The following is a 144179-nucleotide window of genomic DNA, read 5'->3' on the forward strand; positions in this document are numbered from 1 at the left end:
GGATGAATCCTTTGCTTGAACAGGCTCAGAATTCTCTGTCAACCTGGAGTTCTGCTCTGCAGCTTTATTCTTCTTGGTACCATAAGTCCTTCTGCCTGTCTTCGTTTTCGACTTGGTCTTATCATCATCCATTTCAGAATCTGAGCTAATAGCTTGCACCGAGTCCTCCCTCATTATGGCTTTTAGGTAATGCCATTCCATGTCTATTTTCTTAATCCACTCCCGTCCTAGAAGTGGTGGTCCTCCCTCAGGTAATACGTACAAACTCATTCTTGGGTGTTCTTTACCCCTATCTCTCACCTTGACTCTTATTTTCCCCACGGGGTATACGTTATGCCCCGTGTATGTCTGTAATATGAACTTGGTATTTCTTAAAGGTATGTGAGAGAATAGCCGGTGGTAGTCCCTTCGGTTGATGACTGATAGAGCTGATCCAGTGTCCAGCTCCATTCTTATTTGGACTCCAGCTATTTTTAGTATGACCCAGATGGCCTGTAGATCCGTTTCTTTACCCACATTGTGGATTCTCAGACTACCCAGCTCCTGATTGTTTGGGTCGGAGTCTGAATTCTGTTCGTCTGAACTCTTCTCAGCCACCTTGTGTACCTTGTTGTACTTTTCTGGTGGTGGCTTCCTTTGATTATTGATCTTTTTCCCGGACCGGCATACCTTCGCGATGTGACCCAGTTTGCCACATTTCCTACACTCTTGGTTCTTAAACCAGCATTGATTCTGGTCATGCGTTGTCTTCCCACAACGGTAGCATTTTGTTGTGCTTGAAGTAATTTGGTCCACCCAGAGTGCCGCCGCCTTTAGTTGCATTTCCGCCGTTCCTTTCGCTGCGGCTTTGTGCGATGCAGCTATAAGGACAGCCCTGTCCAGTGTGAGGTCATTCTCTTCCAGTAGTCGCTTCTGCGTCCCTTCTTTGGACAATCCGCATACGAACTTGTCCCGCAGCGCTTCTGTCAGATTCCCTCCGAACTGGCAGTATTTCGCTAGCCTACGCAGTTCGACCAAGTATTCCGCATTGCTTTCGTCTTTCTTCTGCGTTCTTGCGTAGAATTTGAATCGTTCAGCCAGCATCAGCGGTGTGGGGTTCAAGTGGTCCTTCAGCACAGCCACAATCTCTTCGAAGGTCTGATCCGCTGGTTTATTTGGTGCTATTAGATGCTTCAAGAGCCCATATGTTTTTGCCCCCATCGAGTTTAGCAATGTTATCGCCTTGTCGTCTTCCTCTATTTTGTTGGCTTCGCAATAGATCTCTATGCGTTCCACGTACGTGGCCCAGTCTTCTATTTCAGAATTAAAGTCGTTAATATTCCCTCGCTTAGGCATCTTTCTTCCCTTGGGAGCAGCACCAGTATTTCTTATTTATTTATTTGTTTCTAAGATGGCGGTTTTCCTGCTCTTTCCTTCTCTCCCCGCCCACTTCAATGGCGGTATGTCAATCAAGATGGCGGTTTTCCCGCGAAAATGGCGGTTTCCCGCTCTTCCTTTCTCGCCCTGCCCACTTCAATGGCGGCTTCCCGGTTCTGGCGTCTTCTCCGCCTAATGGCGGCTTCCCGCGTTTCTTCCCGGTGGAAGGGGTACGCTTCCCCCTCAGCGGACAGGTTCAGCCGCTGGCTGGCTACCGCACAGCTCCCCTTACTCGGCTATGTCTTTTCCTCCCGCCCGCACGGCTCTACCGGCGCTGGGTACACCCCGTTAGCGGAGGACAGTTCGGCCGCTGGACTGGCTCTCGCGCAGTCTCTCTCTCCGTACCCGGCTCTGTCTCTCTCACCCGCACGTTCGATGCTACCGGCCCTGGCTACCCCGTTGGTGGAGAACAGCTCACCGCTGGACTGGCTCTCGCGCAGTCTCTCACCCGCACCCGGCTCTCACGCGCACGGTTCCCGTTCGCCTCCCCAGCCCTCTCGCAGACCGGTGTTTCCCTCCCCGGCTGCGGCTGGGTTTCTCTTCCCGCGCCTACTCGCAGGCTCAGCGCTTCGTGGCTGCGGTCGCTGCCCAGATTGTCCCGCCGATCGCGGTCCGGCTGTCACCCGACGCCGTGGGACCCGACTTTTGGCCGGCACAGCTCCCCCTCGACCGAGGTCGAGTGCTCTGCCCTTGTTTCTTGCTGGTCGGCTCACTCCGCACCGTGGCAGAAGGGTAGTCAGTGCCTGTTGCTGATACAGCTTTTGTTGTTAGTCTTCCTGCTTTCTGTTGTTGCAGCCTCGTGTTTTCTTTTGGTAGCACGACGAGGGCGGTTGTCTCTCTTCGACACTCTTCGTTGCTTATGGTAATCTTGCCGCAGGGTACGATCGGACTCGTCACCACTGTAAAGTCTGTGGGTTGTGCAGTTAATAAATACACAGACTTCAGAAGTAACAAACAAACAGGTCTTTACAATTCGAAGGTCCGGGCGAATCTGCCCCAGAAATCCTGCTACAACACTTATATACTGGTGTGGTCACTATCGGTATTACAGTATACAGAAGCCAAACAAATAGTGCCACACCTAAAGTAGTTCCCTTAAAGGTGAACGGTTACATTCAATAGTTCCCTTAAAGGTAGACGGGTACATACACTACAGTCATGACGTCAGAGGTAGAAGGCGGGACCAGTCAGTCCTCGTGTGGATTGAAAGAGAAAAGACCTGTTTTGAGCTTCCCCTGTAGTTTCTTGTTCTGTAAAGTTCTTAGACAATAAATTCAGTTCGTTAACTTCCAGTAAGTTATAGATTCTTTGTTAGGAGTGCAGAGACTCCTACATTGGTGACCCCGATTCCTCGCGATCGTTTTTCGCGGTGAACGCCGAACACAGGCCAGTGATGGAGGCCAACGCAGTGGCCTTGAAGCTCCCCCAATTCTGGGAACAACAGGCAGCCTCTTGGTTTGTTGGTTTGTGCAAGCAGAGGCGCAATTTGAGCTCCGCAACATCGTTCAGGATCAGACCAGATATCTCCACGTGGTCTCCGCCCTTGAGAGCTCGACGGCGTCGAGAATCATCAGCCTGCTGGAGAGTCCTCCAACTGCTGACAAGTATGTCGCCATCAAGACACGATTGCTGCAGGTATTTGGTCTCACCAAAGCGGCGCGCGCTCGCCGTTTACTGGCCCTACCAGGGTTAGGAGACTCCAAACCCTCGGAAATGATGAGTCATATGCTGACTCGCTTGGGGTCCGAGCCCCAGTGCTTTCTGTTTCACGAACTGTTCCTTACTCAACTTCCTGAGCAAGTACAGGCGTCCCTCGCCCGAGCAGAAACCGCAGACTGCATCGCGCTCGCCGAAGAGACGGATAAGATTTACGCGGTCCGGCAACAATACTGCGCCCTCGTGCAATGCCCTGCCACGAAGAGGCCGGCCCCGGCTCCGACAAAGGCGCCTCCGACGACCGGTTTCTGCTACTACCACGCTCGTTTCGGCCCGAAGGCCCGCTGCTGCCGCTCACCGTGCACTTTCATTACCAGACCGTCGAATAGACCGCCGCGAGTCATGCACGCCGGTCCCGGTACTTCCCCCGCTGCCGCGATGGCGATCGGTGCTTCCGGGAATTTCGGAGTCGGTCCAACAGACTTGTCCGACCTCCTCAGCGATTGACTCTTTTCGTTAAAGACAATTCTGGGGGGGCATATGTGGCAAAACCACTAAGTGACTTACATAATTGTCTGTAACCAATGTTATTACCTCTAGCATTAATTGTCTGTAACCAATGTTATTACCTTTCAAGTTGGCTCTGGTTAAACAGAGCTAGATCGACAACATCGCGATCTGACGCGATGATGTCATCACGTGGGTCACGTGACGTCCCCTTCGGCGGGAAACGTGATGACATCATGACGTCAGAGGTAGAAGGCGGGACCAGCCAGTCCTCATGTGGATTGAAAGAGAAAAGACCCGTTTTGAGCTTCTCCTGTAGTTTCTTGTTTTGTAAAGTTCTTAGACAATAAATTCAGTTTGTTAACTTCCAGTAAGTTATAGATTCTTTGTTAGGAGTGCAGAGACTCCTACACTATACTAGAACATGTTGCAAATGTCACAGTCTGTGCAGCGGTGACGGATGCGACTCAAACAAAGACAGTGGGAACAAACCAAACGAGAAAACAAAAAACCTGAGAATTGGAAGAGGCCCAGGGAGCACTCCGTGAGGCGATTAAACAGCCTCACCGAGAGGCTGACCATACCAACAGTAAGCTAAAAATTTATGAATTACAGGGTAAGTTAGGTAAACAAGCGGCTTTGGTCTCGGTGATGTCCACAGGCACAACAGTCGATGACGGCAGTGATATAGACTGGGGAGAATTGGATTGGGAGGCCTCACTGTATCATAGTCCTGATTACCCCTGCAATGATTCGTGACCACCTGTGTAACGAGGGTCCACCACTATAATGGCAAAAACATTGATGCAAGTCCGAGAGACCACGATGCTGGTGAGTCACCAGGACACGGAGTCAGTGGCTCGGGAAGTAGGACCTATTAAGCCCGGGGACGATCCTATTGAAGTCACAAGGAGAATAAGGAGGCAATCTATTCAAAACATTCTCTTCCTTGCACTGAAAAAGATTCTGAAAAGCCTCCGAGAAATCTTCTCAGCATTGTGCAGGAGAAAAGAGGCTTAGGTGAGGACACGGACTGTCAGCTTGAAACTTTGAATCAGTACAGAATGGGATTCAATCGAAAACATCAGAAATTGAAAATTGGTTTAAGGGGAAAAGGATAAAATAGTTTTGAAAGGGAAATCCTGTTTAACAAACCAATTGGAGTTCTTGGAGGATGTAACTAGTGGAGTAGACGAAGGGGAACCGGTAGATGTGGTGTATTTGGATTTTCAGAAGGCCTTCAATAAGGTCCCACACAAGAGGTTGGTCAACAAAATTAGGGCACATGAAATTGGGGGTAATATACTAGCATGGATGGAGAATTGGTTAACAGACAGAAAACAAAGAGTAGGAATAAACAGGTCTTTTTCAGGATGGCAGGCTGTGACTAGTGGGGTACCGCAAGGATCGGTGCTTGGGCCCCAGCTATTCACAATCTATATCAATGATTTGGATGAGGGAACTAAATGTAACATTTCCAAATTTGCTGATGATACAAAGCTAGGTGTCAGTTGTGAAGAGGATGTGAAGAGGCTTCAAGGGGATCTCGACAGGCTCAGTGAGTGGGCGAGAACATCGCAGATGGAATATAATGTGGATAAATATGAAGTTATCCACTTTGGTAGAAAAACAGAAAGGCAGAGTATTTCCTAAATGGTGAAAGATTGGGGAATGCAGATGCTCAAAGGGATCTGGGTGTCCTTGTACATGAGTCACTGAAAGTGAATGTGCAGGTGCAGCAAGACATTAGGAAGGCAAATGGTATGCTGGCTTTCATTACAAGAGGATTTGAGTACAGGAGTAAAGAAGTCTTACTCCAATTATATAGGGCCTTGGTGAGACCATACCTGGAGTACTGTGTACAATTTTGGTCTCCTTACCTAAGAAAGGATATACTTGCCATAGAGGGAGTGCAACGAAGGTTCACGAGATTGATTCCTGGGATGGCGGGATTGTCGTATGAGAAGAGATTGAGTAAACTAGGCCTGTATTCTCCTGAATTCAGAAGAATGAGAGGGGATCTCATTGACGCATACAAAATTATTACAGGGCTTGATAGGGCGGATGCTGGGAGAATGTTTCCCTTGGCTGGGGGGTCTAGAACCAGGAGCCACTGCCTCAGGATAAAGGGTAGGCCATTCAGGACTGAGATGAGAAGAAATTTCTTCACACAGAGGGTGGTGAATCTTTGGAATTCTCTGCCCCAGAGGGCTGTGGAGGCTCGGTCATTGGGTATATTCAAAATAGAAGTCGATAGATTTCTGACTAGTAAGGGGATCAAGGGATATGGCGATAGGGCCGGTGAATGGAGTTGAGACAGAAGATCAGCCATGATCTCATTGAATGGCAGAGCAGGCTCGAAGGGCCGAATGGCCTGCTCCTGCTCCTATTTCTTATGTTCTTATGTCTTTTGAAAAAAAGCTTGTGAGATTGTTACTGTGGCTGCTCCCTCTTTTTAGGCTAGAGTGTATGTTGAGTTTAAGATATTGGTCTGAATTCAATTGGATTTATTGTGGTTAATTAACCTATCAAATTGTGAACACCAGACTTTTATTGTGAACACGGTGAAATTCTAATTGTTGTAAATAGCGTGAAAGTCTTTGGTTCCAGACGCGAGTCATTCACATCAATAACTGGTATTTAAAAAAAATCTGACCAATTTCAGTACTCAGTGCTTTGAGGTGATTCATTTTAAAAAAAATTCATTTTAGTGATACTGGAATGTGTGACCAGAAGAGAGATGAGGGAATGATATTGCTGCGTGTATGGTATCAGGCAAAAGTTTTAACATTGACTTGAAAGCTGCAACAAGTTGTGTAACACAAGCTGACATTGATTGATGATGTGTAGGTTTGTCTTCTTTTGAAATGAAAAAGGGAAGTTAACATCACAAGCAGCTGTGTGTTTTGTAGACATTTTGGGCATTTTTAAATTAAGTTTTTAATTTGAGTGGATTTTTCCCCACACTAATGGAAGGGAATCAGAAATTGACAAATGCCAAATGACAAATTAACCCATTGGGCTCCCAGGAAAGCCACAATGCATTTTCTGTTTTTCTTTTAGGCAGAGGGCCATATGAGCGTTGATGGTGCAATATTACCAAGAGAGGTTCTTCGATGTAAAATGACTTCAAGGTGTACAGAGCTTGAACTTTGCTGGAAAAGTACAGTGGGTGCTCCAATAATGTTCAAAGTTTAAGTTCTTATCTGAAAACATCAATAGATTTTGAATGTTGCAGCATGGTGACAAAAGAAATTGAACTTGTGCCTTTCCAATTGTTATATTCCAAGACACATTGCTCGAGGGGGAACATAAACGACTTGCATCCAAACACAATTGTTACTTTTGTAAAATCGCGCGCCTGGACATAATTTTCTTTGTGAAATTGATTAGATAAATTGATACAAGTTGTTCAAGCACTCGGGAAAGGGAAATTTATCTGAAATTTAAGGGGATGATCAAATTTGAAAAAGGTCCAGTCTACATGGTTCCGTCCAAACTGTATTAAAAATAAAAAAAGGGGCGGGGGGGGTGGAGACAGACTGTTGTGTTAAAGGTAACGAACATCCCTCATCTTGCAGACTGAATTGCTCTCGAATTACAATATTTGGGTGACTAAAAAGTCCAATAAGAGTTTAATTAGAATGAACAAAAGTGTGTTTTTAAACTTGGATTGATTTGAGAACTTTTGTTAAATGGATCATATTGCATTGGACAATTAAGGTTTCTCCAAGGCTCCTGAATGAGATAAAATGGTAATATAATGGGAATTTTTCTAAAATAATTTTCCTAGGTGATTATGAGTGAATTGCAGGAACTCAAACAGGGTTTAGCAAAAGATGTGTGAGTGCAACCCTGAGTAACATGAAAAGATTTACAATTTGGTATCAATGTAAATTCTATTGAAAGTCAAGAAAGTGTAGGTGAGAATCATTAATTGATGTTTCTCTTGGAGATGTTTGTGTCTTTGCCTATACTGAACAATGAGAAAATGTATTTGATAGCCTGGCTACTACCCTAGACATTGGGACCATGCAGGGAGCAATGAAAAAAGACCTCCAATCTTTTCATAAAAGAACTTAAAAGCCCAGGAATGGCTTGCATCTGATGTCAAGTGTGGTATGATATTGGGATACAATGCAGCAAGCTCGAAGCGATCTGCTCTTTCATTCAAACGTTTTGTTAAGCATAGAAGAGGTTATGTTTTGGCTGACACAAATTTGGTGGTATGTGTACTGCAGACAAATTGAACACTACTGTTTATCATATCAACAAGTAATCATAGACTTCAGGTTCTCCAGCTCTCCTGTGTGCAAATGTGATATGTTGCATATGAGGCAACTAGCATGCAGAAATGCATGGTGAAGATGCACTGAAGAACGGGTCTCAGACATGCTCAGTTATTTGACAACAGCACAACAGGAAATGGTTAATGTGGCTCAGGAGAGTGAGACAACTTTTATTCAAGGCACTGCTCTACTCCGTCGCAAAACTGACATCTTTTTAATGAAACAATATAATGTTAAATGCATTGGTACCTATCAGAAGAATTGAAATTAAAGTAGAGGGACATAGAATTTGGATTTCTGAAATTCAGGATGGAGATCACAATGAAACTGGAATAACTGAAAGCTAGTGGGAAATGATACTTAGCAAGAACATCCACAAGATGCATAATGGTAAAGAGAGCTGGAGAACCTGTAAAGTCTATGATTACTTGTTGATATGATAAACAGTAGTATTCAATTTGTCAGCAGTACACATGCCACCAAATTAGTGTCAAACAAAACATAACATCTTCTATGCTTAACAAAACATTTGAATGAAAGAGCAGATAGCTTACAGCTTGCTGCATTAATTAAGAAATAATTGTATAATTGTGAGGAGTCGTAAAGGATTCCTCATCCTCAAGTCAGGGACTGTAAGAATGTAAAGGGTTAATGCAAAAAATAAGCTTTTTGCAAAATTAAACTATCTTGCTAAACGGGCAGTCTTTGCAAAAGTAAGCTGTAAACTACGGCTACATCCGGTTATCGATTAAAGCCGTTGCAAAGCCTATGTCACACCCGAGATCGAGAAGGAACAGAAAAAGACATTGAGGTTGAAGATGCCAGACAAAGATAAGTGACTACGTGCCGTTAAGCAAGCCTGGCATGGACAGACACGATTGGACTTTGTTAGTCAAATGATTGGATCTTTGAAGGATAAAAGAAGGATTGCAAACATTCAGCACAGAGATAGAAGATCCACGAGGGATGTCGAGCTTGTGTAGATGGATGTAATGCTGGCTACCTACCTAGCTAATGAAGAAGACAACGCACGGTACTCTGTCCAGCGACTGAACAGATAATAACCACAGAACTGTAAATTACTGCCATCATACATGAAAAGGTATTGATCTCTGCTGTGTGTACTACTAAAAGATTTACTGCAACCAATTGGTATCAAGTCAGAATCCTTAAGAATTCTTACAACACACATCTTTCACGCAAGTTTGCATTTAAGCTTCTGGACTGGATTTTTAAAAATTTTACTGAAGTAGTGTCTTGGTGCAATACATGTTAAAAGTTTTTTAAGCATGCAGGGACTGCTGCTGGATGCTTGCAAGGCCTTCAATGGTAAAGGAAGGCCTTTGAGAAGACAGAAAATACTGGAAATACGCAGGTCAGGCAGCATCCATGGAAAGAGAAACAATGTTCACGTTTCAGGTTGAGATGCTGCCTGAGCTGCTGAGTATTTCCAGCATTTTATGCTTTTATTTCAGATTTCCAGCATCCGCTCGCAGAGGAAAGAGGAAGACACAGAAGTGGAAGACGGAGAAGATGATGAAGCAGAATGGAAGGATACAACCCAGACAGCCCCTTTCTGGCCAGGATATCATCATCCGCCTGCGCTACCAGTGACTACAATCCCAATTCCCCTTTCAACATTTATCCCACATCTTAACTTCTCTCTATTACTGACCACCACAGCATCCTCTTGGTCACAAAGCTGAAATAAAAGCCACCACAAAGCAAACTCTTCAATCCAACTTCATATATCTATCCATCCAATACGACATCAAGAAATCAACTAATCACCCTTATGCAATCCCCAAGTGACTGTCTTGTGCGTGTCTCTGCCTATCCTACTGATGTCACACAGTGCTACACCAATGGCTGGTGGAAGGCTGCTGACTTTCAGTGGGGGACACTGCAGATAGCTTTGCAGGTCTTCCTTGAGGAGCTGGTGGCTGGGAGTGTGATATCAAGTGATGGCGTTTTTTCCTTGTTCTTCTGCTTCTTCACTCTTCTTGGTCAATCACTGGCTGAACAGGCTGCATTTCTTGGGTGTGGGAAATGAAGGCACAAGGGTGAGGGGAGGGCAGCAAAGCAAGAGGTGCATGCCAGAAGGAGGATCTTCTTCTTAGGCAGTCCCTCGGAACCGAGGATGACTTGCTTCCACATTAAAAATGAGTTCGTAGGTGACTGATGAGTCCAATGCGGGACCTACAGTCTCTGTCACAGGTGGGGCAGACAGTGGTTGAAGGGGCGGGTGGGTGGGGTGCTTGGGTTGACGTGCGTGCCTTGCGCTGCCTGCACTTGGCTTCCGCTTGCTCCCGGCGAAGAGACTCGAGGTGTTCGGCGCCTTCCCGGATGCTTCTCCTCCACTTTTTGCGGTCTTGGGCCAGGGATTCCCAGGTGTTGGTGGGGATGTTACACTTTTTCAAGGAGGCTTTGAGGGTGTCCTTGAAGCATTTCCTCTGCCCACCTGGGGCTCTCGCTGTGCCGGAGCTCAGAGTAGAGCGCTTGTTTTGGGAGTCTCGTATCGGGCATGCGGACAATGTGACCCGTCCATCGGAGCTGATTGAGCATGTTCAGAGCTTCGATGCTGGGGATGTTGGCCTGAGCAAGAACACTGACGTTGGTGCGCCTATCCTGCCAATGGATTTGCAGGATCTTGCGGAGGCAGCGTTGGTGGTACATCTCCAGTGCTTTGAGGTGCCTGCTGTACATGGTCCATGTCTCTGAGGCATACAGCAGGGCAGGTATCACTGCTGCTCTGTAGACCATGAGCTTAGTGCCGGGTTTGAGGTCCTGGTCTTCAAACACACTCTTCCTCAGGCGACCGAAGGCTGCACTGGTACACTGAAGGCGGTGTTGGACTTAGTCGTCGACGTCTGCCCTTGTTGACAGTAGGCTCCCGAGGTATGGAAAGTGGTCCACATTGTCCAAGGCCTTGTCATGGATTTTGATCATCGGGGGGGGGGGGGGGGGGGGGGGGGGGGCGGCACTGTGTGGCGGGGGCAGGTTGGTAGAGGACCTTTGTCTTACGGATCTTTAGTGTAAGGCCTATGCTCTCGTATGCTTCGGTGAAGTTGTTTACGATGGTTTGGAGTTCGACCTCCGAGTGAGCGCAGACGCAAGCATCGTTGGCATACTGTAATTCGATGACAGAGGATGGGACAACCTTGGATCTGGACTGGAGGCGATGGAGGTTGAACAGTTTCCCGTTTGTTCTGTAAATTAGCTCCACTCCAGTGGGGAGCTTACTGAGGGTGAGATGGAGCATTGCAGCAAGGAAGATTGAGAAGAGCGTTGGTGCGATGACACAGCCTTGCTTGACCCCGGTTTGTACGTGAATTGGGTCTGTGGTGGAACCGTTGGTCAGGATCACGGCTTGCATGTCGTCGTGAAGCAGGCGGAAGATAGTGACAAACTTTTGAGGGCAGCCGAATTTGAGGAGGACACTCCACAATCCCTCATGGTTGACAGTGTCGAAGGCCTTTGTGAGATCAAAGGCGGCCATGTACAGTGGTTGGTGCTGTTCCCTGCATTTCTCTTTTAATTGACGTGCAGTGAAGATCATGTCCATTGTGCCCCTTAGTGGGCGGAATCCGCATTGCGACTCTGGGAGGAGCTCTTCGGCCACTGGGAGAAGGCGATTGAGGAGGATTCTTGCGATGACTTTCCCTGTGGCAGATAGCAGGGAAACTCCTCTGTAATTACCGCAATCGGACTTGTCACCTTTCTTGAAGACGGTCACAATTACGGCATCTCCGAGATCCCCTGGCATGCTCTCCTCCTTCCAGATAAATGAGTTCATGAATTCGCGTCAGTAGTGCTTCTCTGCTATGCTTTAGTGCCTTGGTGGGGATTCCATCTGCTCCGGAGGCCTTGTTGTTCTTCAGTTGTCGGATGGCATTTTCAACCTCATGCTGGGCTGGGGTTGTGCTGAGATGGTGGCGGGTAGCATGCTGTGGGATGGAGTTGAGGACACTCATGTCGAAGACAGAGTCGTGGTTAAGGAGATCTTCGAAGTGCTCCTTCCAGCGGGCACTGACTGCTTCCCTGCCCTTGATGAGTACCTCTCCGTTCTTGGCCCGCAGTGGGGAAGGGCCTTGGGTGCTTGGGCCGTTTTTTTTGTACAAGATGGCTCCTGTGCTGGCAGCTCCCTAGTGAGCTCCTTTTCCATCCTTTGCTCTCTTTCCCCCCAGAAGGAGGATAACGTATGAGGATACCAGCATCTTGTATCCTTTCAGTCCTGCCGCTGGCCAAGGGCTCAGCCATGCCCCTGCCAAGAATGGCCAGCACCATCTCCTCCAAAGGGGTGAAGTGAAGCTAGGAATGGGAGATGTGCCTCTTGTTTGGTACAGATTGTGGGTAAGTGAGTGATGGGGGGTGGGGGTCGTGCATTGAGCAGTGTGTGAGGCTAGTGGTGCAGTTGGTAGGTGACGGCTTTTGAAGATGCATTCACTGACCTTGACCAGTGGTCTCAGGTCATGAAGCTTCTTTGGGCACTGGAACCAGGTGGTGGGGGCAGTGACGGCCTCAGTGATGTGGTCCCACATCCTTCTTTCTGGAGGGCCTCCTGGCCTCTGTGGGTAGAGGACCTCTCTTGCAGTGTTGCCACCCTGCACAAAGCTGGAGTGCTGCATGCGGGACCCTGGGTTCCCCTTCCCTGACTTGCTGAGCCATTTGTGTTGGTGTTGAAGCACTTTTCCCATTTTTTTAAATTTTTTTTTTATAAAAGTTGCGTAAGATAATTCAGCTGTAAGAGCTGAAGACTTCCATTTGGCAATTCTTTTTAACGTTAATTTTTTTTTTTCAGAAGGCAGTTGTGCTGTAAGGGCTAAAAGACTGCCTATTTTACATGACTTTTACTTGTTTCATTTCCCAAGGCAGATCCCCTTTAAGGGACTGAACTGCTTTCTGAAATGACAGTCTTGCCTTAAGAGAAGGCTGTTCTTGCTGCAGTGACACTACGGCCATGCTACATTGGGGCCTCCTGCCGAGACCAATTACACCGGAATGGCATTGCACAGTAAGTTTAGTGCCGGGCTAATGTTAATTAGCCATCAATGCCAATTTACCGGTCCTGCCAGCGCCACCATTTTCGGTGGCTATTAAAACCGGTCCGCAGTGTCACCGGCAGATTTTTACCGCAATTGAATTTTTAGCCACTTATTTTTAATAATGTGTAATGGGAGATATATACTTTTTTTTTTTTAAATGTTGGCATGATCATATATTTTATACAAGAATCTAGCAAAATAGCTGTAGAGGCACACGTATAACTAAGCATATCTATTGACATTAATTTCCTACATTGATACAGCAGAGCAGTCAGTGACAACTACTTGAAGCTCACTTCAAATGTTCTATTTGAAATAGTTACAATTTATTTGAATACATTTAAAGAAGTTCTAGAAATGGGTTTCATAGATCAGTGTTACAACCAGGATGATATAGCTAAAGTATATTCTTCATTAAGTGCAGACAATGGAATCACAACCAGAAATCTCAGATTACATCTAAGTATTTAGATTTCTTTGTTCATTTGATTAACAGTATTTCATATTTTAGAGAGGCACGATTTCTGTACCATTCTTATTGTGTGTTCAGAGAATGTAAACTTCTCTCCTTTCCAGCTCGGGAGCTAACTTGGCCCCCTTCTGTCCTCCCACAAACAACAATAATCTGATCATTTCACTCTATTTTGTTGTAAATGCACTTGAACAATTATAATCATTTACAATCCACACAAGACAGTAATACCCTATTTGCAAAATACATCTCAACAGAATCAGAATTTAGTTCACCCTACACCTTCTAAGCTCTTCCATATTTTAGTGTAATGAGTGTTACGACGCGTGTTTCTAAGGCTTTAAATGACGACATATGTGTCAATAGACGTATAGAGCTATCTGGCAGTGATTGCAGAGGCCTTTTTTGTGACACGTAGAAGGTACATTATTTCCATGTGAGGACATTTCAACTGCTACTCATCAAATCACAATTTCTAAGGAAAATGGTTTCTTTCCAGCCAAAATGCAGCTACATCTAACAGTTTAGTAACCAATGGCAATATAAAACTAGAATTAATAATTTCCTAGGTGTATTAGCCAAAGATTCAGGCCCTGAAGTACTTAACACATATACATAAAATATCGGTAGAAGTGGAAAAGGTAGAAGCAATGGAAGGGGTGAAAATTGATAGGCAGGATGTACTAGAAAGGCTGGGTATGCTTAGAGTGGACAAGTTGCCTGGTCCAGATGGCTTGCATCCCAGGTTGCAAAGGGAATTGGGGGAGGAGATAGCAGAAGCGTTTGCCATAATTTTCCAATCTTCCCTAGATGCGGGGGAGGTGCCTGAGGATTGGAAAGTGGCAAATGTGACACCATTGTTCAAGAAAGGGAGCAAGGACAATCCTAGTAACTACAGGCCGGTCAGTTTAACATCAGTGGTGGGTAAAGTTTTAGAAACAATAATCAAGGAAAAAATTAACAGGCACTTGGAGAGGTTTAAGCTAATTCAGGAAAGCCAACATGGATTTGTAAAAGGCAGATGAATTTTTTGACGAAGTAACAGGAAGGATTGATGAAGGGAATGCAAAGGATGTTGTCTACATGGATTTTAGGAAGGCGTTTGACAAAGTACCACATGGAAGGCTGGTTAACACAATTGAGGCTCATGGAATAGGTGGGTCAGTGTCAGCTTGGATGAAGAATTGGCTTAAGGACAGAAAACAGTGAGTTGTGATAAATGGCTATTTTTCAGACTGGAGGATGGTAGACAGTGGTGTTCCCCAAGGGTCAGTGCTGGGGATACTGCTTTTTTTTTTAATATAATGACCTGGATATTGGAATACAGAGTAGAATTTCTAAATTTGCCGATGACACCAAACTTGGGGGTGTAGCAAACAGTGATGATGATATCAATCGACTGCAACAGGACATAGAAAGGCTAGCAGAATGGGCAGATGGAATTTAATAGAGAGAAGTGTGAGGTGATGCATTTTGGCAGAAGGAACAGGGAGAGGCAATATACATTTAATGGCACAGTTTTAAAGAGTGTGCAGAGACAGAGGGACCTGGGAGTTAATGTGCATATGTCCCTGAAGGTGGCAGGACATACTGAGAGAGTGGTTATCAAAGCATATGGGATCTTGGGTTTCATAAATAGAGGTATTGAGTACAAAAGTAGAGAAGTTATGCTGAACCTTTTTAAAGCGCTGGTTAGGCCACAACTGGAGTATTGCGTCCAGTTCTGGTCACCACACTTTAGGAAGGATGTGAAGGCCCTCGAGAGGGTGCAGAGGAGATTTACCAGAATGGTTCCAGGGATGGGGGATCTTAGCTACAAGGACAGGTTGGAGAAGCTGTCTTTGTTCTCATTAGAGCAAAGGAAGTTGAGATGTGATTTGATAGAGGTGTACACGATTATGACAGGTTTGGATAGGCTAGACGGGGAAAGGCTGTTCCCATTAGTTGATGGTACAAGGACTAGGGGACACAGATTTAAGGTTTTGGGCAAAAGATACAGGGGGGGGATGTGAGGAAAAACTTTTTTACGCAGCGAGTGGTGATGACCTGGAACTCGCTGCCGACGGAAGTGGAGACAATCAATGTTTTCAAGGGGAGACTGGATAGGCACTTGAGGGAAATAAACTTGCAGGACTACGGGGATAGAGCAGGGGAATGGGACTGACTGGATTGCTCTAGAGAGCTGGCACAGACTCAATGGGCCGAATGGCCTCCTTCTGTGCCGTTATGACTATGACCTTAAATTTCCCTCTTCCCCTATTTTGGCAGAGATGTTAACCCAACTATTTTAATGTATTAATGCATCTTAAAAAAAGTGAGAAAGGAAATTCTGCCAAATACAAAAATGTACATATGGTAGTGTCCCACAGTGTAATTTCTGAACCTTAATTTTTAAATTATATGGATAAATTGCCTCAGTGTTATAAAGTTCAACAAATGCAACAGAATAAATTAGGTGTACTTTCTATTTGACAAAGTGACTTGGGACCTTCGCTCTGGCAGTTAAGGCCAGTTTCACAAAAAAATGGCGGCCGGTTCACTTCCGGCACGGCTCATGCTGGTCGACGTTTTGGTGAGGGCGATAACAAGGGCGGGACGTGCGTGCACTGGCAGTATGCAGAGTGGGTAGATTTTGACGCCAGTCAGCACGCAATGCTTATTTGACACACAACCTGCCATTTTGGACATCACTGTTCCAAACAACGCCCTCCCCTAAACATGCACAGCTGAACGTGTGTTCAGCTGCATGAGGGACCCACCAACAGCGCTATTTAAAGCGATAGATGCAACTTGCAGGTAAGTTGATTATTTCTCTTGTACTGGCTCTTGCAGAGTTTAACACAACACTGGGTTGCTGGAAGACATTTCTAACGTTGTTAAAGTGTGCAGGGAGTGCTGCTGGACATTGGGAAGGTGTTGGCTGCTATTGGAAGGCCTCCGAGTACACCACAAAGACTACCACTCTCTTAATGTGCAGTTGGTGTGCGACCATGCCCAGCACATGGTGGTGAATGCCCAGCATCCTGGCAACAGCTATGATGCCTTCATTCTGCGCCAGTCTGCTGACAGAAGTCTGAGCTTCCACTGCAGCGCTCCGATGTTGGGTCTCTTCCACTTGTGCTACAATGGAAGCTGCAACATCGCCCATCACACCCAGCATTGTGGTTGGGTCCACAAGTGCTCTAATGGAGTTGCCATCACTTCCATCCTGGAAATCATGGGCTCCAAGCTCCGCACAAAGCCCCGTCCAATGTTGGAGCCGGACTCCTCCATGCTCCTTGACACTGACAAGAGGCTCTCTGGCAGGCCTGCCATTGCACCAAGCATTTCTGTGTGCATGCCCATCACCCTTCTTCTGAAGGCTGCCCCATTGAATTCCTCATCTGAGTCCTGTGTAGCAGAACTCTGTGCGACCTCGCCCTCCGGGGAGCTGGCAACTGCGCTGTTTCCCCCTGGCCTGGCTGCAGCCCACTTGTGCCCAGTGACTCACCACGTGCAGGTCCCACCTCTATACTACCCTCAAGTTCGCGCAGTGCCATTTTCTGAGCTGGTGCCTGGGTGTGTCAGATCGAGTGACGATGACTCCTCTTCTCCTTCACTCTCCTCCTCTACTTGTTCCTGGACAGTCTGGGCAGGTGAGAATTTTTAGGTATCTGAAAGGAGAAAGCCACAATGGTCGGATTGTGGCGAGGTGAGGGGCGGGGGGGAAGCAAGATGTGCATGCTTACACCATCAGCAGCTTGTAGGTGAGAAGAGATTGTGGGATGAGGGTGAAGTGGGATGTGAGAAGGAGTAGTAGGTATGAACATATCATCATCAATGCTTTCAGCCTCGCCAATCGCTACAATTTCACTCAGTGACAGCCCCTCCCAATTATCTCCAGCACAGTCTCCTCCAGCTGGGTCAGGTTCTGCAGCCATGTTTGGCCCCTGTCAGTTTGCTCCTGGCTCTTGCCGTTTGAGAGCCACATTGGCCTGCAAGAGAAAGGGAAGTGAGTCAGTGAGTGCGGTGCAATGTATTTGGATGATGTGCCAGTCATGGTTGAATAACTGGCAGTGTTTGCAAGGTGCAAGATGTGGGTGTGAGGCTCGCAGCAGTGGTATGTGCGAGGGTGAGGTGAAGCTTTGATTGAGGGGTATGAGGCATGATTGCTAGAGATTGTTGTAGGTGAGTGATGGGCTGTGGTGCATTGAGCAGTGAGACTAGTGGTCCAGTTGATGGGATATGGCATTTGAAGATGCATTCACTCACCTTGACCACTTGTGCAAGGTCATGAAACTTTTTCCGGCACTAGAGCCATGTCCCGCTGGGGGAAAGACTGGTGGCACTGACAGCTTCAGCGATCTAATCCCACTGTCTTCGAACAGCGTCTGGAAGGCCTCATGGCCCCGCTATGGGTAGTGGACCTGTCTCCTCCTGTAGACCCCCTGCACCAAGGCCTCCAGCGCTGCATCGGAGAACCATGTTGCCTTTTCTCTGCCCTGTTGAGACATTGCTAAGTTGCAGCTCAAGTCACAATGAGGTAGTTCTCTCACAAAGCACCTCCCCTTTAAGAAGTGCAGACACCCTTTCACTCTGCAAGCAACCTTTAAATAGAGAGCAGATCAAACAGGATATTGGGCCCCCTGTTGAGCGCCGACCCAAGCAGCAGTGCATTTAGCACTGGGCTCAGCACTGCAATCATTTTAATGAGGAGGCAGCACGAATTGCGAGTGCTGCCTGCACTACTTTCAAAAGGCGCGGGCAGATTGAGCATCATGATCCCCGCACCCATTGTCAGGCCTTAGCCCCCTTGATGTTTAACTGCTCTCACACCATTGCCTCTATAAAGATAGCAAGACCAATAATGTATCAAGATTGACAGATGTGCCAGAGGAAATTAGTTCACAATGCAAAACTCATTGCAGTTGAGCAATTTGTTCACAATGGTCATAAGGGTAGAGTGTGGTAAATACCCTGTGGTGAAAGTACAGTGCACTCTTCTAAAGGTAGAAAGTAGAGAGATACGGAGGCAAGGTAATTTAAGGCAGTGGTTCTCAAACTTTTTTTGAAGGACCCCTTTTCAAATCGATTAGTAATCACGGACTCGCCATCTAAATTATACTACATAATACCCATAATATGAAAGCGTTGCTTATAAAAGAGCATTTTAATAATGCTTTTAAGAAAACAGGTACTACTTACAGATATCAGCGAGATGGGTGTGCCTGCCTCTCCGGATCCCAGTCTGAGAAATACTGATGGCCACTATTAGCCACTTAGTGCTGGAGAATTTTTAAAGCTGTCAGCAGGCTGGCCAAGGTGAGTGAGGGCACAAGCACCCCTGCATATGACTCACTAACATACCGTCCCTCTGGCATGTTCTACAACAGCTGCACTGTGGGATTGTATGCGTTTGCATGAACACATTCAGGCACGTGTTTGAAGGGCCCCACAGGCGCGCTGATCATGCGTCGGGAGGATGGCACAGGGTTGCGGACCAGGGAGAGGAACCGGTTCGACCGGCAGGGAGCGCTGATTGTAAAGTGAGTGAGCTGTGGGCCTCTGAGGAGGCGGGCCCAGCCGTTGAGAACAATTTGCAAGAATCGAATCAGTGTCTGTTTTAGAAGGAGAAGCAGGTTTGAAATTACCTCCGGCCGCCCCTGGTTGTGGACCACCTGGAAAGTCTTGACAGATCCCAGTTTGAGCAACACTGATTTAAGGAAATTACCTTTCATATGACTTGTGCAATACTTAACTCAGAGGGCTCAATCCTAGAAATGGATGCAAAATTTGAAAATACATTAATTCCCTAGGATGGTTAGCTCCTCAATTTGCATAGATTTTACTTTAAAACATTTAAAGGCGCATTTATTTTTGCCTGTAGTTACTTTTTGTACTCAAGGATGTGAACTATTTCATTCCAGGCCTCATTCAAGCATTTTGAGGAATTGATCCATCGGAGAAACACACCTTAGATTTAACAAACTGGAACTCTTTCATTGGGAAAATGTACACTGAAGAGATGTAATTGAGGTTTTTAAAAATGTTGAACCGAATAAATTCTGTCTGGGCGGATACGTTATTTGCCTTTTCTAGGAGATTGCATGACTTGAGGACGTGGATTGCATTATACCTGACAGATCGGGCTTGATCGACCAGTGGGCTTCTATGTACAGGGGTCAATTAAGGTCTAGAACAGGGGTTCTCAACTGGGGGTCTGTAAGATTTCAGGGGGTCTGCCAGTTGATTGGTCCCATCAATATACAGGGGAGACTACTGATGTTTACACCACAGGGCCTTGGTAGTGGGGGAAAGACGTTCCAGAGCTTTATATTCATGGCCATGTGCTCTCTGACAATCGGATAGGACTACTCTGGGTGCTCGTGTCCTTTGAGATACCGTCGGTTATTTGTGAAAGGGTTGGGGGAAGAACGAGGAGGGTTGTTTCTTTTCACTAAAGGATTTATGGCGCTGAGGTCGAATGGGTAAAGTAACTCAGGGTCCTGTTTATTTCTCTATTTCTCTCATGTTCTATCTGCCTCCGCCATTACTGGTGCTGGTTCTGTTAATTCAAGTCGATGGCTTTCAACGCCGTGTTGGGGTTTAGTATCGAAATAAGAGCAAAGTTCTGTTTCCAAAATGAAGGTCATGGACCTGGAATTTTAGTCCAGTCCGACTGAGTGTGCACAAAACGAGCCTGTAGTGAGCACTGTGCTCGTTGCTCTTGATTCATTTCCTGTTGAGCAAATGGTTGATGAGGTAGAGCAAACCTTGGGCAGTAAATGGGTACATAATGTAAATCTAGGATAAAAACAGAAAATTTTGGAAATACTCAGGTCAGGCAGCATCTGTGGAGAGAGAGAAAGAGTTAACGTTTCAGGTCGATGACCCATCGTCAGACCTGAAACCTTAGAGTCATAGAGTCAGAGTTATACAGCACAGAAAGAGGCCCTTCGTGTCCTCGCCAGCCATCAAGCCCTGTCTATTCTAATCCCATTTTCCAGCACTTGGTCCGTAGCCTTGTTTGCTATGGCGTTTCAAGTGCTCATCTAAATGCTTCTTGAATGTTGTGAGGGTTCCTGCCTCTACCACCCTTTCAGACAGCAAGTTCCAGATTGCAACCACCCTCTGAGTGAAAAAGTTTTCCCTCAAATCCCCTCTAAACCTCCTGCCCCTTACCTTGAAACTATGCCCCCTGGTTATTGACCCCTCTACCAAGGGGAAAAGTTCCTTTCTATCTACCCTATCTATGCCCCTCATAATTTTGTACACCTCAATCAGACCCCCCCTTAGCCTTTGCTCTAAGGAAAACTACCCCAGCCTGTCCAGTCCCTCTTCATAGTTGAAGCGCTCCAGCCCAGGTAACAGCCTGGTGAATCTCCTCTGCACCCTCTCCAAAGCAATCACATCCTTCCTATAGTGTGGCGACCAGAACCGCACACAGTATTCCAGCTGTGGCCTAACTAGCGTTTTGTACAGCTCCATCATAACCTCCCTGCTCTTATATTCTATGACTCGGCTAATGAAGGCAAGTATCCCATATGCCTTTTTAACCACCTTATCTACCTGTCTTGCTGCCTTCAGGGATCTATGTACATGCACACCAAGGTCCCTCTGATCCTCTGTCCTTCCTAGGATCCTACCATTCATTGTGTATTCCCTGGTCTTGTTTGTCCTTCCAAAATGCATCACCTCACACTTTTCAGGGTTAAATTCCATTTGCCACTGTTCTGCCCATCTAACCATCCCGTCTATATCGTCCTGTCGCCTGAGGCTTCCCTCCTCGCTATTTACCACTCCACCAATTTTCATGTCATCTGCGAACTTACTGATCATACCTCCTACAAACTCCGTTTCTTTCTCCACAGATACTGCCTGACCTGCTGATTATTTCCAGCATTTTCTGTTTTTATTTCAGAATTCCAGCATTTGGAGTATTTTGCTTATGTAAATTTAGGACTTAATAAATTCTTTACGTACTATTTCAGCAGGAGCAACATAAATTACAAAGAACAGGAATACCATGGTAAATGCAAACAATAAATACCAGATATGGATTAATTTTTTTAATGTGATCATCAGCTTCAGAACAAGAAAACCCACAGAGCGATGATATAGAACTTCCTTCATCAAGTTCAATTTAAGGGCTGAAGAGCACTGAGGAGGTGGAGTGTGAATACAAAACAAAGCTGCCATTAACCCTGCAAATTAAGGAAATACAAGGCAGCTACTTGTATTTTGGTTTTATTTGCACTGGCAGTGGAGATGTACCTCAACTGCAGTGTGTAATTTGTGTACAAGTACTGTCCAATGAAACTTTGAAACACACCATATTACAGACATTTAATTACCAAGCATGAAATATAGAAGGACAAGCAACGTTCATTTTTTGAGCAAAAGGCTAAGGTACTGCTTGTAATGAAATCCACAACTACTGCTGTTAAGCTTGTAGTCGCATCCTACTTAGTGGAGCATAAAATTGCTAAAGCAAAAAAAAATGTGTACGATTGCTGAGGAGTTGATAATGATGTGTGCCATTGAAATCGTAAGGGAAATATTTGGCAGAGGGTCAAGGAACTGGAAAAAATACAGATGACAAATGACACTGTAAATCAATCCTTAGTTTGAATTATGCTTGGCGTCAAATATTTTGTCTTTTAACACTCCTGTGAAGCGTCTTGGGACGTTTTACTTTGTTAAAGGCGCTATATAAATACAAGCTGTTGTTGACATCGTTTTGCAGTGCATTCATCGGCTGAGTGAGAATGACTGATACACAACTTGATGAATTCAGATATTTCTAAAATGTCCCATTAACTCGCCGATGTTTGGGCTTCTATGAAGAGGCCAATTAAGCTCTAGAACACAGATGTCCAATTAGTGTTAATTGCCATTAGTATAGAATTCATCTGTTCCAGTATTAGGACAACTAAACATTCTATACATTTCAATGTGGGCATTTACCAAGCTTCAGATCAAGATTTGCGTTAGCTACACAATTGAGATCAGCATTTCAATATGCGGGGAACTGAAAACACAAAACAGGATTTACCAGTTACACCATGTACTGGAGACCATATTGTGCACTGCACGGCTTTCAGCCTTCTCTCATCAATTATCCCCAATAGTCCACAGATGATTTGGTGTGGTTACATTTTATAATTCTCTCCCACTCACTGCATTTTAAAACTTCAGGAGCATATAGTGGGCTAGGTCAGGTAACGGTTGTACTGGGCACCTCTGATCTACATGAATATAGTTGTGCATGAAGTATACTCTGTACAAAACATTTCAGCTTGCAGCTCCAGAGTTTACATACACTGCATTAATTTTCTAGAAGTAGATGGATATTTAAGGGACAAACTTAAAGTTTAAAGTAACATTGCAAAATTAAAAGAAAATGTTGGATTAAGGTATGGTAATTCAAATCTGTGTGTTACACCATGTGCTTTTCAAGTTTGATCTAGAAGCATGAACTTGCATTCATATGGCACCCTTCATATCCCCACTGTTTCATAAGGACATCTACATTATATCCCCATAATAATCCACTACATTATATCCCCATAATAATCCACTATAATGTATTACTTTGAGGCTAAAGTGCATGCGTCTTTTTAAGGCTACAAAGTGAAATCACATACTAGCAGGAGCTTATTCAAACATGAATTCCTATTTAGGTCGAGATCAGAATTTTGATTTTGCTTATGTGGAGGACAATTAAGAAGTTGTGTCTCCAGAGGTTCCTGCATAGCTTCAGTTTACAGATACAAAGTAAACAGACAGTGAAAGTTTCTTCAGAATTTCTGAAATTGAAACTCAGAACATTGACATGAAATACAGCTTAATCTTTTGCACACCGCACAAATTGTGAGTACTGTTCATTTTAACAGCAAGAATTGTGGGCGAATGTAGCTTTGGAAAGATAGATACCAAGTGCCAGCTCCAGAACATAGATGTTAGAATTAATTGCCTTGAGCATAGACTGCATCTGTCCAAGTATTATGATGATCGAACATGCTATACATTCCAATATGGGCAATTACCAAGCTTCAAATCAACAGTTGCATTAGTGACATAATTAAGATCAGCACTTAAGATATATGGGGAGCTGAAAACACAAAAAACAGCATCTATCAGCAACACCAAGCACTGGAGACCATATGGTGCACCGCACTGCTTTCAGCCTATCAATTATCTCATTGTGTGGTTATATTTTATAATTCTCTCCCACTTACTGCATTTTAAAACTTAATGAGCATATAGTGGGCTAAACCAGACAACTGTGAAGGGTTTCAGTATTGTACTAGGCATTTTTGATCTACAGGAATGTAGTTATGCATTAAGTATACTCCATACAAAACATTTTTGCTTATGGTCCAGAGTTTACATATATCGCATTCATTTTCTAAAAGATGTACACTTGTTAAGAGACAAACTGAGTAAAGTAATATCACAAAATTAACAATGTTTGATTAAGGTATGCTATTTCAGATCTTTGCATGTTGCAGCATGAGCTTTCAAGTTTGATCTACAAGAACAAACTTGCATTCTTAGAGCACCTTTCAATAACCCCAGGTCACCCCAAAGTGCTTTGTAGACAATGAAGTACTTTTGAAATGTAGTCACTGCTGTAACATAGGTTAATATGGCAGCCATTTTGTACACAGCAAGGTTCTGCAAAGAGCAATGAGATAAATGACCAGTTACTGTGTTTTGGTGGTGTTGGTTGAGGGATAAATGGTGGCCAAGTCACCAGGAGAATTCCCCAGCTCTTCATCAAATAGTGACGTGGAATATTTTACCCGAGGGGGCAGGCAGGGCCTCGGTTTAACGTTTCGTCAAAAGGAGGGCACCTCCAAAAGTGCATTACTCATTCAGCACTGCATCGAAGAGTCAGCTTAGGTAACGTGCTCAAGTCTTGGGGGCTAGCTTGAACAATGACTGACTCGGAGGCAAGTGTCCTACCACCAAGTTGAGGCCGACAAATTACTTGTTCTATATTCCTAAAGGTAATTTATTATATTGATAAAAGCAGTAAACAGCGGAACCAAAAAGGCAGCTGTAACAGTTGATCACACTGTTCCAGAGATACTTAAATGCTACTATAAACTGAATCAAATAAGATTTCAGAAGCAGTGCAAGAGCATGCAAACACGATTCAGAGGTGTGCTACCATGTCTCAAGTCAAATTACAGAAATCAGTATTAGCATTAGTATTCCACGTACAGTGCCAAATAAGAAAAAATATCTAGTCAGACACAATCAACAGTAAGATGACTGATGAGGCTCCGTTATAATGAAAGTTGTAGCTATATTCCAGTCTCAAACATGGAGATTAGAAGTATGTTTGTGAAGCTGCCCCAGTCATGTTAGATGCTTTCAGTTTGGTAACTCCACACAGGATTTGTAATGTAATTTAAAAAAAAAGGCCTATTTAATACAAACTAATTTTTCTGGCCTGCCAATTTCCCTCCTTATATTTAGAGAAAAGCACTTATGTTTTGCACCTTCTCTGTAGGTAGGGTTGAGAAAACAGAGGGGAAAACAATGATCATGACTCAGCAATTAAGAGCTGGTAAATCAATGATACTGCACTCAATGGAGCCTGTTTAATCTACAGTAAATTAGCTCGGTACATTGACAAAGGAACCATGCAGCTTATACAGCTGCTCTGGTAACTATGGCAGCATTAGAATTTCACTTACCCAACACCTGAAGTGTTGGGCAACTGATATTTTACTTTATTGAACATGCAACAATAAAGCAACGTCATTTAGACTTTTGAAAATATTAAAATTTAGAAGTTTTTTTTTTTTTTTATAATTGAAGCATGTTTTGGGGTTAAACCCTCGGAAATAAAATAGCCTCACAGTATCCAGCTAATACCAAAGTGTTTCTTTAATTATAATGTAAGTTCTGTAAAAACAAAAATCGCTATTCATGTGAAGTAAAACTGCAGTTCAACACAGTGAACACCATTATACCGGGGGCATAGGCAATCGCATTCAAAAGATGACAGATTCTCAACAAAAAAGGTTTGTGCCAGTGGTCCTCCTCTCGCATTGTTCAAGGCAAGTCAGAGGAGACGCTGGGTTATACCACAATGCACCCAAATATTCTGAAAAATCTTAAGTATGCGCTTCCTGTTGTCACTATTTTTGGTTATGCTTTTATGTCGACATTTAATAATCGAAACTGCCTTTTTAAACATTTAGAATGTAAATCTTGTATGTAAACAGTTCCTTGTCACAATGTAGTTGTGGACTCTGGGCACTAGATTGACCCGTGGAGCAGGTTTCTTTAGTCTCCCAATCATGTCTATCATTTTGTTTTTCATCCAATCTGAAGATAATTTGTGACACGTTTTCCTTAGTTTTAAAATGTATTCATTTCCTTTTGCTTTTCTCTTCCCTTCCCCACCATTTGCCTCTAGGCAGCCCTCCTCCAACACCTACCTGGGCTCCACAGCCTCTCCCCTGCTGGTCCTCAACGCCCCAATTCCTTCCCAGTCTTCCTTCATTGCTCCTGGGCCTGTTCAGCTGCTTTCCCTGGCCTCCAGCTGCTTTTCAATTCCTCCCCCATCACCATCACCAGGCTGCTTCTGCAACATTTACAAAGTACAGGAAACTCTTTTATCCGGCACCGACTGGATCGGTGTGGTGCCGGTTTAATCAAAAAGTCCGGATTACAGAGAGGTATAGTAAAAGGTACAAGAGCCCCGTACACAGCCACAGATCCAGGCGTCCCTGTTGCATGGCAACAGGTGCAGGAACCCCGCCACAGATCCAGGCATCCCTGTTGCATAGCAACAGGTGCAGGAACCCCGGTTACACGGCCACAGATCCAGGAACGGCCACTAATATGAAGTAAAACTTACCTGAACCTACTCCTGAATTTTGCCGGTTAACAGAGATTTCCGGTTATTTAGGTGCCGGTAAATCGAGAGTTTCCTGTACAATGTGACTAAAGCTACAGACCTGCCCCTACATCAGACCAAAACTTTTCACGGTTGTTGGTCTCCCTCACCTCTCAATCCAATGCTTTCCCATCCAGTCTAACTGCACCTTCCATTAAAACGTGAAGAAAATTGGACATGCCCATCAGTATCAGGTCAGGAAAAGACTACGGCAATTGCAGCCCAGTTGACCCTGCAAAGCCTCCCTCAATAACATCTGGGGGCGGGTGTTCAAGTTGGGAGGGCCGTCAGACTAGTCAACCAATAGCTTGACATAAATGTACTTAGAGTCATACCCATGAACATTTCCATCCCCAGCCATGGTGGAATCCAGCACGTGAGTGCAAAAGATGAAGCTGAAGTGTGTGTAATTGTGTTCAGCCAAAAGTGCCAAGTAGATGCTCCTACTCAGCCACCTCCAGAGGTACCCACCATCATGGATGCCAATATCTAGTCATGTGGTTCACTACATGTGACAATAAATGTGGCTGACTGCACTGGGTACCGGAAAGGTGATGGGCTCGGACAACATTCTTGCTGTAGTGCTGATGACCTATGCACAAGAGCTAGCCCGCTCCCCAGCCAAGCTGTTTCTGTACAGCTATGACACTCCACTGGCATCTCGACAATGTGAAAGATTGCCCCGGTATGTTTTATCCACACAAAATAGATAAGTTTAACCTGACCAGTTGGAGTCATTAATAATCAAGTGACACATACTTACCAATAACCTGCTCAATGACACCCAGTTCTGGTTCCACCAAAACCTCACCATAGCCGTGATCTAGACATGGACACAAGAGCTAAAATGCCAGTGATTACATAGGATATACAGCACAGAAACAGGCCATTCAGCCCAACCAGTCCATGCTGGCATTTATGCTCCACTCGAGCCTCCTCCTGTCTTTCCTCATCTAAATCCATCAGCATAACCCTCTATTCCCTTCTCCCGCATATGCTCGTCTAGCCTCCCCTTAAATGCATCTATACTATTTGCCTCAACCACTCCCTGTGTTGGCGAGCTCCACATCCTCACCACTCTGGGTAAAGAAGTTTCTTTTGAATTCCCTATTGGATTTCTTGGTGACTATCTTATATTGATGGCCTCTAGTTATGCTCTTCCCCACAAGTGGAAACATTGGGCTGAATTTTGCCAAAGGGGAGTTTTTGGAGGCGGGACTCCCACTTGTTGGGTTTCAGTCCCGCCATCAACTTCTGGCCAACCCACGCTATTTTCCCTTGATTCACCTCATTAAGCCCGCTGGGCGGGCTTAGCAGGCCAGTTAAAGGAAAGCCGGTTACAGAGAACGTAAACGTATGACATTTCATCGGTCAAGAATATTTGACAGATGAATTGTCATCGTTTGACAGCTCTGTGAAGCTGTCAAACACCGACATTCTCTGTAGTTTGATGAGTTCTTGAATTCAAGACCTCATCAAACCTTTTTGTAGAAATTAGATGGTTGTTGCATTGGAGAATGCAAGGGCCATCGGTCATCTCTACTGCAGAGGTGCGAGACTCTCCACATACCCATCGACTGAAGCCTGCAGGAAGAAACAAAGGTAAGTACACTTTTTCTAACACTTTGCACTTACCTCGGATACTCACCTCTCCACACTTGCACCCATCACTCACCTCCACAGCAGACTTTTGGACCCCTCCGACCCCCGCAGACCCACTACTCGCCTCAGTGACCCTGGTAGATTTCAGAGCCTTCGGGAAACCTGCACTTGTGTGGGCAAAATGGGGATAATCCTATTTTCTGCCCGGTAACTACCTGTTAAGTGGATGCAATCTCCAAGGAGACGGGATCCGGCGCGGGATGGCTACCTGCCTCCTGGCAAGATGGCATGGAGGCGGGTTGGGCACCTGCCCCCAAATTCTGCCATTTTCCCAGCAGTCCCGCCTCCCCAGGGCTGGCAAAATTGCCCCCGTTCTCTCTGTAGCCACTCGATCAAAACCTTTCATAATTTTAAAGACCTCTATTAGGTCACCCCCTCAGCCTTTCCTCCCCCCCCCCCCCCCACCCAAGAGAAAAGAGACCCAGCCTGTTAATCCTTTCCTGATATGTATACCCTCGCATTTCTGGTATCATCCTTGTAAATCTTCTCTGCACCCTTTCCAGTGCCTCTATATCCTTTTTATAATATGGCGACCAGAATATGCAGTACTCCAAGGTTCGATACAGGTTTAGCATAACTTCCCTACTTTTCCATTCTATCCCTCTAGAAATAAACCCTAGTGCTTGGTTTGCTTTTTTATGGCCTTGTTAACCTGTGTCGCAACTTTTAGTGATTTGTGTATTTGTACTCCGAGATCCCTTTGTTCCTCTACCCCACCTAGACGCGCACCCTCCAAGTAATAAGTGGCCTCCCTATTCTTCCTACCAAAATGTAATACCTCACATTTATCGGTGTTGAACTTCATTTGCCAATTATATGCCCATTCTGCAAGTTTATTATTGTCCTCCTGTAATTTGTTGCAGTCCTACTCAGTATTGACTAACCCCCCCAATTTGGGGTCATCCGCAAATTTAGAAAGTGTTTTTGATTCCAAAGTCTAAATCGTTAATATAAATTGTGACCAACAGTGGTCCCAGCACTGATCCTTGTGGAACACCACTACCCACCTTCTGCCACTGTGAATAGCTACTTTACTCCTACTCTCTGCTTTGTGTCTTGAAGCCAGCTAGCTATCCATTCTGCTACTTGTCCCCTGACTCCGCATTCTCTGACCTGAGAGAAGAGGTATTTGACCAAGTATGCTAATGCCAGCTGACAGCAGGACACGTTGGCCCAATCCTGGATGTTACAAGTGGCAAGTAAAACATACAAGATTCTGAGGGGGATTGACAGGGTATATGCAGAGAGATTGTTTCCCCTGGCTGGAGAGTCTAGAACTAGGGGGCATAATCTGACGATAAGGGGTTGGCCATTTAAGACTGAGATGAGGAGGAATTTCTTCACTCAGAGGGTTGGAATTCTCTACCCCAGAGGGCAGTGGATGCTGAATCGTCGAGTATATTCAAGGCTGAGATGTATAGATTTTTGGACTCTAGAGGAATCAAGGGATATGGAGATTGAGCCAGAAAGTGGAGTTGAGGTCGAAGATCAGCCATGATCTTATTGAATGGCAGAGCAGGCTCGAGGGGCCGTGTGGCCTACTCCTGCTTCTATTTCTTATGTTCTTACATTTGCACCAAATAAGTGCTGAGTAATGACCATCTCAAACTAATGAAAACCCAGCAATCGTCACTTGACTTTCATGATCACCAATAAGGTTACTAACATTCCAAGACGGTCCTGGCATTTCCAGTGATTAAGGATTAATTTCCCAGGTTAATATGAGCAACCCAGGAGAAAAATCAAAGGGGGATTACAAAAAAAAATGGTCTTTTCCTTGAATAATTTCATTTTAGTTATAAAAATATTGCACGTCATTGTCCTACAGTTCTAATTTTTATTTCAACAGTATTCATGAAAATAATGAAAGAGTTCAAAAATGATAGATTAAAATTTAAAAATGGTACAATGTATTGTTTTATTGAGGAATATATTGGATAGATTGATTGTAACTTGGAAGCAGAATAGCTCAAAATAGTACCAACTATATTTCCTTAAATTATGGAATGTTTCAGTCCATTTTAAAAACCATTTATGTATAAAACATTGTCACATACCACAAAGCTTTCATTTAATGAGCCTCTGCCTCATGAAAAATGTAGGCTTTTGGTTTCACATATCTGATGTACAAGTACATAAAAACATTCCTATTATTACTAATTTGCTGATCATTCTTGGGCGAAGTGGGTTAATAACAGAGTATCATAGTTTCTTTCACTTAGTTTTGATTTTCTAAAGCCTACAATGAGATTCCACTATTTTAACATTGACTGAACTTTTCCCATTGTTTGCATATTTAAAAAAATCACTTTCCCCATTTACTAAAGAAATTATTTCTCTATTAAAATTAATTCATACCATGCCGTCAACCTCAAAAAACAAATACTTTACTTTAGCTGGAAAACAACTTGTATACGCTCTAAAAGATCCCATCACAACCTCTGCAAACGTTTAAGACGCAAGTACAAACATTTCCATCATGTTTACCTTCTACAAAAGGAAAATGTTTCTTCCAAATAACTACTAAAAGAAACCTACAATAGTGGGTTCATTGGCTTCTATGGAAGAACAAATACACACACACACTGCTGACACGATCAGATCTTGATGCTCTGATTTACAATTTATCCAATAATAAGACAACCATGTTAAAACAGCTCTTTCCAAACAATCAAACATGATAAACCAGCACATAAGAAATACAAGTACAAATAGGACTGAGTTACCTTGGCTTTGAGGGCAGACTGCCAGGGTTCAGGGGGTCACGTGGTCCTAGGGCCGCAGAGTGGACAACCCTGAGCTAGATGGCCCGAATTGGGCTCTTCATCTGTACTCATCCTTGTGAAATGATTCATAAGGAATTCAACAACATTATATTCAACTAAATGAGCTGCCCTGTATGAATAAAGCAGCAATTAAAACTATTTCAAATAAGCTTTAGAAGAAACACACATACACATGCAACTCATGTGCATAATTTTAAATTTTATTGCAAAATGTCAAATTAAAACAATGCAATGATGGTTTCGCTGAACATAAGTGCTAACAAACACAGCCGATAGCGTCCCATGTGCTCAAACATTTGGCGTCATTAAAAGTACAAAATTTGAAGCCAGTGCATAACTTACACAGCACACATTGAATAATAGTTCACACAGCACTGCTCACGATTCCTGAACAAACTTCATCCCTTGAAGTTAACAATTTTTATATTAGTGAAGAAAACATGCACTTAAATTTGTAGAAAGGTTCTGAATTTGGATTAAAAAAAAATATATATATTGCACCATATACAAAAACATCTGGTTCACATACATACAATGTATTATCAGACAGATTGAAGCCAGCAGTGCTTTAATACACATGCACTGCAATGTGCGTACTGTAATATAGAATGATTTAACAGAATTACTGGACTTAGCGCAAAATGTTTCACAACACATGCATATTATGACAGTGCAACACGTTTAATGCCAGTTATTCCAGTCCATTTGAAATTAATTATGGAGAATAATTTATAAGCTCACAGATTCTCCATTGACACAAATAAATGAACTCCACCAACACTATAGAAGAAAGGCAAAGCGACAAACTGGTAGAACAACAGATACCTTTCTGAATCAACGTAAAAACCTAGCATTCACAACACCAGCTTCAAAACCGCATTGCCATCAGCACAAATTGCATAGCCACCAGTACTTGAATTGCACCCCAGCTTTGATGGAATTTAGATGGAGAATGTGATCCCACTTTGCTAAAAGCATTAATCTGGTCCATCACAAAGTTGTATCAACAACAGTCACACCTGCCTCTAGGACAAAGGAGGTTATCTGCTAGTATATAGTTGTGGCCCAAAAACTGACAACATTTAGATTGGTTGCATGAAGACAAGAGGCCACAGTTTCCACCCCCCACCCGGAGAGGTGGGCTGGGGTTTGGAGGAAGAAGAAGAAAAAAAAGAGGAAAAGGTGCTCATTTTTCAACTGTGGGGCTGGAGGTATTTTTTTTTAAATTTTTTTTTTTTTTTTTAATATCTCACAATTGTATTGATGTTATGAGGCCATTGGTTCACTCACATGGTTGTTTAAATTAAAAATGGATTAAATCATTCAAGTAGTATACACAGATTCAATTACTTGCCTGATGCAAAATGTCCTGAAATAGGAAATTTGTGTACTAACCAACACAGCACAACTTAAAAACCATCAAGGACATCTTTCATTTCATCAACTTTGTTAATGTTAATTCCAAAAAACCTTAATTTTAATGTAGTGTAATGTAGATATATACATACAGATTTTAAAAAGTTGGCATGATCATATATTTTATACAAGGATCTAGCAAAATAGCTGTAGAGGCACACGTATAACTCAGCATATCTATTGACATTAATTTCCTACATTGACTGCTCTGCTGTATCAGTGACAACTACTTGAAGCTCACTTCAAATGTCAGTCCATACAAGGAACCATGCCCTCAAACACAAGAGCAAGCAAGACCAATTCAAAGTTTCAACAAGAACCTCTCTGGTGGAAGGGTATAAAGTGCTACTCCAAATGAAGACTGGCATCTATTCTGTTCTGTTAACAGCTGGCTCTTGGTAAACTTTCAAATTTACTGCATCAGAAATGACACATTTCAATTAAATGAGACTGTGCAGCTCTGTAGGTTGACATAAGAAAGCTATCGCTAAATTTTGTGAATATGCTCTATTTGAAATAGTTACAATTTATTTGAATACATTTAAAGAAGTTCTAGAAATGGGTTTCATAGATCAGTGTTACAACCAGGATGATATAGCTAAAGTATATTCTTCATTAAGTGCAGACAATGGAATCACAACCAGAAATCTCAGATTACATCTAAGTATTTAGATTTCTTTGTTCATTTGATTAACAGTATTTCATATTTTAGAGAGGCACGATTTCTGTACCATTCTTATTGTGTGTTCAGAGAATGTAAACTTCTCTCCTTTCCAGCTCGGGAGCTAACTTGGCCCTTTTCTGTCCTCCCACAAACAACAATAATCTGATCATTTCACTCTATTTTGTTGTAAATGCACTTGAACAATTATAATCATTTACAATCCACACAAGACAGTAATACCCTATTTGCAAAATACATCTCAACAGAATCAGAATTTAGTTCACCCTACACCTTCTAAGCTCTTCCATATTTTAGTGTAATGAGTGTTACGACGCGTGTTTCTAAGGCTTTAAATGACGACATATAGGTGTCAATAGACGTATAGAGCTATCTGGCAGTGATTGCAGAGGCCTTTTTTGTGATATGTAGGAGGTACATGATTTCCATGTGAGGACATTTCAACTGCTACTCGTCAAATCACAATTTCTAAGGAAAACTGTTTCCTTCAACAAATGCAACAGAATAAATTAGGTGTGCTTTCTATTTGACAAAGTAACTTGATGTTTAAATGCTCTCACACCATTGCCTCTATAAAGATAGCAAGAACAGTAATATATCAAGATTGACAGATATGCCAGTGGATATTAGTACACAATGCAAAATTCATCTCAGTTCAGACATTTGTTCAGTGGCCACAAGGGTACAGTGTGGTAAATGGAAGTATCCCTGTGGTGAAAATACAGTGTATTCTAAAGGTGGAGACATAGAGGCAAGGTAATTTAAGGAATTACCTTTCATAGGATTTATGCAATACTTGACTCGGAGTGTTAAATCCGATGCAAAATTTAAAAAGACATCAATTCCCTAGGATGGTTAGTGCCTCAATCTGCACAGATGATTTTACTTTAAAACCACACTGAAAAATATTCTTCCACAAAAACTGTTTTCAGATCATTTGTATTATTACCATGTTACTAACAGCTAGATTTCACCTACATTTTCTCTTACTGTAGAGAACTCAGTGCTCCAGAATACTCAGGGATTAAGACATGCATGTCATCACAAAGTGTTACTTCTAAATGTAGTAAATTTAATGGATTGAAAATTGGCCAAAGATTTTTCAAGGGCTTTCCAGTTCGTCATCTTCCGTTTGTAGCTCAGCTAACTGACGTCGAAGTGCATTTACTTTTGCCTGCATATCCTTATTGTACTCAATGATGTGAATTATTTCATCCCAGGCCTCATCCAGGTATTTTGAGGAACGATTCCATCGCAGAAACACACCTTTTAAGTTAAAAAAACAGATCAATAGCCTACATGATGTGAAAAGCCATCTTTACAACCCAAGACTCAAAGAACTGGAGACCTTTCATTGGGATAATGTGCACAGAGATGTAATTGAGGTGTTTAAAATGATGAAGGGAATAAAGTTCGCCTGGGTGGATAGGTTATAGGCTTTTTTTTTTTTAAAAAGGTTGCATGACTTGAGGATGTGGGTTGATGGTGCATGTGGGCTGCACTATATCTGGATGGCGCAGGTGTGATGCACCAGTGGGCTTCTATGTCGAGGCCAATTAAGCTCCAGAACACTGATGTCCAATTAGTGTTAATTGCCATCAGTATAGAATTCATCTGTTCCAGTATTAGGAAAACCAAACATTCCATACATTTCAATGTGGGCATTTACCAAGCTTCAGATCAAGATTTGCGTTAGTTACACAATTGAGATCAGCATTTCAATATGCGGGGAACTGAAAACACAAAACAGGATTTACCAGTTACACCATGTACTGGAGACCATATTGTGCACTGCACGGCTTTCAGCCTTCTCTCATCAATTATCCCCAATAGTCCATAGATGATTCGGTGTGGTTAGTGGTTACATTTTATAATTCTCTCCCACTTACTGCATTTTAAAACCTAAGCAGCATATAAGAACATAAGAAATAGGAGCAGGAGTAGGCCAATCGGCCCCTCGAGCCTGCTCCGCCATTCAATAAGATCATGGCTGATCTGATCCTAACCGCCAATCTACTATCACTGAACCATCTCCTGAATCGAACAGAATTAGACACACGAAATAGGAGCAGGGTCAGGCTACACGGCCCCTGGGCCCGCTCCGCTACCCACAGGGCCATGTCCGATCCAAACCTAGACTCATGTCCAAATTCCTGCCCGTTCCCCATAACCCTTTATTCCCTTTACTTCTAGGAAACTGTCTATTTCTGTTTTAAATTTATGTAATGATGTAGCTTCTACAGCTTTTTGGGGCAGCATATTCCATGGACCTACCACCCTGAGTGAAGTAGTTCCTCCTCATCTCAGTTTTGAAAGAGCAGCCCCTTATTCTAAGACTATGCCCCCTAGTTCTAGTTTCACCCATCATCGGGAACATCCTCCCCGCATCCACCCGATCCAACCCCTTCACAATCTTATATGTTTCAATAAGATCGCCTCTCATTCTTCTGAACTCCAATGAGTAGAGTCCCAATCTACTCAACCTCTCCTCATATGTCCATCCCCTCATCCCCGGGATTAAGCGAGTGAACCTTCTTTGCACTGACTCGAGAGCAAGTATGTCCTTTCTTAAGTATGGACACCAAAACTGTACGCAGTATTCCAGGTGCGGTCTCACCAATACCTTGCACAACTGAAGCAATACCTCCCTATTTTTATATTCTATCCCCCTAGCAATGAAAGCCAACATTCCATTGGCCTTCTTAATCACTTGCTGCACCTGCATACTAACCTTTTGAGTTTCGTGCACCGGGACCCCCAGATCCCTTTGTACTTCAGTACTTGCCAGTTTCTTGCCATTAAGATAATAACTTGCTCTACGATTTTTCCTGCCAAAGTGCATAACCTCACACTTTCCAGTATTGTATTCCATCTGCCAAATCTCTGCCCACTTACTTAGCCTGTCTATGTCCCCTTGCAGGTTTTTTATGTCCTCCTCACTCACTACTTTCCCTCCCATCTTAGTATCATCTGCAAACTTTGATATGTTACAATCTATATTAACGATTTGGAGGAGGGGACCGAGTGTAAAGAGTTGGGGACCCAGCACTGACCCCTGCGGAACACCACTAGTTACTGATTGTCAGTCCGAGAATGAACCATTTATCCCAACTCTCTGCCTTCTGTTAGATAGCCAATCCTCTATCCATGCCAGAATATTACCCCCAATCCCGTGATTTTTTATCTTAAGCAATAATTTTGTGTGGCACCTTGTCAAATGCCTTTTGGAAGTCTAAATACGCTACGTCCACTGGTTCCCCTTTATCCATCCTATATGTTACTTCCTCAAAGAACTCCAGCAAATTTGTCAAACATGACTTCCCCTTCATAAAACCATGCTGACTTTGTCCTATTAAATTATGATTATCCAAATGTCCTGTTACTGTCTCCTTAATAATGAACTCCAATATTTTACCTACCACAGATGTTAGGCTAACCGGTCTATAGTTTCCAGCCTTCTGTCTACTACCCTTTTTAAATAAGGCCGTTACATTAGCAGTTTTCCAGTCTGCCAGGACCTTTGCTGATTCCAGGGAGTTTTGGAAAATTACCAATGCATCCACAATCCCTACCGCCACTTCCCTCAAGACCCTAGGATGTAAGCCATCAGGTCCAGGTGATTTATCTGCCTTGAGTCCCATTATTTTACCGAGTACCACTTCCTTAGTGATTTTGATCGTGTTTAGCTCCTCCCCCCCTATAGCCCCCTGTTTGTCCAGTGTTGGGATATTCTTAGTGTCTTCTACTGTAAAGACTGATACAAAATATTCATTCAGTGTTTTTGCCATCTCCATATTTCCCACCATTAATTTCCCGGTCTCATCCTCTAAGGGACCAACATTTACTTTAGCCACCCTTTTTCTTTTTATATAACTATAAAAACTCTTACTATCTGTTTTTATATTTTTTGCTAATTTACTTTCATAATCTATCTTCCCTTTCTTAATCAATCTTTTTGTTATTTTTTGCTGTCTTTTAAAGTTTTCCCAATCCTCTATCCTCCCACTAGATTTGGCTACCTTATATGCCCTTGTTTTTAGTCGAATACTATCCTTAATTTCTTTACTTAGCCACGGATGGCTGTCTTTTCTTTTACACCCTTTTCTTCTCAGTGGAATATATATTTTTTGGAAGTTGTAAAATAACTCCTTAAATGTACACCACTGATCATGTATCGTCTTACCCTTTAATCTATTTTCCCAATCCACGCTACTCAATTCCGCTCTCATACCTTCATAGTCTCCTTTATTCAAGCTTAGCACGCTTGTTTGAGATCCAACCTTCTCACCCTCTAATTGAATATGGAATTCAACCATGTTATGGTCACTCATTCCAAGGGGATCCTTTACTAGGACATTTTTAATTAATCCTGTCTCGTTACACAGGACCAGATCTAAGGTTGCTTGCCCCCTGGTCGGTTCAGTTACATACTGCTCAAGAAACCCATCCCTCATACACTCAATGAACTCATCCTCAAGGCAGCCCTGCCCAATTTGATTTGTCCAATTAATATGATAGTTAAAATCCCCCATAATTATAGATGTTCCCTTATTACAAGCCTCAACTATTTCCTGATTGATACTCCGTCCAACAGAGTTGCAACTGTTCGGAGGCCTATAGACTATGCCCACTAGTGGTTTTTTTCCCCTTATTATTCCTTACCTCCACCCAAACTGTTTCATTATCCTGATCTTTTGACCCAATATCATTTCTCTGTATTACAGTGATTCCTTCCTTTATTAACATAGCCACCCCACCTCCCCTTCCTTCCTGCCTGTCCTTCCTGATCGTTAAATAACCTGGTATGTTTAATTCCCAGGCATTGTCACCCTGCAGCCATGTTTCTGTAATGGCCACAAGATCATACCCATATGTAGTTATTTGTGCCATTAACTCGTCTATTTTGTTACGAATGCTACGTGCATTCAGATAGAGAACTTTCAAATATGTTTTGTGACACTTAGTTCCTGCTTTTGCCCTTTTTATTACTTTACCTTTTACTCCATACCTTCTGCCCCTTCCTGACACGCTCTGGTTTTTAATTTCCTCACTGCTACCTAAGTCTATGACCTTCTCTGTTGTCATTTTTATTATTTGCTCTCTAGGAACCTCCCCCCCCACCAGTTAGTTTAAAGCCCTCTCTACAGCCCTAGTTATATGATCCGCCAGGACTCGAGTCCCAGCACTGGCCAAGTGAAGCCCGTCCCAACGGAACAGCTCCCTCCTGCCCCAGTACTGGTGCCAGTGTCCCAGGAAGCAAAACCCATTTCTCCCACACCAGTCTTTGAGCCACGCATTTAACTCTCTAATTTTATTTGTCCTAGCCAAATTCGCTCGTGGCTCAGGTAATAATCCAGATTATTACCCTTGAGGTTCTGTTTTTTAATTTGACCCCTAGCTGCTCATACTCCTTTAACAGAACCTTCTTCCTTGTCCTATCTACGTCGTTTGTACCAACATGGACCACGACAACTGGATCCACCCCCTCCCACTGCAAGTTTCTTTCCAGCCCAGAGGAGATGTCCTTAACCCTGGCACCGGGTAGGCAACACAGCCTTCGGGACTCTCGCTCTCAGCTGCAGAGAACTCTATCTATCCCCCTATTAATACTATCCCCATATAGTGGGCTAGATCAGGAAACTGTGAAGACTTTCAGTATTGTACTAGGCACCTCTGATCTACATGAATGTATTTGTGCATTAAGTATACACTGCACAAAACATTTTATCTTACAGCTCCAGAGTTTACATATACTGCATTAATTTTCTAAAAGTAGATGTACACTTAAGAGACAAACTTCAAGTTTAAAGTAATATCGCAAAATTAATCATGTTTGATTAAGGTATGGTAATTCAGTTCTTTGCGTGTTACAGCATGAGCTTTTTCAGTTTGATCTCGAAGAACGAATTTGCATTCTTAAAGCGCCTTTCAACAACCCCAGGTCACCCCAAAGTGCTTTGCACACAATGAAGTGCTTTTGAAATGTTGTCACTGTTGTAACATAGGCAAACATGGTGGCCATTTTGTATACAGCAAGGTTCCACAAAGAGCAAGGAGATAAATGACCAGTTAATCTGTTTTTGGTAGTGTTGGTTGAGGGATAAATGGTGGCCAAGTCACAGAGAGAATTCCCCTGCTCTTCGAATAGTGACGTGGAATATTTTAACCTGAGAGGGCAGACAGGTTCTCGGTTTAATGTCTCATCACAATGATGACACCTCCAACAGTGCAGCACTCCCTCAGCACTGCACCGAAGTGTCACCTTAGATAATGTGCTCACGTCTTGAGAGGGGGGCTCGAACAATGACTTTGACTCAGAGGTGAGAGTCCTACCACCAAGTCGAGGCTGACAAATTACTTGCTCCAGACCTCAGCGTGGCCTTGATACAGACATGAATGCAAAAGCTAAAATGCCAGAGAGGGGAAGCCAAATGTAGCTGCCCTAAACATCGAAACAATATTCAGCCAATAATGGCAATGCCAGCCGACAGCAAGACTTGCAACATTCAGGACTAGGCCAACAAGTGGCAGATAACATTTGCATCAAATAAGTGTTGGGTAATGACCATCTCAGACAAAGGAAAACCCAGCCACCTCCACTTGACCTTCACTATCACAGTGTCCCCCAGCATCAAAATTGTAGGTGTCATCAGAAGCTTAATTAAACCAGCCATATCAACACATTGGTTATGAGCACGGTAAAGGCTGGCTACTCTGTGCTCACCTCCTGACCTCTCGAAGATTATCAGTCATGTCCAAAGTTCAATTCAGGAGTGTAATGAAATATCACTCGCCTGGATGGATGCAATTGCAAAGAACACTCGAGAAGCATTACACCTCCCAGAGCTGAGCAGTTTGCATGATCAGTTCCTGTGCCACTAGAATCACCATACAGCATACTGTGGCTACAGCATGTACGATCTATATGATACAATGCAACTCACCAAAGTTACTTCTAGCACCTTCCTCCTCTACGACCTCTTTAACAGAGGGACAAGAACAGCAATGTTGTAAGAACACCAAGTTCACCACCACCTTTTTAGGGCAACCAGGTATGGTCACCCCCATCAAGGTCAAAAGTAAGTACCATCAGGGCCCGGTACCTTTTCCACTTTGGAGTTCCACCAATTTTTCCAGTACTACTTCCTCATCTTTAACTATCCTAATCAATTGCGACACCTCTTACTTTTATAGCTTTTCATTCCCACGATCACACTACTCGGAAAACCAAGGAAAAGTAGTAATTTATTATCCGTCATTCCTTCATTCTCGAGAAGATTTCCTTTTTATCTGTAATCAGCCCTAGCATTTAACTATTCTTGTATTTTGTGTTCATATAAAATCTTTCACCATTTCCCTTTATTACCAGTCATAACCTTTCTAAGTCTAATATACATTTTTGCTTCCCTCTGTATTCTATTGGATTTTTGGTTGTATTCGCCCTAGTTAATGACTCATTTTAATTTCTTTACTCATCCAAGAAACTTCAGTTTTTGCAGCACCACCCTTTCTTTGTGTTTGAATATGTTTAGTCTGTACCCCAATCAACACCTGTTTAACCATTTCCCATTTGTATACTGTCTTGTCAGTTTTTCTTTCCAATTTATCTGGGTTAATTCTCTTCATCTCGATGAAATTAGCTTTATTCCAGTAAATACCTGTATGTCTTACTGTTCTCTCGGCTTTTCAATTCTTATGTCGAACCTAATGTTTGTCGTTTCCATGATGTTCCCCATCTGTTACATGACCTATTTGTCCCATTTAATTTGAGTCCTCTTGGACACTTTATAGAAACCCCTCCCATCCTTTGCCACTTATTGCTATTATGCCAATTTATCTTTTAATATGTATCTCATCCTCCATCTCCTTTCTACTGTTTGGAAAACTATAATTTACTCCCAATAGAGTAAAAGTTCCCTTCTTACTGAACTCAAACACAATAGATTAGGCCTTTTCACTTTAGTTTATATTATCCCTATGTTCTAGTGCCGTAATGGAATCTTTCATTAACACTGCCACCCCCATCTCCCAGTTTCCTACTCTATCCTTCCTGAATATTTTGTAACTTGAAATGTTCAACTTAGTCTTGCCCAAGTTTAAACCACATTTCTGTTAATATTATATCATATCCTACCTGGATATCAATTTGCACCTCTAATCACTAATTTTATTCACAATACTTGGTGCATTTATAGACATATACAACCCAAACTTGTTTCAGTCATACAGGTACACTATCCCTTATCCGAAAGCCTTGGGACCAGCTGAGTTTCGGTTTTCGGAATTTTTCGGATTTCAGAAGGTATTATTATAAGACTGGGAAATTTGTATTTAATATAAATTTTAAAAGTTCAGGCTACCTCTTGCGACTGTTCCGTGTCTCATTCCCCTTCCTGCTTCTCTGGAAAGCTGGATATCGGCTGACTCCGACTAAGCTGGCCCGCAAATCAGGTCGGGGGTCGGGTGGGGGAAGAAAAGAATATCGGACGGGCCGCGGTTTGGGGGGGGGGGGGGGGGGAGAAAAGAATATCGGACGGGCCACTGCAGCTATCGGACGGGCTGCTGTATTGTTGGGTTCACTCTCCTAGTACCTCCTTCACACTGCCCGGCTCGGCCTGCAATCTCCTACCCAGGAGGGAACTCTGACCCTCTGCCCTGCTCAGTGTAAGTCGTGCGCCACTCTGGTCATGTGCGCACGACTTACACTGAACGAAAAAACTTTCGGTTTTTAGAGGTTTTCGGAAATTCGGATAAAGGATAGTCTACCTGTACTTATTTTAATTCCCTCTCCTTTTGAATTTTACTTTATAAATTCTGGGTTTTCCTTCTTTTATCATCCCTACTCAGAAATTAGCTAATCTTTGATTACTGTCTTTATCCTTTTTCAATGCGAATCTAATTAGATTATACAGTAGCTACTATTTTGTACGCGTTCTCCTACTTTTAGGCTTCTTACATCAATAAACAGAAGCAGAACTGAAACCTTCCTCGCTGATGTGCAACATACTGATTAAGGACACCACCCTGGAGGATTTATTCTAATCCATCTTAAGATAGTTGAAGTACCACATTGTTACAACTCTTACTGTTACAAATGTCTCTAAATTGCCTACAAATATCAGTGCACTTCACCAAAATCCTAGTGTTAACAAAGCCCTCAGTATCCAGGTTCTCTTTCTTTTGGGGAGGGGACGAGGTGGTTATGGCAAGATACATGGCAAAAAACTGCAGTCTAGTTTTAAATACAATAATGACTCATTGAGTTATTAACAATTGGTGTTTTTGTAACTGTAGTATTTGATCTGACATGAAGTTCTTCGTGAATTTGCTGAAGATGCCTCACGCTTGTAAATATCAGCAACCAGAATAGGTGAATTCTGTCCCTCACCCCATCAAATCAAAGATATAGGGCAGCAATATCTTAATATGATCTTCAAAACAACTCTTTTGGGAGCATTATCTTCCTGAAAATGTGAGGGAGTGTCTAATTTGCATAAAAGCATCACAAAAGTAATAGAGACAATATTGTGTTACCAATATCACTGGCGTGTAAACAAACATCTGCTGAAAACTTCGATGAAGATGGCACCCTTAAAAAAATGAAGCAAAATGGTAAATCACTTAATTTCTAGTTGAAGAGGAACACAATCCTTCCCTCACCTTCCCAAAGCTGCAAACTTTGTGGTGCCACTGAAGGCCAGATAACTAGGCTGTTGGCTTCATAAAGGGGGTTAAAGTACTTTTCCAGCTCTTTTGGTCTATTCACCCATGACCAGAGAGAGACGGTCTTCTGTTGAAGCTTTAGTTTTCGCCTAGAATATAATAAGAAAATAATTTTCATTATCCTTTCTTCAGGAATAATCAAGTCAAACTATGTGAAATAATTCCTATTTACCAGAGCTTCGCTATACTGAAAATATGAACTCAGTTGTTAGTTCAATCTTGATGCACGAAACAGAATCACTTTAGCAGTTCCTAGGCATTCCTGCTCACAAGTCTTACTTTAGTACAATAGTTTGTCACATCAGACATTCCAAACCGTTCTCTGCTAAAGCCTTTTAATCACTATTATCCATTTGATGATGATATGGTTGGAATTTCAAACAGGCGAATATGATTCTTTGTATTTAAGGGTACAGGATGTCAGTGCTGTGGAATGGAACTCTTGATCCACTGACATCCAAACACCGCCAGGTTAGGCAAAGTGTGAACCAAATGCAGAATAAAGTTCCCACTATCCTGTTCCAACAACTTGTTTCACCTGACCCTCAAGAGCATTCACAAGTGCACCACTCATCCCTGAGCTTAATTCAAAACATGCAAATAATATATACACACGAGATTAGCGAACGTTCACCGAGCTTTACCCATTGAAATCAAGGGTAGTAGGCGCATGGGAACACCACCACCTCCAAGTTACACACCATCCTGACTTAGAAGTATATCGCCGTTCCTTCATCGTCGCTGGGTCAAAATCCTGGAACTCCCTCCCTAACAGCACTGTGGGAGTACCTTCACCACACGTGTAATGTACATACCTTTAAGGGGGAACTACTTTTTACAGCTCATGTATACTGTATAGTATCGGCAGTGACCACACCTGTATATAGCACTGAGTAGTAATCTGTACAGTTCAGTTCCAGAGTGAGCCACGTTGAGTAAACACCTGTTGTACCGTTCCCCCTGCAGTCTTGTGTCTTATTACTCTCGGACACAACATTGGCGACGAGACAAATTCGATCCTACCTGCAACTCTGCATCACCTCCCAGGGATTCGTTCCTGGAGACCAGTAGATTGGAGGTCAAGGCCAGAGACACGGGCGTCGACCACGGGCAACCGCCCAGTCATCCAGCAGAGACTTGAGAATTGCGGGGGAGGCTGTTGAGAGCCAGGCTTGGCTTTCCAGTCGCGGTGGTCCAGCGAAACGGGCTGGCAACAGGTAGTGCGCAGACCCTTCCCGGACAGCGGCGGGCTAGAGCCCGACCGAGCGGCACAGCAAAGGGCCGAGCAGCGTCGACAGGGGAAGAGAGAGAGGGCAGAGCACACAGGGCGCAGCCGGTGTTCAAGGGCTGAGCAGCGTCGAGGAGAGGGAGACGTGCAGAAACCCGTGAGGCGCCGCCATTGCCACGAGGACTGCCGAGAGCGGCGTTGGCAGCAGCGCAGGAGAAGCGCGTGAAACCTACAGGGCGCCACCATTGCCACGAGGACCGCCGAGAGCGGCATTGGCAGCAGCGGGGGAGGAAGGAAAGCGCGGGAGACGCCATTTTAAACCACGCCCAAAATGCCGAAGAGTGGCAGTATCACCGCATTTGACAATGAAGTTGAAGATTGGACTACATATGTCGAACGAAGAGAGGTATACTGCAAGGCAAATGAGGTGTCAGATGACAAGAAAGCGCCGGTATTGTTAAATTTAATGGGTGCAAAGACGTATGGCTTATTAAGAAATCTAGTAACCCCAGCGAAGCCAGTGGAAGAGAGTTTTGGAGACATAGTGGCGATACTACAGGAACATTTAAACCCCACACCGCTGCTGATAGCAGAAAGATTCAAGTTTCACAAACGGAACCAGCATAAGGATGAAAGCAATGCTGAATATTTAACAGAACTGCGCAAACTATTGAAACACTGCCAGTTTGGAACGGGACTGGCAGATACCTTAAGGGACAAGTTTGCGTGTGGGCTTCAAAGTGAAGGAACCCAGAAACAGCTTTTTATCTGAAAAGGACCTTACGCTGGACAAGGCTTTCAGCATTGCGGTATCATATGAAGCAGCAGCACGGGGCGCTGCAAAGATACAACAGAGACCGCAAGAATATGGCACAAACGAAATGTCATACGGAACAGAGAAGTGCTATCGCTGCGGCAGAACAACACACGACCACAATGATTGCTGGTTCAAAGACAAAGTGTGCAGACAGTGTGGAAAAGTAGGACACATAGCATGAGTCTGCAGGTCGGGAAAGAAAATCAGCAATAAGAAATCTCCAAAAGAAAAGTACAAGAAGGTACATAAGGTGACGGAGAATAGTTTAGACGAACAAAAGAGTGATACCGACTCAGAAAACAGGGAGCCGAGTTGTCTGAAACCACATAATGTGATCAAAACGGAGGATCACCGAACCATTTGGGTCACTCTCAAGATAGGAGTCCAGGTAAAAATGGAATTGGACACAGGATCAGCCCTAACAGTCATAAACCGACAGGACTACGAGCGGCTATTCTCACACATACCCTTGAGAGACACAAAAATTATTTTGAAGACGTACACGGGGCAAAAAGTCTACCCCAAAGGAAAAATAAGGGTGACCGTTATATGTAACGGTAAGGAAACACCAAAACTAGACCTGTATGTATTCCAAGATGGAGGACCACCATTACTGGGACATGAATGGATCCGGAAAATACAGCTGGATTGGCATTCCATACAAGCACTGACTGTGGCTGCCAAAAAGGATGACGACGTCACACCTGGGCGACTGTCAAAGATCCTAACCGACACGCAAGAAGTGTTCCAGCAAGGACTCGGAACACTAAAAGGCATGACAGCAACAATTAAAATCGAAGAAAACGCAAGCCCAAAATTTTTTAAGGCCAGACCGATACCTTATGCGATCCGCCCAGCCGTCGAAGCAGAGCTGGAGAGTTTGGAACGTTCAGGAGTACTGTCCAAGGTAGACTGGAGCGAGTGGGCTACACCCATCGTCCCTGTGATGACAAAGTCATTGAGCAGCACGCCTGGGGAACCAAGGAAGGTTCGCATCTGTGGGGACTTTAAGGTAACAGTGAACCCAGTCCTTCACACCGTACAATGTCCACTTCCGTGGATTGAAGATATTTTCGCCTCGCTATCTGGAGGGAAACGTTTCACTAAGATTGATCTGGCCCAGACGTATCTGCAAATAGAGGTAGAAGAAGCATCAAAAAAATACCTCACAATCAACACCCATAAAGGTCTCTACCAATACAACCGGCTGGTATTCGGGGTAGCATCAGCTCCGGCTATTTGGCAAAGGGCAATGGAACAAGTCCTGCAAGGGATCCCAGGGACCCAGTGTTATTTGGACGACATCCTGGTCACGGGCGAAAATGACAGTGATCACCTCGCCAACCTGGAGTAGGTGCTCACTAGATTGAAGGAATATGGGCTCCGAGCTAACCGCCCCAAATGCGAGTTTTTTAAAAAACAGATCTCGTATTGTGGCCACGTTATCGATAAAGAGGGGTTACATAAGTCCCCAGAAAAGATTGAGGCAGTAGTCAAGGCTCCAGCAACAGAAAACGTGTCACAACTGAGGTCGTTCCTTGGGCTGGTAAACTACTACCATAAGTTCTTGCCAAATTTGTCTACAATACTACACCCACTGAACACCCTACTGCAAACTGGGGTGCCATGGAAGTGGAGTGACGAATGTAAACGAGCTTTCCAGAAGAGCAAAACACTAATCACATCGAAAGAGATATTGGCCCACTTCAACCCAGCGCTACCAATTCAGTTGGCGTGTGATGCGTCACCCTACGGCATTGGAGCGGTGCTGTCGCACAAATTCTCGGACGGCTCAGAGAGGCCAATAGCCTTTGCGTCACGATCACTACCCTCAGCCGAGCGTAACTACGCCCAGATTGACAGGGAGGCCCTCAGCCTAGTGTGGGGAATGAAAAAGTTCAGTCACTATCTGCACGGGCAGAAATTCACCTTGCTGACTGACCACCAGCTTCTTGTCTCCATTTTTAACCCGAAGAAGGGCGTTCCGGTGATGACTGCGCAACAACTACAAAGATGGTCACTCTTTCTAGAGGTGCACCACTATGAGATTGAATATAAGGGCACGAAACAGCATGGAAATGCTGATGGGCTATCACGCCTGTCACTGCCTACTGCGGAGGAAGCACCAGCAGTGGATCCTGTCGAAATATTTCATTCGACTATAGTGGAATACCTACCGGTAACTAACGCTCATATAGAAAAGGAGACCCGGAATGACCCGACACTGTCTCGGGTATATGATTTGACGGTGAAGGGATGGCCAGCACATGGCGACTCTCTGTTGCCAGCATTCTCGACAAGAGGAGAACAGCTGTCAGTGTGCCGGGGGACCTTGATGTGTGGATCCCGAGTGGTAATTCCACCCAAGTTAAGGGAGAGAGTGCTCAATGAGCTTCATGAGGGTCATCTGGGAGGGGTAAAAATGAAAAGCCTTGCCAGGGCTTATGTGTGGTGGCCAGGAATCGATAACCTGACCAAGAGCTGCTCAGGATGCCAGAAAGTCCAAAATGCACCACCACATGCCCCTCTACACCCATGGGAGTGGCCCTCATCTCCATGGCAACGGGTGCATATTGATTTTGCTGGTCCATTCATGGACTCAATGTTTTTAATAGCCGTGGATGCGCACTTGAAATGGCCTGAGGTCATCAAAATGTCCTCCACCACCACGGAGAAAACTATTGCAGTCCTACGGACCATTTTTGCCAGGAACAGCTTGCCAGAACAGATTTGCTCCGATAACAGACCACAGTTTGTGTCCGAAGAGTTCCGGAGGTTTATGAAGAAGAATGGGGTAAGGCATTGCACATCCGCCCCGCATCATCCAGCCACAAACAGATTGGCTGAGAGGTTCGTACAAACCTTTAAGGCGGCAATAAAGGCTATGTACAATGACAACATTCCGCTGCAGCATAAGGTGGACAATTTCCTGTTCGCCTACCGGAACGCGACACATGCAGTCGCCAACCAGGCCCCGGCCATGATGTTCTTTAACCAAAGGTTAAGATCTCGCCTGGATTTGCTCAGACCAAACGTACGAAGAGATGTTGAGAGTAAGCAATTCCAGCACATCCATGAGAAGCCAACAAGGAGTTTCAATGTAGGGCAACCAGTCTTGGCCCGCGACTACCGAACAGAAAAATGGCAGCCAGGAACGATATGCACACGGCAGGGCCCACTAATGTACACAGTGGACGTTGGGGAGAACATAGTGAGACGCCATGTTGACCAGGTCCTAGAGTCACAGGAACAAGTCAACCCCATGTCTCGCCCATACGTACCTGGTGAGGAACCTGACGTACAGGTCGCATCTACCCCAGAAACAGTAGCATCGGAAGCTGATGAATCAACCGACGACAGGGTGCCAGAATCGCCTCCGCACCAAGAGCGACACACTCGGGAAAGGCGCTATCCAGAAAGGACCAGGAAGCCTCCCCAAAGACTGAATATATCAATGGACTATTTTCAGCTAACGTTGTATGTTAAAAGTGTTAATTGTAATTAGTTTGATATTTAATTGTTAAATGAGTGTTATGGTACTGTTAATCTAAAAGGGGAGGAATTGTAATGTATATACCTTTAAGGGGGGGAACTACTTTTTACAGCTCCTGTATACTGTAGTACCGGCAGTGACCACACCTGTATATAGCACTGAGTAGAAATCTGTACAGTTCAGTTCCAGAGTGAGCCACGTTGAGTAAACACCTGTTGTACCGTTCCCCCTGCAGTCTTGTGTCTTATTACTCTCGGACACAACAACACGGGCTGCAGCAGTTCAAGGTGGCGGCTCACCACCACCTTCTCAAGGGCAACTAGGGATGGGCAATAAATGCTGGCCTTGCCAGCGACGCCCAGATCCCATAAGCAAATAAAAAAAATAAACAAATAAGCCATGAAGATTATACATAGATAAAGAATGCTGTTAATAGTTGTTCTTGATGCATTGTTGGATTGCCAATTAAAACAGCTGCTTACTGCAGCACTGTGCAATATTTTTGATTATAAATAGTTCTTATTTCATAATACAGTATATGAGGTCTTAAAAATTTCAAAGGAAATTCCGTAAGACCAGGCAGAACCTTGTGAAATAATTACGCACTGTACAAAAACTTCTAAACTTTAACTGAATTGTAAGAGCCATAAAAGCTTAAGAAAATACTTTAAAATAGTGGTTAAATGGCATAATACAGTTAATTTACCTGACCGACTTATTGTATTAAGAAACCCCCTATTTTCTTGCTCCAGTAGTATAGTCCGAGACACCCCCTTCATTCTTGCCATAATGGAACAGTCCCTAAGGCACACATGGGTGCAGCCATTTTACAGTTTAAACTGCACGTGGTTGAAGGAGGCAGAAGCCGCGAGGTTTGGAGCAGTACAGTTTTTGACCGTGTTCGTTTATACGTGCTTGCTTTGTAATTCTGTTTGTTAAGTGTTATAGTAAACAGTTTAAAAGACAAAGCTACGTTTGGGAACGTTTTATTTCGACACGCGTCTACTCGTTGTTAAAAACCCCACAGCTCAGTGGCTGCCTGTTTGGAAACTAAGAAGCGCCACTACATTAGTCAAAAACTTGCTCCCTAAGAAGGAAGGGACGGAATCGTCGGCGAACGTATACCCGAATGGTCACGGAGCCAGACGACAATATAAGAAAGCGAAGGTACAATGACTGCTACTTGCTTTGTTCATTCTATTGAGAAGCTAAATAAGAGCTGCGGGTAAAATGGCCGAGGCCTTACGGAGCCAGGAGCTTCCATCAGCCAGAAAGATTGCTGGCCAAAAGAGGGAAATAAAGCTCACCCCAAAGGCAATGGAAGAGAAGTTACATAGAAGCATAGGTGCAAGGAAGGCTAAATTAGCTCAGATAACTGGAAAAATGAAGATAATCGATCGTCTCATGGAAGATAATGCTAATATTAAGAAAGCTGAAGACATGATGTATTACGATTTCTCCAAGCTGCATGAAGAATTTAATGTACTCAATGAAGATGTATTAGCACTTCTGCCTGAAGAAGAGGGAAACGCTGATCAGCACAACTGGTTTGATCTTAAATCAACCAGCATTAAGGACTATATCAAGGCCACGGAACAGTGGATGTTAAAGATTCGTCAAGACGCTGATACAACAGAGAAAGATAAAGTTGACGATGAAGTCGGACCAGACGATAGCATTTCAGAGACTTCCGCCAGACCGAGCAAAAAATCGAAAAGAAGGTAGCTCTGTTTCTGGACGCAGGTCAGTCGCTTCTACCACAAGCTCATCGCGACGCATGAGAGCGGAGGCCGAACGGGCGGCGTTGATGGCGCGCGCAGCATCTTTAGCGGAGAAGCAAGCTCTTGAACGGGAAGAGGCCCAACTGCAGGTCCAAGAGGCCCAACTGCAGGCCCAACGGGCCCAGGTGCAGGCAAAGAAAGAACAGCTGGAAATAAAAACAGCTATCGAGGTCTCAGACGCCAGGTTGAGTGCGTACAAAGATTATGAAGGCTCACGGGACGGCGGGAGCCACTGCCAGTCAACGTCGTCACATAGAGTTGGATCCAGGGCACCTTCAAGAGTTACAACAGAGCCCGAAGGCAATCCCCTGGCATTACAGCGTGGAAGAGTGGCCTCTCCACTAACAGGAGCACGTGATGCTACCCCAGACGTCAGACGGTCTAGACTAGACCCTGCTGATGACCACCAGAGGCCTGAAGACACAGGGAGAAGCCTATACCGAGTGATGCAACGTCAGAACGAAATTAGAGATGCTTGTAAAACAACAGAATCTGTTTCGACTCCCTCAAAGAGACATACCAGTGTTCCAAGGCGACCCACTCAAGTATAAGCCCTTCATCAGATCCTTTGAACAAGCCATTGACTCCAAAACAGAGGGCAGCAGTGATAAGTTGTACTACCTGGGACAGTACACCAGTGGTAAGCCACAAGACCTGGTCAGAAGCTGTGAACACATGAGACCGGACCGGGGATACATAGAAGCCAGGAAGTTGCTGCAGGAGCACTATGGTAACGAGCTGAAGATAGCCACTGCATATATCGAAAAGGCTACCAAGTGGCCACAGATCAGATCGGAGGATGGAGAGGCATTGAACACATATGTTCTTTTCCTCATTGGATGTCGCAACACCATGGAGGATGTTGAATTCATGGAAGAGATGGACAATCCTACGACTATGAGAATCATCATCTCTAAGCTTCCTTACAGGATGAGAGAACAATGGAGAAGAACAGCCTTTGAGATAATGGAGAGACAGAAAGGTAGAGCCAGGTTTACAGACTTAGTGAACTTCATAGACAAACAGGCTAAAATTGCTAGGGACCCATTGTTTGGAAACATCCAAGACGTCAGCCCGACCACCGATGGAAGAGTGAAAGCCAAGCCCGTTGAATCAAAGACTCTCAGGAAAGGTGGTTCCAGGGGAAGCAGCTTTGCAACTATCGTCACCCAGGCCGAGGAAGAAAGGCCCCAGAACTCATCTCCCAAAAAGAGCAGCACAGTGACGTCTGCTAATGCCTTTCAGAAGCCATGCTTATTCTGCCAGAAGAATCATACATTGGATTTCTGCAGCGACATCAAAGCACAGCCACATAAGGACAGAATCGAATTCCTGAAGTGCAACGGCCTATGCTTTGGATGTCTCTCTCAGGGGCACCCGAGTAGAAACTGTAAGCAAAGAACAACATGCAGAGAGTGCACTCGGAAACATCCCAGTCTGCTGCATATCCATAAAGAAGAACAAGTCTCTAAGAAGAGTGAAGAAAACAATACCGACGAGAAGGTTGTTTCAAGTGCTCTGGTGTCGCTAGAACCAGAGACTTGTGGACTCACTGGGGCCGGTGACAGTGATTGTGTTCTTGCCATCGTACCAGTAAAGATCAAGTCTAAGAGGAGCGAGAAGCTTGTGGAGACTTACGCCTTCATGGATCCAGGTAGCTCAGCAACGTTCTGCACAGAATCACTCATGCGACAGCTGAACGTTAGAGGCAGAAGAACAGAAATCCTATTACGCACCATGGGTCATGAGAAGTCAATGCAAAGTTATATCCTGTCAGACCTAGAAGTGTGTGGACTTGAAGAGAAGGACTTCATAGACCTGCCTAATGTTTTCACACAGAGGGAGATTCCTGTTAGAATAGGGAACCTAGCCCTGCAGAAGGATGTGGATAGATGGCCTTACCTAGAAAAGGTGCGTCTCCCATACATTGAAGCAGAAATTGGCCTATTAATTGGAACCAATGCCTACAAAACTATGGAGCCATGGCAGGTGATAAACAGCAAGGATGACGGACCCTACGCCGTCAGGACAGCCCTTGGATGGGTAGTCAATGGACCGGTAAGGAGAGATGATGGCCACAAGTCGAACAAGGAGGAACGACAAAACGTCACAGTTAATCGCATCTCTATCGCAAGCATTGAAGAGCTGTTGATACAGCAGTTCAACGCAGACTTCTCAGAACGCAGCTGTGAGGAAAAGACAGAGATGTCACAAGAAGACCATCAGTTCATGGGTTTGATGACAAGGTCTACACAGTTCATTGATGGCCACTATCACATTGGTTTGCCACTGAGAAGACAGACCGCGAAGATGCCGAACAATCGCTGCATAGCAGAGCAACGCGCCATCAGTCTAAAGAGAAAGCTGAACAAGAACCCCGACTTTCACGAAGACTACAAAGACTTCATGAGAAACATCATAGCGAAAGGCTATGCTGTAAAGGTGCCCGAGGAACAGTTGAACAGAGACGATGGAAGGGTCTGGTACATTCCTCATCACGGGGTGTATCACCCAAAGAAGAAAAAGATCCGTGTAGTGTTTGACTGCGCCGCTTCATTCAGAGGAACTTCACTGAATGACCAGCTGCTTCAAGGTCCTGATCTTACTAATACCCTCATTGGCGTCTTGACTAGGTTTAAACAAGAGCTCGTTGCCATGATGGCAGACATAGAATCAATGTTCTACCAAGTTAGAATCCCTGATGAAGATGCTGATCTTCTGCGCTTCCTTTGGTGGCCAGATGGCGACGTTAGTCAAGCGATGGTGGAATGTAGAATGGCCGTACACTTGTTCGAAGCCACATCATCTCCCAGCTGTGCAAGCTACGCTCTCAGAAAAACTGCAGAAGATGGCAAAGGCAAAGCACCATCAGAGGCTGTGGAGACAATCTTCAGAAACTTTTATGTCGACGACTGTCTGAAGTCCGTGTCAACAGAAGGCAATGCCATCGCACTGTCAAGAGACCTTAGAACTCTGTGTTCGAATGGAGGATTCCATCTGACTAAGTGGATAAGCAACAGCAGAGCAGTTCTAGCTTCTATCCCAGAAAAGGAAAGAGCCACTGAAGTCAAAGATCTGGACCTGAGCCACGATGTCCCTCCTATCGAGAGAGCTCTTGGTGTACAATGGTGCATCGAGTCAGACACGTTCAACTTCAGGATAATGGTGAACGAAAGACCATCCACAAGACGAGGGATTCTCTCCGTGGTCAGTTCCATCTACGACCCTCTTGGATTCCTGGCACCACTCATTCTGCCGGTGAAGCTGATGCTACGAGAGCTGTGTAGAGACAAGAGAGGATGGGATGAAGATATCCCAGAAGGTCAAGCTCAGAGATGGCACAGATGGTTGACAGATTTGCAACAACTTTCTAGCTTCAACGTCAGTAGATGCATCAAGCCCGCGAGTTTTGGAGTTACAAAGACGGCTCAACTACATCATTTCTCGGACGCCAGTGAGGACGGCTATGGCATGGCTACTTACCTCTTGCTGACAAATCAACAGGGCCAGAAACATTGTGCCTTCCTCATGGGGAAATCCAGGGTGGCTCCGCTGAAGCAGGTCACCATCCCGAGACTGGAATTGACGGCAGCGGTTGTTGCAGTTAAAGTTGACCAGGTGATGCGGAAAGAGTTACAGCTCCCATTAGAAGAATCTGTCTTCTGGACGGATAGCACGACGGTGCTGAAGTATATAGAGAATGAGAAGATACGCTTCAAGACCTTCGTAGCAAACAGAATCTCATCCATTAGAGAAGCTACACAAACATCTCAATGGAGGTACGTAAACACCTCATTGAACCCAGCAGATCAAGCCTCACGAGGACTGAAGGCTGAAAACTTCATGAGGAGTGAAACTCGGATACAAGGCCCAAGTTATCTGCTGGAAACAGAGAGATCGTGGCCAGAAAGACCAGATATGCCAAGTCAGATTGCTGAAGACGACGTCAAAGTCAAGGGATCAGTCACAGTAAATCTCATAAATACGAAAGAGAACTTTGACACAGTGAACAAGCTTGTTAACCATTTCTCAGGATGGCACCAGTTGAGGAAAGCAGTTGCATGGTTTCTAAGGTTGAAAGAGTTGCTGCTACACCTGAGCGGTAAGAGAAAAGAGTACCGAGCCACTATCAGTCAGTCTGAAAGTAACCCGGATAAGCAGAGAATGCTTCTACAGCAGTATATGCATCAGCACAAGACCACATTGGGCAAGAATTCATTGACCGTGGAGGATTTGGCCAAGGCTGAGAAGGAGATAGTTCGCTTCAGTCAAAGACAAAGATACCCAGAAGAAATCGAAGCTCTACAGCGAAATACTCCAATCAAGAAAGGTAGTCATATCTACAAGCTGGACCCTACACTGCAAGATGGAGTACTGAGGGTGGGAGGGAGACTAAACAAATCTGCTATGCCAGAGGAGGCCAAGCATCCTGCTATCCTTTCTAAGGACCTCCGGGTTGCTACTCTCATTCTTCAGCATATACACCAGAGTATTGGACACAGTGGGAGGAATCACGTGCTTCCGAAGCTAAGACAAAGATACTGGATTCCAGGAGCTAATTCCGTAATAAGAAAAATAATTAAGACCATGCCAGACTCCAGAGGCATCGTTCGTCACGTTCGTTTGCAAACCAAGACCAGTACCCTGGAAAGACCGATCACAAAGCTCTGCCTGCTACAAGAAGCAGCGTGAAAGGTTCCCGAACGAAAAAAGTGGACACTTATATTGTAAATATGTTGAACTCATTAGTTTATGACTCTTAATGTTTGAGTAATTGATATGCTTCATGTGCCTAGTCAATTAGGGGCTGGAATGTAAGCCATAAAAGCTTAAGAAAATACTTTAAAATAGTGGTTAAATGGCATAATACAGTTAATTTACCTGACCGACTTATTGTATTAAGAAACCCCCTATTTTCTTGCTCCAGTAGTATAGTCCGAGACACCCCCTTCATTCTTGCCATAATGGAACAGTCCCTAAGGCACACATGGGTGCAGCCATTTTACAGTTTAAACTGCACGTGGTTGAAGGAGGCAGAAGCCGCGAGGTTTGGAGCAGTACAGTTTTTGACCGTGTTCGTTTATACGTGCTTGCTTTGTAATTCTGTTTGTTAAGTGTTATAGTAAACAGTTTAAAAGACAAAGCTACGTTTGGGAACGTTTTATTTCGACACGCGTCTACTCGTTGTTAAAAACCCCACAGCTCAGTGGCTGCCTGTTTGGAAACTAAGAAGCGCCACTACATGAATGATTCCCTCTGGTGGAAGGAGATAACCACATTTTCTTTTTACAGTTTGCTTGTGATGAACTTCCAAAGACTATAACCCAGTAGGTCAATTCAATGTACCAAAACTGCAACATTCAGTACATTCCTCTCTTCCGCTCTGCCCCACCCAACCCCAACTTGGATCAGGACTATGAAGACCTGATACTCTAGTATTTAGTATTGCTAAATGGTCTCTGCTCCTAGATTTGGTTAGATGCCACTGAATGCCTGCTCTCAGAGCTTAAAAAAAAGCAGAATTCACCCAGATGATCATGGGGAAACGATGAGCATGTTACAACCGCTGGATGTAGCGGCAAACAAACCAACAAAGGCTCCTCGGTGACTGAAGTAAAATGGCTGGGAGACTGATAGAGGACACACATTCATTTCTGAAGGTTACATGTAAAACTCTAATTCTGGAGGAAGCCATCCCACGAATAGTGGATGTGTAGACAGCACTGGATCCACAGAATACTGTGAAAGACTTCAACAAATACCATGATGGCACTGAAGCTGATGTCCTGTGGGAGGGAGAAGAGCTGTGGCCTTAATCAGTGAAAGACAACAATGAGTTACTGAGTGGTCACTGAGCAAACTTGCAAAGATTCTGAATTTGAGAGTTTCTAAAAGTAAAGTCAATGTTGCACTGCTACTGTTTCTAACTTATTACACTTCAAACAGTTTAATCGGCTGGTTTCACAGTTCATGAATTGGCAAATAGGGATGAGAGGATGATAGTAATAAGGAAAGATAAGAGAAACTGGGAGTCTTTTCAATACAAGAGAGAAAGTTAAGAGAAGATCTGACAAGAGGTGTTCAAAATTGAGTGGTTTTGATAAGGTAAATAAGGAACAACTATTTCCATTGGTCAGTGAGTTGGTTGCCAGGGAGAATATGTTGAAGATCACCATAAGAACAAAAGGGAGAGATTAGATCATTTTTTAATGCAGAGGGTTGTTCAGATATGGAATGTCCTACTAGAAACAATATTGGAAGCAGAATACATAAAATCTTTTAAAAAGGAACAGGATAAATATTTGAATAAAAGAAAAAACCAAAAAGGAGTGGTGAAATGGCAGGGGATTGAGACGGAGACTTTTACATAGCCAGCACATGCAGATGGGCCAAATGGCCTTCTTCAGTGCTGTAAAATTCAATGATTCTAGGTTTAATTTTTTTAATCCATATATAATATACTGCCCCACACATGCATACACATTTTTGTGGAATTCTGTGGGAGGAAATAATTATAATATTGTAACATTTACTGTAGTTCTGACAAATATTACAACTTAAGACAATATAATTGTTAAAGGGTGCATACCCAAGTTACAGCAACATATACAACATACAAAGAGGAATACATCAATCTAAAAAAAAAATTACATAGGCATTAAACACAATTGCAGCCATTCTAAAACTACTGAATCCATCAAGAATTCTTACTTATAACTTTCAAAACACACAGAACACAAAAATATTAACTTAAGTCAACTTCAGAAATCCACAAACATCACCAATTACAGTCCCAGAACTAAAAATGTGCAAACCATGGCAGCCCTACAGACAGTACACCATGATTACAAATTTGAATGCCACCCTCAGTTGACATTTAAACTCACTGGTCCTCATCCAATGAGTTCCAATAGGTCTTGGGCAGGTTAGGTGGAATACATCACAATGGGAAAAGAAAACTGGAAAAGCCAAACCCATTCTGCATAAATATACTGATAACTTGGACACCATAGTGGAGAAATTGGACTTTCTCACAGCTGAAGTAGAATTCCGGCTCTCACAGTTGAAGAAGAATGTGACACGAGGAGACAGCAGGAGATGATGTAAAAATGGGAAAAAATTATTAATGTTCTTGCTTCAATGTTGTCTTCCCAGGAAACAGAGCAACAAAATATTTCTACCTCCAGTGACATAGGCAGCATTACCAACCTTTCGTTTTCATTGTTGCCCAAGAAGGTGCCAAATTGGGAGGCGTAAGCATGTTCAAACAACACGATTAGGAACTGTTCATTAAATTCAAATGAACATGGGAACTGACGCTGGATCTGCCAGCAGCAGTCCAGGAAGAGGAGAAATGTAGGAGCTTCATTCTTCTGCTTAGAATTGGAATAGGCCGACTGAGCACATCGCTGCTGGAATGGATGACCAGCCTGGAACAAATAAACCAATTTAAATATCATTTCTCAAGAGAGCGACAAATGGGAGATAGAAGTAAAACACAAATAAAATGTTTCATATGGGAGATGATCATGACACTGAGCAACTGGTCTCGATTTTGAAAACTATCTGAACTTGCCAAAACTAGCCTCAAAAGTATGGCAAGTTCTATATTATTTTATTGAATAAGCCATTGTCCATAATAAAACAGGTGTCTTACACAGGATTCACTAATCATCTGATTTCAATATTTTTATTGTATGTGAAGATATTCTGTACAATTGCAGAGATCAACCTGAAGGAAATGTAACACACTATACTTGTACTGCTGCAACAGTGGGTTTGGAATGCTAACTCAAATTAGAAAAAAAAGTTAAGACTGCTGCATTAAAAAAATGCAGCATCAATCATAGACAGGTCTTTCCTCCTGCCACCCCCACCCCCCCAATCCCAGCAATGTGGAGTAAAAGTGTGGTTTGTTACATTTATGACCTTATCTTTCCCTCTTTTTAGCCTTTTATGGTAAATTATTAGCATGTGGTACCCTGCTTTTTGGGAAATTGTTACAAAAAGACATTGTGCTGAGCACTGGGGTGGAGTGGACAGCAGAAAGAAAAGACAAACCCTCTCTGAAGTCAAAATTCTTTTGAACAGATTAGACAGAATTATATCAACTTTTATCTACAAACATTTTTTAAAAATCCGTAAAAGTAGCATATACAATGGTCAAATTCAAGTTTTTCTAACTCCTTGTAATAGCTGTAACCCAACCATCAGTAGAAATAATATTAACTTAACTCACTATTCTGGTCATGTCTTTTAAAACTATTCTGGTCATGTCTTTTAAAACTAAGACCATTTCATTAGCCAAGTAGCCAAATGAGATCTATCCAGCACTTACCTGTAACCATTCACGCTCAATCAAGGCCTCAAAACCATTAATTGTTCTGGACTGTGGATCTAGAATAATGTGGGCGAGAGAGGTGACTTGTAAAGTGGAGTCAATCCCTTCACTGCCATGAACCAACACAGATGCACCTTCCCTAAAACAGGAGCAACAGTATGAACACTGTCAATATATGCTTAGAAAGGGTATACTTTGTACTATGAATTATCTTAAAGAAAGAGGTAGGTTGAATATCACAGATCCAATTCCACTGTGTCCTAATATCACCAAATTATTTCCTCCTATCGTTGGTATAAAACACTCTCCAATTCCAAATAAAGTACGAGTTTCTGCTGCTAAAATAAAACACTAACTAAACCTCTGCTAACAAAAATTCCAAGTAAAATTAAAATTTCGTAAACTCAAACTGTTCATGACTTGGCATTAAATACTGGCACAGGTGTGAGAAATTAAAATGTCATGGTGGCCTACAATGGCATGTTCTTCTGAATGGCTAATGACACATTGTTGGGAAAGCTAGTCTGTATTTTGTGGGGGCAGCCAGGGAGAGGGGGGAGGGGAGGGGGGGGGGGAGGGAGGGAGGAGCGAGGGCGGGCGGGAGGGCGAGAAGGGAGGGAGGAGCGAGAGGGAGGGAGGGAGGAACATAGAAGCAGGAGTAGGCCATTCGGCCCCTCGAGCCTGCTCCGCCATTCAATGAGATCATGGCTGATCATCCAAATTCACTACCCTGTCCCTGCTTTCTCCCCATATCCCTTGATCCCTTTAGCCTTAATATATCCAACTCCTTCTTGAATATATTTAATGAATTGGCCTCTACTGCCTTCTGTGGTAGAGAATTCCACATGTTCACCACTCTCTGGTGAAGAAATTCCTCCTATTCTCTGTCCTAAATGGCTTACCCCTTATCCTTAGACTATGACCCCTGGTTCTGGACTCCCCGACCATCGGGAACATCCTTCCTGCATCTAGTCTGTCCAGTCCTGTCAGAATTTTATAAGTTTCAATGAGATCCCCTCTCATTCTTCTAAACTCCAGCGAGTATAAGCCCAATCGACCCAATCTCTCCTCATACGTCATTCCTGCCATCCCAGGTATCAGCCTGGTGAATCTTCGCTGCACTCCTTCCATGGCAAGAACATCCTTCCTCAGATAAGGTGACCAAAACTGCACACAATACTCAAGGTGTGGTCTCACCAAGGCCCTGTACAACTGCAGCAAGACATCCTTGTTCCTGTACTCAAACCCTCTCGCTACGAAGGCCAACATACCATTCGCCTTCTTAACCGCCTGCTGCACCTGCATGCTTACCTTCAGCGACTGGTGCACAAGGACACCCAGGTCTCGTTGCACTTCCCCTTCTCCCAATCTACTGCCATTCAGATAGATAATAATCTGCCTTCCTGTTTTTGACACCAAAGTGGATAACCTCGCATTTATCCACATTATATTGCATCTGCCATGCTTCTGCCCAATCACCCAACCTGTCCAAATCATACTGGAGTTTCTCGGCATCCTCCTCACAGCACACACGCCCACCCAGCTTTGTGTCGTCTGCAAACTTGGAGATATTACATCTAGTTCCCTCGTCTAGATCATTAATATATATATTGTGAATAGCTGGGGTCCAAGGACCGATCCCTGCTGTACCCCGCTAGTCACTGCGACCCATTTATTCCAACTCTTTGCTTTCTGTCTGCCAACCAGTTCTCTATCCAAGTCAATACCTTGCCCCCAATCCCATGTGCCTTAACTTCCACTGGTTCTCCCTTATCTATTTTACCAAAAAATTCCAGTAGATTAGTCAAGCACGATTTACCTTTTGCAAATCCATGTTGACTTTGTCCGATCCTGTCACTGTTTTCCAAGTGCTCCGCCATTACATCTTTTATAATGGACTCTAGCATTTTCCCCACTGCCGATGTCAGGCTTACCAGTCTGTAATTCCCCGTTTTCTCTCGACCACCTTTTTTGAATAGTGGGGTAACATTAGCTACCCTCCAATCCATGGGTACTGTTCCAGATTCCATCGAATGTTGGAAGATGATCAGCAATGCATCTACTATTTCTAGGGCCACTTCCTTAAGTACCCTAGGATGTAGATTAGCAGGCCCTGGGGATTTATCGGCCTTCAATCCCGTTAATTTCCCTACAAATACTGATTTCTTTCAGTTCCTCCCTTTCATCAGACACTATGTTCCCAGACATCTCTGGGAGGTTATTTGTGTCCTCCTTTGTGAAGACAGAACCAAAATATGCATTTAATTGGTCTGCCATTTCTTTGTTCCCCATTATAAATTCCTGATTCTGACTGCAAGGGACCTACGCTTGACTTCACCAATCTTTTTCTCTTCACATACATCTATAAAAGCTTTTACAGTCAGTTTTTATGTTCCCTGCAAGCTTACTCTCATACTCTATTTTCCCCATCTTAATTAATCCCTTTGTCCTCCTTTGTTGAATCCTAAACTGCTCCCAATCCTCAGGTTTACTGCTTTTTCTGGCCAATTTATATGTCCTCTCCTTGGATCTTATGCTATCCCTAATTTCCCTTGTTAGCCACGGTTGAGTCACCTTTGTTGTTTTATTTTTATGCCAAACTGGGATGAACAAATTCTGCAGTTCATCCACGCGGTCTTTGAATGTTTGCCATTGCCTATCCACCATTAACCCTTTGAGTGACATTCCCCAATCAATCCTACCCAACTCGCACCTCATACCATCGTAGTTTCCTTTATTTAAATTCAGGACCCCAGTCTCTGAGTCAACTGCTTCACTCTCCATTTTAATGAAGAATTCGATCATATTATGATCGCTCCGTCCCAAGGGGCCTCATACAACAAGATTGCTAATTAATCCTTTCTCATTACATAATACCCAGTCTAAGATGGCCTGATCTCCAGTTGGTTCCTCGACATATTGGTCCAGGAAACCATCCCGTATACACTCCAGGAATTCCTCCTCCACAGTATTGTTACTAATTTGGTTAGCCCAATCTATATGTAGATTAAAGTCACCCATGATGACTGCTGTGCCCTTATTGCACGCTTCACTAATTTCCCTTTTAATGCCATCCCCAACCTCCGCATTATTGTTTGGAGGTCTATATACCACTCCCACCAACGTTTTCTGCCCCTTGGTATTTCTCAGTTCTACCCATACAAATTCCACAACATCAGACCTAATATCCTTCCTTACAATTGCGTTAATCCCCTCTTTAACCAGCAATGCTACCCCGCCTCCTTTTCCTTTTTGCCTATTTTTCCTGAATATTGAATACCCCTGAATGTTGAGTTCCCAGCCTTGGCCACCCTGGAGCCATGTTTCCGTAATCCCAATCAAATCATATTAGTTTACCTCTATTTGCGCAACTAATTCATCCACCTTATTACGAATGCTCCTCGCATTAAGACACAAAGCCTTCAGGCTTGTTTTTTTAACGCTCTTAGACCTTTTAGAATTATTATTTATAGGGAGGGGAGGAAGGAGCCGGGGGGGGGGGGGGGGGGGGGCGAGAGGAGCAGGAGGGAGGGAAGAGCGAGAGGGGGGGAGGGAGGGAAGAGCGAGAGGGGGGAGGGAGGGAAGAGCGAGAGGGGGGAGGGAGGGAAGAGCGAGAGGGGGGGAGGGAGGGAGGGAGGAGCGAGAGGGGGGGAGGGAGGGAGGGAGGGAGGAGCGAGAGGGGGGGAGGGAGGGAGGGAGGGAGGAGCTAGAGGGGGGAGGGAGGGAGGGAGGAGCGAGAGGGGGAGGGGGAGGGAGGGAGGGAGGAGCGAGAGGGAAATATGGTGATACGTTTTGGTAGGAAGAATGAGGAGGGGCAATATTAACTAAATTATACAATTTTAAAGGGGTTGCAGGAACAGGGAGACCTGGAGATCTCTGTACAGATATCTTTGAAGGTGGCAAGACAAGTTAAGAAGGCTGGTTAAAAAAACAAGGGGGCGGATCCTTGGCTTTATCAATAGAGGAAGAGAGTACAAAAGCAAGGAAGTTATGCTACAACATTATAATATTGGTTAGGCCTCAGTTGGAGTATTGTGTTCAATTCTGGGCACCACACTTTAGGAAGGATGTCAAGGCCTTAGAGGGGGTGCAGAAGAGATTTACTAAAATGGTACCAGGGATGAGGGTCTTCAGTTATGTGGGGAGACTGGAGAAGCTGGGGTTGTAGAAGGTTAAGAGCAGATTTGATTGAGGTGTTCAAAATCATGAATGGTTTTGATCGAGTAAATAAGGTCGAAACAGTTTCCAGTCGCAGAAGGGTCAGTAACCAGAGGACACAGATTTAAGGTGATTGGCAAAAGCATCAGAGGCGACATGAGGAGACATTCTTTTTAAAAAACGCAGCCAGTTGCTGCAATCTGGAATGCACTGCCTGAAATGGTGGAAGCAGATTCAATAGTAACATTCAAAAAGAAAACTGGATAAATACTTGAAGGGAAAAAATATACAGGGTTATGGGGAAAGAGCAGGGGCGTGGGATTAATTGGATATTTCTACCAATGAGCCGGCACAGGTACGATGGGCTGAATGGCTTCCTTCTGTGCTGTATCATTCTATGACTCTATACAAGTCCTTACCTGTCTATACACTGTGCAGCCAGGCAAGCAGTGGTTAATATTTCTTTAATGTGAGTCAGCCAGCTGGAAGCTTCCAATTTGCTCAGCCACCTATCCATGCTGTGGGATTGGTCATTGGAAGCTTCAACCAGTTTAATTAAACTTTCTTGAAGAATGTGGTACCTGTTAAAAAAAAAATGCAATACAAGTAAGCATGCATGTTTCCTATACTTAGAATGAGACAGTGAGCTGTTAAGCACTTTTAAGGATGTGTGTTGCAAAGGTATCTTTGCATAAAACAGTTCAATCCTGAAAAGATCAGTATCACAAAATTAATTCTCTATAGTTTCTTCTTACCTTTATTTATAAGCCAGTAATCAATAGAGCTTAAAGAGCAAGCTTCCGACCATCAAACATATGTCAGCATGAAGCAGTTGTCAGAATGTGTTGGGAGACACAGGCCCAGAAATTCGGGTCGGAGGCTTCCCGCGGGTGCAAGCCTCCGACCTGCACTTACCTTGTGCGCCAGCCGTTGAGCTGTGGGCCCCCGTGGAATTCCGATCCTAGGCCTGCTCCAACTGCCGGCGCGCAGTGCTTGCGTATCCCAGGGGCACAGTTAGTTCGAAGCGTCCCCTGGGATGACAATCGGAGCAGGGAATGCTCCATTCATAAGTTTGACAGGAAGTGCTGTCAAAACTTAGAAATACTACAGGCCCCAAAACATCACAATCTTCAAATAAATTAAAAAACATCACATTTTTTAAATAAACTATAAATTACATGAAATAACTATTTTAAACAATAATTTAAATTTTTGAAAAAAATAATGTTATTTTCTAACGGGGTTAAAAATAAACTTACCTTTAAAATATTTAAAAATAATAAACCTGTGGGAAAAATGTTTTAATTTTAATTAATTCACCACTTACCTTGTAAAAAGCAGGCCTTACGCCTGCTTTTTAAATGTGTAACTTCTGGAGACTTACCCTCCCGGGAAAACCTGTAAAAAAAACATAAGTTCGATGCGCACGCGCAGCCGCTCCTGCGCACGTGTTCGAACTCTGAACCCCTTCTTTCAGGGGAACGAAGTGCCGGTTTCCCGTGCATGCGCAGTGATTGCAGGAAACCGGCACTTTCATTGGGCCTACGGGTGAGCGGCACTTCCATTGGGCCTACGGGTGAGTACCCAGCGCGTAATCACCCGTGGAGACCCGAAGCTCTGGGCCTGCACATAAATTTTCCAACTATCCCTCAAAAAAACACACTCTAGGCACTATGGGTCAGAATTGGCAGTGGGTACAATGAGAGTGCGCAGTCATAACACCTTTGAAATGGACAGCAAGTTCGGGATTTCTGCATGCTAAATCCCGAACTTGCGATCTGTCAATGTACGCGTTGACAGATCATCCACACCGACACCGAAAGCCTAATTGCTGGCGCAGAGTTGGGCTAATTGCCCACCAACTACAAAAGAGTTTTTAAAATTTTTTAATTTATTTATTTATTTATTTTTTTTACGGCTGTCGGAAAGGCGCAGGGCCCGTTTCCACAGCCCAAGGGGATACCTCCTGACAAATCAAAGTTATTTAAAAAACTTATGATGCTGGAAATTGAATCATTTTAGGATTTTGTCCATGGAAAGAATTTATTTCTCCATGAAAAGCTCTGAGGAAGCAGTTGTTAGATTGATAAAATTATTATTTTTTTGCATCTAAAAAAAAATACAAACTGCAAGTATAGATGTTTATCCTGGAAGGCTCTAGTAATGAGGATCTGTTTTTAATCCCCTTTCCAGAGAGCATAAATGAACGAGAGTCCTTCTGTTTGCCGATTGGAGCACCAGGCCCACGTGATTCAGCAGTGGGCACCAAATGCAAATTGGAGCTATTTAAATCTATACATTCTGGCAGTCGGGCCAATTTCAGGGACCATTTTACATTTTGTCAGAGGGGCCATATGGAACTATTTTAATTCATAATGGGCCGTATTTTCTGACCCCCTATGGCTGCGTACGAGGTGTGTACGCACCCGTAGGGGCCTCAAGTGCCGGTTTCAGGCATGCGAAGCGTCAAGAATTCTCTTGACAGATCATCCACCTGCACAAGGAAAGTGCCTCTGCGGGTGGAGAGTTGCACTTGTTACACAACTTCCGCCCGCTGAAAGGCCATAAAATTCTTACGCCTGGTAAAAATCAGGCGAAAGGCCTGCTTTTACCAGCTTAAGAGTGTTGAAAAATAGAAAAATTAAATTTGATAACTCATTTATAAATTAAAAATACTCTTCTAAAATGTAAGTTTATTTTTAGCCCCGTAAAAACATTTAATTCTTTCCCCCCAAATTTTTTAAAATATTTAATTAAATGGCTTTTTATTTTTAGCCCCGTAAAAACATTTAATTCTTTCCCCCCCAATTTTTTTTAAATATTTAATTAAATGGCTTTTTAATTATGTAATTTTAAAAAAATGTTTGTGTTTTAAAATGTGATCCCCATTCATACTTTTGACAGATCTGCATGCACAGAACTGTCAAAAGTATGAAGGGAGATTCTCTTTGATTGGTTGGCCTGGCCCACGTGATCCCAGGGATGCTTGCGAATCGCATGCGCCCCTGGGATTCGTGGGCCTCTGCGCATTTCCAACAGGAGAGGCCTAGTATCGCAAGCCTCAGGATCTACGGAACCGGCAGATAGGTTCGTACATTTTTTTCCGATAGGAAGCCTCCGATCGGAAATTCAGGGCCAATATAGAAGCAGGGACAGGGAGTGGGCGGTAAAAGCAGACCCAAGCTGTGGGATGATAGGTTAAATCGTAAATAGACATTCTGCATTTAAAAAAGACCAGACATTTGGCAGCGGGGCCTGAAAGCAGATATGGAAAATTTCAAAAGCTGGCATTTGGAATTTTGGCAGCTGGTTAGAGGGAGCCATTTTAATTCATGAATAAAGCACTGGGGTCGTAGGGAGTGGGCCCAGAGCAGAGCCAATTAAATCCATAACAAGCAGCAGGGCCAGGGAGAAAGAAAGAGAGTAGACCACAGGGGAAAAAGAGCAGATATTTTAGCAGAAGGGCCAGAGAGAGTGGGGTGCCATGAACAGAAGCAAGACTGGAAAGAGGGAATAGGCTGCAGACCAACTCATTTCAATTCATCAAAGGCATTTTCAAGAGCAGAGGGAATGTTTGTCAATCATGTTTTCCAAAACGTTGTTGGGTTTCCTGATGTGCGTTCTGCGGTTAGCAGAGTATATAGGAGAAGAGTGAGGAAGGTGCAACAGCACTGCCGATTGTTGAGAGGCCTACAGTTATAGTGTGACAGTCAATGTTGACATATGCTTTTCCCATTACAAGTGAAAAAGTATGACTCAAAAATAGTGACACAGGAAGTAAAGTTAATGTAGACAGGAAGTGCATGCCATATGGAATACCTAATACTGTATATATTACATTGAATGAAGGATAGGTCTCTGCTTTAATCACAATTTTCTTTCATTAATTACCAGCTAATGGATTCAACAGGTTCCAGAGCTGGAGAGGTGATACTCTGCTTAGTGAAATCATGGTAGTTTTTGCAAGTTATAGAAAACCCATGCTGAAATAGTTTTGGCATGATTAACATTTTGATTTTGATTGAAAACTTATATATTCTGTAAATCTGATATCCGAATTGTTCCAATAAAAGCAGAATACTTTGTAGCACACTATCAACATGAATAAATTATAGATATAGAAATCAGTAAGAAACTGAACTGCTGCATTTTCTGCTTACCTCTCTATGGACTTGTGAATTCGTCTCCACTGAGGGTAATATGCTTCCTGTTCAAAGCCACCTCCTTTGGCTCTGGCTTGCTGAGCAGCATTAATTGATCTGGTGTCAATGATATAACCACGTTTTCCTGCCCGCAGAGTGGCATTAATCAATTTCTCATCTTCCTTACACCGTCGTCCATTGGTTCCAGTCAATGGTTGCGCACTGTGCATCATTACCTAAAATTTGTTTCGTTATTAATGGCAAATGAAAGAATGGCTATACTTATAGATAATCTTAATTTAGAACGGTCAACCAGACTACTGTACTTTGCACCTTGCATTTGACTTTGGTTTTCTTTATTTGTTAAAGATTCGTTTTGTTGTGTATGTAATATGTGTGCTACTTTGAACCTATGGACAGGACTGCACTACTTGTAGGGCGTAGTGATACGCAGTACCACTCCTGGCCATGGGGTATAAATAGTACTGTGGGTACTGATCTCCCCTCAGTTCCCGCCTGTGGGCACGAAGTAAAGACCTACGTGCAGTCCCTACCTCCAACCAGTAAAGACCTGTTTGAGTTATACGTTTAAGTCTTTGTGTTAATTGTTCAATACAATACACATACTTAACACGTTTGCTCTGTGACAACTTCAGAAACAGTTCTGTAATATTTGCCCACACATGCAACAGAATACATAATATAGATTATTCTAAGCAATTTTTAAACAGTGTTCATCTGTGTTGTTTATAATAACTCGCTAACATTATAAAACAGTTTAATGAGACAAAATTCCATTAGTAAAACAAACTAAGCAACATTGGGCACCGTCAAAACATTCGGAACTTAGAATTACACCATTTTCAAATGGATGCACACTTAATCCTAAAGATCTATGGATGTCAGATGGTGACTTAATGTGGTCCATCACTCCAAAAAGCACCAAAACTACCACTCATACCCTACCTGTATGCAGAGAAGTCACTTTATTGGGCTAAGTGAGACTTCCTTTTCCCCTTGCTTGAGAAAAAGGCCTTAGGAGAGATATACTGGTACTGGATCAGAACCCTTCAGTCACAGTCCACATCCACAGTATACAACAAGTGCTATATCTCTTGCATAATCTCCCACTAACAAGTGACCAAATGGGGCTGGACCCTTTCCCATGTTATTTTTGGTCCGGCTACAGAACATCCGCCAACAGCTATACAGAGAAATTCAGATAGAATCAGACTTGTACAGCACAGAAGATGGCCATTCAGCCCATCGAGTCTGCGCCGGCTCCTCCGAAGAGCAATCCAGTCAGTCCACTTCCCCGCTCTCTCCCCATATCTCTGCAATTTTTTCTCCTTCAAGTATTTATCCAATTCTCCTTTGAAGGCTACTATTGAATCTGTATCTACCACCCTATTAGGCAGTGCATTCCAAATCCTAATCATTAGTTGCGTAAAAAACTTTTTCCTCATGTCGTCTCTGGTTCTTTTGCCAATCACCTTAAATATGTGCCCTCTCATTATCAAACCTTCAGGTCATTGGAAACAGTTTCTCTGTTTACTCTATCCTTCGCAATTTTAAACAGCTCTATCAAATTTCCTCTTAGCCTTCTTTGCTCCAAGGAGAACAATCCCAGCTTCTCTAGTCTATCCATGTAACTGTGATCCCTCATCCCTGGAAACATTCTAGTAAATCTCTTCTGCATCCTCTCCAAAGCCTTCACGTCTTTCCTAAGGTGCGGTGCCCAGAACTGACAATACTCCAGCTGGGGCCGAGCTCTTGTTTCATATAGGTTTGGCATAACTTCCTGGTTTTTGTATGCTATACCTCTACTTATAAAGCCCAGGATCCCATATGCTTCATTAATTGCTTTGTTAACTTGTCCTGCCACCTTCAAAGATTTGTGCACAAGCACCCCCAGTCTTTCTGTTCTTGCACCCCCTTTAAAATTGTACTATTTAGTATGTATGGGCCTAGAAATTCGGTTGTTTGCGCCAGCGGTTAGCGCCTAAAGAGACCGAGAATTGGGGCGTTACCCAATGTTGGGGCGGGCGCAATGAAGATAGCGACAACTCCCATATTGACTATACATTTAACGCCTGCGCTAAGTGTTTGCGCGCGCCCGCGAGCGCAAACAGATCATGACGTCATTTCAGTGTGCAACGCCTTTTAGGGGCGCCCGGAGCCTTTACGCCTAGCGCTATTAGTGACAGTTCGAAGGAGCGTTAGCAGGCCCTTCTCGGAGTCGGGGGGCGCTATTTAAAGGGGACAGCTCTAGTATAGAAGCTTCAGCCACTTGGCCTGTTCATTGCGATCGTTGGTGGAGAGAGTTGGTGAGCTACTGTGGAGCAGAGTTTTTGGAATTTAGCATTAGAGTACTTGGGACCTTCAAACCTGTCCGGAGCAGTTGGAGCACTAGACCTAACAGCCTTTTGACCAACTGGCATCGGAATGGGAGATGCTTTGGAGGGCGACCGCCTCATGGCCAAACACTATGAAGGGGCAGAGAGACGGCGCCGGAATTGGCCAGAAGGAGGAGGGGCAATGGAGGTCAGCCAATCCGAGGGTATGCTGCGAGGGTCTTTAGGCAGCAGGTGTCATACCTTGACATGTCGGAGGAGCAGTGTGTGCGAAGGCTCCGAATCGGGAGGGACGTTGTTACTGAGCTGTGCCACCTGCTTGCTGAGGATCTGCAGCCGCGTCTACGGTGCAGGACCTCTCTGTCGGTGGCCGTTAAACTGACTGTTGCCCTCAATTTTTATGGCAACGGATCCTTTCAGTCAGCCATTGGGGACATTGCGAATATCTCTCAGGTTGCAGTCCACTGTTGCATCCGGCAAGTTACAGCTGCCCTTTATAGGCGAAGGCGTCAATTCATCACCTTCCCTCTGACCCTGGAGAAGCAGACGGAGCGCGCGCAGGGCTTCGCTGCTATTGCGGACTTCCCCATGGTGCAGGGGGCGATTGACTGTACACACGTGGCTTTGAGGGCGCCATTCCAGAATCCTGAGGACTTCCGCAGCCGCAAGGGGTTCCACTCCCTCAACGTGCAGCTGGTCTGTGACTACCGCCAAATCATCATGGCAGTCAACGCCCAATTCCCAGGGAGCAGCCACGATGCCTTTATCCTGCGGTAGACCTCAGTTTGTGACCTTTTTGAGGGGCCGGCTCGACCACGAGGCTGGCTTATTGGGGACAAGGGCTATCCTCTCTGCCCATGGCTGATGACACCACTCCGTGTGTCCGCCACCCCAGCAGAAGAGCTGTTCAACAGCAGCCATCAGGCGACCAGGAACATTGTAGAGCACACTATTGGTGTGCTCAAAAAGCGTTTCCGATGTCTTGACCATTCGGGGGGAGCCCTGCAGTACTCGCCGGAGCAAGTGGGTCACATCGTCGTCGTCTGCTGCATGTTCCACAACTTGGCGATTCGACGCACCCAGCCAATTCCAGCTGTCCCTCAACGACCAGCAGAGCAGGCGGTCGAGGAGGAGGAGGAGCAGGCGGAGGAGGAGGAGGAAGATGGAAGGGCTCCTGAAAGTGGAAGGGCCATCCGTCAGAGGCTCATGAGGACTCGTTTCGAGGCCCCTCTGGCGGAATGAGGAGTGTCTTTACTCCTGCGCACTTTGGATGTTTGAAAGCCTCTGAAGGCCAGCATCACTGTAATTAGTCACGTGCACCATAGCACATTAAAACTTCTCTTTATTGTCACAAAAGTCTTTCATTACAGCAAAACAACATCATGTCAACAGAAACCATAACTAACAAAATAAGAGTTAACTCTTCGGCAAAGCTGCAAAACTAAACAAACCATTTCCAACAATTACAACAGGTGAGGGTGTCCTTGAATTTGGCCAAAGAAACATCTCAGCACCTCCCTCTACTTCTGGCCCCTTGATGGAGAACGACTTCTCTTTCGCGAACGGCCCCTTCCCTCCCTGCTGCTCCTACGTAATTGAACCCCAGTGGCGGCGTGAAGGCTGGGGGACGCCTGCTGACTGTGTGGAAGCGCAGAAGCCCCCGAGGGACAGCCTGGCCGACCTCTGGGCTTGGAGGGTGCGGACGCAGGATGCTTGATCTGAGCATGGCTGGAAGCAGTGTGCCCTGCAGGTGGTGGCAGCTGCACTGCAGACGTACCAGCGCTGGCATGTGCAATGGTCACCTGCCGAGAGAGGACACCTGCACCATGGTCGGACGACACACTGGCTCTGAGGGGACCGGCTCGGCTCATCCGCCACAATCGCATGCTCCACTGATTCCTGGCCTTGTATGGGACTGGAAGGGCCCGGGGTGATCCTAGCCGATGCAGATAGGGTGGCTGCAGTGAGAGTTCGCGTTGCCTCAATCTGGGTGTGGACGAGGCCGGCAAGTGACTGCGTGGCAGCAGTGAGAACCTGTGAGCCAGGTGCCAGTGCTTCGGAGAAGCCCTGGACAGTTCTTTCCATTGCTTCGGACAAGGCCAGTGCCGACCGCTCCACTGCCTCGGACAAGCCCTGGACAGACCTTTCCAGGGATTGTCCGAAGCCCTGAACAGTCCTTTCCATAGCGGCCTCGAAGCCCTGGACAGTCCTCTCCATTGTTGGCCCGAAGCCCTGGACAGTCCTCTCCATTGTTGCCCCGAAGCCCTCGAGAGTCCTCTCCATTGTTGCCCTGAAGCCCTGGAGAGTCCTGTCCATTGTTGCCCCGAAGCCCTGGAGAGTCCTCTCCATTGTTGCCCCGAAGTCCAACACACTCTTTGCCAGTGTATCTATTGACTGAGGCATCCTCCCCACTGCAGCCATCAGCTCAGTGTGCCTGAGCCGGGCCTGGGTGCTCATTTCAGCCAGGCGACGCACCTCCTCTGCAGAGCAGTCATCACTACCTGCCTTGCCCTCCGGGGAGACAGTGGCCGAACTTGCCTACCCCCCTTGCGTTGCTGCATGCCGCTTGTTCCGGCAACTGGCTGATCCTCAGAGCCCACCCCCCCCTTCCAGGGAACTACTGTCCCCAGTCTGTAGATGTGTATGCTCCCCTGAGATTGGAACGGATGGTCCAGCTTCCTCCTGATCCTCACCTCCGGAGGCACTGGCAGCTTCAGGGCGTTGAGCCCGAGTTGGTGATGCATCATCTGAAAGCAGGGAGGTGGAAGAGTGGCTTTAGCAACAGGACAGGTTGGCAGAAAGGCATGCCAGATTGCGGCAAGGGTCTGATATGGCTGCACACTGAGGAAGCATGCTGGCGGGGGGACCAAGTGGAAGGAAACAGCTGAAAAAGGAGAGCGCCTTACCCTCGCTGTCGGAAATGGGGTCGGCAGCTGCAGTGGTAACAGGACCAGACAGACGTCCAAGAATCTGGTGCACTCTCTCCTCGAGATCCGTCAAGAGTGATGACTTGTGGAGGCCTGCCACCGGTTCGAGTCAGGTCCTTTCGCCTCGCCGCCAGCTTGGACTGCAGGGGAAAGAAGGGGAAGTTCTGTAACATGATGCCCTGAGAGATCATCTCATGCCCCCCATGGTGCAAGGGCCCTTACATGAGGCCTTGAGAAATCATCGCATGCCCCCCATGGTGCAAGAGCCCTTACATGAGGCCTTGCGAGATCATCTCATGCCCCCCCATGGTGCAAGAGCTCTTACATGAGGCCTTGAGAGATCATCGCATGCCCCCCATGGTGCAAGAGCCCTTACATGAGGCCTTGCGAGATCATCTCATGCCCCCCCATGGTGCAAGAGCTCTTACATGAGGCCTTGAGAGATCATCCCATGCCCCCCATGGGGCAAGGGCCCTTACATGTGGCCTTGAGTGAAATGTCCATGTGTGTGCCCAGAAAGGGCCATGGGTGCTTGCTGACAGATGGCCATTGGGGCATCATGGCAACAGCGTGCTCGAAGTCAGGTGCAGATGGAGGGAATCAGAAGTTTGCATAACCAACACTCACCCTAACAACCCGAGTGAGGTCGTTGAATTTCTTCCTGCACTGAACAGGGGTCCTGGTTGCTATGCTGCTGGAGTTGACCCTCAGAGAAACCTCCCTCCAAGATCGCCGGTAAGCCTTTTGATTCGACCTCTTGCCATTGTCAGGATACAGAACATCTCGACGGCGCTCAACTGCAGACACCAACTGGTCCAGAGCCTCAGTGCTGAAGCGCTCTGCTCTCTGTCTCACCTTCTCCATCCTGACCAAGTTTCTTGCGCCAGAGAAGGGCGAGCGCCGATTCTGAGGCCTACAGGACGTTGAGTGTGGCAGCTCAGGCTGACTGACCCACCCCTTTAAGAGCCGGCCGGCGCCTGGAAGTCTCGTGGTTTCCGGTAATTGAGATCACCTGCGCTGCGCCCGTCCGCGCCGATATTGGGTAGCGCCTGAACTGTTGCGCCTTAGGAGCCCCGTGCAACGTCCGAGTTCGCGCCTCAATCCCCTTTGGGGGTGATGCAACCCAATATCTCGCCAGGCAGCGATAAGTTTCGTCTGGCTATAAACTTTGCGCAGCGCCAGTTCGAACGCCTCAAGCGGGGCTATACCCAATTTCTAGGCCATGGTCGCTCCTCATTCTTCCTACCAAAATCGATCACCTCACACTTCTGTGCTGAATTTCATGCGCCATGTGTCTACCCATTTCGCCAGCCTATCTATGTCTTCGTTAAGTCTATTGTTATCTTCCTCAGTGTTTACTACACTTCCAAGTTTTGTGTAATTTGCAAATTTCGAAATTGTGCCCTGTGCCCCCACGTCCAATAGATTTCTACAGGCTGGATGGGTAAAATATGATGCATGTCTATATCTTGATGCTAAATTACTATTATTTGACCAATCCCAGTACCTTTCTACCCATCATTTCCTAATTATCAAGGACTTTAGACCATTCCCTGGTTACAAATGTAACAAATGATAGAAGATTTGAGGTTAGGATCAGATCAGCCATGATCTTATTGAATGGTGGAGCAGGCTCGAGGGGCCGATTGGCCTACTCCTGCTCCTATTTCTTATGTTCTTATGTTCTTACGCCAAAACAGAAAGCACATATCTCAGTCTAGTATGGGAATCCAACCATTTTGTACGGTCAGATATGGGCTTTAGATCCCTGGACATAGCAGTAATCTTTACACTTTCAACCATGTACAGAAAGAAGCACCCCATACTCTTAGCAAGAATAAACACCAATTTAGACAAAAGGTTTTCAAACTAGGGTGTTCGCAAGATGATCCCAGGAACTCCCAAAGTCATCATATTTCTCTATTTGTTGACTTACTAGCATGTTATTTATATATATTCACTAATATCTTAGAAGAAAAAAGAAAAACATACATTCGACTGCCTCTCACCCACCCGCCTTTAAATAGCTGCTCCTCCACATCTCAGTCTTGCGACCAGTTTTCGGCTGCCACTGTTCCGATGTTCAGCTACTCGGCCATTCTTGCCCGTCTCTGCTGCCCTGGTCTCTCGGCCTGTGGCACTGCTGCTTTCAGTTCATGCCAGTCAGCTGCATCCATTATGCTGCCCTGGTCCCTGCCTGAAGCCCAATGTAGGCTGCTGCTTTTTCCTGTCCTGCGGTCAGCTGCTCCATGACTCGGTGGACTAAATAAATATATATATTTTTTTTAATTACCTAATGCAATAAATATTTTTAAAAATTGTGGTCAATTAATAAAGTATATTAAAAAGCTTGCTAAGCCATCTGTGCCAGGTAGCTGCCACCTTGAATTTTCAGATGATCTCCATCAAGGTAAGAAAAAAGTAATCTGTTAAAGCCTAAAACGGCTTCATTTTTATTATCCATCTCAAATTATATATTCCAGGAAATTATTTTAAATCTTGATGTACTATTTACAACTATCCAATTTAAAAAGAAAAAATCATATGTTTGATGAGGCTGCCAGGCTGTCCTGAGCATCTCTTCCCCTCAGCATCTCTGCCCCCTCACTGACTCATTCCCTTAGATGTACTGAGAGGCAATCCTTTAGGAAAACTGTTAATGTAAGCAGTCTTGCCGCATCCTGAAACTAGGCCTAACAAGCAGCCAGCCGGCTTTCTTAGTTTAAAATGCCTCAGACACAACTAGATGGAGCATTCATTGAGGGCCATAGATGAAATAATTCAGAACTTTAAGAGTACAACTGGCGTGACTGACTGAGGCGAGAAGGAAGAAGGGCACGTGACCTGGGAATATCGATGTCTGTGCTGCTTGGAAGACCTACCCAAATCAGCTCTGGAACAATCAAGGTAATGCAACAGGTGTCATTTATCCAAACTTGATGGAATTTGTTCAGCCCTGACCCCCCCCCACCCCTTCTGAACACCAAAATCTGCTGTGTGATATTAAGCTTAAACTGCCACCCCGCCCGAGAAGCCAGATCAGCCTCGCCGTCCCAGAACAAAAAAAGAGCTTTCAGTATTGAACTCCAAATCCCCACTTCCACTGAACTCAACTAATCTGTAACCTCCCCAGCAAGAAAACATAGAAACATAGAAGATAGGAGCAGGAGTAGGCCATTCAGCCCCTCGAGCCTGCTCCGCCATTCAATGCGATCATGACTGATCATCCAAATTCAGTACCCGGTCCCTGCTTTCTCCCCATACCCCTTGATCCCTTTAGCCTTAAGAAATATATCCAACTCCTTCTTGAATATATTTAATGTATTGGCCTCTACTGCCTTCTGTGGTAGAGAATTCCACAGGTTCACCACTCTCTGGGTGAAGAAATTCCTCCTCATTTCAGTCCTAAATGGCTTACCCCTTATCCTTAGACTGTGTCCCCTGGTTCTGGACTCCCTGACCATCGGGAACATCCTTCCTGCATCTAGTCTGTCCAGTCCTGTCAGAATTTTATAAGTTTCAATGAGAAAAACGACCTCAGCGGTAAAGAGTCTCTCCCTCCCATGCGCTACCCCCCTCGCCCCCCCAGCCTCCTTGCAGAAAAGACTGCTGCAGGAGAGATGGCTAGCTCAGCACAACTCCCATACCCCCCCAGTCCATTCCTGTCTCTACTTCACCCTCTTCTCTGATCAGTTACCCATATCCTATCTACCTTCCCCATCCGCCTCCTCTTTATATTTCTTTATCCATCTGCCTCCTCTCCCCGTCCCCTTCCTTTTCTGCCCTCTCTTCTCACCTCCTCCCTTCACTCCCCACCGCATCTCTCTCCCCCCCCTTCATAATGGAAATATTAAAATAAGGGCAGAATGTGTAACTTTAAAATGGGGACTGAATTACATTGGCACCCTGGTCAAATTATCTCACAGCACCCAAGTCCACTTCACCTGAAGTCCACATGGTCTTGAGGTCACAGGAGATCTACTGGCATAGTTATTATGTAGGTTGCATGCTCGATTGAAAACTCCTGCACAAGCATTTCCTATGAGAACTCCAATCTTAAGCTGTCCACACTTACTGGTGACATTTCCCGATAAAAAGGTGACTACAGTAATGAGTTCCACTGTTAATCTTACGATTTACCTACAATGGGTGCATCTCACCACCACGTGGTGCTATGGAGCCTGCTATCTCTCGCCACAGCTACTCCTGTACAGCTCCATCTACTGGATCGTAAGCAGTTGTATCACATTTAAAATTTTTATCTTTAAAATTAGCTTTACCTTCATAAAGGTGCTGCTGAAGACTGGGCCTGAAAATTTCCATCTCCCACCCTGTCAGATTGGGGCTCAAGCCCCGCTAAATTCTAATTATACACACACATATATTTTGAAACTTATGAAATTAAAACTGTACAGGAAACAAAATCTGAATTCTTACGGAAAAAGTTAAAAGCAGCTGAGTAAGAAAACCATAAAATTTTAAACAGTTATCTCTCATGTATAGATCGATTACTATACAGACAGAAGAGCTAGCAAAATGAGCCTATTAATAGCTCAAATATTTCCAGTTGTTTCATCTTTCAGGATGTTGTACTTATTTTTGGTTCAGAGCTTAATATCAGAGACAGATATTTGTCAGATCTGATCCCTACTTGAAAACTGAGCGACAAAAGGCACTTATACCAGATAAACGTAATCTGATGCTGCCATCAGCTCCCACATTGCCGTGCTGATGTGCTTCTCACTGTAATCAAACACGCAAGATTGAGCCAACCAATTGTGATGGTGAAGCAATTTTAAGAAAGTGCTTTTTTGATAGGGCTGTTAATGGTAGTTATTACCAAATCCTATCATAATCTTAACAGCAATAAGAAACCACATATTCACATTACTATCAGAAACTAAAGCATTGCAAAATCTGTGGATTTCCAGTTTTAGTAGCTTTGCTGCAGGTATCTGCATTTTCCATAATTATGCATAAGGTCATTGAGGTGTTTTTTTTTGTTTTTTTAAAAAAAAATTTAAGTACTTCAGTATTCTCCTGAAGGCACTGGTTCTTACTGGGGTATAGTTTCATTGATGCCAGCAACCTTCCAGTACCTGGCCCAAGTAACCATTCTTTTAGTGTGATCATAGACGGCGAGTGTCAGTAGGGTGTCCCACCCCAGAGGACATCAAAGCCAAGCTAGCTCCAGTCCTCACCCGATGTCCACACATCTATCTGTACTTTCAAACAGGATTACTTCAGGGGGAAATCATTAGGATTTCAGCAGGACTTAATAGTCGGTGTCCTTGGCCAGCAATCAAATTCCACCCTGTTGCATGACATAGCAGAGTTGTTTCCAAAATGGGTCATTTAAAGTATTTTGCAGTCTCTTTTTCCATTAGGTAAAATCTTTTTTCCTCATAAGTAATGTATGAAAGCACAACACATAGGCAAAACAGCAATTGTTCTCAAATATCAAACAATAAATAGCTTCCTCCTTTTCCAGGTGAGTAATCTATTTTGTTGAATGTACATTAGATGCTCTTCAGTACTTGAAGAAAACACAAGAAAAAAAAAAATCAGGAAATGACAATCAGGAAATTTAATAAAATCTTCCAACTGAAAAAAAGGACAATAAAGTTCAAAGAGAAAGAGAGAAATCAAGAGGAAGGCAGACACAAAAAAAAGAAGTCAAGGAACTACTTGGAACGGATGAAAGAAGCATATAAAAATATGGTTAAAGGGAAATTAAAAACGACTCGAGTAAGTTTTGAAGAACAGAAATAGAAAAAAACCACAATGAGAAAAGCAGGAGTGAAAAAGTAAGACAAGAAATGCAAAATGCTCTTAGAATAAAAGAAAACCAAAGAATCAATTTAGCTCTGATGCAGACTAGGACTATTTTCTCAGATCATAAAAATGTTTTTCATATCCCTGGAATTGTGTTCATGGGTCACTGCTACTTATAAACTCATGAAGCAGCTTATTAGAGATAGTCTCCCAGCTCCTATAACAAAGTTCCCATCTATCGCCCGAGACATATGGTGGTGCATGGCTCTGCTGTGGGAAACCATTGCAGTATTTTCAAAAATAGCTGTAAAATTTCTGTTGTTGCGCAGGCCTTTGCCAGATTTTTTTTTGAAAATTCAGGTCAGAATCCATAGAAATGCAGCTGCTTTGCAATTTGTTTTCCTGCAAATTTGATGCAACACTAAATGTAGAAACATATCCATCTGAAGACAGAACATTCTAGGTTATGTAAACAAAATTATTGCAAATCAAAAATAACACTCACTTCTGACTCAATCCAAATCACATCCATTCAAAGCACACCTTGCACCACAATACAGTACCATTTAACTGTTCAAACATATTCGGTAATTTAAAATTTTGCCCACAGCAAGTCAGCCCCAATAGGCTTAATGTGCCTCATGACAGCCCTACACACAACTTGAATCAGAATAGGGACCCTGTTCATTTTTTCTCTAACCCAGGGACGCTGCTGCCAACTGCAGTCACTATGGCGAGGCACTGCTCTCCCCACAACAGACATGGGGTAGAGTGAAACATCTACGAGAGATATCCCAATCAGAAAGAGTGAGGCATGGAACTCAGGAAATACTCGTCAGTCCAAACCATTCCTGGAATAGCACACAATCCAGGCACCTCCATACATATGCAGACCACTCCTCAAGAAAGTCAGAAGAACAAAAGGTCATCCACCTGAAATGTCAACTCGGTTTCTCTCTTCACAGATGCTGCCTGACTTGGAGTATTTCAGCATTTTCTGTTATCAAATCACCCTGCTGTTTCCAATTTCTGTGCAACATACCAACTACCCGAGTGAACCAATGTATACTGTACCATATGACACACTGTACATAAAATATATGCATGCACTTCTTTCTTGAAAAACATGTTGCTGAAGGGGGTCTTATGTTTGCAGTGGGGCCGCAGGGAAATGTTTCAGGAATGTGAACTCAGGCATTGTGCCTGGAGTTAGTCAGGCCCAGGTCATGGAGACTGACTACACTGTTCAAGGAACTGATTATTGGAAACTCAAAGTTGGGAAAAAACCTCCTAGGATAATGCTAAACTGATGAAATATTCAACAAGAACTACAAATCTACCATAGAAAAAAAGAGAACTCTCCTGCACTTCTTCGAAATAGTGCCGTGGGACCAGAGATGGCAGACGGGGCCTCGGTTTAACGTCTCATCTGAAAGATGGCACCTCTGACAGCACAGCACGCCATCAATACTGCACTGAACTGTAGGCCTAGATTGTGGGCTCAAGTCTCTGCTGTGGGACTGCAAGGGGTTGAAACATTTTTCTTCTTCAGTTGTATGATTGTGAAAGATAAAAGTTCTCAGAAATAAGAACAAGTAAAGCGCGAGAGGGAGTGTTCCATTTATCTAGCGCCTTTCACGACCCAAAGACATCCCATAGCCCTTACAGCCAACAAAATACATTTTAGGTGCAGTCACTGTTGTCATGTAGGAAACACAGCAGCTGGTTTGCACACAGCAAGATCCCGCAAACAGCAATGTGATAATAACCAGATAACCTGTTTTAGTAATGTTGGTTGAGGGATTAATATTGGCCAGTACATCGGGGAGATCTCCCCTGCTCGTCTTGGAAATAGATCCATGGGATCTTTTATGTTCACCCGAGGGGGCAGACAGGACTTCTGTTTAACATCTCATCCAAAAGATAGTACTTCCGACAGTACAGCTCTGCCTCAGTACTGCTTTGAAGCGTCAGCCTAAAACTTGTGCTCAAGTCTCTGGAGTGGGACTTCAACCCATAATCTTTTGACTCCATGGCGAGAATGCTACCCACTGAGCCAAGGCCGACACCTATAAATACTGCGAATCCAACATGGGAGATTGGAAAAAATATTTTATAATGTAGAGAAGAGGGAGGGAAGAACAATGTTACTTTTTTTTTTATATTCATTCATGGGATGTTGGCATCGCTGGCAAGGCCATCCCTAATTATCCGAGAATGTGGTGGTGAGCCACCTTCTTGAACTGTAGTCCACGTGGTGAAGGTACTCCCAACAGTACGGTTAGAGAGGGAGTTTGAGGATTTTGACCTAGTGACTATGAAGGAACAGCAATATATTTCCAAGTCAGGATGATGTGTGACTTGGAGGGGAACTTGCAGGTGGTGGTGTTCCCCTACGTCTACTGTCCTTGCCCTTCTAGGTGCGAGAGGTCGCGGGTTTGGGAGGTGCTGTCGAAGAAGCCTTAGCGAGTTGCTGCAGTGCATCTTGTAGATGGTACACACTGCAGCCATGGTACACCGGTGGTGGAGGGAGTGAATGCTTAAGGTGGTGGTTGGGGGCTGCTTTGTCCTGGATAGTGATGAGCTTCTTGTATGTTAAGTTTTGTAAAGTGGTGGGTAAATAGTGTTACCAATATATTTGTTAGCCTGTTTTACTAGTGAAGTAATATACTGTTTCAGTAAATTTTCTGTATTACACCAATGAGAAATCAGAAATCGCATTCCATGTCCTGGGCTGTCTATGAGCAATGCCACAAGAAATCTTCATGCACTTATTAATCTCAATTAATTTTAAGAGAGACATTTGGGGGTGATATGCCCTGTGTATTTGCTCCCAGAAACACAGGTAATCTGATTGTAAAGCAAATACCACACGTAAAAGATAGAGTAAACTCAGGTGCAAGTGTGTTGTGCACATAATTATGCTATGCTCAAATTTCCTCCATCTTTTACATACATCTAGCAATCCTTGCCCCTGAATGCACCCCGGCTCGCTATAATGCCTCCATCCCCAGGCTAAAGAGCCGTACACCAATGTTCCCGTTAAGCTGCACTTGCTGGCTTCACAATGGGAAAAACCGCGCATGTGCGGGAATTTGAATGGGCTGCACACCCAAAAAGAGAACATTTAAAATGGGTGTATAATTAAGCCGAGGATTTGAGGTGCAGCAACAAATAGTAATTTTTCTGGGGATAAGCAATTAAAAAAAAAAAATCCTCAAGACCTGCACTGTATTTTCTGTTTCTTTGAATGCATTTTTATGGCTTCAGTGCGAGTCATATTAAAAATGGAAAAGCTTCACAACTGCATGTTCTTAAACATGTTGTGTCTAATGTGAATGAATGATGGTTAGATGGTTCAAAGCTTAAAGAAGGAATATATGGTCTATGTTCTGTGGTTTCCTGAGCCTGATTGTTTACACTGTTTGCTTACCCTGATTTTTACATTTGGCATATGTTAGAGATTGGCAGGAAATTTAAGCATAAATTGACATTAGGAAAATGGGTGTAACCGAGTGTAATTTCCCATTATGTCCCCACAGGAAATTTCACCCCTTTAGGGAGCAACTTCCTTTCCCTTTAAGGAACAAGATCAAAGCCAAATAGAAACAAAACCTTTTGGACTAAACAAAACAAGTCGCTTAGAACAATTAATCACTTACAACATTTCAACTCCGTGCATGCCAAAGAAAAAGGTCAACAGAAACTAAAAATACTGAGAGTTATACAGTGCCATCAAAATATTAATTACAGAATACTTTTGCTATGGAGCTGCTTGACACTTATTCTGTGTTTACAGCAGCTCTGACGATGGATGATGCTAGTCACCAGATTTATATGGCGCGATTATAGCTCGTTTTTTTTTGCCATTACTTTACAATGTTTTAGGTGGGTGTCTTCCAAAGGATGTTTACCACTGTTATGCCTCGAAGTCTAGAACTCTACGTAGAAAAATGTTAAAATCCAAATCATTTATACAGTTACAGTGAACTGGCCTTCCCTATTAAATCAACCACAGCAACTAAACTGCTAAATTGACTCTGTAGAATCGAATAAATTCAGAATTTGACATTAATATCTGCAGTGAATTAATAGAAAGTATGTTTTTCTTCACAATCTCTTTTGCTGAGTTCTGCTCAATTTTAGAACGATAAATTAGAAATGTTGAGGAATTCAATATTAAGTGACACTAGGCCACTTGAACAATTTATGTTGCATACCAAGGAATACGAAACAATTTCATACATGAAGTTAGCTTATGTAGCATTTACAAAGGATAATGCAGTTCTCAGAATCCACAAGTTTGAGTCCCCTACTTTTGCTCTTATACCAGTTAGGAGATGTAACAGTATGTATAAATGAAACATTCTAGCTCAGGCAGAAGAAAAACTGGCCAAACTACTCTTCCCAAAAATGTCCACTGTTCAACCACTAAAGCATCAAATTTATACTCTGTAATCCAACTTATTGAAATTTAGGAGAGGTTTCCTTTGGAGGAGATGTTAAACTGAGCTCCAAGCTGCCTGTTCAGGTGGACATTAAAATCTCTTGGCACTATTCAAAGGAATGAAGGGGGGTTCTCCTACTGTCCTGATCAACATCCCCCACTCAACCAATGTTGAGTGGGGCACGATTTAATACACACACACAACCATTTTCATATTGATGTTTTGCCACTGTGTTCTATAGCCACGGTCTTCCGCAGCCAATGATCAGATGAAATTACAAGTTGATGGATTTTGTTAAACCAGTGGCTAGAAAGACCAGCTGTTCACCTGGTCTTGGTGTCTACTAATCGAATACTGGCTACTACAGGTGCTACTGTACTAACAAAAATTTTCAGAACACTCCTGCTGACATCTATAGATGACATCATGGCACAATGTTTTATATAGTGCCTTTAACATAGTAAAACGTCCCAAGCCGTTTCATAGGAGTGTTAAACAATATTTGACACCGAGCCACATAAGGAGATATTAGGACAGATGACCAAAAGCTTGGTCATAGAGGTAGGTTTTAAAGAGTGTCTTAAAGGAGGTGAGAGGTAGAGAGGCAGAGAGGTTTATGGCCTAAGCATCTGAATGCACAACCAGTGGAATGAAGTGCAGTGCAAATTCAGGAGAGCAGCATTCGGCGGCTGCTCTCCCAAGACACAGCATGTCGTGTAAAAGGACCGTATCATTTTTATTTTCCCCTATGGATATGGTCATCCCATGATTGGATAACATTACTGTTTGAACCCAAGGTTTCCCAGCAAGAGAAAGCATTCTCACTCACTCTCAATTTAATGACTGTTAACACAACAATCCACCCATCAGTCTGCCGAGAGCCAGTGAAAGCACAGACCCAATAAGGTTGTGACTAAGAAGGTTAATTTGCTGTGCTTTATAATGCAGAATTACATTTCTTTGATAGAGTTCTCTAAATACAGTTACAAAAGATGAGCCGACATTTTATCTTGCCATGCTGAAGAGTCAATGTTGAATCTAATATAGTTGTGATGCAGAAATGAAGAAATTGTCATTTATCTTCATTCAAATTTGGACTCATAAATCAGTCTGGTCTACACTAAGCAGACAAGCAGATACTGGAGAGAGAAAAAAATAAATCCAGATTTCTTGGACAAAAGAAAGCAAATAGATAATTGAATCCTGCAACAAGATGCAAAATGGCTGCAGTGGCAGTGAAAAGGTAAAAGGAAAGGGCAGAGAGATATCACAGCAAAGTGACTCATCACCTCATTTGATACCGAGCCACAGAAGGAGATATTAGAGCAGATGACAAAGCTTGGTCAAAGAGGTAGGTTTTAAGGAGCGTCTTAAAAGGAGGAAAGAGAGGTAGAGAGGCGGAGAGGTTTAGGGAGGGAATTCCAGAGGTTGGGGCCTTGGCAGTTGAATGCACGGCCACCAATGGTTGAGGAATTAAAATCAGAGATGCTCCAGAGGCCAGAATTAGAGGAGCGCAGATATCTCGGAGGGTTGTGGGCCTGGAGGGGATTAGAGAGATAGGGAGGGGCGAGGCCAAGGAGGGATTTGAAAACAAGGATGAGAATTTTAAAATTGAGGTGTTGCTTAGCCAGGAGCCAATGTAGGTCAGCGAGCACAGGGGTGATGGGTGAACGGGACTTGGTGCGAGTTAGAACAAGGACAGCAGAGTTTTGGATCACCTCAAGTTTACTTAGGGTAGAATGTGGGAGGCCAGCCAGGAGTGCATTGGAATAGTCAAGTTCAGCATTAACAAAAGGCATGGACGAGGGTTCCAGCAGGTAACAAAATGCAAGTTTAGCCACCACTCTCATAACTATCATTAGAGTGGATTCACAAGCATTTTCTAGAAGATTTATAAATCACAATTTGAATTTTAAAAAGTTGGAGAGTAATTGTAAAATAGTAAGCTCCAAGAGGAGTCAGATCAAATATATTTAAGAATACCTGGGGTAGGGTCTCAACTTCATCATATAACTACAGTGATTGTCATTAAAGCACATAGCTCTTTTAAAAGGTTGGGAAGTTTATATTAAGCAAGCATAATCTGTTTTTGCCACAATTTCTTGTTCATTTCTTTCCTTATGTTAGCTCTACCTAGATCAACTAAAAGTTTTGCATACTTTAACATAAATTGGTGTATACCTAAAGCCAATAATGATGCTTCCTAAATATATAAACAACTACCACACTAGTTTCAGTTATATAACATGCAAAAATCCAAGTTATATACACCTGATTTTACACAGGGAAAGAGATTATTGGAAGAAAATGTCATCTCAGAAATTTGTATAGTCTGGTATGAACATACTGGAAGAACATTTCTGTTATGCTTTTACTTAAAAAAGGTAACAGACATTTTGAAATATTAATGGCTTCACACTTTTATCTTAATATGACGATGATTAAGTGGTCAAGATTTCCCACTGCTCTCTGGCTAATTTGGGGATTTGACTATCAAACTGATGACACATTTTCTCCAATGCAATCATCAACAATGTCACATCATGTTTAATCAGTTAAAAATAGTTTAAGAAATCATTGCTAAAGTGCATGTCATACAGCTTTACAAGTCAAAAGCAAAAACATAATTCAGTTTATGGCTGTGTGCAGTAATGTGAGCAACTTGCAGAAATCGAGATGAAAGTTCAACAACTCCAAATCTATACAATAAACTCGTCAGTAAAAATTTACTGTGTGTTGTAGGACAGCTGAGGGACGATAAAAACATGGAAATTGCATCAGCATAATACTTCTGCATTTTCATCAATAACTCAAACATCAAGCCCTATTTTTATGAAACTTGGAAGAGTATGCATGTTATTATGAAAGGTATATGGAAATCAGATCATAAAACACTTTACCCTGCAACTTCCACCCTTATGAAACTTGGAAGTTACAGTTTAGCCAGTGTATGTGGATAGATACGAGAAATATGAATTGATAGAGCTGGAAGATGACAGTATTTAGTGAGTTTAACAGACAAAAACTATAACCATCTTACATGCTCACCATTCCATTCTTTTTGTGGTAGTAGCTGAGGACAGGAAAGCGACCACCATAGCGAAATGTAGCAACTTTTTTCAGAATCTCATCACTGATCGACTTTGGCACCATGACAATAGGAGGATAGGAGGGGCAGACAGCGAAATCTTTGTTAACATAGCTCAGTCTCCATTCATTTGTCTGAGAGAAGAAATTAACAAATATCTATTGTATAATTCAAAAAGCTTCCTTACAGATTAAAGAACTTACTTGCAACAAAAAAAAATGCATCTTTGGATTGGATTTTAAAAGATTCACACCAACAGACTGTTCATATTTTTTAGTAAATTAAGTATGTACCAGTGAGATGACATTTTTTTGGGAATGTCTAGGTTTGTAATAACAACATTGACCTTTTGTACAGCATTGAGTACAAGTGCAGCATACTGAATATCCTTTGTTGCTTTCAAAATAATGTTACACGGGTTTTCCCCCACTCCACAAGAAAATCTTTTTTTTTAATCCCTCTATACTTAGACAAATTAGCCAAGACAAAGGAGCTCCTGTTCCAAATAAAAATGTAACTTCTTTCTTTCAAATGATTCAAATTCTCGTCTCAAGTCCAAAGCAATGCTACAACTTGAAAATATCAATCCATTTAATTTTCTACCTCCAATTCTTCATTGCTGTTTTCTCTATTTTCCAAGATTGTGGTGAACCAAGATCTGAACTGCAATCACCAAGGAAATACTTTTTTTTTATAAAAAGGAAATGTAATTACTGACCTGCTGTTTAGTATGTAGTTCATAAATCCGAGGACAACATATGTTAAAAAGTAGACGAATGGATGGTTGGTGGTGAGCTACAGGCAGTATTACGAAAAAGTGCTCTGTGATTTGAAATGACAGCAGGGCTTGAGCAGTTTAACATAAGTAGAACAGCTGGGCAGAAATGTTCCCTTCAACATATCTGACAGCAAAGTCTTTTCATTTGAGTGTTTATCCACAGCACTATTACCAGTGGTATGTGACATTCAGCAACTCTAGGAGCAACCGTTTTGCCTGAGCCAGCAGCCATGCTGGTACGAGTCAGGTAAAGGTTAAAGTAAAATTGAAACATTTAAATTTTTGTGTCCATGGCAGATCCCCTGAACTGCTCCCCATCCCACACCCTTGTGCGCTGTTCTGGCCCTTGCAACTTTCCACCCCCTACCCCGCCCGAGAACGTTCCTTTGGCCAACAGTTACCGAAATGTCAACAGCAACTTCCTCTGCCCCCAGAACATTCCTCCACCTGGCAGACCCTCTCCTATTATTTACTTGTTCAGCCGATCGCTTGGCCTATCGGCCCTTTCACCAACACGCTGACTCACCAGCCTGCTCATTCATAGGCCTTCCCTTAGCCAAGCCACTATCTTCTGCCTGCTTCCACAAGGTCCTACACCTAAGAATCCAGTCATATTTTCTACCCCGATCAACTATACCTGTGCCTTTTTTCGCCTCCTCCAATGGAACATCCCCTTTTAATAGCTTCCCTAACACCATCTCTGCGTTCTTTGCCCACACCACTTAGCAGTTTGACTCGCCCCCACTCCCACTGACTAACATCTTAAGTAGACTGTACAATCAACTGTTAGCGTCATTTGTTGCAGGGCTTTCCTGTGTATATAGGAATCCTTATAGTGGCTAGGAATCTTGAATCCTTCATTAGCGGTAAATAAACACTTAAAATAACAAAATTGTAATAAATTAGAGATGCAACTCTTACAGATCGTGATTTGTTCTTTGCATGTTATAATTACATGAAAGCCAGCCATTTGCGAAGAGAATGAATAGCAACTTTTGAAAATAGCTACCTTCTGAAGTTTACATGGTAGCTGCTCAAGGGGCTGAATGGCCTACTCCTGCTCCCATGTTTCCAACGCCGCTACCAAGAGTTGGGCAAAAAGATTCCGAATAAATTTTTGATTCAAGTATTTGAGAGAGTCTATGAGAAGAGTATCTCTGAAAATGGACATTAGTTACTCAACTTTTTAAACAGAACTTCCCAACACATTGAAGTAGTACTTTTCAAACACTCAGCCTATTCTTTCCAAGAGCAATCCTGCACTGAAATTCTCCATCAAGAATTCCCTTAAGTGCCATGGCAGACTGTACCTTTGTATAATGCATAACCAAAACTCAAAACACAAATAGCTGGATCAAACTCATACTGTATTTGTAACTACTTTTTAAGCTTGGACTCACCAATGCAGAAAGCAAAGTAAACTCATGTTCTGGAAGGAAGGAGTGCCATCCATCTTCTAAGACCTCAAACATGGGCCGATAAAAGAAAGGATACATCAATGTGGTGGAATCCAGAGTAGATAAGGCCTGAACAAGGAAAAACAGTTGTAAACCAAGTTACCTTTTTTAAAAAAAAGTCCACATGTATTTTCCAGCAGCAGTCACTGGATAGCAATCACCAACAGGAACCTGGCTGATTTGTCCTAGGGAGCTTCGGCCAATTGCAGCATCCCAACATCCAATAGCCTAGCTGTGATTGTTAACTAGCACAGACCAGGAACTGAACCGAGGGCTGAATACTACACCAGATAATGCCTTTATCCATTAACCATCAAGGGAACTTTCATCTTAATTATAATCTGTTTAATGTCTCATCCGAAGAACAGCACCTCAAACATTGCAGCCCTCCCTCAGTACTGGAGTACCAGTCAGATTTGGAGCTTAAGTCCTGGAGTGCGGCATGAAGTCACAATCTGAGATAAGTGTGCTCATAACTGAGCCAAGCTGATAAGTTAAATATCACAAAACATTTAATTTCTGTTGATGCTTCATTGACCAAAACTGCAAGTGTCTTCTATTGCAGGGACTGCCAACCCAGTAACTGCCATTACAGATTATGACAAAACCAAGTTAAGACACCATTCATGCTGAAGTTTCTCAGTGTGAATTTCACCAATCTCAACAGGCTTATCGGCAGGGGAGAGCAGAAACAGGTTTCCGATTACCATTTTACACAAGTAAACTTCCTATAAGATTCATGAAGAATAAGTGTTGATGTGCTCCATGAAACGCGCCACAATTTCTGGAATGTTCTGCTAGATATTCCATGGGCCCTAAAGCAGAAGGCCAATTACATCAGCTTCACCCTTTGAGGCTAAGCTGGCCAAGACTTTAAAGTAGACACCCTTTGGCTGCTGACTGCAAAATTCATATACACTTTGAAACTGCCTGTGTGTCTCAGCAAACTAGTCCCTCACGTCTGTGAAATGAAGTCTCTGCCCACGGAGCTGTCAATTCCAGATGGCATTAGCCAATCTTTAAAGGACGCAGAAAGAGCTGTCAAACTAAGTCATTAACCCAGACTGGGATCTACCCTTTGAACTGTGGGCAGATAATATACACATCATGATTTAATTAAATCAGAATAGCTACTCAATAATGAAAGGAAGCAATCTATATTAATGGCCAAAGATGCTCACCAAAGAATGCAACCACCCCAGTTAACTGACCTGAGTTTCTTTTATTCTTAGCTCCATCAATCCACAAATGTAAGCAATACCGATTTTATTTTCTAAAATCAGGTGAATTTGACTGGAAATCCATTTTGCACCTTGCATGTATTTCTGACGGCAAAAATCTCTCAGCAGGATGAATCTGCCTGTTTTACGAGAGCTTCATTCACACTTTAAAATGTGGGTTTGGACATCCTGCACGCAATTTAATTATGTTCGCGCATGAAAGACACTCAGGATAGATTGTGGGCATTAATTGTTGCAAGCAACTGCAAAGTTGACAGAATTTCATTTAACAGGTACAGTAATATAAATATAATAACTGTATTTTGGCCATTTCTGGACTGTTCTTGTTTTCCTGTGTTTGCTCCTAAGTCTTTGTGCCACCAGCACAATTACTACCACCAATGCAAATGATCCTATACCAGTTTTTAGAAGGAAGAAGAGGACAATCAATGGAGATATACCAAGTAGGTCATGCTGCAACAGAGGAGTTGTGTGTCCACCTGCTCGTACCTGCTCTTTCAAGAAGTGCACTAACTTTGCTTTGTCAGATGATCAGTGATTGGGGAGGCCGCGATTCCAAAACACACTGACAACAGACTTGAAGGTATGAGTATGACTTACCATATTGTTGGATGTTTCTTCATGAACACCATAATCATACGTACGTTATGCTTCAAGTCGTACTGCATGAAAGAAAACATGCCAGTGTATTCAACAGTTAGCCGCACCAACCAAGATGCCAACCGTACCTGCAAGTATTGCTACAACTATCCAATGTCTGAATCAGCAGATAACAAAGTGCAGAGTTGTGTTCTGTTGCAAAGACATCTGCAGTTAGCATGCAACATAGGGCTAGTTCAGCTAGTGTTAATGCTAGTCAGCTGAAACCTCCGTCCTGCCTACACCTCCTTACAGGCATGCTTCAATACTGACCTGTGGGGAGGGTCAGCTAGAATAACAAACAAGGCCACCTTCCTCACGCAAAACCACATCTGCTTCTGCAGTCATTAAACAGAGGGTCAGGTGCTGGCCTGCTCCGTCACTTGCCTGCAGATCTGTTGGCACATTGGGTTTCCTTTCACTTGATTTCTGCCCTTCACTTCTTAGCCATCGCCCCCTTCAGCCTTGGCATTAGTTTCCAATGCATTGAAATGCCTCTTGAGCTTTCCAGATAGCTGCAAGGACTTTTGTCCCCTTACTCCAGATATTTCCCATTAGTTGTCCACGTCCCTTTAAAATTTCACCTACACTGAGTTTTCTGCTCCCAACCAGTGTGCAGCCTGCACATGTCCAAATTTGTACCTGGAGCACGGCATAATTGTAATAAGGAGCTGACTATAGAGAACTGTGTGCAAAGAGCACACTTCACTACAGGTGAGCTTTCTAACCATTTGGTAGTAAATTCCCTTGAGTATCGAAGATTGAGAGATGATCTGATCTAGAGGTTTAAAGTGTTAAAAGGGTTTGATAGGATAGGTAATGAGAAACTATTTCCTCTGGTGGGGAAATCAAGAACAAGGAGCCATAATCTTAAAATTAGAGCCAGGCCATTCAAGAGCATTTTTTCCACACAAAAGGTAGTAGAAATCTGGAAAACTCTGCCCCAAAAGTCTGTGGATGCTGGATCAATTGGAGCTTTCAAGACAGGCAGTTTTCTGTTCGGCAAGGATATCGAGGGATATGGAGCAAAAACACGTAAATGGAGTTGCGGTGCGGATCAACCATGATCGAAGTGAATGGCGGAGCAGGCACGAGGGGCTGAACGGCCTATTTCTGCTCCTAATGTTCCTGGTAAACTACACCAATATTGGAAAATCCATCTTTGGCAATCAATTGCCTGGTTACAAAATAAGACCAATGTGATGCTGCTATTCCCACTCTCATTGGTCCTGAACAATCATGTCCTTTCAGTTGGATTTCAATTACTTCTTGCAATGATACCCCTTGGTGAGAACATATTCAGAACTAATCACCCAAAGCTGGTCTCACAGATTAAAGGGGATCCTGATAGATGAGCCTTCTTGCCAAACCCCTGGGGCCATCTAGAGAATATGAATAATTAAAAGTTAATGCACTTCTTCATTTGACAATACCTTTTTTTAAGAATGGCAGAAAATTTGAGTTTTGCAAAGCTTAGTTGGGAAAGGGATAAACAGGGAGAGGGCTGGTGTTGCCTTGTATTTATCAGTGTAGCTCAGGTCAGTCGTCTGCTCTCCTGCTTTCTGCCTGGTTCAAACAAGAAACTCATCAATGAGCAAACACCTTTACTGAATGAACATTAGCTCTTTTCTACTTAAAAAATGACAAAAAAAACTTTCCCCAATGTATGCGGGGAGGGGGGGGGGGGGGGGGGGGAAAAGAGTGACACTTTCAAAGTTTGCCTCCTTGTCATTTTGAAAAAAATTGAAGCTTTTCCATCAAGAGATCATCCAAACGGCTTCTATATGCATATAAATAGTAAAAGAGTAGCAAGAGAAGGGGGGAGGCCGATTGGGGACCAAAAAGGAGACCTATGCATGGAGGCAGAGGGAATGGCAGAGGTACTAAAGGAGTACAGGAAACTTTGTGCTATCCGGCACCGACGGGACCGAGCTGTTGCCGTCCCATCAAAACTGCCGGACAAACCAGCGCTAATGTTGAAACATAGAGATTTTGAGCTCTGTATCTGGCAACAAACCCTGTTGCTTAGCAACAGCTTCTAAAGTCGGCCGTACCTTGCAAGCGTCTCTGTAGCTTAGCAACAGCTTCAGCAAGACCTTGCAGAGCCTGACTGGTGAAAAATAAGCAACGAAAAGAAAAAGAAAAACTAACGAAACGGCTCCTGATTTATGCCGGTGGCTCGAGCATTCCGGACAGTTAACCTCCGGATAAACCAAAGTTTCCTGTACTTTGCATCTGTCTTCACCAAGAGGATGCTTCCATGGACAGTGAAGGAGGAGCTATTAGAAAGGCTGGCTGTACTTAAAGTAGATAAATCACCAAGAGCGGATGGGATGCATCCTAGGATGCTGAGGGAATTGAGGGAGGAAATTGCGGAGGTACTGGCCATAATATTCCAATCCTCCTTAGATACAGGACTGGAGAACTGCAATTGTTACACCATTGTTCAAAAAAGGGTTTAAAGATAAAGCCAGCAACTACAGGCCAGTCAGTTTAACCTCAGTAGTAGGGAAGCTTTTAGAAACAGTAATCAGGGACAAAATGAACAGTCATTTGGACAAGTGTGGATTAATTAAGGAAAGCCAACACGGATTTGTTAAAGGCAAATCGTGTTTAACTAACTTGATTGAGCTCTTTGATGAGGTAACAGAGGGTCGATGAGGGTAATACAGTTGACAGTGTCCAAAAGGCGCTCGACAAAGTGCCACATAATAGGCTTGCCAGCAAAGTGGAATAAAAGGGACAGTGGCAACATGGAAACAAAATTGGCCGAGTGACAGGAAACAGAGAGTAGTGGTGAACGGTTGTTTATCGGACTGGAGGAAGGCATATAGTGGTGTTCCTCAGGGGTCGGTTCTAGGACCACTGCTTTTCTTGATATATAATAAATGACTTGGATGTGGGTGTACAGGGTGCAATTTCAAAATTTGCAGATGACACAAAACTTGGAAATATAGTGAACAGTGAGGTGAGTGATGGACTTCAGTAAGCCATAGACAGGCTGGTGAAATGGACGGACACGCAGATAAAATTCAACGCAGAAAAGTGTGAAGTGATACATTTTGGTGGAAAGAATGAGAAGAGGACATGTAAACTAAATGGTACAATCCTGAAGGGGGTGCACGAACAGAGAGACCTGGGGGTATGTGTGCACAAATCATTGAAGGTGGCAAGGCAGGTTGAAAAAGCAGTTAAAAATGGGCACGGGATCCTGGGCTTCATGAATAGAGGCATAGAGTACAAAAGTGTAGAAATTATGAATCAATCAGTATAAAACACGTTCGGCCCTAACTGGAGTACTGTGTCCAATTCTGGGAACCACCCTTTAGGAAGGATGTGAAGGCCTTAGAGAAGGTGCACAAAAGATTTACGAGAATGGTTCCAGGAATGAGAGACTTCAATTACGTTGATAGACTAAAGAAGCTGCGGTTGTTCTCCTTGGAGCAGAGAAGGTTGAGGGGAGATTTGATAGAGGTGCTCAAAATCATGAGGGGTCTGAACAGAGTTGATAGAGGGAAACTGTTCCCAGTGGCAGAAGGGTAGAGAACCAGAGGACACAGATTTATTGTGATTGGCAAAAGAACCAAAGGCGACATAAGAAAAAACATTTTTACGCAGCAAGTGGTTAAGATCTTGAATGCACTGCCTGAAAGGGTGGTGGAGGCAGATTCAATCACAGCTTTCAAAAGGGAGTTGGATAAGTATATGAAGGAAAGAAATTTGCAGGGCTACAGAGAAAGGGCAGGGGAGTGGGACTATCTTAAGTGCTCTGGCAGAGAGCCGGCATGGGCTTGACAGGCCGAATGGCCTTCTGCCATGCTGTAACCATTCTACGATTTTATTTCTTCAATTCATCGGAGGCTCTAACAAACCCAAAATTCCATACCCTAAAATTTTTCAGAACATGTAAATTATTCACCCCAAAAAGCTTGTCCACCTTTTTGATTGATCTGCATTCTGTCACCCCTCTCCAGAAACACCTCCCACTGACCCTTGAACCTACTGATACTGACCACGTCACTGGCCTTTCATAGTTGCCTTCTCATGATTACGTGGTCACAACTTCACTTAGTGCTCCAGATGGGGTCTGACCAACACCTAATACAGAATACAAACTTCAGATTTGTACTCTTCCCACCTGCTAATGCACCCCAGTACTTTGAGGAAAATGCACTGTAAATTGCCCAAAATGTGTCCTCAAGATGGAGTTTCAGCTAGAAAGAAAGGGTTAACGGTGGATAGGCAATGGCAAACATTCAAAGACCGCGTGGATGAACTACAGAATTTGTTCATCCCAGTTTGGCATAAAAATAAAGCAAAAAAGGTGACTCAACTGTGGCTAACGAGGGAAATTAGGGATAGCATAAGATCCAAGGAGAGGACATATAAATTGGCCAGAAAAAGCAGTAATCCAGAGGATTGGGAGCAGTTTAGGATTCAACAAAGGGATTAATTAAGAAAGAGAAAATAGAATATGAGAGTAAGCTTTCAGGGAACATAAAAACTGACTGTAAAAGCTTTTATAGATATGTGAAGAGAAAAAGATTGGTGAAGTCAAGCGTAGGTCCCTTGCAATCAGAATCAGGGGAATTTATAATGGGGAACAAAGAAATGGCAGACCAATTAAATACATATTTTGGTTCTGTCTTCACAAAGGAGGACACAAATAACCTCCCAGAAATGTCGGTGAACATAGGGTCTGATGAAAGGGAGGAACTGAAAGAAATCAGTATTTGTAGGGAAATGCCGTTAGGGAAATTGATGGGGTTGAAGGCCGATAAATCCCCAGGGCCTGATAATCTACATCCTAGGGTACTTAAGGAAGTGGCCCGAGAAATAGTAGATGCATTGCTGATCATCTTCCAACATTCGATGGAATCTGGAACAGTACCCATGGATTGGAGGGTAGCTAATGTTACCCTCACTATTCAAAAAAGGTGGTAGAGAAAAAACAGGGAAATACACACCGGTAAGCCTGACATCGGTAGTGGGGAAAATGCTAGAGTCCATTATAAAAGATGTAATAGCACAGCACTTGGAAAACAGTGACAGGATCGGACAAAGTCAACATGGATTTACAAAAGGTAAATCGTGCTCGACTAATCTACTGGAATTTTTTGAGGATGTAACTAGTAAAATAGATAAGGGAGAACCAGTGGGTGTGGTGTATTTGGACTTTCAGAAGGCCTTCGATAAGGTCCTGCATAAGAGATTAGCGTGTAAAGTTAAGGCACATGGGATTGGGGCAAGGTATTGACTTGGATAGAGAACTGGTTGGCAGATAGAAAGCAAAGAGTTGGAATAAACGAGTCTTTTTCCGAGTGGCAGGCAGTGACTAGTGGGGTACCGCAGGGATCGGTCCTTGGACCCCAGCTATTCACAATATATATTAATGATCTAGACAAGGGAACTAGATGTAATATCTCCAAATTTGCAGACGACACAAAGCTGGGTGGGCGTGTGTGCTGTGAGGAGGATGCCAAGAAACTACAGGATGATTTGGACAGGTTGGGTGATTGGGCAGAAGCATGGCAGATGCAATATAAAGTGGATAAATGCGAGGTTATCCACTTTGGTGTCAAAAACAGGAAGGCAGATTATCTGAATGGCAATAGATTGGGAGAGGGGGAAGTGCAACGAGACCTGGGTGTCCTTGTGCACCAGTTGCTGAAGGTAAGCATGCAGGTGCAGCAGGCGGTTAAGGCGGCAAATGGTATGTTGGCCTCCATAGCAAGAAGGTTTGAGTACAGGAACAAGGATGTCTTGCTGCAGTTGTACAGGGCCTTGGTGAGACCACACCTTGAGTATTGTGCGCAGTTTTGGTCGCCTTATCTGAGGAAGGATATTCTTGCCATGGAAGGAGTTCAGCGAAGATTCACCAGGCTGATACCTGGGATGGCAGGAATGGCATATGAGGAGAGATTGTGTCGATTGGGCTTGTACTCGCTGGAGTTTAGAAGAATGAGAGGGGATCTCATTGAAACTTATAAAATTCTGGCAGGACTGGACAGACTAGATGCAGGGAGGATGTTCCCGATGGTCGGGGAATCCAGAACCAGGGGTCACAGTCTAAGGATAAGGGGTAAGCCATTTAGGACAGAGATGAGGAGGAATTTCTTCACCCAAAGAGTGGTGAACCTGTGGAATTCTCTACCAGAGAAGGCAGTAGAGGCCAATTCATTAAATATATTCAAGAAGGAGTTGGATATATTTCTTAAGGCTAAAGGAATCAAGGGGTATGGGGAGAAAGCAGGGACCGGGTACTGAACTTGGATGATCAGCCATGATCGCATTGAATGGCGGAGCAGGCTCGAGGGGCCGAATGGCCTACTCCTGCTCCTATCTTCTATGTTTCTATTAAGGAATGAGCTCAGGAATAGTTTGTTAGTGTGACATAAATATGCCATACCTTATCTGGTCCTCTATAAGGCCCTTTGTTAAAGGCAAATTGACAAGTTGAGAGAGTAAAAATAAAACTTGGATGCCTAGTTTTCTGCATCTTATTAACTTTGACATCTTCCATGACACTTGCTTGACTGTTACAAAAGATCAACACCAAAAGTGATAAACCCTTGTTACGTAAGTCATCCAGATTGATACATTGAATTCAAGGTATATAATAGGGTGCTTGGCCCACCTCTCGACAGACTCTCTGATTCTCTTTGTTAGTTAGAAGACAATTCTCTGTCATCTTCTTCTGTATTCTTTATCTAGCAGAAATAGAAGGATACTTCTACAAATAAAAAGTATATTCAAGACAGAGAGGAAGAGGTTATCAACCATTTGTTAGCCACTTTCCATTTCTCAAGAATTGCTCCCAAATTTAACAAAACATGATCAAATTTCAATTCTTCTTGTGGGCGAGGATAGCAACTGTAATCCTGCTTCTCTCATGGAGGTCATGGCTTCTTTGACAGCACCTCCTGAACCCGCAACCTTCACCACCCAGAAGAATAAGGACTGCAGTTGCATGGGAACACCGTCACCTCTCAGTCACACATCACTCCGACTTGCACACACACCACCATTCGTTCATCGCAGGGTCAAAATCCTGGAACTTCCTCCTCAACAGCATTGTGGGAGCACCTTTATACACACGTGCAGCAATGGTTCAAGAAGATGCCCACCACCATCTCTCAAGGGCAATTAGGGATAGGCAATAAATGCCAGCCTTGACAGCAATGCCCACATCTAGAGAATGAATTAAAAAAAGATTTTCCTGCACCAAAATGTGAGAAAGGTGGAAGTATTTTGAAAGCATTTCTCAGCTTTTACTTTCCCATAAAAGCTTCAGCATCTACTTCCAGCTGTGTCAGAAGCTACATCAGGTTAAGTTGAAGACACGAGGTTCAGTTAAAAATGATAGTCCCTGTCTCTGGAGTTACAATCCCCTTTAAAAGACTGGCACACTTGACCAATTTCCATCAGTTCCAGCAAATGCAAGAAAAATTCTCACTGGACTCAAAACACTTTTGTAAATGTGTTGCTAAAGGTATTGAACATTGTTTTGGACAATAAACATAGATGAGCCAGCCTTTCAACCAAGTTTGAACAGTGCCATAACCAAATGCTATTTGTGCACAAACTATTTCTTAGCATGACAAAATTCTAGGTCCCTGAATAAGTGGAAAAGTGATCTTGACTACACTCTTGGAACAAGGAAAGGATTGGAGTGACGTCTGGCAAGTACCCAAAAGAATATTTATTTGCACCAGACTGTGAGAAATTCAAATTTGTACATCATTTCTACTATATCATCCCAGCATTACTCTCGCTATTTCCCCAGAAACACTTAGCATACAGCTAGAACATTTTATAAAGTACAGCACAACCTTATATGATTTACGATTTCTTAATCATGGGATCTTATAGCACAGGAGACCATTTGGCCCACCGATTTTGTTCTGTTTCTCTGAAAGCACTCTTCAATTAGTCCCATTCCCCTATCCTTCAATTAAAAATAAAAATCCATTTCCTTTCTAAAAGCTATTATAGATTCCGCTTCCACTACTGTCGGGCATGTCATGTTTGAACAACACACCAGATAAAAAATTCTCTTAACCTATCCTTTCATTGTTTTGGTGCCAATTTTAAATTTTAAATCTTTCAACTTTCCCCTTGGGTGTCTATATAGTTAATGTGACAAATATATTCTTCTATGCCTGTCAAAAATTCTATTAAAAGGAAAGGGAGACAGCTCTTTTTTGTCTGAGGCATGGACAAACTAGCTTTCCTCAAATAATTTAACGAAAGCCTGGGCTCTGTCTCCAACCTTCCTTAGATTGTCCACAATAGCAGGAGAGATTTATTCCTGCAAAGTACAAGTCTTGATGATCATTATTCAACTATACAAGAATTTGGATTTTTTGGGGGGTAAATGTAGATTGTATTTTGAGGAAGAGAGATGCTGAGACAATTACAGCAACTAAATTGTTGCTCTGCTGTAGGGTCAGCAAACTCAGTACAGATTACAAATTCTTGGAACCTTCAGTGCTACAATGGGCTTTTACCAACTGGAACTTTGGGAGTTCCCAAATATTCTAACTTTATATATCCATAGGGAACCTATCTGACATCACATTCTGAAGTGCTGAATTTTAATATACTAATTCACTTAGTGAATACCATCCATTTCTAGCATATTTTACTGCTCTTTGGTCCTCCCGACTGTTCTTTGCATTATGAGTTACGGTCACTACCCAACTTAGTATCATGAATGACCAATTTTAAAAAGCTGCAAAGTAGTAGAAATGTTCAACAACCTATGCATTTGAAGATTGGATGAGTCTCTTCTCTTAGGCAGTCCCTCAGGAACCAAGGATGACTTGCTTCCACATTAAAAATGAGTTCGCAGGTGACTGATGAGTCCAATGTGGGACCTACAGTCTCTGTCACAGGTGGGGCAGGTGGTGGTTGAAGGGGCAGGTGGGTGGGGTGCTTGGGTTGACGTGCGCTCCTTGCGCTTGACTTCCGCTTGCTCCCGGCGAAGAGACTCGAGGTGTTCGGCGCCTTCCCGGATGCTTCTACTCCACTTTGTGCAGTCTTGGGCCAGGGATTCCCAGGTGTCGGTGAGGACGTTGCACTTTTTCAAGGAGGCTTTGAGGGTGTCCTTGAAGCGTTTCCTCTGCCCACCTGGGGCTCTCTTGCCGTGTCAGAGCTCCGAGTAGAGCGCTTGTTTTGGGAGTCTCGTATCGGGCATGCGTACGATGTGACCCGTCCATCGGAGCTGATCGAGCATGGTCAAAGCTACGATGCTGGGGATGTTGGCCTGAGTGAGAACACTGACATTGGTGCGCCTATCCTGCCAATGGATTTGCAGGATCTTGCGGAGGCAGCGTTGGTGGTACCTCTCCAGTGCTTTGAGGTACCATTGGATGAGTACCTCCAATTTAAAAGAAAAATCTTCATTCAAGCAGGCAAAAGAAGTAGGCGAGGTCGTTAGTGTTTGGAACATGGGATCCAAATTCATATGAACCCACAATCATCTCTACATGCTGCAAGAATCCTATATGAAAGAAGTTTCAGCAGTCTCAATCCACTTTCTGGTGCATTTGTAACTAACCTAAACTAGTCATAATTTGAGATTACTACTGAAAGCTAAAGCACAGCTGAAAATAAAAAAGATTCACACAGCTGCAGTAAGGATGCCTTTGAGGTTAGAATTGAGGCATACTTTGGGGCAGAATAGAGTAACATTCACCTTGCATCTAATTCATGCTAAGTCTGATCCTCAGCACTAAAATTAATCCTTTGAAAAAAAGAGAGATATTGGAGAAGCTCTGTTTCAATAATAATCTACAACAACTTGGAAAACAACAGAAAAAGAAAAATCTCACCTCAATAGAACTGGCGATGTTTAAACATTCTTCCATGCCAGGAATGTCCAGCTGGATAATACGCAGGTCTTTACATTTAATCGTAATTGTACCCAATGTTCCCACAAACCTGAAATTAAAGCACAGACATAAGAACATAAGAAATAGGAGCAGGAGTAGGCCATACGGCCCCTAGGGCCTGCTCCGCCATTCAATAGGATCATGGCTGATCTGAATCTAGACTCGCGTCCACTTCCCTGCCCTCTCCCCGTAACCCCCAATTCCCTTATCTGCTAGGAAAATGTCTATCTCCATTTAAAATTTATTTAATGTTGCAGCTTCCACAGCTCTCTGGGTTAGCAAGTTCCATAGATTTACTACCCTCTGAGTGAAGAAGTTTCTCCTCATCTCAGTTTTGAAAGAGCAGCCCCTTATTCTAAGATTATGCCCCCTAGTTCTAGTCTCACCCATCAGTGGAAACATCCTCACCGCATCCACCCGATCAAGCCCCCTCACAATCTTATAAGAATACAGTATTTGTAATTTTTCAACCTTTTTACTTGCCCCACTTTCAGGTAACGGGCCTTATTAGTGCTAACTCTCTTTCAGCCTAGAATTCAAGATTGTTTAAGTCAAATTTATCCAGAATTCAAGATTGTTCAAGTCAGGTTTATTTAGAACTATTGTTAATGCCACTATGCAGCACCCAAAAGGAGTTTGCGCTGAATGCGGTGGGATGGGTCTCGCTCCGGATGACTTTTCTCTCCAGAGATGGAATATTATACTACCAGAAGGTGTTTCATACTGTGGAGACACAACCAAAATTCTCTCTCATTGTTCAATCCTCCTGCACGACACAGCATCGCCTGACTAAAAGGGTAGTCAAGCGAAGACCCATTTCCAGGTCTCGGCTACTGTTTTTTTATAACTGGAAAATCAAGAGAATTATGATTAGTTCTCTCCCTCAATGAGAGAGCATTGCCCCAAAGGGTCTAGCAATAGCTGCTTTCATAATGGCACTGTTTTAATTAGGATTCTGGAAGACTGGCATTTATGCTGCTTAATTTGGTTCTTTCACCCTGGAGACAGACTCGTAGATCCACGAAAAACTAGATCTAAGGGTAGGAGTCATATTCAGCAACTGGGAGCTAGCATTCAGACAACAGACTCATTGGACTGCACCTATAAAAAAACTAGGTTAAGATTAGTCACAGAGAACGTGCGGAATCATTGTGAAAGATAATTATATTGGGCCAGTAATTCCTGTCCCAACGCACGAGTACGGACGGGGTACTCACGCGTGGGCCCGGAGGAATTGCTGGTTTTCAGCATGCACAGCGCACACGCGGAAAACCGGCATTTCCTCTCCTCTGACCCAAGGGGTTAAGAGGCGGAACGCGTACGACGTATCAGGCAGCGCATGCGTGCTGAACTTCCCTTTTTTTTTTTTTAATTAGAGCTGCCCGTGGGGAAAAGACTCCGGTTTTTACACGTGGAAAAAGCAGCCGTAAGTACTTACTTTTAACAGGTAAGTGGTCTATTAAGTAAAATTAGAAATTTTTTCCACAGGTTCATTTTTTTTGAAGACTTTACAGTAAGGTAAGTCTATTTTTAGCCCTGATTTTTTATATAATTTTTCTCAATTTAAAATTGTTTAAAATAGTTTTTTACAGTTATTTATAGTTTATTTAAGTAGTGCGATGTTTTTTAAAAATTTTCTTTCAAGTTTAAGTAGTGTTTTGGGGCCAGGAGTTTTCATGAGTTTGACAGTTCTTACTATCAAACTCATGAATGAGCTTTTGCAACCTCCCATTGGTTGCCCAGTGCTCACGTGATCCCAGCCGGCTCATCGCACTAAGTACGCCGCTGGGTCACGCACGCACAGCGCGGCAGGACCTGAAGCGGGCCAGTGACAGGAAATGCAATGCGGGCCAGGATTGAAATGTCAGCGCGCCGGGTAAGTGCACATCGGGGGCTTGCACGCGCAGCAAGCCCCCGAACCTAATTTCTGGCCCAAAATGTTGTGCCCTCCTTTGTGTAGTATTTTAGTGCATTAATGTTTTGTGACATTGACTGCCTTTTTTTAAATAAAAAAATTAACTTGCTGATCGCTCATGATTAGATTTTTTTTTAATAAAGTGCCTCATCCTGCAACGACCTCGGCTGGTTACACCCTTTAATTTTCTATCTTTTCTGCTTGTATCTGTTGTGTCAGTGTGTTAATAGAGACACTGAAGGCAGGAGTTGGTTTCACAGGTGTTTACTGAACAAAGTCTGGAGGTGAACTAACTGATACAACACAATATACAGGCTTATATAGCCCGAGTGGCCATTACCGGCATTACAGTACACAGGGGGCTCTGAAAGGCACATACACTACAATTCCTCCCCTTTTAGGCAACCAGTACATCATATTTTAAGTAATCATTAATTATATGTTACAAGAATAATCTACACATTGCTGCAGTTAATCAATTATAAGTCAGTCTCTCTGGAGGCTTCCTGACTCGGTCCAGATAACGCCTCGGTGGTGTCGTAGTTTCTGGTGGTGTAGTAGGTTCTTTTGGCAAGGCTGATTTGGCTTGAATGCCAGTGTCGGGTTCATCTGGTTCCAGTATCACCGGATCGGAGGTAGATATGATGGGTATCTCTACTTCATCATTAGGCGTATATAGTTGTGGTGTAGGTTGTCCCTTTTCGGATGACTCTATGATTTGGTCAGCATGGCGTCTTATTATGCTTTCTCCAATGTCCACGGTATACATCAGCGGTCCTAGTCGTGTGCAAATAGTTCCAGGCTGCCATTTCTCGGTACGGTAGTCCCGGGCCAAAACTTGTTGACCTATCTGGAAGGTTCTAGTTGGCCTTTCATTCATGCCTCGAAATTGCCGGTTCTCCACGTCCCTTCTGATGTTTGGCTTGATCAAATCCAGCCGGCATCTTAGGCTTCTATTGAAGAACAGCATGGCGGGAGTTTGGTTTGTAACCATATGTGTTGCATTCCTGTATGCAAAGAAGAAGTTATCTACCTTATGCTGAAGTTTTATGTCTTCATTACCCATGGCCTTTATGGCCGCCTTGAAGGTCTGGACAAACCTTTCAGCCAATCCACTGGTGGCGGGATGGTATGGGGCGGACGTGTAGTGCTTAACCCCATTGTTTTTTTTTTTTTTTTAAGAACTTCCTGAATTCTTTGGACACAAATTGCGGTCCATTATCAGAACATATCTGTTCAGGCAGCCCATTCCTGGCAAATATGGTCCTTAATACTGTGATGTTTTTTTCCGTGGTGGTGGAGGACATCTTTATTACCTCCGGCCACTTGGAGTGTGCATCAACCGCGATTAAGAACATCGAGTCCATAAATGGACCAGCAAAGTCGATATGTACCCTTTGCCATGGAGATGAGGGCCACTCCCATGGATGTAGAGGGGCTTGTGGTGGAGCGTTTTGGACCTTCTGGCATCCTAGGCAGCTCTTGGTCATTTCTTCGATGTCTCTATCGATACCTGGCCACCATACAAACGCCCTGTCTAGGTTCCTCATTTTCACTCCACCCAGATGCCCCTCGTGAAGCTCCTTTAGCACTTTATCCTGGAGTTTGGGTGGAATCACCACTCTGGATCCACACATCAAGGTTCCTCAGCACACTGACAGCTGTTCTCTTCTTTGCGAGAATGCTGGCAACAGTGGTTCGCCATGTGCTGGCCATCCCTTCACTGTTAAATCGTAGACTCGAGAGAGAGAGAGAGAGAGCGAGAGAGCGAGAGAGGGAGAGAGTCGGGTCATTTCTCGTTTCCCTTTCAATGGCAGAATTTGTTACTGGTAGACATTCGACTATGGTAGAGTGGAACATCTCCATTGGGTCTACTGTAGGTGCCTCTTCTACCGTTGGCAACGGTAGGCGCGATAAACCGTCAGCATTCCCATGCTGTTTTGATCCTTTGTATTCTATGTCATATTGGTGTGCCCCTAGAAAAAGGGACCACCTCTGTAGCCTTTGCTCTGTCATAATGGGAACACCCTTTTTAGGGTTGAATATGGAGATGAGGGGTTGATGGTCAGTCAACAAGGTAAATTTTTGTCCGTGTAGGTAATGGTTGAATTTCTTCACTCCCCATACCAGGCTGAGTGCTTCCCTGTCGATTTGGGTATAGTTACGCTCAGCTGAGTTCAATGAGCGTGACGCAAAAGCTATCGGCCGTTCCGAGCCATCAGGGAATCTATGCGATAATACCGCTCCTACGCCGTAAGGGGATGCATCGCACGCCAGTCTGATTGGCAGTGATGGGTTGTAATGAGCCAAAACTTCCTTGGACGTGATCAAGTCTTTGCATTTATGGAAGGCACGTTTACAGTCCTCGCTCCATTTCCAAATTACTCCTGTTTGTAGCAGTTCATTAAGAGGGTGCAGAAGAGTTGATAAGTTCGGTAAAAATTTATGATAGTAATTTATTAATCCCAGGAACGACCTTAATTGTTAAACATTTTCAGGTGCTGGGCTTTTATGACCGCTTCAATTTTCTCAGGTGACTTATGCAACCCTTCCTTATTAATTATGTGGCCACAATATGATATTTGATTCTGGAAAAATTCGCACTTGGGGCGATTTGCTTGTAGGCCCCGTTCTCTCAGCCTAGTGAGCACCTGCTCCAAATTGGCACGGTGCTCGTTGTCGTTTTCTCCTGTTACAAGGATGTCGTCTAGGTAGCATTGAGTCCCCGGAATCCCTTGCAGGACTTGCTCCATAGCTCTTTGCCAGATAGCTGGAGCTGATGCTACTCCGAAAACCAGTCGATTGTACTGGTACAGGCCTTTGTGTGTATTTATCCTGAGATACTTTTTAGAGGCTTCTTCAATCTCCATCTGTAGATATGCCTGTGCCAAGTCAATTTTGGTGAAACGTTTCCCTCCGGATAGTGAGGCGAAAATATCTTCTATCCTCGGAAGAGGATACTGTACCGTGTGAAGGACCGGGTTTACAGTCACCTTGAAGTCTCCACAGATGCGAATTTTTCTCTGTTCTTCAGATTTATCATTATTCAACGTTTTCTTCATGACCGGGACGATGGGTGTTGCCCACTCGCTCCAATCTATCTTGGATAATATGCCTGCCTTTTCCAAATTCTCCAGCTCTGCCTCGACTGCTGGACGAATTGCGTATGGCACCGGCCTTGCCTTAAAAAACGTGGGAATTGCCGCATCTTCCACTTTTATTGAGGCGGTGATGCCTTTCAAGGTTCCTAGTTTCTCTTGAAACACTTCCTTGGCGTTGGCCAAGATGTCTTTTAATCGTTCAGGTATGACGTCATCATCATTTTTTTCCTTACTGGTCACCGTCAGTGCCTGAATGGAGTGCCAGTCTAAACGTATCTTCCTGATCCATTCACGTCCCAACAGCGGTGGACCACCATCTTGTAGAACGTATAAATACAACTTCTGTATTTCCTTGCCGTTGTATACAACAGGCACCCTTATTTTTCCTTTGGGGTATACTTTCTGCCCCGTATATGTTTTCAAGATAATAGATGTGTCTTTTAAAGGTATATGCGGAAATAGCCGCTCGTAATCCCGTCAATTTATGACGGTCAGAGCTGATCCTGTATCTAGCTCCATTTTAACTGGGGATCCTGCTATCATGAGGGTAACCCAAATGGTCTGGTAATCTTCTTTGGCAATTACATTATGTAATTTGAGACAGCTTAGTCTCTTGTTTGCGGAGTCGCTATCGCTCTTCTGGTCTTCGGAGCTACTGTCCGTCATCATTTGTACCTTTCTGTACTTTTCTTTATTGGTTTTTTTTTTCCTGTCCGTGGATTTTTTTTGTCCAGATCGGCATACCCGTGCAATGTGTCCAATCTTTCCGCATTGCCTGCATGCCTTGTCCTTGAACCAGCAGTCCCTCTGGTCATGGGTGGATCTGCCGCAGCAATAACATCTCTCGAAACCCCGTGTCATTTCATGGGTGCCGAAGTCCTGTGTCTTTTGCTGTATCTCTGCAGCTCCTCTTGCAGATGCTTCATATGATACAGCCATACTGAAAGCCTTGTCCAGTGTCAAATCTTTCTCAGAAAGCAGCCTTTTGTGTGTTCCTTCACTTAGGAGACCGCAGACGAATTTGTCTCGAAGAGAATCTGCCAGTCCTGCCCCGAATTGGCAGAGCTTTGATAGGTTTCTTAATTCGGTGAAGTAATCAGCGTTACTTTCATTCTTGTGCCGATTCCTCTTGAAGAATTTGAATCGTTCCGCTATCAGCAGCGGTGTTGGGTTTAAGTGCTCCTGTAGGGTATCAATAATTTCCTTAAAATTCTTGTCCTTTGGTTTGGCTGGAGTGATGGTTTGGCTGGAGTGATTAAGTTTTGTAACAGCCCGTATGTCTTTGCGCCCATTAGATTTAGAAGTACTGACGCCTTTTTATCATTTTCTATTCCATTTGCTGTGCAATATACCTCCACTCTTTCCACATGTGGTCCAATCCTCTATATCGTTATCAAAAGCATCAATATTGCCAGCCTTAGGCATCCTGGAAAAAAAATGGTGCTTCCCGCGCTTTTTTCTTTCCTGCAGAAAAGATATAGAGCTTCCCGCGCTTTCCCGCCGCTGCTGACAACGCTGTTTTCCGCAGTTTTTTAATTTTTTTATTTACAGGTGGAGACTCGTTCCCGCCGGACTCTCTCTGCTAGGTCTGAACGCCGACCTGCTTTGCAGCGCCGGCCGTCTCCCGAGTGCTCCCCCCCCCGTCTGTTTCTGCTTGCCTCCGCCTTTGCTGCTTGGCCTCGCTGCAAAGCCAGCCGATGGAGCCCCAGCCCGCCGCCCAGGAAGGATTATTGCAGTACCTGCCACCAGCTTGGCTAGCTGGTGAAACCACAGCTTTTTTTTTTCTTGCTTTTCTTCGACTTTGGACGTCTGAGGAATCGATGTCCTTGAGGTGCTGCCGAATTGCAGGTAAGTCCGTTTCCAATTCGTCGCCACTGTTGTGTCCGTGTGTTAATAGAGACACTGAAGGCAGGAGTTGGTTTCACAGGTGTTTACTGAACAAAGTCTGGAGGTGAACTAACTGATACAACACAATATACAGGCTTATATAGCCCGAGTGGCCATTACCGGCATTACAGTACACAGGGGGCTCTTAAAGGCACATACACTACAGTACCACCCTGTTGCTCCATCTATGACTCTTGCAAACACTCAGTCATCACTGTCTCCCCTTCCTTCTTTCTGCAGGTATGATACTTCCAAATAATTCTACATGAATTTGCTGTGTTTTAGTTATAGAGTTGCTATGACAACAATTGTGTGCATTGCTGCAAAACATTATTTGCAAATATGCACACATATATGCAATATGCATCATAAAATGTTCACTTGGGTCTCTGCAGATGTATCTTCAGCTTAGACAATTAAGCACTTACTTAGTTTGGATCCCAGCAGACCACCAATTTTAAGCTACTTCCCTGTATTTATACTCCTAAATATGGCTACCTTATCTCAGCAGCAGAATCGTAGACCCAGTTTCTCATCTCCTGGAACCTCCAGATGTGAATGAACAGACTGCCATCAAATTTTTGTTGGTGGTGGGGGGGGGGGGGGGCGTTGTTCAGAAGAGGAAATAAGGAAAATGAGGGACTGGAGAAGGTTTGGAAATGGAAACTGGGCTCGAGGATAGGGAGTACAATCTCAAAATTTGCTGACACAAAAGTCATGGGTTTAGCAAACCGTGAGGAGGACTTCTGCAAACATGGACAGGCTAGCGAATGGGCAGACAAGCAACAGATTCAACTTAATGTGGGGAAGTGGTAGGTACTGCATTTGGAAGTAAAAAGGAATGGGAGCATAAAGCCAATTGGAACAGCCCCCAGTGCTTAACACGATATGTCCGCTATACGTGGTGGACGGTAAACTAAAAAGCAAAGGAGCCAACATAATTTTTAAAAACAGGAAAACTCACTGAGCAGCTGGCTCTCCTACTCATTAGCAGTTGCATCCAGAATCTCACCATTCAGGTAATCGCACTTTATCGAGGTGCAAGCAACTGATACTGCTTGAAGACCCTACTTCGGCCAAAATCAGTAGCACTTTTTAAATTGGTAATTATTTATTGAGTTGCCCAAAATGGTCGGTGCGCTTGATACGCCTTTGTAATTGACTCCTATGGTAATGGTTAGCACCTTTGCTGGATATAGGCAGCTGCCCATGCTCAGTGTGAACACTGCAAGTGGTGGGGACTGTATGCTGAAGGGTGTGGATAAACAGAGACACCTACAGGTGAAAATACATAATTCCTTACAAGTGTAAACACAGGTAGTTACACCAATTTCAAAAAAAGGGCAATAGCACTTTTGGTTTTATAAACAAGAACATAAAGTAAATTTGTCTACAGCATTGGTTAGGCCACAGTTAAAGTACTGTGCAATTTTGAGTACCCCATTATGGAAAGCCCATTAACTCCATAAAGAATGTACATTGAATATTTACCAGGATGATGTCAGAGACAGGAAATTATAGATAGGAGGAGACTGGAGATACTGCATTTCCACTGGAGCAGAGAAGGCAAGAGGAAATTGATTTTTTTGTTTTTTTAAATGAAAGGTTTTGACAAAGTGAATAGCAAAAGACTACATTTGCCATCGGTTGCAGAGTTGGTGATAAATCATCAATTTAAAACAGTCACCGAGTGAAGAGAGAGGTTTGAGAAATTTCTTTAGCAGAGGGTTGTTGTAGCATGAAATGCTTTGCCACAGGCCATGACTGAGATGGAGATCATTGCATCCTTTAAAGGAAACTGGATAAATATCAAATTACAAAGCCATTATGGGAGCACAAGGCAGTGGGATGAATCTTGGATTGATCCAAAGAGCTCGGCACGGACATGATAGGCTGCATGGCCTCTTTCCACACTGTAAACGTCTATGGTCTGTCACCAATGTGCCTGCATCAGTGTAAACAACTCCACTCAAAATAGAACCCTACAAATCTCTGAATTAGGATTGAATTGTCAACATGTATCTAGTCCCCAACCCTTATATAGAATCATAGAATGGTTACAGCACAGCAGGAGGCCATTCAGCCCGTGAAGGCTCTCTGCAAGAGCACTTCAGCTAGTCCCACTCCTTTCCCCGTAGCCCTGCAAATTTTTTTTCCTTCAAGTACTTATCCAACTCCCTTTTGAAAGCCACGATTGAATCTGCCCCACCACCCTTTCAGGCAGTGCATTCCAGGTCTTAATCACTCGCTGCGTAAATTTTTTTCCCCTCATGTTGCCTTTGGTTCTTCTGCCAATCACCTTAAATCGGTGTCCTTTGGTTCTCAACCCTTCCGCCAATGAGAACAGTTTCCCTCTATCTACAAGAACGTAACCAGCCTAATTATAAACAAAACAGGAAAAGAGAGCATAGGAAAGAATAAAGTAAGGGATGACATTGATGGCAAGGGAATAAAGAGAGTTATAGAACAGGAGTCTAAAAAGATGGTTAAACATAAAGTGAGAGGAAATCCTATTAAAAATGAGTTAAACTGTCTGTACAGCAATGCACACAGTGTCCGTAATAAAACAGGGGAGCTGGAGGCAATCATGTGTTGCGAGGAACCAGACATAGCAGGGATTACTGAGACATGGCTACAGAAAAATCAGGACTGGGAATTAAACATTGTAGGGTATAACATATTTAGAAAAGAGGGGAAAAAGGGGAGGTGGAGTAGCTGTACTTATTAGGGATAACATAATGGCAGTAGAAAAAAAGTGACACAGCTATCAGCAAGACAAAAATAGAATCCATATGGATAGAGATAAAAGATAATAAAGGATCAATCACACCAATAGGTGCAAGTCTACAGACCACCTAATAGTGGAAGGGAAGTGGAGGAAAAAATATGCAGACAAATTAGGGAAATGAGTAAAAAACATAGAATAATCATGGGGGATTTGAACTACCCTGATATTAATTGGACAGAAGAGGTAGGTAAAGGGGATAAGGGAATGGAGTTCCTACAATGTGTACAGGACTCCTTTCTAACCCAATATGTAAAAAGCCCAAGGGAGGATTCACTGTTGGATCTAGTAATGGGGAATAAACCAGAGCAGATAAGAGAAGCAAAAGTAGGGGAACATCTAGGCAATAGTGACCATAATATAATACGCTTTAAGATGATAATTGAGAAGGATATAAGTATGGCGTAAACCAGGGTAATAGATTGGAGAAAAGCTGATTTTGAGGGGCTGAGAATAGAACTTGGGAAAATAAAATGGGCAACAATATTGGCAAACAACGATGTACAACAGCAATGGGACGCATTTAAAACGGTATTCAACAGCATGCAGGAACAATATATTCCTCTAAAAGAACAAACTAACACTAATGAGACTCCATGAATGAATAAAGCCATAAGAGAACAATTGAGGGTAAGGAAAGAGGCATACATTAAGTACACAGACAGTAGGGGGAGTGCATGATAAGGAAGAATACGAAGAGATTAGGAGAGAAGTCAAAAAATCAATTAGGAAGGCAAAGAGGAACAATGAAATTAAATTATCAAGGAACATAAAACAAAATAGTAAAATATTTTACAGGCACATCAATAAAAAAAGACAGTTGGGATGGGAATAGGGCCATTAAGGGATAATACCACAGGTAACGAAAGAGAAATGGCAGAAATTTTAAATAATTATTTTGCTTCAGTATTTACCAGGGAGTTAGAACAGGTGGACATGATATTGGATGATGAGATTAGTAATGAGATAAGTGCATTTAATAAAAAAGAGGGGATATATTAAATAAACTAATCAAACCCAAAAGAGGATAAAACCCCTGGTTCGGATGGATTGCATCCACACATTTTAAAAGAATCTAGGTAAGAGATAGAGGCATTACTACACATATTTAATAATTCATTAGAAAATGGTGTAGCGTCAGAGGACTGGCAGATAGCTAACACAATACTGTACCTGTATTTAAGAAGGGGGATAGAACATGCCCAGGGAATTATAGACCAGTCAGCTTAACAGCTGTGGTAGGAAAGATAATGGAATCCCTACTAAAGGAGAAAATAGAAGAACATCTAGAAACCAAAAACATAGCAATGAATAATCAGCATGGATTTCAAAAGGGAAAGTCTTGCTTGACCAAACTCATTGAATTTTTGAAGAGGTAACAGAGAGAGTAGACAATGGTAATGCAGATGATGTAATTTATCTAGATTTTCAAAAGGCCTTCGATAAGGTACCCCATAATAGACTGACGAACAAGGTCAGAGAATGCGGAGTCAGGGGACAAGTAGCAGAATGGATTGCTAGCTGGCTTCAAGACACAAAGCAGAGAGTAGAAGTAAAGTAGCTATTCACAGTGGCAGAAGGTGGGTAGTGGTGTTCCACAAGGATCAGTGCTGTGACCACTGTTGGTCACAATTTATATTAACGATTTAGACTTCGGAATCAAAAACACTTTCTAAATTTGCAGATGACCCCAAATTGGCGTGGGGGGGGGGGGGGGGTGGAGAGATAGTAAATACTGAGGAGGACTGCAACAAATTACAGGAGGAGGACATTAATAAACTTGCAGAATGGGCATATCATTGGCAAATGAAGTTCAACACAGATAAATGTGAGGTATTACATTTTGGTAAGAAGAATAGGGAGGTCACTTATTACTTAAGGGTGCGAGTCTAGGTGTGGTAAAGGAGCAAAGGGATCTTGGAATACAAATACACAAATCAAAGTTGCGGCACAGGTTAGCAAGACCATAAAAAAGGCAAACCAAGCACTAGGGTTTATTTCTAGAGGGCTAGAATGGAAAAGTAGGGAAGTTATGCTAAACTTGTATCGAACCTTGGTTAGACCACACTTGGAGCACTGCGTACAATTCTGGTCGCCATATATTATAAAAAGAATATAGAGACACTAGAGAGGGTTCAGAGAAAATTTACAAAGATGATACCAGAAATGCAAGGGTATACATATCAGGAAAGGATGAACAGGCTGGGTCTTTTTACTCTTGAAAAAAAAGGCTGAAGGGTGACATAATAGACATCTTTAAAATTATGAAAGGTTTTGATAGAGTGGATAGAGAGAGAATGTTTGCACTTGTGGGGAAGAGCATAACTAGAGGCCATCAATATAAGATATTCACCAAGAAATCCAATAGGGAATTCAGAAGAAACTTCTTTACCCAGAGAGAAACAGAGTTAACGTTTCAGGTTCTGATGGTCATCGACCTCAAACATTGGCCCAGAAATTCCAGAACGGGGCTTGCAGCGCGTGCAAGCCCCGTATTTACACTTACCCCGCACTACTGACGATCAGCTCCAGGGACGCCTGGACTTGGTGAATGAAAAAGAAGAATCCCGGGCAGCGTATGACGTCACGCTGCCCAGGAGTGCAGCCAGCGCAAAGCCAGGAGCGTGCAGTGTAAGTGAGACACGCCCCTTGAGGTCTCAGTTTCACTGGACACGCCCCCAATGTTTCTGTCAAGCTGCTAAGGATTTTTACATGCAAAGCAGCAGTTTAAATAGGTTTTTGGAAGTTTTCTGAAGATTTTGGTAACTTTTATAAACTTTTTTAAATGTTTACATTATTTTGAGTAATCTGAAGTAGTTTTAAAGAGAATTAAAGCAATTTAAAGACTTTTAAAAGCCCTAAAAGAATTTTTTTAATTCCATTTATTTATTTAGCAATGTCGTCGTCATACATGTCTTCACACTGTTCCCTTTGGGGAACTGTATGAAGTGGTGGAAGGATTTATGGCCGTGATTAACGCTCATTCCGTGACCGTAACCATCTTTGAACCAGCCATTAGGGCGGTTAGTCCTATGGCGGGAGGGTTTTACGGGCTCCCACAAGCTATACAAGGAGGGGGGGCCACCCACACCCACGGACGCAAATATCCCACTGGATGTCAACCCAGAATTTAGAGCCGGAGCTCCGACTCCACTTGCCGGGACTGTCTGGAGCGGGGTTCGAAACCCTACCCTGATCTGGCCCAGCGGCGGGGATCCTACCGCTATGACAAAGGCCCAATCCAATTAGCAACGTGAAATGGCAGCATAGGGCTCCAGTCACGGGGAGGGAAAAGGCGCAGGAAACGTATGGGTGTCACCTTTTGTGCGGAGTGGGCCTTTTGCGTAGCAGTAAGCATCCCCGCCGCTGGGCCAGAAGGAGTAGGGTTTTGAACCCCACTCCAGACAGTCCCGGCAAGTGGAGTCGGAGTTCCAACTTTAAATTCTGGGTGGACATCCAGCGGGATACTTGCGTCCGTGGGTGTTGGTGGCCCCCCCACCCTCAGATGGGTTGTGGGAGCCCGTAAAACCCTCCCGCCATAGGACTAACCACCCTAATGGCTGGTTCAAAGATGGTTACGGTCACGGAATGAGCGTTAATCACAGCCATAAATCCTTCCACCACTTCATACAGTTCCCCAAAGGGAACAGTTTGAGGATACGTACGATGATGACCTCTTGCGCAATGCACCTCCTTGGACCCTCAGTCGCAGATGCGAGGGGGCAAGTCGTGCAATTGTTAAATTTTTCATTTTATTGACATGTAAAATGTTGGCCCAGTAATTCCCTTCCAACTGCGCGAATACGGTCGGGGTACTTACGCATCTGGCCGGATGAAATGCCGGTTTTCAGCATGCACAGTGCTTTTGGGGAAAACCGGCATTTCCTGTCCTCTGAACGAAGGGGTTCAGAGGCAGAACGCGTGCGACTGCACAGGCAGCGCGTGCGCAGTATAATTCGCCGCTTTCATTACTGCTTTCAGTGAGGTCAAGTCCTTACAACTTACACATGAAAAAAGCATGGGTACAGTTACTCCAGAGGCTGCGGAGGAAGATATTTCTTATCGTGGAGCTTCTGAAAGTATGTATGTCTGTATATATTCCTTTGCGTGTTATGTATATATTCCTTTACTTATGTGTATGAATGTATTATTTAATTATGACTTTCAGAGAAAGTAACTTATTTGAAAATCATAATTAAAAACATTCATACACATTAGTAAAGGAATATAAAACATACATACATATACGTAAAGGAATATATGTGGACATACATACATAACTCATTCTCACATTCCATTCACACAGCCACAATTGCTCCTTCTACCTACCTTTCTGAAAACCCTTTTTAAAAAAAAAAAAAAATTTTAACTTTAAAACTTACTTCAAATTTCTTAATAACTTCCCTCCCTTTCCCAAACAAAAATATTGCATTTCAGAAGCTCCACGATAAAATGTTTCTTCCTCCGCAGCCAATGAACCACTTTACACTTGCTTTTTTCAAGTGTAACTTCTAGGACTTACCCTCACGGATTTCATGAATGAAATCTACGAAGTTCACTGCGCAAGCGCTGCCTGTGCAGTCGCACGCACTCAAGGTCTGGAAATGCCGGCGTTCCCCGCATACGCTGTTCATGCTGAACGCCGGCATTTCCAACGGCCAGATGCGTGAGTACCCCGAGCGCACTCACGCCTTTGGCCGCGAATTTCTGGCCCATTAACTGTTTCTCTCTCCACAGATGCTGCCTGGCCTACTGAGTGTTTCCAGCATTTTCTGTTGTTATTTCTCCTCTCAACCTTCTCTGCTCTAAAGGAAAACAACCCCAGCTTCTCCAATCTGTCCACGTAACTGAAGTCCCTCATTCCTGGAATAATTCTTGTAAATTTTTTCTGCACCCTTTCTCGGGGCTTCACATCCTTCTTAAAGTGCAGTGCCCAAAATTGGACACAATACTCCAGCTTTTTGTGTGTTTAAAATGTCTTTGTGGAGCACAACAGATTCAACATCACATTTAACCTCAACAGCAGAACATCTGAGCCACGGCCCCGCCCGGCTGCTCCGAGCCAGGTCACGGCGCTGCGAGTACGAACCTCTTGTCGATGGCGTCGATGTTGCTGTGCAGCAGCCAGAGCTCCTCGCTGTTGTCCTGCCGGGAGGAGAGGATCAGGTGGTGGCCCGTCAGGCACAGCGTGCCCTCCACCCGGGGCAAGAAGGGCCGGTGAAGGATCACACTGTCAACCCGGGGAGTCTTGATCAGCTCCGCAAACTCCATCTCCCTCTGGAACCAGGCACCAACCCTTCGCCAGCGGCACCCGGACCAAAATATCGCGCGTACCTCCCACCGCCAGCGGAAATAGGCACTCGTGCGACCCGCCGCCCGGCCCCCGAACTGCAACCTCCGCGAGAAATCGTTCCGCCCGCCATTCAGGTTGCTAGCGACATCGCAGAGCGCCTGTTGCTTGACTGACAGACAGGTGTACTTCACTGGAACTGCTCGGAGTGGGATTTATGGTCATAATGTTAATGTGAGGAAATAATCTTAGGAAATGGGGTTTATGGTCATAATGTTAATGTGAGGAAATAATCTTAGGAAATGGGGTTTATGGTCATAATGTTAATGTGAGGAAATAATCTTAGGAAATGGGGTTTATGGTCATAATGTTAATGTGAGGAAATAATCTTAGGAAATGGGGTTTATGGTCATAAATACTGGCACAGACCGCACACCCATTTAAACATAGAGAGCTGTGATTTACAGTTACTTCCCCAAGCTCCCTCACCAGCACCTTCTAACACTCTCCCCTCAGGCCTGACACTCACCGTGGTGGAACTGCTCAACAACTGCCTTGCCTTCACAGTTTACACTCTTGTCCCAACCACATTCTGGATGTTCTCCCACCTTTACCACTTCATGTGGTACAACAGCCATTTTCACAACTTCAAGCACATCCCAATATGCACCCTCTGCTGTTCTGATTCTGGTCCGCTATGTGTTCTCACCCTCTGTCCATCTACCATTTGTGGGAGAACCTTCAGCTATTACAGCATGGCACTCTACAATTCTCTTCCTTTGCCTTCATTTCATCTTTTTCATCTCTTCAATAGCTTCCTTAAATTTTACCTCTTCGACTTTGCCGTTGGTCATTCTTCCAGCAGGAGGTGAGTTGATTTGGAAATTCTTTTCAGGAGTGGAGGGTTGTACAGGACAGCACACTCTCTGAGCAGGGCTAATGGGGGATGAGGGAAGCTGAGCAATGTACCTTGGCAGGTGGTGGTGGGTTTGGGCCAAAATACTCACAGCTGCCTGTACTGCACCTTCAACAGGACAGAGGAAGGAGGGAGGGATGGGTGCCCAACATGCCTCACCTGCCCATCAGACACTATCAGCTGGTGGAGGGAGGGTGGGGATTTAGCAGCCCAACAGACTCTCAGCAGTCAGTTGAAATCTTTGAGCAGGGGATAGAGGTCCAAGATACTCAGTGAGTGTCTGAGCAAGCCAACAATAGCACATCAGCAAGGTGAAGAGCAGTCATGGTGGCCCAGATGGGTCACTAAAACTACGATTGTTGAGCATGCTGGGAGGCTGAACAACAACAGACAATCCCTATACAGAACAATAAAGTCAGATGGTCATGGGGATGGAGCCGAGATAGGAACATATCACATAGATAATTTTGTATCGATCAAAGGGAGGCCCATAAGTAGAGTGAGCGAGGGAAGCCATGTTGGCACAGCAAGAAAGGCCCAATGGCCAAATAAATTACAATTTAATAAACAATAAAGCTCTTTAATAAATTCCTCCATGGCTGAAAAATTAAGACTTAAAATAGGTTTTGTTGCTTCCATATTTTTCAGCTCTTACTGATCTTATTCTGCTTAAACAATGAACTGGATTAAATCTACATAAAAGAAGCCAGTCACATAACGTTACCCCAGTAGCAGGGCTGCTCCTCGATTTCTGGTTGCACTTCAGTCACACGCTCCTGATCTTTGATCACCCGGTGCGGAGGGGAGCGGGCAGGTCAGAGGATCTCCTCGTAGGACTGCTCCTGGGCCTGGCCAAAGTGGCCATTAACTGGTCCAGGCAGCGGGCGGTCGAGGGGGTCGTTTGGCCCGATTGCCTGCCTCTCTTTCGCGGCCATGTTCGCACCCGGGTAGCCCTGGAGATGGAGCACATGGTGTCTCCTGTTCAGACGGAATTCCTCATCGGCGCCCGGCCCTGAAACCCCTCTCGGGAAACGGTGCCTCACAACTTGAGCCGTCTCAGGGAAATGCCCTCCGTGCCTTTTCATTCTGCACGGAGGGGTTTACTGTACGGGCTGCTCCTACTCACTCTCCACTTTGCCATCATCGTCTGCCGTCCGGACACGCCTTGGTGCACCATCTTGCCGTCCGGCAGAGGCAGGGATCCCCAGTGGAGGGCTCTCTATGCGGGACTCCTCCCTTTATCTATTGGGGACTTGGCCTGGAGGGTGTTGCACGGAGCAGTCCCGTGCAATAAAGTTTTAAACATGTTCACAGACTCCCAGGCTGCCTGCCTCTTCTGCGGCCTGGAGGAGTCCATGTTCCATGTGTACACTGATTGTGAGAGGTTGCAGCCCCTCTTTCATTATTTGAAGGGGCTGCTCCTCGATTTTTGGCTGCACTTCAGTCCCACACTCATGATCTTTGGTCACCCAGTGCGGAGGGGAGCAGGTAGGTCAGAGGACCTCCTCGTACGACTGCTCCTGAGCCTGGCCAAAGTGGCCATTAACTGGTCCAGGCAGCGGGCAGTCGAGGGGGTCATTCAGCCCGATTGCCTGCCACTCTTCTGCAACCATATTCGCGCCCGGGTGGCCCTGGAGATGGAGCACGTGGTGTCCGCCGGCACGCTTGAGGCCTTCCACGACCAATGGGCACCGCGGGGACTGGAGTGCATCATCACCCTGGCCAATCAAATTTTAATTTAATTTGTTAAGGTTCATTTAATGTTTTTGTTAAGTTACAGTTTATTTGTTTATGGTCCATACCAAAAGAGTACACCAGTAGCAGACCTACTTGATGGCGGAGGAGCGGGTTGGATGGTGCCGGAGGAGCTGGCACAGCGCCTGTCCTGGGCCGGCGTCCGGCTCGCGGCTAAAACCATCGAGTCGCTGAAAGTGGCACTGGGCCCTGACTCCACAAGGTGTATCAAGGAGGTTCAAACATGTGGTGCGATCCCGTCCGAACTGACCCCCGTTCGGACAGAATTCCTCATTAGCGCCCGGCCCCGAAACCCCTCTCGGGAACCGGCGCGTAAGGTTCGCAAAATTTCGGCAGCCCCTGAAGATTATTTCATTAAAGAAAACCTGGTTGGAATGTACTTTACAGCAAAGATGGCTGCAGCAAGCCTCGTGGCAAAAGAGAAAGACAGCCTGTCTGAATATCTCCCAGCACTGGATGACAAAGGATTGAAAAAAATACCAGCTTCTGATATACTGAAGTACTTGAAACTGTCAATCAACTGCGGTTAGGAAGTTTCAACAAGGAACAAAGGATTGATTGTTTACACAAACTCTTAGCAGTGTTGACTCAAGGGCTTAAGTGATTGCTGTCAATCTAGTTGTGGTTGAAATGTAACCACAGGACAAAGGATTGTTTACACTAACACTTAAGGTTTGTTTATCAAACACTCAAGAAACCAGCGGGACATTTTTAAACTGGGACAGCTCTATTCACAAACCAGTCAAATGAATGGGAAACGCATTCAAACCCATTACAGTCAATGGGGACAGATTGGTCCCTTTTGTGTGACCCAGATACATCCAGATTTGGGCGCGAAGATAAGGGCTCCCAATGGGGTATAAAGATAGCCCCTCAGGAAGCCATTCTCTCTCTCTCTACCGCCTCACCTCCGGTGCCCTGCCTTTAAGAGGACCGTCACAGCCCGCCCAAAGAAGTGGAATACCAGCAGTTACTTTTGAATTACTGGGGTATCTCTACTTCGGGCGGTGAAAAAGCCAAGGCAGACTGCAGGGCACGGAGCAGGCGTCTCAACATCGTAGACTGGTGAGCATAAACTTTCTGGCCCATTACAAGGCAACCTAGATAGGTATAAGGGGTGGGAACTAAAGGGGAATTTTGTTAAATTGTAATTTTAGCCAATTTTCCCTCGATGTGTCCGTTTCTCCTCCCCGTTAAGTAAAAGTGTGCTGTATTCATAATTATTCTCACTGTATAGCAATTTATTCTTTATTTCAATAAACATTGGTTTTCTTTGCACCCAACCACTGGTCTCGTCTTGTCTACTTCGCTACTGAAATAAGTCCGGCGGTCAGAACCAAAGGGGAAGCGATTCGAACCGCACAGGGCTGGAACAGCTCAGACACACGGCTGACTGACCAGGCAAAAACCTCAAACCACCAAAAACAAAACCCTACAAAATGGCGACCACGGCAGGACCGTCGGCGACAGTATGCGATGTAGCAGACGGTGGTCTGGGTTTGGAGAAAGCAGCAGTTATTGGTTTTCTTTTTATTACACCACTGATCTGTTTGCGGTTAGGTACCCGCAAGCTTAGGGAAGTTAAAACAGAGAGTTGGGATAAGGAAATGGAGATTGAAGAATACCAGGCCAAGCTAGCGTGCCTGGTGGACCAGTTTAGTGAGGACAAAAGCCACACGAGGCACGAGTTAGAGTACCTGAAGTGCCTAGTTACAGAGGCCAAGAGTAATGAGATGAGGGTGCGGGAGGAGAACGCCCGCCTCATACAAGAAGTAAGAGAGCAGGAAGAAAAGGTTAGGGAGGTAAAGGCAGCGTATAAGCTGGCCTGCGACCAAGGGTTCGAGGAAGCAGATCATGGCCCCTGTAGGGAAGAGATAGAAAGCTTGAATATGGCTTTAAGGAGGGCAAAGGGGATGATATGTCTTAGCCCGAAGATAGGCCAGTCGGACTTTACCGGCAACCCAAAAAGAACCGTCCCACAGGCAACACCCAGAACAAAGTTGGTTAGGGAATCAGAGGTCCCACGACCGCCACCCACAGCTCCGAGCTTTCAGGAGCTCTGGCAGCAAGGGGGGTGGAGGATGAGGTGGCAGAGGAAGCACAGCAGGCCCCGCTGGATAGGCCGGGACCAGGACCAGTGTACCCCCTCCGACAATGGAGGTACGGTCCTCCCGTTGATGACGATGACCCAGGGGCCATCCAGAATCAGTTTGTGGCACCCAACAGCTCAGGGCCATGGTTAGCCACATCCCCAAGCTCACTAAAAAGGGAGACCCCTCTCTGCACTTCAGGGAGATAGAATAAGCAGCTTGTGTTAATGACTGCGATGACGCAGAGCAAGCTAAAATGCTGCGGTTTTCCCTGGGAGGTGATCTCCTCCAGACCCTATCTGGTGAATGCAAAAGGGGGCAGAGAGAATACGAGGATTTGAGGAACGAGATATTGGAGGCCATGGGACTCAATGATGGTAGTCCGTTCGCTCGGGTAGAAAGAACGGTACAGCTCCCAGGGAAGTCCCCGCAGGAGTTCGCAGACAGGCTGTGGCCAGTCTACCGGAGCGCATGCCCGGGAATGCCAGTGCGGGCAGCACTGAACCCAGCCCAATTGACTCACTGGCTCCATTGTCTTATGACAAACAGCCTGCCCCAAATCCGAGCCCAGGCTGCGGCTTGGTTTGACCCCTGAAACCCCCAGACCACCGAAGAAGCGGTGATCCACCGGCTCACAGTAGCATTTAGAAACATGAGGGGTATCGAGACGCCCCAACCCAAAGGGAAAGTCCATGAGGTTAAACCTGGGGGCCAGAATAAGAAAGAGTGGCACCAGGAGGGGAACTGTCCCTCCCAGGCTAAGTAAAATTGTTATGGGTGCGGGAAAGACAGTCACTGGAGAAAAGACTGTAAGAATCCCTGGAAAGATAACAAGGGAAAGAATCCCACAGCCCCAGTCCAAAGGGTAGAGACAGGAATTCCTCCCGCCTCGGTCGAGTCACTATTGGAGGCAATGCGGTCTCTTCTGACTGGCCAGGAGAGAGTAGCAGCCACCACCGGTGCTGCAGTTCCCTCGGCCCCCTCTGCCGCCCCACAATGACTAGAGCCCGCGCAGCCTGTCGACCTGTGTCCCCGCAAAAATGCTGAGGGGAGCAGGCCCTATGTTAGGATGGGGGTGAAGATGGTGCAGGGGAGATATTCGGTGGACACTGGAGCTTCCAGCACGGTGGTCCATTCGGAAGACCTGACCAATTCACCCCGGTCTAACAAGGTCCCATTTAGCTTAATGGGTCCCACAGGGAACGAGCAGGCTGGGGAAAGGTCAAAACCTTTGGCCATAAGTTTAGGATCCCTCCATACCACGTGGGAGGGTAACCAAAAGACCGACGAGGTGGCCAAGTAGGGGGACAGGGAAGGAGAGTTCTGGGACCCCTGTAGAGCAGGCCCAGTAGCAGCAATCCGGGACAAGGGAGGCACACAGGGGATAGCTTTGTCCCTGGACCAAAAGCAGGTCCAAGCCCAAGATTCCGCCTTTAAGGCCGCCCTGGTAAGGAGAAATAATTTAGAACAGGATTACTGGCAGGCAGCTAGTTATATTAAACAAAGTAAGTTGTTTAAACCCAAAAAGAAAGCAGCCAGTCGGGACAAGGTCTGAGGTTAGAAATCCTCAGCCCGCAGCGGGTACAAGCTCACAGGCAGGCGCTGTGGCTTGTGTCAGGGGAGGAGCCATTCCGCCCACTGTTCAGGACACTCCCCCTCTCTTATGGGACTCCGGGGAGGAGCCTGAACCAGGTTTTTAACCTGAAAGGGAAGACTCTCAGCCACCGGCAGCCGGTGGCGAGGGATTGCCCATCCCCAGCCCAGGTTTGGGAAGGGAGGGACCCGAGGGAGAAGGTCCCCAGCCAGCAAGGACTGTGACCCGAGCTAAGGGTCCACTCGCCAGGGTAGCCCCACCAGCAACACTCCCTAGGAGGTCTCTTTGGGTACTCCAGCCCAGGAAAGTATGGTCACCAGCTTTCCAGTGGAAAAGGGCGGTCTCCCGAGTCAGGGAGAAGCCAAAAGACAGAGGTCCCCAACCAGCAGCCATAAGCTGCGAGGGACATAAAGTTGGGATCAGTCCAGCTTCGCTGCAGGCAGTATCCTGCAACAGTCCTAACAGAGATTAGGCTAGCCGCCCGAAGACGGGCGGCGCTTGTATATAGCTTTGTTTAAGTGTAATAATGTGTACAAGTAAGTTAGAGTGTGTTAATTGTAATTTTATATTGCAATCGGTAGTTTTAAGTATTAAAGTATAAGTTTTAAGTACGGAACCGTTCCAGAGTATTGTCTATGTGAGCCGAGGTCGCGGGACCCGATCACATTCCCCCGAGCCAGGGGACCTGGCTAGATGTTTTTTTTAAAGTCTTTTTCAGAGTTTCGAAAGGTGCGGAGGACCATCGTGTTTTTGGATGCTTGGGGAAGGGAGCACCCCAGCCCACGTCGGGAGGGGTCTGCGGAAGGCAGATGCCCACGAGGGGAGCTGGCCAGGATGACTGGGATCCAATTCAACCCAGTATTCTAGGGAGACCGGCTTCACGTTTGGGGAGGCCTCCCTCCAGTGCCCGAGGATACGAATCGTCACCCCAAGGAAAAGACGGCATTGGAAAATATTTTAATAACTGTTTACTTTAGCATAGAAAATAATTACGCTATCCGTGAGAAGTAATTTAAATTTTCTATTCAGTTTCACACACTAGAACACATTGTTGGCGTGTAGAATGTGTAACAATACTTGGCACATTATTGTTCACAGCAATTAAACTGTTATTGGAAATCCAGATTAAGATTAAGTGTTCACAAAAGGCTTGGTAATTGTATATTTTGTATTATGTACTGATCCCAACTCCAAAGGAAATAATGTGTAAATTTGGTTCCTAACTGTGAGATTGTACTATTTGGCTGGAGCCAATGGAACAAATTGCATATGCCTGTGAATTGTTGTGTTTGCAGATTGTGGAAGTTTGAAATACATTTATGGCTGAAGGACGGTGCCATTTGTTAAAGTGTCAGGCAATTGCATTGTATAAAAAAAAAAGAAAAGAAAAAGGGGAAGCTCGTTTTCTTCCATTTGTATTTTTAACAAATATGTTTTGGCTTGGTGTTAATCTCATTAAAGATGTTGTATTGTGTTGTGTCTCAAGGGGTTTTATACACTTACCTATATAACAATTAAGAAGGACTCCGGGGTGGAGAGTTTAGTTAATGGCCATTTTATTTACAATGTGCTTCTTCACTCAATGCACTACATTTCCCATAGTGCATTGCAAATCACCACTACGGTATCCCATGTGGGACAATTCTAATACACATTCAAAATACACAGCATATTTCCACCCCTTAAAATAGAATGTCCACAAAACACAATAACTGAAAATGACTATAACTTTGGAAGAGAGGGTAGACTGCCTCTACATTCCGCTAACCCTGGGGATTATTCTGCCCCATGCACACAGGTTAGCACTAATGGTAACTAAAGCACTCTGGAGGCTGCCTTTCTCTTTGGGGGTAACGCCTAGTCTCAGGAGCAGGCTCTGGCTGGCTCTCCCATGACCCTGCAGGCGTGGCTTCCTCCCTCGATGGCACAAGAGTGGATGGTGCCACCGTCTCAGGGTCGGACGACCAGTCCCTGCTGGAGCCCCCAGCAGGTCCTTGATCCTCTGTTTCTTGGGTTACCTGTGGCGACTGTCTTGGCAGTAACTGGTCTACATGCCATCTCCATGTTCGGTCGTCTCCGGTGCGGACTCGGTATGAAACGGGGCCCGTCTTTTGAATGACCGTAGCCGGGACCCACCGCTCCGGAGTGGTGTAGTTATGCGCGAGGACTTTGCCCCCTACCACAAAGTGTCGTTCTTTGGACCTCTGAGCTCATCTGCTGACTTGATCCTGCTGATTGGCGTGCACCACTGCTTCTGTGGACGTTGGCCTCAGCAGGTCAAGGCGTGTCCGTAGCTGCCTTCCCATGAGTAGGTAAGCAGGAGATGCTCCAGTCGTAGCATGAGGCGTGTTTCGGTATTTCAGCAAGAAAGCATTCAGGCGCTGCTTTAGAGGAGCATCACTTCTTGCCGCTTTCAACGCGCGTTTCAGTGTTCTGACAAACCTCTCCGCCAATCCATTCGTGGATGGATGATAAGGCACGGAGAACGTGTGCTGGATTCCATTGCTCTTGAGGAACTCCTCCATCTCCTGGGATGTGAACTGTGTTCCATTGTCGGTTACGATCTGCTCCGGCAGACCAAATCACCCGAACATCTCTCTCAGAGTCTCGATGGTTTTCTCCGTAGTGGTAGTGGACATTACTGCAACCTCCGGCCATTTGGAATGGGAGTCCACCGCGACCAGGAACATCGCTCCTTCCACTGGTCCCGCAACGGCACATATGTATGCAGTCATGCACATGGAACTTACGATTGAGCAAATGAACAGACGAATGGAGGAATGAATGACTGAATGATTGAACGATGCCAGTTGGACTGGCGTGTATGGATTCTTGGTTTATTAAATAGTTGCAGTTTGTACTGTAAATATTATTGATTTACCTGTAAAAATTTATTGTTGTATTTATATTGGTCAATGATTGTAATAGATTTATTGTGTAACTGTTGAGTTGTATAAGTACTGTTGTACTTGAATGTTAATTTTTTTTTAAAAATGGACAACAGGTTATACCGAGCAAAAATGAAGAGTTACTAGATTGCCAGTAGGACTGGTATGTATTGTTTTTTATTATGGGTACTTGTATTGTTGACATTGTATTTGTTTGAAAACATTTATTATTGTATTTGTACTGTTAATCTTAAAATTGTTTTTTTTTAAGGCTTAGCCTTATTGTGGTTAATGAATGTAATGGATTTATTATGAAGTTGATGTATTGTAACAAGTACTACCAGATTTAAATAAAAAAGGTCCACTGGTCCCGCGAAGTCAAGATAGATCCGTTGCCACGGTGTCGCCGGCCATTCCCATGGATGCAGTGGCGCTGCTCTTGGCGTATCCCTGGTTGTCTCACATGATGGGCATGATTTCGCTTCAACTTCAATTTCATGATCCAGACCGGGCCAACAGAAGTAGCTTCGTGCCAGCTCCTTCATCCGGACAATACCACAATGTCCTGAGTGCAGCTCGTTGAGGACATGTTTCCGCAGCTTCGGTGGTATGATCACTCGCATGCCCCAAAGGAGGCATCCTGACGTGACAGACAACTCCTTCCCTCTTGACAGGTAAGGTAGGAGCTCAGGTGGTGCGTCTGACACCCGTGATCTGTCTCCTCGCATCACCCGATCCAGCACCTTGGATAGCGTAGGGTCCACTCTGGTCTCTTTCTTGACCTGCCGGGCCGTGACAGGGGCATTGCTCACCATGTCAAAGTAGAAAATCTTCTGCTCACAGCCTTCAGAGGGCACAGGCAGCGGAAGTCTTGACAATCCGTCCGCATTGCCATGTGCTGCTGACCTCCGGTATTTGATGTTGTAATTGTGAGCGCTTAACATCAGTGCCCAGCGCTGCATCCTGCACGCTGCCAGGGAGGGTATTCCTGTGTGTGGACCAAAGATCGATGTCAGAGGACGATGATCCATCAGCAAGGTGAATTTCCTTCTGAACAAGTAGTGATGGAACTTTTTGATTCCAAAGATGATGCCCAAAGCCTCTTTTTCGATCTGCGGGTATTTCACCTCCGCCTTGCTCAGGGACCTTGACGCGAATGCAATCGGCTTCTCTTCGCCTGAGGGAAAGATGTGGGACACGACCGCGCCGATGCCATAAGGCGACGCGTCACAGGCCAGCTGAATCTGCAACGACGGGTCAAAGTGCGTCAACACTCTGGGGTCAGTCAAAGCTGCTTTTGCTTTCTTGAATGCAGCTTCACACTCCTTCATGCATGCCAGGTCTTGCCCTGACACAGCAACTCATGTAATGGCTTCAACAGTGATGCCAGCTGTGGAATAAACTTTCCGTAATAGTTCAGGAGACCTAAGAATGACCGCAGCTGGCCGACATTTGTAGGTGCAGGAGCGTCGGCAATGGCTTTCACTTTCGACGGTGCTGTGTGTAGGCCGTCCGTGTCGATGACATGGCCTAGGTACTCCACTGATGGCTTGAAAAATTCGCATTTGCCCTTGCAAACGCGTAAGCCATATTCTTCAAGTCTTCCCAGTGTCTTCGTCAGGTTCTGCAGATGCTCGTTGTCGTCCTTTCCTGTGACAAGGATATCATCGAGATAACATTGTATCCCTGGAATGCCGCTTAAGATCTGGTCCATAGCCCGCTGAAACAATGCTGGTGCTGACGTTATACCAACGGTTAGGTGGCAGTACCTGTAGAGGCCCTTGTGGGTGGTGATGGTGAGGTACTTCTGTGAGTCCTCTTCTATATGCATCTGCAAGTAGGCTTGGCATAGATCAATCTTGCTAAACTTCTGACCGCCTGCTAGACCCGCGAAAAGATCTTCAATGATGGGGAGGGGGTACTGTTCAGCTGAGAGCACAGGATCCACTGTTACTTTGAAATCTCCACATAATCTCCGTCACTCTTCATCACTGATACCACGGGCGTGGCCCACTCACTGTGCGAAACTGGCACCAGGACCTCTATCTTGACCAGATGCTCCAGGTCAGCCTCCACCTTTGGTCTGAGGCATAGGGAACATTCCTGGCCTTCAGGAATCGTGGCTGGCTGTCAGGCTTCACCTTGAGTTTGACTGTAATCCCCTTCATACTCCCCAATTCTCCGTCAAAGACAGCTGCATGCTTTGTCAACACTGCCGCTAGCCCCGCCTCTTCGACTGACACCGCATTCACATTTTTCCAATCCAGATGAATTTTCTCCAACCATGGCCTGCCCATCAGGGATGGATAGTCACCCTTGACCACGTAAACTGGCAGCATCACGGTTTGTCCATTAAGCTCCACCTTGACCTCCGTCTTACCCACCATTGGGACTGTTTCCCCAGTGTAGGTCTTTAAGATGAGCTTGGCCGGCGTCAGTGATAGGTGGTTCAGTTTTTCTTTGAATAGCTTCTCTGAAATCAAGGAGACAGCGGCCCCCATATCCAGCTCCATTTTGACTGGTATTCCCTCTAGTAGTGGAGTGACTCCATAGCCTGATGAGCCTCCATTCACCGTTAACACATGGAGATTCAGCTCCCCATCAGAGTCTGTGTCACTGTCTTCCTGTTCTTGTTTCACCATGTGTAGGTTTTTCTTTTTAGAACGCCAGTTGGATGTGTTTCCTTGTTTGTTTTTGTGTGTCTCTGTGTAGGATTGTTTGCTTTGCCCTTTACACACACGTTCAATGTGTCCTTTCTTTTCACATTTCCGACAGGTCAGGTCTTTACACCAGCAGTCAGATCGCTGATGACCTGACCTTCCACATCTGTAACACTCTCTGGTGCCCCTTGCATGCTTATCCGGTGTAGCTGCTACCCTGTGCACTCTTGTTGCAGCCCCCAACAGCTGTGCATCTTTAGCTGCTAACTCCATAGACACAGCGAGCTCCACTGCTGATTTAAGCGTCAGTTTGTCAGTCGTGAGCAAACGCTTCTGTGTTGCTTCACATCTTAATCCACACACAAACCTATCACGGACAGTGTCATTTAGAGTTTCACCAAACTCACAATGCTCAGTTAGCTTCTTTAGCACTGCAACATATTCGGCTATGGACTCACCCTCCCCTTGGTTTCGTTTGTGAAACCTGAACCTCTCGGCAATCAGCAGCGGCTTGGGTGCGAAATGTGTTTCCAAAACTTCCACAACCTGATCATATGTCTTAGCGCCGGGCTTATCTGGGTGCATCAAACTCCGTAACAAGCCAAATGTTTTTGCTCCGATCACACTGAGGAACGTCGCCACTTTCACGTCATCTTTAATGCCATTTGCAGTCACGAAAAATCTGAAACGCTCTGTATAAGCACTCCATTGCTCCGCCGTTTCATCAAATGGTCCAAACGCTCCGGTAAGCATAGCCATTTTGTTTTCTTTTTTTTTTCTTTACAGTCCTTTTCCTCCACTTTTTAAATTTATTTTTACAGTCCTTTTCCTCCACTTCATTTCACTGTATCGTTACTCTCCCCCTTCTTATTTGTGTAACACATGAACCGCCACCTTTACGAGGCGATTCCATCAGCACTAAACTGCGGGCGCGCCATTAAGAAAAGACAGGAACTTCTTACTTTAAACATCGCCGATTCCAGTGCAAAGTGATGCGCAAGTCCGTCATCCTCGTCGCCAGTTTTGTTGTGTCTCAAGGGGTTTTATACCCTTACCTATATAACAATTAAGAAGGACCCCGGGGTGGAGCGTTTAGTTAATGGCCATTTTATTTACAATGTGCTTCTTCACTCAATGCACTACATTTCCCATAGTGCATTGCAAATCACCACTACGGTATCCCATGTGGGACAATTCTAATACACATTCAAAATACACAACATATCGTGATAAAGCTCTATGATGTCACAAGTGCTGCAGGGGTATTAGACCCCCTCCGTGCTTGTATTATTGTAAATAATCATGTTTTTCTATCGATAGATGCCTACCGTGCACTGCGATTCTCTCTGGGTAAGGGGGATGGAGGTGTCGGGGGATCAGAGATAGATATAGATAAGTATAAGGGAAGGTTGTTTGTGGGGGGTCAGAAAACTTTGCTCACCTTAAATAGGATACTGCAAGCAAGTTTTAGTATCCAAGAGAGAACTGTAAGGTTCACAAAATTTCGGCAGCCCCCGAAGATTATTTCATTAAAGAAAACCTGGTTGGAATGTACTTTACAGCAAAGATGGCTGCAGCAAGCCTCGTGGCAAAAGTGAAAGACAGCCTGTCTGAATATCTCCCAGCATTGGATGACAAATGATTGAAAAAAATACCAGCTTCTGATATACTGAAGTACTTGAAACTGTCAATCAACTGCGGTTAGGAAGTTTCAACAAGGAACAAAGGATTGTTTGTTTACACAAACTCTTAGCAGTGTTGACTCAAGGGCTTAAGTGATTGCTGTCAATCTAGTTGCAGTTGAAATGTAACCACAGGACAAAGGATTGTTTACACTAACACTTAAGGTTTGTTTATCAAACACTCAAGAAACCATCGGGACATTTTAAAACTGGGACAGCTCTATTCACAAACCAGTCAAACGAATGGGAAACGCATTCAAACCCATTACAGTCAATGGGGACAGATTGGTCCCTTTTGTGTGACCCAGATACATCCAGATTTGGGCGCGAAGATAAGGGCTCCCAATGGGGTATAAAGATAGCCCCTCAGGAAGCCATTCTCTCTCTCTCTACCACCTCGCCTCTGGTGCCCTGCCTTTAAGAGGACCATCACAGCCTGCCCAAAGAAGTGGAATACCAGCAGTTACTTTTGAATTACTGGGGTATCTCTACTTCGGGCGGTGAAAAATCCAAGGCAGACTGCAGGGCACGGAGCAGGCGTCTCAACATCGTAGACTGGTGAGCATAAACTTTCTGGCCCATTACAAGGCAACCTAGATAGGTATAAGGGGTGGGAACTAAAGGGGAATTTTGTTAAATTGTAATTTTAGCCAATTTTCCCTCGATGTGTCCGTTTCTCCTCCCCGTTAAGTAAAAGTGTGCTGTATTCATAATTATTCTCACTGTATAGCAATTTATTCTTTATTTCAATAAACATTGGTTTTCTTTGCACCCAACCACTGGTCTCGTCTTGTCTACATCGCTGCTGAAATAAGTCCGGTGGTCAGAACCAAAGGGGAAGCGATTCGAACCGCACGGAGCTGCAACAGCTCAGACACACGGCTGACAGACCAGGCAAAAACCCCAAACCACAAAAAAAAAACCTACAGGCGCTTCATAACTTGAGCCATCTCGGGGATATGCCCTCTGTGCCTTTTCATTCTGCACGGAGGGGTTTACTGTACAGGCTGCTCCTACACACTCTCCACTTTGCCATCTTCGTCTGCCATCCGGACACGCCTTGGTGCATCATCTTGCCATCCAGTGGAGGCAGGGATCCCCAGTGGAGGGCTCTCTACATGGGAGTCCTCCCTTTATCTATTAGGGACTTAGCGTGGAAGGTGTTGCATGGAGCAGTCCCATGCAATAAAGTTTTAAACAGGTTCACAGACTCCCAGACCGCCTGCCTTTTCTGTGGCCTGGAGGAGTCCGTGTTCCAGGTTTATATAGAGTGTGAGAGGTTGCAGCCTCTCGTCCATCATTTGAAGGGGCTGCTCCTCGATTTCTGGCTGCACTTCAGTCCCACGCTCCTGATCTTTGGTCACCCGGTGCGGAGGGGAGCAGGCAGGTCGGAGGATCTCCTCGTAGGACTGCTCCTGGGCCTGGCCAAAGTGGCCATCAACTGGTCCAGGCAGCGGGCGGTCAAGGGGGTCGATCGGCCCGATTGCCTGCCTCTCTTCCACGACCATGTTCACGCCCGGGTGGCCCTGGAGATGGAGCACGTGGTGTCTGCCGGCACGCTCGAGGCCTTCCGCGACCGGTGGGCACCGCGGGGACTGGAGTGCATCATCATGGCAACAAAATTTAAATTTAATTTGTTAACTTTCATTTAATGTACCTTTGTTAAGTTACAGTTTATTTGTTTTTGTGTGCACTAAAAGAGTACACCAGTAGCAGAGCATAAGCAGAACATTTATCATTGGAAACTCCTATCATAGCACCGTGTATGTGCATAACCGATACTGCAGATAAATGTGGATACTTTCAAAATGGATTTTCTCTTTGCAATTAGGTGGCATAGAGCATCAAGACCATTCCTTCTATAGACTGTATGATTGGCTCCATCCAAACCATTAATATCCTGACAAAAGGTTGCATAATTGTTTCACTTTCCCCACCACCAACATAAATAAAGCAACATTTCAGAATACCTACATATTATACAAGACTATAAGATTCACCCCAATGTGCTCCAAACAACATTCCAATTGCACTTAAATATATGATCTGCAATCCCATTCTCAACCAGAGATATTAGTGTCAGCTTGGCTCTGTGATTGCACTCTCACCTTTGAATCAAAAAGCTGTGGGTTCAATCCTCACTCCAGGACTTGAGCATATAATCTAGGTTGACATCTTGGAGGTGTTGCAGTGTCCAAAGTGCCATGTTTTGGATCAGACATTAAACTGAGGCCACGCCTGTTTGTTTAGGTTGATGTAAAAGATCTCATTGTAGTATTTGAAGACAAGCAGGGGATTTTCCTGGTGTCCTACTAATAGTTATCCCTCCAACAAATCCACTGAAACAGATTAACGTGTCATTTATCACATTGCTATATTTCGGATCTTGCTGTGCACAAATTGGCAGCTGCATTTGCCTACAAAGCAAGTGATAACACGTCAAAAGTAATTCATTGCTTCTGAAGTGCTTTGGTATGTCTTGAGGATGTAAATGGTGTTATATAAATGTCAGTTCTTACTTTCTTTTTAAAGAAGTTAGTCAACACAACATGAATTGCTTTTACTGGGAGTCCTTGTTACAATTCAGACTCTCTCCCAACTCTTTTTATTAATGTTCATTGCAAATTGCAGCTTCCATAAGCAGATCTACATTCTGAATGATCTGAAATTTACAAATTTAACATGCTGTGAATGGGAGTAGCATGTTACATGTCAAACAATTAGCCTTTTATGGAAATACCTCGGCCGCGATTTTGCCAGCGCTCAGAGGGCGGGTTTGGAGGAGGGTCCCAAGATGAAATCAAAATGATTGACAGTGGGTTGCGAACCCACCACCATCCCACCTCAACGCAACTTTACAAAGTGTCGGGTGCGCGAGTTCCGATCAGACCCGACACCAAACGACGGGAGAGCCACTTAAGGCAGTTAACAGCTTGTTAACTGCCTGGATAATCCTATTTTAAGAGGTTCTTCCCATTTTGCAACTTTTTCAGCATTGTGCAACAAACACGCCAGCTGATTGTGCCGGGTTCAGCAATTAGCTGAATAGTTGACAGCTGCTCCTGCAGCATAAAAGCTGACCAGTAACATGAGTTCACTTTCAGATGCCAGATATTTTGAGGTTTTGGAAAACATTTTGCAGGTGTATTGAGCAGTAAGTGTTTAAGCTGAGATCCATATGCACTGTGAGCTCCTTGGAAATCTCTCTCCCCACATTGACTGAGCGCTTATAACATCTATTCCTCAACTGAGATATATACCAGCAGATTGGGAACCATTTATACCCTCTCATCCTGGTCCTCAGAATCGGAGGAAGAGCAGCCGCGGCAGCAGCAGAACCAGGCACAGCAGCAGCAGCAACAGGAGCGCCAACCTCCTCCTCAGCCACCTGATGCTGCACAGGGCAGAGGGTGTCAGCGCAGGGGTGCACCGCGCTGCAGGAGATACCCCCAACACAGGGTTTACAGGCCGAGGATGATCTTCCTCAACATGAGTGAGCATCAGTGCCAAAGGAGGCTGAGACTTTTGTGAGAGGTAGTCGCTGACATCTGCACAATGCTGCACCAAGACCTGCAGCCCAGAGGAGCGGGTGGACACTCCTTACCAGTGGCTGTCAAAGTCACCACCGCACTCAATTTCTTCACTTCAGGGTCCTTCCAGGGATCAGCAGCAGACATAAGCGGCATCTCTCAGTCGGCCGCACACAGTTGCATCACGCAGACGCCCTCTTTCAAAGTTGCACAATTACATCCACTTCTCCACGGATGAAGCAAGTGTAACCGTGTGTGTGGTTGGCTTTGCAAATATGACAGGCTTCCCAAGAGTGCAGGGCGTTGTAGACTGCACACATGTAGCCATTAGGGCACCCATTACAACCCAGCTGTATTTGTGAAATGAAAGGACTTCCATTCCCTTAACGTCCAGCTGGTATGTAACCACAGGAAGAACATTATGCATGTTTGCGCCAAGTTCCCTGGCAATTGCCATGACTCGTTCATCCTGTGGCAGTCTACTGTGCCTCAGCTCTTCAATCTGCCAACCCAACTTCCTGGATGGCTACATGGAGACATGGGCTATCCCCTTAAGGCATGGCTAATGACACAGATGAGGAGCCCATCAAATGAAGCTGAGGAGCACTACAATGTGAGCCACATTTCCACCAGAAGCATCATAGAGCAAACCATCAGCTTGCTCAAAATGCGATTCAGATGCCTCGACAGATCTGGTGCAGCCCTACAGTACGCACCTGCCAGTGTCTCCAGAATCATCATGGTCTGCTGTGCCCTGCATAACATCACACAGCAGCATGGCTTACCACTGCCTGAGGAACAAGTGGTTCAGTGCACAGCCTCCTCAGAAGAGGAGGAGGAGGAGGCGGCAGATGAGGAAGACCTTGTGGAGGCAAATGTGCCAATTCCACTAGCATGCGAGCGCATTGCTGGCCATGAGGCAAGGGATACACTAATCCATGCCAGATTCACGTAAGTTTACGCAGCAAATACATGTGGCTGGCACATGGAAATGAGTGTCTGCACGACCTTCTTAACGCACCATTTGGCAACTGTACAATAAACTGTGGTTTCCTATCACTCTCACCACCATCATTACAGATGAAAGGTGCCCTGACCCCTCACTGCAACCTCCATTTCTGAGCACACATAGGCCAACTCTTTGAATCTTTGACTTCGCATTTCTTTAATACAATTGAAATAACAATGAGAAACGTAACTTTGTATTAGATCCAAACACCCAAGTGACTACCCTTGTGACTATTTGTGTGTTAACTCTCTCTTACACGTGCTTCTACGTGGTGCTTCCCCTGTGGCTTCAGCAGATGTAGAGGCACATTGCTTATTTCTATGCTCCGACTGCTTAGAAGCCTTTTGGCGGGCGTCCTCTGGGTTTGGGAGCCTGGGAGGGCTCTGCAACAGTCTGCTCCTCCTGTGGCTGTGCAGGGGCTGAGACGGCCATCTCAGTTGGGTGAGGAATCTGGGGCTCTGACTGAGGGCTCCGCAGTGGCATGGGAGTATGAGCACTTGGCGAGGAGCCCACACTTCCTTGTTATCGACCACCAACATCCCTCTCATGGGTCATCCACACTTCACTGCTAGCAAGTAGCTAGAGAGCACCTTGCTGCACATCAGTGGGGCCATGAGGACCCGTCTCTGTGCTGACAGTTCTCATAACGGGGACGACCATGTACCTCTGGTTTCTCTCCTCAATAGATGCCCATCTATCCTCCATAGATGACCATCTATGTAGAAGAGTCACCATGTTCATTTGAGTCTGGCAATTTATGTCCTCCATGGAGGTTGCCATCCTTTCCATGGCGGCACCTACATTCGCCATTGCGTGCACCACCGCATTGCTCATGTTTTTGAGATGGACTCCTCCATTCTCTGCACACTGGCAGTTACCATGGTTGCAAACCCTGTCAGAGCCTCCTGCACTTGTTCCTGGGGTTCCAGCACTGCCCTCTTTCTGGATGACCCCAGAGGCACAGCGTCTACAGGCAGCAGAGCAGAGCTAGGAGTGTCCCGCGCCCTCCAACGAGGACTCTCCTCTGCTGTCCCTGTCTCCACCATCTGCTGATGCTCACTTGTGAGCTGTGATACACCAGGTGACACTAATTTATCTCGCGAATGACCCACTGAGGTGCGCGTCTCTGCGCTGGTGCTGGGTGCACTCAATTCTGCTAACACTGCACCCTCAGAGGCTGCAGGTTCCTCTGAGGAGTCTTCTGGCTCTTCCTCCTGGACAGTGGGGAGGGGGACTGTCGATGGTCCTGTGGGGGAGTAAAGGCATGGGTTAGACATGTGATATTAACATAGCAGACACATCCCATTGTGCAGATGATCAGAACTCAATCTGTATGAACATTAGATGCCATATCAGTCACTTAAGAAATCTATATGAGTGGGTTGCAAATCTATTCTGTCATCAGCTTGCTCTACTGCGCCTGTCTCTCCGTCCCCCACTTCCAGCTCCTCAGCACCTCCGACAATGTCGAGAGCAGCCTCCTCAGCGGTAGTTAAATGCGCCATGGAAGGTGACCCTCGTCCTGTCCTCCCCCTCTCCCTCTTATTGTGGGCTCTCTTTTCCTGCAATGAGGGAGACAAGTGGAGTTTGAGCAAGAATGTTGGAGTGGGTGTAGAGAATCCATAGCATAGATGCTTAGAGGGAGACAAAGATGGAGTGAGGTGCCAATACCAAGGGCCCTCCCTGTGTATTGTTAGTTGTTGCCATTGCATAACAGTGATAGTGAGTGTGAGGGCTGCATAGTAGAATGGTGGAGTGATTCTGTACATAGAGAGAGAGGGATGGTTAAGGGTGCAAGGGATGTAAGGGTAAAGTGGGATGTGCAGGAGTAGGTTGACAATGCAGAGTGCTGGTGATGAGAAGAGATGGGGAGCAGATTGAAGGTAAGTGTGATGTTATACTCACTTTTCCTGAGCGTAGCAGGTCATTGAACCTTTTCCTGCACTGAACCCAGGAGCGCGAACACAAAGACCTGGCGTTCATCTCCTCAGCAATTTGCAGCCAGGCTGCCTTGGTTTGCTGAGGAGGCTTCCTCTGTCCATTGTAGGGGAACAGAACCTCCTTGCACCCTTTCACTCCCTCCACAAGAGCATGGAGGGAGTCATCATCAAATCGGGGAGAAGCCTTGGCTCTTGAAGTAGTCAACTCACTATCAGTAACACTGAGAAGCATCAAAATGTGAATGAAACACATAGGCTGCATGGGCCCCTTAAAAGCTCCTGAATCGAAGACGTCAGCAGAGGCGAGCAGCAGACCCAAACCCACTGATTGGGCCGGGTAACGCGCACGGCAGGCTTAATAAGCCCAGTTAAGTCAAAATTGTTATTTCAGTGCGGCTGAAACCAGCAGCGGGACCGGAACCCACCGAGCAGCCAACCCGACGCGAACCCGCCTCCGATGTCAAAATTGCGGCCAAAATTTGTGTCAGAAGTTACACAGTTTAACCTTCCTCTGTGTACTCAGCTCTATGAAGTGGAAAAACACCCTGCTGCCAGATCGTATTGTTCTGACTAAAACTACAAATTAAATTTATTTAATATAGTTGGAGTTACACCAAAGTTGAAGAAAACAATAAGAAACTAATGGTACAGATACTTACAAAAATTGGGGGGAATTTTAACCCCAAAAAACGGGCGGGTTGGGTCGGTTGGGAGGTTCAAGTGTTAAAAATCTGAATCCCGACCCCAACCTGCCCACATCCGGCTTTAATGGAGACAGAGCGGGAGGTGGGCGGCCGACCTGCTTCCAGGAGGCAGGTTGGCACTTTAAATATTATAATGAGGCTGTGTTCCTCATTTGGAAGCACCATTTTAAATTTAATTCTGGGCACTCGGGCTTCCTGGACCGCGGGGAACCCGGCAGCTAAAGGAAGGTGAGGACTGCTGGATCCAGGAGGTAAGTGCCCTTCCACTTATTTGCTGGATTCAGCGTTCCTGCCTCGCGAGCCTCCTGCAATCGGACACCCCCCTCGCCCCTTCCAACCTCCCCTCAACCTCCCCCCAAGGCCTCTCCAAGAGGCCTCTGATCTGCCCCCATGAGGCCTCCGCTCTCCGATGCCCCCTCCGGCCTTCCGATCCTTGGCCCCCAGCCCCCGACCCCACCACTGGCCTCTGATCCTCAGCCCCCAGCCCTGACCCTTACTCCGGATTCCGATCCTCAGCCCTGAGCCCTCAACGCCTCCCTCCAGCCTTCTAATCCTCAGTCCCCGCCGAACTCCAGCCTCCCTACCTGCCCCCTTGATCTCTGGCCCCCTCCGATCCCCGGCCTTCCTACCTTCCCGCCCCCGATCTCCGATCCCTCCCTGCCTCCTCTCTGCTACCGGCCTGACAGCTAGCCAGCCTCTCAATTTGGCTGGAAAGAGAAAAACAAAATGTTAACCAGGCCCTTCCGTTAAATTTGGCAGGGGCTGAGGGAAAGCCGTTCTCCCAGGTTTCCTGACTGCATTCCAGCCCCCACGCTTCTACTCGCCTCCAAGTTAAAATCCTGCCCAAAGTTTCATATCAGTCCATAACCATTCATAAAATATGTTCTTTAGATCATATATCTTAGATAAGACTCTGCTCATCCTGAATGATTTGCGAATCAAGGCATCAAACATAGCATTTCTTTCAATGACGCAGCCTTTAGAAATAACGTCTACGGGGTGCAGGGGGTGGTGGTGGTGGTCTTGGGCAGTAGCACAAAATGGATGATAGTAATCAGCAGACCCTTTTACACTCCACCCAATCTTTTCCATTGATGGGCTGCCGATTCCCTATCGGCTGTTTTGCACTACAGCCCAAGACCAATTTCACCCCTATATCTACACTCCGAGTTGCAAGCTTGTATATATTCAGCATTTCAAAGTCAGGAGAAACTCCCTGATACAATTAGCATGTGATGACGTTCCTTCAGGAAATTGACTGGGCCTGAAATCTAACTCAGAAATATGTATATGCTTGGACAGTGTTTGTTTATTTACAGTAGACCCCTTCTAAGAAGCTGGTAAGAGAGGTTAGTTTTACATTCACAATACTTGCCTAGCTAAAAGCTTATGTGAAAAGATTTAATGCAAAAAATATATAATATAATGCAGGATAGAGAGAGCTCTGCTTCCATCAAAGAGTGTTCCACATATAGTCTGCTCTTAATTTGAATTATCTGTTACTTCAAATTGACATTATGATGTTCTGTTTAAATTGGTTAATTCAAACTGCTGGATAATTCGATTTTTTTAAAGCAAAAAATGACACTGAATTCATAGGAGTAGACTTTATTCATATTCTGTGGGGGAAACAGTTCTTGTAATTTAAAGACTTGCTGATGTTACACTTGTGTCTTCCAGTTTGCAGTCAGAGTTCAAGTTCAATAACACATCTCTCAGCATTTAAAAAACCTGGTTGTATCCCTTTTAATTCTTCTTTTTGCCCATGGATACATTCATTGCCAGTATAGATGCTTCAACACGCCTCCTACAAATCACACAAATACAGGGGCTTACTCAGAATGCATCGACTCACATTTACGACTTGTTGGGATTTGCATATCAAGTCACAACAATGCTGCCACAATGTGTGACTGTGCAGAAATGAAAGCATAAAACTGCAAATAAGGTTAGAGTAATTCCAGACTGGAATACAGTTTTGTTGAAATTACAGATGGCAACAGCTGGCATGCTATTCAGGGAAATAAATAGCATCACTTAACAAATAAATAACAACAATTCTTTATCAGCACAACCACAGTTTGTGTAGCATTGAACACTAATGAAATGGTGCAATTCAAGCCAGATAAGTGTAAAATAATGATTATGTGAACCAGAGAGTGACTGTTAGAACTGAACAGTCATGCAGTATGCTGATCAGAAAACAGATTTAGGGGAATCTATGAAACTGTCAGCTTAGTGCTTGGCTGCTTGTAATTTGTAGTGTCAGATTTGTGACTGCTATGTTACTGGAAGCTTACTTTGCAAACTACTTTAGTCAATAAATACATGCGGAAGCAGTGGTAGCTGATACAGACCACATTGGGATACTTACAATAACTAACTTGAATAACAATGGATCTATATTTCGGCAGATTAATGCTTCCAGTTTTACAACTTTTGGCACAAATTACCCCCTCTTCTTTAGTAATGTGCACAAGACTTTGGCTTAAAGTAACAGTCAAAGGTTAAACTTTCCAACGGTGTCTTATCTGAAAATAGCACAGTTGTATCAATTTTCTTTTCAAAAATATATCTATAATATTATAAAAGGAAACATTAAAAAAATCATCACAAGATTTTTGATTAAAGTCATCACCTTGGTTTTTCTGGGATTTGTTGTAGAAACAGAAGGCTAGAAATTAATTATAGCCCAGGAATGGGCAGTAAAATTAGAAAAGTTGGAGAATTAGCACCAGGCGCTAATGCTTTAGACTGCACGCAAAATTCATGCACACTGCCCAAAGAAATGATTGGAGCGCTAATTCAAGTCTTTAAGCTCAAGCTCATTGGCGTTACTCTCAAAGGATGGACCAATATCAGGTTCAGTCTAATCGCAAGTCATGATTGCCACAGGCTTTTTCCAGTTCTGAAAGGGGAGGTTCATTGATGCTGTACAATCTCATTCTCAGCATTGCTGGCTGTGCAGCTGCCTAAGCAAGCAGCAGCAGGTCAAGGAGAAGGAGCGGAAGGACTGAAGCAGCTGTATTCATGGCAGATCCATGCCCCAGGGAGAGGGCCTGCAGATTCAGTGACCAAGCATTGGAGGCATTGCTGTTCACTGTGGAGAGATGGAGGGCGGTGCTCTACCCGGCAAGTGGCAGGAGGCCCTCGCCGCAAGTCTTCTGCACCATGTGGAGGGAGGTAACGCAGCGCATCTCAGGCAGCACTGTGGTCCCCAGGACCCACACACAGTGCAGGAAGAAATTTAACAACCTCACTCAGGTGGTCAGGATGAGTGAATTCTTCAACAAATGCTACATACCAGCATCTGAGCCACAGTCTACACACACTGCCTAAAGCACCACACCCCCAGCACTCACCAACAACAATCTCTACCTATTAACACCCACACCCACATCTCACACCTTGCACACAATGATGGCTATTCAACTATGGGAGGCACATCACCCATACACATTGCTTCACACTCACGCACTTTCCTTTCTCTTGCAGGCCAAGGTGGCTCACAACAGGAGGGTGCAGGAGCGCACAGGCGGGGGACAAGCCGACACCTAACCACTGTCTGTGCTGGAGAATCGAGTGCTGCAGATTATTGGGTGCCAGGTGGTGGGTGCCGTGGCCACTGGTGACGTTGACCCCCTTGGGGGTCAACAACGGTATGTTCATCCCTACTCCTTCTCACATTCCACTTCTTCCTCTCCCCACAAGTGTTTAGCACTTTCCAGTTAATCATGCTGTATGCATGCATTTCTCCCTTCCTGCCCCCCTCCCCACACCTTAACTCGATTCTTGTGTCTCTTATGCTTTCAGATAATGAGCAACCACCCAAGCAGCCTATCCCTGAGGGCACCGTAGAGAGCGAGGCAGGAGAAGAGGAGGAGGAAGAACACACCACATCACTGCATGTCTCACCCGCAGGCACCAGCTCAGATATTGGCACTACGCGTTCTTTAGAGGCTAGTATAGTAGCAGGATCTGCACAGGATGGGGCACCGGAGATGAGTGGGCTGCAGCAAGGCCAGGGGGAAATGGTAGCTCGGGGGCCAGCTCCCCGGAGGGCAAGTTCACGTGCAAATTCTGCTGCACAGGACTCTGTTGAGGACCTCGATGGGGAGGCATTTAGAAGAAGGGTGATGGGCATGCTCACGGAGGTGATAGGTACAATTTCAAGGGTGCCCGAGAGCCTCTCGGCAATGATAAGGAGGGTGAAGGAGTCCGCCTCCAACATTGCACAAGGCTCTGCGCACACCATGGAGCCTATCATTTCCAGTCTGCAAAGGATGGTAGACTCCCAGAGAGACTGTGGCGACGCAGACCTGATGCCGTGTGTAATGGGCAATCTGGCAGCTCCCATTGCAGCACAGCAACGTTTTAGTGCTGTAATGCAGTCTATGCTTGGTGGCATCCAATCTCAGACTGCTCTGATGCAGTCTCAGCTTGATGCCACACAAGCTCTGACTGCTGCCATTGTGGCTGGGTCTACCACTGTCGACTGGGGCTTTCATGGGGTCACAGTAGGCCAGCAATCTGTGCTCCAACAGATTGCTAGGGATGCTGAGGTGCTGCCCCAGGGGAGTGGCAGTGTGTCAGTGGAGCAGGAATCTGCTGTCCTCTTTCAGGATGAGAGTCTTCCTGCTCCCACCACTGCCACTCCGCCATTGCTCTTGTCACTGCCTGTCATCCAGTTAGCCCAGACTCCTGCTGCCCATGCTGAGGTGTTGCAGTCTACAGCCGGGCCTTCCAGGCCCAGAGCTGGTCGAGGGCGTCCTGCAAGGCCATCTGAAGTCTCCCGCATGGACACTCAGCAGCCTTCCACCAGCCCTGCTGCAGCCACTGGGCCAACACTTCATAGGAGCAATAGAGTAGGCAAAGGCACAGTAACGAAAGGTACTAAGGGATTGCACAAGGGTGAATAGCTAATATTTTTGTTGTAAATATATGTTCACTGATTTTTGATACATTTATTAATTCAGTTTGGATTCTTTTGGGGTGTGTCTCATTTCAGCTTTGTGCTGTGATATGGCCTGCGACAGGGATGGAATGATGGGGATGTGGTGGGCAACGGGGAGCTGGGGTTTAATTCATTTGAACCGCAGTCTGATGAGGTGGTCACAATTGAGTGGCTGCCTCCTCCTCATCTTCCTCTTCCTCCTCATCCTCCTTCTCCTCTCCCTCTTCCTCCTCTTGAGGTGGTTCCTCAGTCTCTGGTGTCAAGGGCTGGGCCCTCATGACGTCCAAGTTGTGGAACATGCAACAGACCACCACGAAATGGGACAACTGCTCAGTTGAGTACTTGAGGGCTCCTCCCGAGCAGTCAAGGCAGTGGAACCGTTGCTTGAGCACCCCGATGGACTGCTCGATGATGTTCCTGGTGGCAGCATGTCTCTCATTATATGAGTGCTGGGCAGGAGTGTTGGGGTTGCAGACGGGAGTCATGAGCCAGGTGGAGAGTGGATAGCCCCTGTCTCTGACCAGCCAGCCGCAAGCTTGACATGATGGCTGAAAGAGTGCTGACACACCGGTCTGGCACAGGATGAAGGCATCGTGGCTGCTGCCAGGATATCGGGCATTGACATTGAGGATTAGCTGTCTGTGGTTGCACACCAACTGCACATTAAGTGAGTGGTAGCCTTTGTGGTTACAGAAGATCTCAGGATTGTTATGCGGTGCCCGCAAAGCCACATGCGTGCAATCAATGGCGCCCTGCACCATGGGGAATCCCGCTATCCTGGCAAAGCCCCATGTGCACTTGTCCTGCTTCTCTCTGTTGATGGGGAAGGAAATATAGTCCCTTCTCCTACTGTAGAGAGCCTCAGGATCCACTGGCGAAGAAATTGAGGGCGACGGTGATCTTGACTGCCACTGAGAGAGCCGTGGTCGCCTTGATCTGAGGCTGGAGGTCTGGTTGGAGGAGGTGGCAGAGTTCTGAGACAACCTCCTTGGTGAAGTGGAGCCTTCTAATACACTGCTCCTCGCTTAATTGGAGGAAGGAGAAGTGCCCTTGGAATACCCTCAGAGGGTAAGGCCTCCTGTTGAGAGCCCTGATGGTCCTCCTCCCCCCTCTGGGCACACGTTCCAGTCTTTCTCGCTGCCTCCGCCGTAGATCCTGGAGGGTGAGGTTGACGACCAGTACAGCCCCCATTAATGTAACCAAGTGCAGCAGTTTGATTTTTTTAAGAATAAATGTAGTTACTTTTTAGTTGCCACAACACTCCTGATACTAAATAACCTTGAAATTACGGAATGAGACTGTTGCACTATGTGAACTGACAAGAAAGCACTGAAACTCCACTAACCTACAATTGCGACCCATTACTGATGATCCCTTCAAATAACATCCCTGGAGCCGGCTTCCTGTTGCTTCATGCCAGGTCTCCTTGTTGCTGTTTACTCCAGGCAATGAGGGAGGTGGTGACAATCAATTTCACAGATCGGGCAGCCAGTGAGCATTGCACACTCAATGATTTCACGATCCACCTGGTGTTGAGGTTCCCGGTGATAACGGTTAGCAGCGGCAATGCGGGGGGGGGGGGTGGTGCAGGATTTGGTGTGCGGCATTGGATTTGCCTCACCCCTGGCGATAATGCTGTAGCGGCATCAGCTGGTAATAATGGGAGGAGCTACGGTACCAAATTTTCCCCCCAGGAAGTTTAGTTTTGAGCCATTAGGCTCGATTTTGTCACTGGGGCGGGCTGGTGTCGTGTCATTCGCTTTTCGTGTTATCCACCTGATTCCAAATCGATGTGGGAGAATGATGCAATTTTCACCTAATTGGGCAATTGAGTCCCAATTAGTTTTTTCAGTCTGAAACTCGCCTCTGATGACGTCATCATTGCTGCTGCATTTAAGGTCTGCAAGAAGCCTTGCTTCTTCTGCAGACTGCCAACCTTTTGGCCTTTGCTGTGAGAGGGACCTGGTGGCAAAATGAGCAGCGGGAGACCTAAGTCTGCTCCCAGATTTGATGACGTTGCACTGCAAGCTTTGGTGGAGGGAGCAAGAGCTAATAAGGAGGTGCTCTTCCCTTCTTCAGGGAGGAAGAAGCCTCCCCAGCAGACGAAGGCTGTGTGGATCCAGGTGGCCCAGGGGGTCAACTTGTTGTCGCTGATCCGCAGAACCTGGCTTCAGTGCAGGAAGAGGTTTCATGACCTTCTGCGCACTGGAAAAGTGAGTATGACTTTGCCATCACCCTCAATCTGATCCCCATTGCCTCTCCTCACCAGCACTCAGCTTTAGCAATCTCTTCCTCCACATTCCACTTGACACTGACATCCCTGCACCCTTACCCATTCCCTCTCTCTCTATGGTCACATTCACCTAACTATTTGACTATGCAGCCCTCACACTCCCTATCCCTGTGATGCTATGAAAACAACTTACAAAACACAGGGAGGGCCCTTGGTCTTGCCACCTCACTCCATCTTTGTCTCCTTCTAAGTATCTATGCTATGGATTCTCTACACTCACTCCTTCATTCTCACTCAAACTCCACTTGTCTCCCTCATTGCAGGAAAAGAGAACTCACAATAAGAGGGAAAGAGCGAGGACAGGAGGAGGGCCACCCTCAGTAGCCCACCTCACTCCTTGGGAGGAGGCGGTCCTGGAGATCGTGGGACTCGAGGACGATGTGCAAGTGGGGGACAGAGCGATGGGTGCATTAGAGAAAGCTGGTGACAGAATAGTTTTTCATCTCTCTCATTGACATTGCATGAGTTGCTGATAATGATTCTGAAGCTCTAACAGATGGACTTATGATAGTCTGCAATATGCAATGTGCATGTAACCTTGGCCTCACATCTCTGACTCTTTCCTTTACTCCCCCACAGGACCATCGCAAGCACCCGTCCCCACTATCCAGGAGGAACAGCCTGAGCCTCCAGACTCCTCAGAGGAAGCTGTAACCTCTGAGGGTGCAGCGTCAGCAGAATTCAGCCAACCCAGCACCAGCGCAGGCACTCACACCTCGGTGGGACCATCGCGAGATAGAGTAGTGTTGTCACCTGGTGTATCACAGCACACAGGTGAGCATCAGCAGATTGTGGAGACAGCGACAGCAGTGGAGAGTCCTAGTCGGAGGGCGCAGGACTCTCCCAGCTCGGCTCAGCTGCATGTCGACCCTCTGCCTCTGGGTCCATCCAGAAGAACAATGGTGCTGGAACTCCAGGAACAGGTGCAGGAGTCTCTGGCAGGTTTTATCTCCAGGGTTGCAGCGAGTGTGGAGCAAATGGAGGAGTCCATAGCGAACATGAGCAGAGCCTTTGTGGAGTCATTGGTACATGAACGCAGCACCATGGAAAGGATGGCAACCTCCGTGGAAAGGATGGCTACAGTAGACGAGAGGATGGCTACGGCCATGGAGGAGCTAAGTCACCAGAGTGTAGAAAACATGGTGAGTGTTCAGAATAGACTGACATCTTTGGAGGAGCGATAGTCAGCTATTGAACAGAGAAACCAAACGTTCATGGAAGTCCTTCTGAGTAGGACTGCCAGTGCAGATACGGGTCCCCATGGCCCCCCTGATGTGCAGCAAGGTGCTCTCAAGCCACTTGCAAGCGCTGAGGTGGACCTGACCCATGAGAGGGATGTTGGTGGCAGAGAACAAGGAAGTGGGGGCTCCTCTCCAAGCGCTCACACTTCCATGCCATTGCCAAGTCCTCGGTCAGAGCCCCACCAGAGTCCCCACCCAACTGAGATCGGCGTCTCAACCCCTGCACAGCCGCAGGAGCAGCAGACTGTTGCCGAGCCCTCACAGGTTCGCAACCCCAGAGGACGCCCGCCAAAGGTGTCGAGACACGAGCAGCAAGAAAGTGAGCAAGGGGCCTCCACATCTGCCGATGCCAAGGGGGAACCACCACGTAGGAGCACGCGCAAGAGAAAGATACTGCACAAATAGTCACAAGGGTAGTCACTTGGGTGAAATGTGATGTGCAATGTTGAAAAGCCATCAGTTGGTTATTGTAAATAAAAATTGTGATGGCAACTGTTGCAGTTGTGGCGTGTGTCATTTCGCTAATGGGACTTCCACATTGAGGGCTTAGGATTACTTGCAATTGTCAGTATGGTGGTCAGATTGTTAGGAATCCGCAGGTTCTTGGCCATTGTCGATGGTCTGATAAGAAGGTGCGAGACAAAATTGTTTGATTGTGCAGGCTAAGCAAATCTGGCCAAGATGAAGTGCGTCCCTTGCATCCCGGGCAGCAATGTGGTCACGCGCTGGCGCCTTCTGGCCTGTGCAGCTTCAGGTGGGTGAGCAGCAGCTTGGCACTCCTGTTGTTGCTGCTGCTGTTGTTCATGGTTCTGCTGCTGCCACGGCTG

At 44.9% G+C, this 144179-nt stretch overlaps 1 protein-coding gene across 4 annotated transcripts; it reads right to left on the minus strand.

The window, feature by feature from the left end:
* Nucleotides 1–30913: 30913 nt before the first annotated feature.
* Nucleotides 30914–114200, minus strand: mtmr9 (myotubularin related protein 9). 4 transcript variants are annotated; one of them, XM_085997017.1, is made up of 10 exons: nt 113896–114200; nt 99059–99167; nt 87286–87411; nt 85068–85160; nt 66534–66751; nt 62793–62954; nt 58213–58354; nt 57084–57304; nt 42493–42644; nt 30914–34098 (listed from the first exon to the last, which is right to left on the minus strand). In XM_085997017.1, exons 1-10 carry the CDS (start codon nt 114075–114077, stop codon nt 33935–33937), a joined length of 1569 nt encoding a protein of 522 aa, XP_085853143.1. In that variant the 5' UTR covers nt 114078–114200; the 3' UTR covers nt 30914–33934. The 4 variants fall into 4 exon arrangements, with proteins under 4 accessions (XP_085853143.1, XP_085853142.1, XP_085853144.1 ...); XM_085997016.1 differs by having other exon boundaries at nt 85068–85241; nt 113896–114198; XM_085997018.1 differs by lacking the exon at nt 113896–114200 and adding an exon at nt 108321–108386 and having other exon boundaries at nt 85068–85241.
* Nucleotides 114201–144179: the final 29979 nt, after the last annotated feature.

The sequence above is a fragment of the Somniosus microcephalus genome, chromosome 9 (assembly GCF_052327205.1).
Source record: "Somniosus microcephalus isolate GS21.2 chromosome 9, FLI_Smic_1.0, whole genome shotgun sequence".
NCBI lineage: Eukaryota > Metazoa > Chordata > Chondrichthyes > Squaliformes > Somniosidae > Somniosus > Somniosus microcephalus.

Excerpts from the sequence above, each read along its gene's own strand:
- mtmr9 (XM_085997016.1), bottom strand. The coding sequence starts at position 114,077 with ATGGAGTTTGCGGAGCTGATCAAGACTCCCCGGGTTGACAGTGTGATC. Across the intron at positions 42,645-57,083 it reads GGCAACAATGAAAACGAAAG|GCGAAAACTAAAGCTTCAAC; the intron begins GTTGGTAATGCT and ends ATTATATTCTAG. Across the intron at positions 34,099-42,492 it reads AAGTTTGCAGCTTTGGGAAG|GTGTGTTTCTGCGATGGAAT; the intron begins GTGAGGGAAGGA and ends TTAACTTAAAAG.